The sequence below is a fragment of the Eublepharis macularius genome, chromosome 19 (genome assembly GCF_028583425.1).
Source record: "Eublepharis macularius isolate TG4126 chromosome 19, MPM_Emac_v1.0, whole genome shotgun sequence".
NCBI classification, from domain to species: Eukaryota; Metazoa; Chordata; class Lepidosauria; order Squamata; family Eublepharidae; genus Eublepharis; species Eublepharis macularius.
In genome coordinates, this window is record NC_072808.1 from 17,991,207 (window position 1) to 18,115,860 (window position 124,654).

General features: G+C 47.0%; 3 protein-coding genes across 3 annotated transcripts; 1 reads left to right on the forward strand and 2 right to left on the reverse strand.

Annotated features, from left to right (window-relative positions):
• The first annotated feature begins 12,373 nt into the window (after positions 1 to 12,373).
• Positions 12,374 to 48,274, forward strand: CNN1 (calponin 1). The gene is made up of 7 exons (XM_055003334.1): positions 12,374 to 12,518; positions 35,843 to 35,964; positions 39,804 to 39,870; positions 40,452 to 40,589; positions 41,625 to 41,735; positions 43,409 to 43,555; positions 44,889 to 48,274. The coding sequence occupies exons 1-7, from the start codon at positions 12,456 to 12,458 to the stop codon at positions 45,138 to 45,140; spliced, it is 900 nt and encodes a 299-aa protein (XP_054859309.1). The 5' UTR covers positions 12,374 to 12,455; the 3' UTR covers positions 45,141 to 48,274.
• A 3,854-nt stretch (positions 48,275 to 52,128) lies between these two features.
• ELOF1 (elongation factor 1) lies at positions 52,129 to 59,354 on the reverse strand. Its single transcript, XM_055003936.1, has 4 exons — positions 59,177 to 59,354; positions 58,050 to 58,171; positions 54,087 to 54,157; positions 52,129 to 52,617 (listed from the first exon to the last, which is right to left on the reverse strand). The coding sequence occupies exons 2-4, from the start codon at positions 58,163 to 58,165 to the stop codon at positions 52,553 to 52,555; spliced, it is 252 nt and encodes an 83-aa protein (XP_054859911.1). The 5' UTR covers positions 58,166 to 58,171; positions 59,177 to 59,354; the 3' UTR covers positions 52,129 to 52,552.
• Positions 59,355 to 69,723: 10,369 nt separating this feature from the next.
• Positions 69,724 to 81,899, reverse strand: ACP5 (acid phosphatase 5, tartrate resistant). The gene is made up of 5 exons (XM_055003895.1): positions 81,689 to 81,899; positions 78,925 to 79,179; positions 75,427 to 75,554; positions 71,541 to 71,886; positions 69,724 to 70,994 (listed from the first exon to the last, which is right to left on the reverse strand). Exons 2-5 carry the CDS (start codon positions 79,177 to 79,179, stop codon positions 70,752 to 70,754), a joined length of 972 nt encoding a protein of 323 aa, XP_054859870.1. The 5' UTR covers positions 81,689 to 81,899; the 3' UTR covers positions 69,724 to 70,751.
• Positions 81,900 to 124,654: the final 42,755 nt, after the last annotated feature.

Here is a 124,654-nt window from a genome sequence, read left to right on the forward strand (position 1 = left end):
CCCCTCACCGTCTTCATTGCCCTCCTTTGGACACGTTCCAGCTTGTCAACATCCTTCTTAAGCTGTGGTGCCCCAAACTGAACACAGTACTCCAAGTGAGGTCTAACCAGAGCAGAGTAAAGTAAAACCATCACTTCGGATGATCCGGACCCTACATTTTTGCTGATGCAGCCCAAACACATTTGTCTTTTTAGCTACCTGCATCACGCTGCTAACTCCTGTTCAGTGTATGATCTACTAAGACCCCTAGATCCTTTTCACATCTACTACTGCCAAGTCAAGTCCCCCCCATTGTATAATTATGCCTTTGATTTTTCTAACCTAAATGCACAACTTTATATTAATCCCTGTTTAAATTCATTTTGCTAGTTTTAGCTTAGTTTTTCAGCCTGTCGAGATCATCCTGAATCTTGATTCTGTCTTATGCCTCTTTTGCGACCCCACCCAATTTAGTATTGTCTGCACGTTTAATGAGCTTCCCCTCTATTCCTTCATCCAAGTCATTTATAAAGATATCAAACAACACAGGGCCCAGGGCCAATCCCGGAGGCACTCCGCTTGTTGTCGCTCCTCTCCAAGAGTATGAGGAGCCATTTACAAGCTCTCTTACTTGTGTAATCTGTCATCCAGTTACAAATCCGTCTAACAGAAGTAACATCCAAAACATATTTTACCAACTTGTCAACCAGAATATCACGTGGAACCTTATCCAAAGCCTTACTGAAATCAAGATAAACTATGTCCACAGCATTCCTTTGGTCCAACAAAGAAGTAACTCTTTCAAAAAAACAGATAAGGTTACTCCACATGAGGAACCCCCGCTGGCTCTTAGTAATCTTAGGACTCAGGCCACTTGCCTTGATTTAGGGATCTATGGGCCAAACTACAAGTGATGCCTGACACAGGTTGGACACTTGTCAGCTTCCCTCAAGTTCTGATGGGAAATGTAGGCAGCTTGGCGGAATGTTGGACAAGTGACAGTTGAAAAGTCCGTTGGACAGCAGTCGGAGAGCCAAGCTGCAAGACCAGGATGCCTACATTTCCCATCAAAACTTGAGGGAAGCTGACAAATGTCCAACCTGTGTCATTCATCGCTTGTAGCTTGGCCCTATGACTAAGTGAATGTCTCGTTCTCTATGTGACCCATGGACGACGATGGCACAGGGTCTCTGGAAGGCAGCCAAGATCAAGCTGTGCTCTTCAGTGTAGGAGCTGGAGAGAAGGAGCCTGAGCGAATGATGAGAGGTTGGCACCTTCCTCCCTGTCATGATCCTGGGCCTGAGGCCTGTAGGTGTCAAGGCAGCCTTTCCTTCAAGCTAGGGTTGCCAAGTCCCTCTATCCTGCCGCCGGGAGGGTTGGGGACCTGGCACTTGCCTTGTGCTGGCAACGTGTTGATCTTCATGCACGCACGCTCTGGACCCAGCATGATGACATCACTTCCGGAAGTGATGTCACCATACCAGCAGTGAGAGCGCTCCCATGCTTCACACAGGGCCAAGTTGGCCCATTTGGGACCCAAATCGGCCCCAAATGAAGCACGGGAACACTGGCATGAAGACATCACTTCCGGAAGTGACATCACCGTGCCGGTTGAAGTATGCATGTGGCACGCATTCCTGAAGTGCCTTCTGGTGGTGGGCAACCTCTGGGAGCTTGCCCCTCCCCATCAATTGCTGGGTGATTGGTGAACAAATCCCCAAGCGGCGCAGAGGGCAATCTAAACTCCCCTCTGTCTGGAGATCAGGGGGCGGGGACACCAGCCATGTGACCTTTTTCAAGAGGTGCCGGAACTCCGTTCCACCACGTTCCAGCTGAAAAAAAGCCCTGGATCTAAACAGTCTTCACCCTACAGAGGATGTCATTAATGGCAGCCCCCTGCCCAGACCAATATACATCAATAATTTTAAAATGCCTGGGGGGAATAAAAAGCTTTAGCTTGTTACCAAAAGGTTAACAAAGCACTGCCAGATGGAGCATTATGAGAAGAAAGAGAGCCAAGCTACAAGTGACACCTGACACAGGTTGGACACTTGTCAGCTTCCCTCAAGTTTTGATGGGAAATGTAGGCGTCCTGGTCTTGCAGCTGTAATGGAGAGCCAAGCTGTAAAACCAGGACGCCTACATTTCCCATCAAAACTTGAGGGAAGCTGACAAGTGTCCAATCTGTGTAAGGCGTCACTTGTAGCTTGGCTCAGAGAAGAATAAGCCTTGCTTGCACCGATAGATAACGCTACTCTTAGCGGGGCTGAAGAGTAGACTACAACCAGTACAATGATAAAATGCAACAAGATTTTAAAAAATCCATTTTAAAGGAGGGAAGGGAAGGGAAATTGCTTCGCTGGGAATCGGCAGTGGATGCTGTCCGTCAGCTGCAACAATAGACAGCCTGGCAGCTGTGACTCAAGGTGACCGTGCTTGGTGACAATGTCCAGGGAAAGAAAGAGCCAAATCTCCATGCTGTGTCACAAGCATATGAATACCTAATAAAAGACTTTGTTCTCAGTCTCTGATTCAGTGTCAGCAGGAAAGGAGGGTCTCTGAGTCAGGGCCGCGAGGGTTCTGATGCATCCAAATATTTGCAGGGGTGGCCGTGTGAGAATATTGCAGTAAAAATGAACAGGAATCTAGTGGAACCTTAAAGACTACTTATTCGGGTTGACACCATGTTACTGGCAGAAAATAGTGAAGACTTGAAACGACTACTTTTAAAAAAAAAATGTATTGGGTAGAGTGAAATAGGCATTACAAATTTCATAAAAAACATTCATTTAGTTTCCCCTTCTTGCAAATTAATTATCTTACATTTCTCCAATCATCATTTCCCACCCTCTTCCCCCCTTACCCTTGACCCCCCACAGCACTAAAACCTATTTAAATCTTAATATATTGCTCTATTCCTGTACTTCTAATTTTTCTAATTCTTCAAGGTAAAGTACTTTTTCCACACACTCTAATCTCTATCCTAGAGACATCAATAATTATCCATTGACCATAATTGTCCTTTTACATCCCATTCATTTTCCAAATGTTCTTTAAATTTTTCCCAATCCTTTAAAAATTCATTCGCATTTTGTTCTTTCAAGACTTGAAACGACTACTGATGAAGGTGAAAGGAAAAAGCGCCAAAGCAGGATTACAGCCGAACAGCAAGATAAAAGTAACGACTACTGAGAAACTGAACAATTTTAAAGTTGACAATGAGGAAATAGAAATTGTTTAAGATTTTCTATGCCTTGGCTCAATCATCAAAAAGAAGACTGCAATCAAGAAATCAGAAGAAGATTGAGACTTGGAAGAGCGGCTGTGAGGGAGCTAGAAAAGATCCTTAAAGATAAAGATATCTCTCTGGGGACCAAGAACAAGATAATCCAAACTATGGTATTCCCCATTACTATGTATGGATGTGAAAGTTGGACGGTGAAGAAAGCCAGCAGCAAGAAAATTTATTCATTTGAAATGTGGTGCTGGAGGAGATACCACGGATGGCCAAAAAGACAAATAAATGGGTTCTAGATCAAATCAAGCCTGAATTCTCCCTAGAAGCTAAAATGACAAAACTAAGGCTATTGTACTTTGGTCACAAGACTTTCTGGAAAAGTCAATAATGCTAGGAAAAGTGGAAGGCAGTAGGAAAATAGAAAGACCTAAAATGAGATGGCTTGACCCTGAGCTTAATAGGGATTCTGGATTCTTCTCTCACTACAGATGCTGATTTTCTGTTTTTCGCATCCAACTCTATCAAGTTTATTACAATATTATTATACCTTACACCTTTACTTTAAATACTCCTCCTACCCTCTGGATATACCCTACATAACAACAACAACATTCAATTTATATACCACCTTTCAGAACAATTTAAACCCACTTACAGCAGTTTTCAAGATGTGTTATTATTATCCTCACGACATTCACCCTATGAGGTGGGTGGGGCTGAGAGAGCTCTGGAAGAGCTGTGACTGACCCAAGGTCACCCAGCTGGTTTCAAGTGGAAGAGTGGTGAATCAAACCCAGTTCTCCAGATTAGAGTCACATTGCTCTTAACTACTACACCAAACTGGCTCTTCCACTTCTAAATGTATCTAAAGAAGGGAGTTTTGGCTCTCTAAAGCTCATACCCTAGATATCTAGTTGGTCTTTAAGTTGTTACTGGACCTGAGTCTTGCTCTTCTACTGCAGACCAACTCGGCTACTAACCTGATGCTACATTCACAATAGTAATTGGCAATATCCATAGTTTTGCTGAGCCAAATAACATCTCTAATGGCTAAGGAATATGTTTACCAGTGCCCTGGAGATGCACTCAACTCCTAGAGTCAACAATTTCACGCAGGTGTCTCCCTTTAAAGTTCTTTTGCGGGAAAATAGCGACTTTTAGATATGCAACAGAATCTTGAGAGACTGAGATGTTCACGCACTTGTTTCTGAATATCGCCATATTTAATGTTGATTTGTGTCCATTGATTCTTTTACATAGAAGCTTACCCATTTGTCTTATGCAGAGAGAAGAAGAATATTGTTGAAAGATGATGGAATATATAACATTAGAAGATGAGAAAGTGGATAAGCCCTGAATGTTATCAGGTCCTATAAGAGTGTTGCTCAAGTGGACGTGGGCATAGGGTTGGTATCTGGGTTTGATGCAGGATTTGATCCACAGGTTGTGTTGCTAGCTGTCATGCCCCTCCTCATTGCTATGAGGGCAGGGCAGTTTATAGATGGAATATCATAACCACTCTTCCCCATATATCTTTAGCTCAAGGCACTGCCTAGCCCAGGGCAGATGACAGCCGGAGGGAGCCTGGAAAATTACCAGAGTATGAGTCAGAGTGGCTGACCAACTGATGCCCCTCCACGCCCTGGAGAGAGATGCATAACTTAGGACAATGAGGTCTCCCAAGCAACGAGTCCTGACTTGTCTCATCAACACCCAATTTCACTTCCCTGCACCCACTTACCCTAATCAAACTATTCAGCAAACCTGGTAGCTTTTCCCATCCAGTACTTACATGGTTGTCTAGCACTTTTTCACCTATAGTCTACCTCAGATAGAACCCATCAAACTTCTCCCAAATTATTGTCCAACCTCTGGACAACCCGTTAAGCCATTGTTTTGGGAGCGAAGATGTCAGCTTGCCTCAGAGCATTTTGCCCTATAACTAGACTCCCTGGGCACCAGTGAGTGTGTGTTCTGGACCCGTCCACACACCCCCAAATCCATTTGGGCTCTCTTCTCTTATCATAAAACACTGCCATCTCTGTGAACCTTTATCTTCAAGACTGGTAACTGTTGCCCTCCCGAAACTGCTTTCTCCTGCTTTCCTCCCTGATTTTCTTAGTTCGCCTTGTATGTGTGCTGTGTGCGATTTCTGTACGTTTGCCTTTTTTTATTTCTCATTAATAAAAGAAAATATTTCCAGTTGAACATCTGCCTGGCTTAATTGAGAGTTCTTTTAGGGAATAATCCCCGTAAACATAGGTGGAGAATCCCGGTTACACCTTCTCACTTTGTCTCCTTTAAGCTAATTTCCCCAACTAATTAGGAGACCTATTTGGATAACAGAGTGTCTGTTCAGTTGCCTGGTGTTGCTAGTAAAGGGACTCAGAGTAGAGTGGTTACTCCCCCACCCAATCTGAACCAGACCCCAGTGCACAGCTATGTCTGTTTTTCAGACACTGAAAAGATAATGGTCCTAGATCTCCCAGCATCAACTCTAGACCCGTAACTGTCATGGCTGACATTTGTGGATATGACTCCAAGGATTTGCCAAGTTTTTTTTATAAGCGATCAGAGCTGATGGCTAGAAAAACTGCTTGTGGCAGGGATTTCTCACCGAGCTCTTATAGGCCCCCTTTTGCCCTTCTACTTGGGGCCTGTCTATACTATGATTTTCAGATCATAGTGTGGGGCCTGTCTATACTTTCGAAACCACCACGGGGACCTGTAGGACAAAGGAAGTGCCTTGGATTTAGTTTGCAAATTGTGAGCATGGCCTTTGAATCTCAAAAAAAGTTTTTTTTTCAAACGGGACAGCAAATGTTCTGACAATGAGCATTCTTACACCGCCTTCCCAATCTCTGTTCTTCATCTGTCACCTTTCTGGAAAAAAAAACAGGACTTTCAATCCTGCTTGGGGGCACAGCATGGTCTCTCTCTCTCTCTCTCTCTCTCTCTCTTCAGCCTTCTCTGTTTTGCTAATCCAGCTCAGTATTCGTAGGTCTGGACTGCAAATACTTTGCCATGCCTCTTCCCCAGCCCCCACCCTGTCCCCCAGATATTCTTCAAAGGCCCCAATGGGAAGAAAATATCAGTTTGCAAAAGAGGCTGTTTTTCTTTATCTCCATTCTGCTAGAGCTTCCCTGTAGAATTCTAGCCTCATCCATAGCGCTTCCCACCTGGGTCCCAAAGCGGAATGTTCACCTGTTGGAATAATTTGGTCAACATGTACGCACTCCGCTGCCCAAGAGCTGTAGTTCAATCCAATTTGTCCTGAGCACACACCAGCAACATTCATTCCAGTAACAGACTAATGCCACCATCTGCACAGTGAGATGAGAACTGAGATGTGGGGGGTGCATTGTGCACTGCTCTAAAATGTTTTTATAATATTTATATGATAATATTATTGTTTTTATTGTGTGCTTTATTATATGTATATTTATTAGAGCCAGTTTGGTGTAGTGGTTAAGAGCGCGGGACTCTAACCTGGAGAACCGGGTATGATTCCTCCACTTGAAGCCAGCTGGGTGACCTTGGGTCAGTCACAGCTCTCTCAGAGCTCTCTCAACCCCACCCACCTCACAGGATGTTTTGTTGTGGGGATAATAATGACATACTTTGTAAACCACTCTGAGTGGGCATTAAGTTGTTCTGAAGGGCGGTATATAAATCAAATGTTGTTGTTGTTTTTATTATGTTGTCATCTGCTCTGAGCCTGCTTGCAGGGAGAGTAGATTATAAATAAGGTACAAAAACTGCATTCTTCCAGGGCTTTAAAATAATGCATGGCCTAATCATTTTTTTAAAAAATATATTAATGTATTAATAATAATTGTACAGCATCGAGTCAACATTACTGAATGCTCGATACAAAAACTGACAATAACAAACCTGGGATGTTACATGCTCCCTGTGAGCCAGTGATGCACACATATGCAGCAGCTACCTGACCACCCACCATGTTGAATGCCCTCACTGCGTAGATGCAGACCTATTCAATATTGCCATACATTGTGAGCAGATCACTGAAGGGCTTGCAATCACATAAAACAGGCTGTGAAAAAAAACAGGAGGTGCAGTTTTTACCACAGGGCAGGGCTTTTTTTCTGGGAAAAGAGGTGGTGGAACTCAGGACCTCACAATGACATCACTTTGGGTCAGCTGGAACAAGGGGAGAGTTTTTTAAAGTTTAAATCACCCTCGGTGAAAATGGTCACATGGCCAGTGGCCCCGCCCCCTGATCTCCAGACAGAGGGGAGTTTAGATTGCCCTCTACGCCGCTCGGCACACAGGGCAATCTAAACTCCCCTCTGTCTGAAGATCAGGGGGCGGGGCCAACGGCCATGTGATCATTTTTAAGAGGTGCCAGAACTCTGTTCCTCTGTGGTCCACCTGAAAAAAAGCCCTGCCACAGGGAATGTGGAATTGACTCAGAAGCTGCTAGAACACAATGAGGAGTTCTCTTCACTTTTATTCTACCACTATCAACCATGCCCATTGTATAAACAAAGGGGTCTAGAAAACCTGGTGCCCTGACCACATGCTCGGCCTTGCTGCCCTCGGGGTGGCCTGCATCATCCCTGGCGCTGCGTAGGCCAGTAGCCAAAGCCTGTCATGGGCCACGTCAGCACAGACAGGACAGTCAGAGTCCAGTCCAAGGTCGGTGCACGAGTTCAAAGCCAGGTGAGAGTTTTAAGTCCAAAGTCCAGAATCCAGAAGCCAAGTCAAGAGGTCTGTAGGTCAGTTACCAGTCAGAGCAAGGGCTAGCCAGAAGCAGGGTCAAGGAACAATCTGGTGGTCACACAGCAAGGCAAGGGCAGAGCACGGTTCAGCAGCTTAGTCGCAATCAGAGCAGGATTCTGACGTGTTGCTTCCACGCCTCCTGGTTGTCTGTGGCAGGGTTTTATAGGTAGGCTGAGCTGGCAGCCAGCTGCTTGGGAGCTATCCTGTGCTAACTTCCCCATCACTCTCCACAAGCAGCTGGCCAGGAGGTGTGCACTCTGCCACCTCTCCTGCAGCTCCACCCTCTGCTTTTGCCTACGGCGCTCCCTGGGTGAAGCTGGGGGTTTGGGCTTCATTGGCAGTGCTTCACTAGTGGTGGTGGGACTGAAGGGCATTGGTGATGCTGGCTCAGGTGCTAACTGAGGGCTTTGGGTAACTACTGGCTGGGCTTCACCAGTGGTGTCGGGGATGCAGGGTGTTGGGGCTGCTGGCTCAGCTGCTGGCGGCATCAGGGCTGGCTTGGCTGGCTACACAAGGCTTGGCCTCACGGGGCTGCAAGACAAAGCCCAGGGGGGACTGGCACTGGCTGCTCTGGCAGCCACGTAAACCTGTTGCCGACAACTGACTCCCCCCTCCCCCGCAAGTATGCCTGCACGGGGATAAAAAGTGAGTCGTCACAATATGGTTTTATATCTTAAGGATTTGCCAGCACACCTAGATTACTCTCTACTGCCACCATCAGGTCATTAGCTAGAAGTGAATGTGTCTGGCAGCCAGGACCCCAGGCTCACTCTTGCTGTCTCTTAAGGGGCTTTTCTCCAAAGTACAAATCAGTGAGCTCTCCTACTCCCCATCCAGCCTTGGAAATTGCAGTCATGAGAGATCATCAAAGCTAAACAGGTGGCTCCCTGCCTTCCCGCCATCTCTTGGTAGCATGAGCCAAGGTTAGGCTTTATACGGGTGCAGAGGCAAAGCGTGCCATGACCTGGAATGCCCAGGCTAGCCCGATCTCATCAGATCTTGGAAACCAAGCAGAAACAATCCCAGTGAGTACATGGATGGGAGACCCACCAAGGAAGTCCAGTGTCACAGCGGAGAATTCATTAAAACCAGAACAACAGAATCACAGAGATCCAAAAGAACCCACAGTTATCGAACACCTGCATATTAACCAGGGGTAGCACAAATCTGGAATGCTACCTAAGCATTCCTAAGCAATACTGTGCTGTGCTAGAGGGGAAATCTTCCTAACCTCTTGACAGCACCATGTGGAACAAATGAAACTGTTTTCAAACAGGTGTGTTTTGTTCACACCTGCATGAGCAGGCGGCCTCATTCATAATTCTAGGAGATGAAAAGTGTCACTAGTTTGCACCAGACAGCAATGGTAGAGGTCTGCAGGATACAAAACAGCCCTCTTCTGATGCAGAGGCCCCCAGCCTAGCCTTCCTCTTCATCCACACAGGAAAGGCTCTTCTGCCCGTGATGGCTGCTGTCCTGCCACTGGAGCTGTCAGAGACTTTGTGTTCTGCCCAACTTGGTTAATGAAGATACCTGTGCAAAGGTGACCCAGCCCAAAGGGCAAGAGATGCAGAGATGTAGCCGCTGGGAGATGCTTGAGATGCAGCCGCTGGGAAGCCTTGCCAGAGTAGCTTTGAGAGCCAGTGGGGTGTAGTGGCTAGAGTAGCTGATTAGGATTGGGGAGATCCAGGTTCGAATCCCCACTCTGCCATGGGAGCTTGCGGGGTGACCTTGGGCCACTCACACTCTCAGCCTAACCTACCTCACAGGGTTGTTGTAAGGATAAAGGGGTGCAAAGGAGAATGACATAAGCCACTTGGCGTCTCCATTGGGGTAAGCCATTTGGGGTCCCCAATAAAGGACCTTAACTGTGGCTGTTTTCACACTCCCTCCAGAAAATCGCACGAAACTCATGGCATGAATCGTCTTCCTAGTGCCATTTCCAGGCAAGTTCCCCTTAATGGCGTGATGGCATCAGAAAACGTGCCATTAAATGGGATTGTGCCGGGAAATTGTGCTAGGAAGACACTTCATGCCGTGAGTTTTGTGCGATTTTCCAGAGGATTAGGGCATGGAAAACAGCCTATCTCCCCGTCCCAGGCAAATCCATAGAACAGAAAATCAGGATGAGGGAAGAAATGCCCTTTACATGTCACTCCACAATTATTTTTCCTGACATTTTTTAACAGAATGCAATCGCAGGGGTTGGATGGGGGGGGGGGGGGTCCACAGGTATTCATATTTCCTCCAACCAGCCAGCACCAACAAAAGCAGTTTGAAGGTGGCATTTTTGGCGGGAAAAATATGAGGAAAGGGCTACATAATGTGTAGTTCCTCCTTGAAGACCAGGGATTTTCAGGAAATTAAAGAATGGAATAAAAGTGTTCAGGGAAGAGCCTGAAGTTGTGAATAGGACAACAGAAGGGCTACAATATGGCTAGGATGAGGAACATAAATGGAATTCCTGAGGAAAGATAAAAATTGTTATGGTTCCTCTTTCCTTTAAGGTGCTGTTGGACTTTTATTTTACTACAATGGACACAGTGCCTTTTGCAATCTTTCCAAAAATGACAATCCTGGCCCAGTCCTGTCTGCCCTGATTGTTGTTCGGTGTAGATGCCAAGGGGGCTTCTGTGGTGCTTGTTGGGCTTTTTCCCAAACTCTGACCAGCATGTTTAAAAAGGCAAAACCCAGCTGGAAGCAGCTGCCACAGCATGGGATCATTTAGAATATAAAGAGGCATTTAGAATATAAACCTGGAAAAACTGGGAAAAGCTGCTGAAAAACTGAGGAGAATCCCCACACCAGATGTATAAATGGTATCAAACCCTCAATAATCTCATATACTTCTGCGAGATTCCTATCCCAGTGTACTTACAAACGAAAATGAGAGATTACTTAATACCATCCAACTATTGGCAATACAAACATTGACTTGCAGCCAAGAACTGTTATTTTGATAGTATTTATTGAATATTGAGTGATTAATGTATTTCATTTTTATTGTATTTATTGATATTGTATTTATAGAAATGATATGAGCACTTTAGTATTGGAATATAGGGCAGGTTATTCATTATAAGCACTTGACACTTCAGACTCAATTTTGATCCATAAAATACGAGTATATTTTGTATGTGAAAATATTGAGGGTTTGAAACCATTTATACCTCCAATGTGGGGATTTTCTTCACTTTTTCAGGTGCTACATGGGATCACACAAGCCTGTCCCACAACAGAAACACAATATCCAGGCTCACTGCGCTGCCACAAATGAGATCTGGGCCGTTTCCAGATTGCTTACCTTCACGCAGGACGTCGTGTCTCGTTGCGGGGAAAATGTGAAATATCGCGTTTCCTCGCGCGAGTTTTGCACGAGGAAATGTGATATTTCGCATTTTCCCCGCAACGAGGTGCGATGTCCCGCGTGAAGGTAAGCAATCTGGAAACGGCCCTGGAGAGCTGTGTCCACTCAGGGAAGAGGAACTGGACATTACACATCCAGTTCTAGGAGCCAGAATATTAATTCACCCTGGCTCTTTGCTCACTCTCATTGATTTCCCCAAATCTGCAAGTTAGATACCGCTCTTCTCTCTGTAGGCTGGCAGCCACCACTTGGTACCACTTGACCAGCCCAGTGCAGCATGTCTGTCTCCCTCCCCCCATGCGAATGGAAGGGGTTGAACTCTGCAAACCTCAGCAGCTGCTGCTAGGAAAAAGCGCCGAGATACAGACTTTTCTGTTTCACGCAAAAGTTTGTTGCAAGGCATGAAAAGGAGCCGTCCCATCTGCCAAGGCCACACATAAGACCAAATCCCTAGGAAGATGATGAAACTCAGAAGCTTCTAGTGCAGAAAGGGAGGGGGTTGGCTGGCTAGCACAGCAAACTCCTGCCCTTTGGATGACTGTTTTCCCAGCTTGTTCTTTTTGGGATTTGATGCATGAAAAGGGAAGTGATTGGCATGGAGGCTTTCCTTGGGAAAGATGCTAGAAAGGAGAGAGGGGTGGGGAGATGTGGAAGAGGAGAGAGAGAGAAGCATAACCTGGAAAGAGGGAAGGGCAAAGAGTGGGGGAAAGAAGCACCAGTGTTGGGGGGCTGTGGGCAGAGGATGTTTTGCCCCTTGGACCTGTCAGCGGCTTCCCCACTTCTCACATGCTCAGGAGTGACGCCTTCTTTGGCTTTTGTAAACATTTGGAAGATCCATCAGGGAGTCAGCAGCGAATCTGGATGCCCCTCAAGCCCCCCAAGGTGGAAAAAATGACACCATCCTAGCTTAATACCAACAGGCTGACATCAGCATCCCTAGCAGGGGGCGATTGGCCATGCTGCCTAGCCAATGGAAGGCCTCCCCCTCGGCTAGGAGAAGGGGGAGAGCTGGAGAGGCAAGAGTTTTTAAAAGTTGCAGGGAAAGCTGTGGAGAGGCAGACAGACCTGCCGTGCACCGAGGAGGGCTCCACACCACAAGACACAGCAACACCACAAGTGCTCAGCATGTCTGCCACGCACTTCAACAGGGGCCCTGCCTATGGCATGTCAGCAGAAGTCAAAAACAAGGTAAGGACGGCCAAGAGTGGGGGAGCAGGGGGTCAGCTACAGCCTTCTGGGGGGGGGAATGGCTCCATCACACCCCCAGACCCGGTAGCTTCTGTATCCCCAAGCTGTTGACCAGGCAAACGGCTCTGGAAGGCCCAACAAGAAAACACCATCCTGGGTTTCTGGGATGGAAGCCAGTGTGGTGTAGTGGTTAGAGCAGGACTGGGATCTGGGATACCAGAGTTCGAATCCCTGCTCTGTGACGGATGCTCGCTGGATGATTTGGGACCAATCACACTCTCTCAGCCTAACCTACCTCACAGGGTTGTTGTGATGATAAAATGGAGGACAGGAGAATTATATAAGCCGTTTTGGGTTCCTATTGGGTAAACAGGTGGGGTATGAATGAAGTAAATAAATAAAAGCAGAAACAGGCCCCTTGTCACTTTAAATGGGGCAAAACAATTTTGCACTCTTGTTCTATGTTGGATGTCGTTTGAATCTTTGGCAAATTGACGCTTTTCAGAGTTCCAGTACAATGCCAGGTTATATACGTGTATCATTTCAGGCACTTAGAACTTCACATGATCTGCTCTGCGACAGTCTTATATGCTTGAAAGCTTGGGTCTTGAGAAAGTAGAATAAATTTGAGAGAAGAGGGCAGTGTGAACTGGCAGGTGGGAAGGGACATATTAAGTCCAATAACCAGCCTGTGCCTGTACGAAGAATCCAGTGATATGCAGCAGGTGCTTAGGTCAAAGTGTTTCCACCTTGGTAATCTTTACAACAGCCCTGAAAGATGAGCTCTTCCTCTTCTTCCCATTTTGCACATGGGAGAGCTGAGGCAGGAAAAACAGTTGCTTGCTGAAGGACATGGGGTGCGATTTGACTTCTACCTTTGGGGCCAAAACAGATGCTCTGGAGAGCTCTCTCTCTCTTAATCTGCAAAAGAAAAGCCATGATACGAATTGGGGCCACACAGGAATGGGAGACGGGTATTTAACACTTTTAACCGGGCTCTGAATGGGAAAGGGTCATTTAAACCTTTTAACTGGGTTCTGAATGAGAGAGAAGTATTTAAACCTTTTAACTGAGTTCCGAATGGGAGAGGAATATTTAAACCTTTTAACTGGGTTCCAAATGGGAGAGGGGTATTTAAACCTTTTAACTAGTGTTCCTATCGTTGTTATTAGCATTTTATGGGAGAAAAAACAAAGGACGTTTCCCCCCCTTTAAATCTCTAAGAACACACGGGCAGTCCATTTCTGGTGAGTGAAACTGGAAGGGCATCGAAAGATGAAATTGCTTCTCCCCTTCCCTGTGCAGTTGCAATCCGAATCAGGGATAGGCACACAAGCAATTTACCTTTGGCAGGTGCATGGAGACCTGTGATCTTGGTGAGGCTTGTTTTGGCCCTCAGCTACATCACTCTACCATCTCTCAAAGTAAGACTAGGCTAGAATTGAGACAGGGGCCGATTCCGCACAGCTTACCTGAAGCCAGAACGTTGCGGAACATGCAGGAAAAAATGCGGAAGATCGTGTTTTCTCGCACGAGTTTTGCGCGACATCATACACTCTCAGCCTAACACACTTTTGGTCAGGCCCAGTAGCCGTCCCGGACTGCAGTAGAACAGCAGGATTTTCATCCGGTGGCACCTTAGAAACCAACAAGATTTTCAGGGTGTAAGCTTTTGAGAACCAAAGCTCCCTTCTTCAGACGCCCTCTCTGTCACACACTCTCAGCCTCACCTTAGTAACCCTGGGAGGATAAAATGGAGAAGAGAATGATATTCTCTGCTACTTTGGGGAGAAAAGTGGCGTATAAATGAAGTAACTGAATGAATGTATGCAAAAGTCTGGCTACTGTTCATTCTGCTCCACCTTCCAGCCACCATTACGTGTGAAAGTCCCCACAGTCAGAAGATGTGTGATTCGGACCCCCCCCCCACACACACACCTCCTATAACCCCACCCGACATGCTGGGCCTTTACAAGAATCTGCCTCAACTGTCCCACCAGACTAGTGACTTCCCTGATTTTCCTGATACAAATTCCTCTTAACACTTTCCGTATTTCCCCCCATTTTTACCTTTTGGACCAAGCCAGGTGAGATGGTGGGAAATCTGCAGAAATATTTTTAACTGGTTAAATAGCAGCCTTCCCCCTCCTGGGGGGTGGGGGCGGGCGGGCAGGTGGAATGATCAAATTGGGACTGTGGTGGGAATGGTGGGGGGTTAAACTCTGTCCTCCTGTGCTACTTTCCTACCCTCAAGTAGCCTCCACTCCACCTGGAGTTGTGACTTGTTCTGTTTAGGAAAGTGAACCTGCATCATACAGGCAACCTGCAGATTTCTCTCAACTGGGCAAAGACCGGCTCCAGGAACTGGAGGCTGAGGGAATGGTGCGGGGTTCAATTAAGCCGTAACCATCACCATCGCTGAACTGGATCAGGCCCCTACTATTTTAGTAATTTTTTAAAAACCTGCTGGAGACCGGTTTATCTCCTTTAGTTCCAACCCTCTGAATTCCATGGAATTCAATCCAAAAGAAGTGTCTGGGAATGAGAGAGTGGCTTTTGGGGTCCTACTTCAATGCTCGGTACTAGCTTCCCACCCTTTTGGCCAAAATTCTGACCATGGGCTTGGGTCAGTCCATTCACACAGTTCATGATGAAGGAAGGGATTCTCTTCCAGGGGAGGTATCCATGTAAGTTAGGCCACTCTTGCTTCAACACAGACCAGTTTGCTCTGAAAAGATGGGGCAGCCATCTTAGGTTACAGGCCTGGAGGCAAAATCCCTCCATGCCATTCTCAGCCCTGCTGCAGAAACAAGGCAGCTTCCTCAAGGGGCCGCTTTTGGGTGCCATTAAGGATGGCAGAATAGGAGACGGGTCATATGGACACCGGGGGGGGGGCACAATTTTTCCTCAACAAGACTCCTCAAAGCAAAAATCGAACCTCCTGCTCTTCGATTCGGTTGAGGCTTGTTACTGGAGACTTGCCAGGTAGGGAACTGGTGTGATAGTGGAGAAACAAGCTGCCTCAGGTGCCAAAACATCTTGAGTTGGCCCTGTGTTTCATGCCCTCATTGCGTCAGGTACTGAGGGAACTTTCTAGGTCATATGAGATTTTGTCACTGCTACTTCTGAAGGGTACAACCGTCCCCCCAATCCCTGACTTGAGTCTCAGGGCCAAGCTACAAGTGATGAAAGACACTTGAGTGGCAAGTGTATTTCTCCCTGTTCACTTGCCCTCCACTTGCGCTCTACTCGATCCACTTGCTGTCACGTGTAGCTTGGCCCTCAGTGAAAAAGGCGAACTATAAATAATTTTTAAAAAATATAGAGATCTAAAAGCAAACAAAAAAGAGAGTCTTATGCCTTCTGAAGCATTTAAACAATGTGAAGCATCCCTCCACTGAGGCAGTCAAGCTGGAATACTAAACATTTGCTATGTTGCCGCTTTAGTTCCATAGAAATTGTGGGAAAGATGGACGTACTGCATAAATCATGAAGAATAAGATCATGGAATGCAAGGTGGCCTTTTAACCCATGCTACTGGGTCTACGTCTGGTTTTCCTTCCCTCTGGTGTATATATATTTCTGCTGCTGACTGAGTTTCCACTGCATGAATCTAATGAAGTGGGCTTCAGCCCACACAAGCTTCTGTTTCAATGAAATTGTTAGCCTTTAAGGGGGCACATTACTCCTTTTTGTTCTTGCTAACCCCTCCCCCCCAAGCTTTAAGGGCAAAAGGAGATGCGTTGCTACTGAACTCTCGTTGCTCCCACCACCCTAGTTGGCTTTGTTCCCTGCTGGATGAAGGAGCAGGAGCTTTTTTCAGGGCCGGGGTCTGTGGAATTGGAGAGGAGAGGACCCCACCGGATCCTGTGCCAGGCTGAGAGCATGCTGGCACTTAACCCTCCAGTTGAAGTTGCACGCTGTCATCTTCAGCAACACTGCTCATGCCATCTCAGGATGGCCAAATGTGTAGGGCTGATCTTGATTAGGGAACGCCGTCTTCTGCCCCATCCTCAGGCAGCTTTGCACCCGGCTTCTCCTGGAGCTGACGAGCCCGCCGAGTCACACAAAGTCCAGCCTGTCTCTTCCCTCCCTTCCAGAGCTGCATTCTTCAGCTCCTGTCCTGGCCAGCAATCTCCTCTCGGCTGCAGGAGTCGGAGGGCAGCAACATGCTTGCCATATATGGTCAGTTTTGGGGTTTCTTCATAGGCTGGTTCTATATAAGGCATGGTTTGGCAGGATGTGCCTCTGGCGGGCAGTAGCATGTCTCCAGTGAGAGACCCCGCTCCGAGAGACCCCTGCCACCCCCATACGCATACATATGCACACGCACACAGCTTTAGGAGTACAGCCACAGAGATAAAAGATCACGAGGATAATGAGTGGGGAAAGAGAGCACTTCCCTCCAAAAGACAGGACAGCCTGCCTTCTCCTATATGTACCATATAATTAGGGGAAATTATTTTCCTTTGTTGGCCATTCAGAGATCTAAAATGCACTGTGAGAAAGCAAGGCTATTCCATGCCCGGCTCTCCTGGGGTAAGCCTTTAAGCAACCTGGAGCATCCCTCCGAAGGGGCAATCAAGCTGGAATTCTGAACTTTTGCTATGTTGCCACTTTAGTTCCATAGCATTGTGGGAAAGATAGTTTTCTACTGGTGTAGAGGGTTTTTTTTTTTTGGTTGCTTCAGGCAAAATAAAAGACCTGCTGAGAAAAATTAACTTAGTGTTCAAATTAGGGTTGCCAGCCTCCAGGTGGTGGCTGGAGAGCTCCCAGAATTACAACTGGTCCCCAGGCCACAGAGATCAGTTCACCTGGAGAACATGGCTATTTTGGGGGGTGGACGCTATGGAATTATGCCATGCCAAGGTCCTTTCCCTCCCCAAACCCCACTTTCTCCATGTTTCTCTCCCAGATCTCCAGGAAGTTCCCAACTTGGAGTTGGCAACCCTAGTTCAAATAAGTTTTGTTCCTACCGTCTTAACTCTTGTCTACCTGCCTGCTAGTAACCTCCTACTGGCCAATGCATTATGAAGTAACTGGATGTACAAAGAATAAACTAATTTTGTGACTAGGCCACTAAAGTAAGGAAACTAAAGCAATGAAAAATAATTACACTCAAGTAATGTGAAAACAGCTGCATATCTTGCCAGCTTGTTCCCTCGTCTTGTGTCACTGAGAATGAACCAATTTGCAGGATAAAGATTTCTGTGTAACTTGAAAACTGGGCCGATTCCAGATGACTAACCTTAAGGCGCTTCATGCCGCCCTCTTCCAGATCGCGACGGGGAAAATGCGAAATATCGCATTTCCCCGCGCAAGTTTTGCACGATATTTCGCATTTTCCCCGTCGGGATCCGGAAGAGGGCGGCATGAAGCACCTTAAGGTTAGTCATCTGGAATCGGCCCTGGTGTGCTGTTACAATTAGGGTTGCCAGCTCCAAGTTGGGAAATTCCTGGAGATCTGGGGAGTGAAACGTGGAGAAAGTGGGGTTTGGGGAGAGAAAGGACCTCGGCATGGCATAATTCCATGGCATAATTCCTCCCAAAGTAGCCATTTTCTCCTGGTGAACTGATCTCTGTAGCCTGGAGACCAGTTGTAATTCCGGGAGATCTCCCGCCACTACCTGGAGGCTGGCAACCCTACTTACAATAAACTTTGGTTCATTACAAATTACAGAAAGCCTATCTATATGAGCTCCCAGTTATGCCAAGGCATGCATAATTGCCACAGGGAAGTGGTCAAAACAGTATTCCTGTGGCATTTACTATAATTTTAGAGTGGCTTAATCTTTCCAGTGGCTCCACCTTCCTGAGGGCCAAATTACACACACAGAGCAGCAAAATCAGGGGAAATAACTCCCTCTCCGCAGTGCTGTTTTTACATAGCAAAATGACTTGTGCCTGAGGCGGGAGCCCTTCCTTCCCCTGTGGAAGTGTTCTTAGCCCTTTTGGGCTCTCCCTTGTTTTTAAAAAGCCATTCCACTGCAGCTGCTGTGCGGCTGCAGGGAAAAGGAGTTGGGTCCTGAGAATCCAGACGCAACTCATCAAAAACCCGAATGTGTAGTTTGGCCCTGAGGCCCAGCAGACATCTATTTGCACAGGCAGTCAAAAACAAAAAACAAAGGCCTTGCTTCTCTTCTTAGAACTGAAGCTTCATCAGATCTTTCTCAAGTGTTATTTTTCTCTTTTTAAAAGAAGGTCTTCTTCTTTCCAGTCGTGTTTTGTTTCTTTCTTTCCAAGTTAGACAAGGGCTGCCACAAAGAAAACTATCCGGTTGTGGAAGCTTGGACAAATCCACTTGTTTATTGCTGCAAGATTGTGTGGTGCATTGTAGAGGGATCCTTGAGATGTTTATTTGGGATCCACCTGGTTTCTGATCGTTATATATTTTATTCATTCCTGCAATTGGATTCCGGTAGGCCTGCTGCTGAAGGCACATGGTTTGGGTGCTGCAGAGCGGCTCCAGCGCCGAGCTGTGAGTCAAGAGCAGTCTTTCGGAATATCAGAACTCCTGTCTGTAAGGAGATTGGGAAAGGATGTAGTGTTTTGTTTACAGGGAGACACCACTGGAGGTAGGGTTGCCAACTCTGACTTGAGAAATTCCTGGAAATTTCGGGCATTGCCTGGAGAGTGTGGAATTTGGGAGGAGAGGGACATCAGAGGAGATGTGATGTCACTCCTATTCTCCCAGACTTTATGGCATACCATACAGTCCCCCCTCCAAAGCTGCCATTTACTCCAGGGGAACTGATCCCCTGGAGATCAAGGGTAATTCCAGGAGAACTCCAGGCCATGTCTCAATGGGAGCAGTCTGTTATTTCTTCTTGAGCCAAGAATAAATAAATAGCCCTAACCTGGATAGCCCAGGTGAGCCTGATCTCGTCACATCTCAGAAACTAAGCAGGGTTAGTAATTGGATGGGAGACCTACAATGAAGACCAGCAGATGTTGCCATAAGTCAATTATGATTTGAGGGCAGGATTTCATTTTCAATTAACGTGGTATCTTCAGCAATGTCAAACTACCCAGTAGGAGCCTATCTACACCAGCAGACAGTATCCAATATCTCTTTGAGCCATTTCTTATGATACAGCCTTATCATCGGAGTAGAAAGCCCTCCTGAATAATTTAGTCTTGTATAGTTTGCAGAAAGCTAGGAGGATGGGGGGGGGGTTTCCTGACCTCCTCAGGCAGGCCATTCCATAAGGTGGGGGCTACCACAGAGAAAGCACATGTACAGGCAGGTGTTGATGTTGCCCAGCTGCAGGGTGGTATCTGCAGAAGGCCCTGTTCAGATGAGCGAGGCTGCCGTGGTGGAACATGGGGAAAGAGGCAATTTTGCAGATATAAGGAGCCTATTATAATTACAATATTAGGACCATAAAACACCATTCAATATGACTACAATAGGAAGGAAGGAAGGAAGGAAGGAAGGAAGGAAGGAAGGAAGGAAGGAAGGAGAGAGAGAGAGAGAGAGAGAGAGAGAGAGAGAGAGAAAGAAAGAAAGAAAGAAAGAAAGAAAGAAAGAAAGAAAGAAAGAAAGAAAGAAAGAAAGAAAGAAAGAAAGAAAGAAAGAAAGAAAGAAAGAAAGAAAGAAAGAAAAAGAAAAATCTAATTCCAACAATACAAAGTCAGGTTAAAAAGGTCAGCTTTCACCTAGGCTGAATCCACACTACCTCTGCGCGTCCCGGTTTTGCACTAAATGTTCGCTAAACACCCGTTAGAATAGTGTCTTTCAAGTGCGATTTCTGAATCGTTTAAACATTTAGTGCAACACCAGGACGCGCCGAGGTAGTGTGGATACTGTCAATCAGAGAAAATGATCGCCCAAGTTGACATCCAGGCCACAGAATTCTGGATCAATTGAAGGGCATGGCAGTTTCAAAGTCTGGATGTCACCAAAATGTGGACAATTGTGGTCCACTCTTCCATATGCAAAGCTGGTTCCAAAAAATATCCCCTAAACGGTGACCCCGGTATTTGAGGGAAAGGACAACCTTGTTCGGAATTGGTTGAATACCAGCCACAGGGCTGAACAAGCCCCGCACCCCCCTCCCCCAAACACTTCCATTCCATCTCGATTGAGCTTTGTAGTATGATCTTAAAGACACAACTGGGACTAACTTGATTGTAGACCAGCTCCCTTTCATTTATTCAGTTCTTATCTAGCCCATGACAGACTCCAGGTTGTGGTTTCCAAGCTCTATCATCTCACCTGTATTAGATGAAAAGGAGAAATTGAGGTATGAATCGATTGTGCATTGATCACCCCAAGGCCAGTTTGCATCTAGTGCTACTCTTTGAGGTGCTAAACCTGGGCCGTTTTCACACTACTGCTTCTGTAATGTTGTGAAACGTTGCGCAAAAAATGCGGAAGATAGCGTCTTCTCGCAAGAGTTTTGCGTGATGTTGTGCAAAACTCTCGCAAGAAGATGCTATCTTCCGTGTTTTTTGCACAACATTTCGCAACGTTACAGAAGCAGGTTAGTAGTGTGAAAACGGCCCTGGGGTATTGCTCCGCAAAGTGATTTCCCTGAATATGAGAGATATGTCGGGTTGAAGAATCCTGGCAAAGCTTCTTCCCTGACATACTCATTTTCTATGTGCAAGACTTTTGGTTTGGAGGAGCATTTAGTTACATGAGGCTTCACACCACCCATCTAACCAGTAGAGGCTTCCCTCTCCAGTAGAAAACAAGACCTTTGGTTGTGCTGATGGGAGCAGCTGTTGATCTCCACTTAGTTGTGTCTTTATATTTATTTACTCCACTGTGTCTCCCCAATGAGGACCCAAAGCAGTTACATTATTCTACCTTCCTCCAAGTTTATCCTCACAACAATCCTGTGAGGTAGGCTAAGCTGAAAATGTGTGGCTGACCTAAGGTCACCCACCAAGCTTCCACAGTAGAGCAGATCCCAGATCCTAGTAATCACTTTAGCTCCTACACCACACTGGTGTTGGTTGGATCAATGTTGTTTATGCCTTTGATTAGATAAGTATGAAGCCAACTTCTTCTTATTCAGATGAGCTCTACAGATAACAAAGGGGAAGGACCAAACATGGGAAGTATGAGTTCAGATTTAATCTTTTTTTTCTTTGTATAGACATCCCATTTTGAAGTGCTCCCAGCGCCAAGTCCGAAGTGTCACCTATAATATAAGCATCTGCCTTAATGATTTATCTGCTTCAGAAGTTGCAGTGAAACAAATTACCTCTCTCTATCCAACTATCTGCCTACTAACTAAACCCCCTCCAAGATTTCTTGATGACTTCCCAGCTAGAATCACAGGCTTGGATCCAGGCTAGACTTTTCCATGGACATGAGGATTTCTAATCACAAAATAGATGGGTAGCCATGTTAGTCTGTCTGTAGCAGTAGAAAATAGCAAGAGTTTGGTAGCACTTATATGACTAAGTAAGCTTTCGTGAGTCACAGCTCACTTCTTCAGTCCAGTCTTATAGGTGCTACTGGACTCTAGTTCTTTTCTACTCACAAAATGTGATTGTTGCTGCCTCTCCCCTTTCTGTGGCAGCCAGAACACACACACACACACACACACACACCCCACACACACATCTGTTCTTGGGAGTCCTTGCCCTTAATCCTGTACCCACATTTGTTTTCGTTATTAAATTATTAAAAGTATGTTTGTTCATTTTGTATAGGATTTCAAAATATGTCCTGCACCTTTCAAGTTGTATGTTTTACCTACATCTTTCAAATTGTATGTGCAGTGGCACTTTAGTGACTCTCGAAAGCTTACACGCTGGAAATCTTGTTGGTCTCCAAGGTGCCACTGAATGAAAATCCTGCTCTTCTGCTGCAGACCAACACGGCTACCCATCTAACTATCCAAACTGTATGCATCTTTCAAATATGTCCAGATCTTGGAAATAAAGCAAGCTCAGCCGTGGTTAGTACTTGGATGAGAGACTGCCGAGGAAGTCCAGAGTTGGCTACACAGAGACTACGACAAACTACCTCTGCTCTTTTCTTGTCTTGAAAATCCCCTAAGGGGTTGTCATAAGGCACATTTTTTTTACTCTTTTCCAGGGCTTTTTTTCAGCTGGAATGCTGTGGAATGGAGTTCCAGCACCTCTTGAAAATGGTCACATGGCCGGTGGCCCCTCCCCCTGATCTCCAGACACAGGGGAGTTTAGATTGCCCTCCGTGCCACTCAGTGCGGAGGGCAATCTAAACTCCCCTCTGTCTGGAGATCAGGGGGCGGGGCCACTGGCCATGTGACCGTTTTCGCCGAGGGCAATTTAAACTTTAAAAAACTCCTCCTTTGTTCCAGCTGACCCAAAGCGACGTCATTGTGCAGTCCTGAGTTCCACCACTTCTTTTCCCAGAAAAAAAGCCCTGCTCTTCTATCACCATGAGAGAGCTGGAGGGACTAAGAGGTGATGTAATCCAGAAGGAGAAAAATCCACAACCCCCTATCAGTCTTCCCGCAGATCAACCAACTCACTACTGTATAGCCCTCTTGCACCCGTGGAAAAAAGCCGCATGTCACAGTCCGTATAGTTAGCATGGTTGTCAGTAACACATACAGCTAGCTGAACATTCCAGATGGGTAGCATCTGGAAGTCTGCTTAAAGACTAACAAAGTTTATTTCTGCATAACCTTTCATGAGTCAGAGCTCATTTCATCAGATGCATATGGAGTGGGAAATCATTTTACGGAGACTTTTATAGCCAGTCACAGAAGGGGGTGTGTGAAAAAGGAGGGTTGTAGCAGAGAATGTGCTGTTGAAAATACTATTGTAAATCTAGGTGTGAGACAGAAGATTGGGATAAATAAATGGAATAAATAAAATCTAATCAAGTAGGATAAATTGCATCTATTTATTTATGTCATTTATAGTCCGCCTTTCTCACTGAGACTCAAGATGGATTGCACAGTGTGAGATTAGCACAGTCAGTATCAAGGATATTTCCATAAGCAATGCCATAGAGTTAATAAATACAAGTTTACAAAGACATAGCATTAGCAAAAATCCAATACAGGGTTGAAGAAATGCTGAAACAGAACATAAGCAATTCCAGGGCTGACATTAGACAGCATGAAGCACAAGTAGCTCATAGGAGCATATGTTTAAGACAACAGGTAGTACGTAAGGCAACATAGTGGTAAGTCTATGGTCCCTAACTCATTAGCAAAGCATCTGAGACCCCCTTCCTACAATACAAAAGCCTTTTTGAATAATTTGGTTTTGCATCGTTTGCAGAAAGCTAGGAGGTTGAGGACTCTCCTGACCTCCTCAGGCAGGCTGTTCCACATGGTAGGGGCCACCACAGAGAAAGCCCATGTATGGGCTGCTGTTGATTTTGCCCATGTGCAGGGTGGCACCTGCAGGAAACCCTGTTCAGATGAGTCTAGTCAAGGAAGGAGCAGTATGAAGCATAAGAAAATTAACTAGCATCTGTAAAGGAATACAATATGGTACAATATAATAATATAGTACATCATGATAGGAAGAACCATTAGCATCTCGAAAGAGTAGATCTTGTTGAGCTATTAGCATCTATAGTGCATAAGGAAAGTCTCTTATTAAAGCTGACTTTTATCTCTTGATGAGTTCTAATTCAGTTCTTTCCTGTTGGATTCTCCCTTTGTGATTTTTTTTTTGTAGGAGAACAGAAACTTTTAGATCTGAACCAATATATTAAAATGTTCTCCCATAGGTTTTTGAAGGTTGCAATTTTTGATATCGTATTGGGTCCATTTAGTCTGTTGTGTAGTGACTAGAGATGAGCATGAACCAGAAAAAAACGAACCATGTGGTTTGTGGTTCGTCAAATTTCACGAACCGTGAACTTTCACGAATCTGCTCCCGGTTCGCGAACCAGTTCATTTAGTTCGTGAAAACATCACATCCAGGTCAGAAAATTGTCACGGGCCAGCAGAAGGTCACTTCCGGACCAGAAGAAGGTCTGCAGGAAGTCCACCCCTATTGCCTAGGAAACTGATTGATCGGCACCAGGCTGTCTGCAGTGACAAATGAAAAAATGAACCAAACGAACCAGCCTAAAGTTCATGGTGGTTCATCAGAAATGGGATCTGATGAACCCGAACCGGCCTGGTTCGTCATGAATTTTGGTTCGTATTTTGATTTGTGCCCATCTCTAGTAGACTGACCTATTTGTCCAATGGAGATAGTAGAAGAGGATTATTGGCACATGATGCCATACATCATTTTGGAGGCTGAGCAAGCAGATGAACCCGAGATTATGTTGTTTTGTCCTGTAATGGTATTGTCTGACAGTGGAATCCTAAGCAAAGTAACTCCAGTCTAAGCTCATTAAAATTAGTGAGCTTAGACTGGAGTAACTTTCCTTAGGATTTCACTGTGAGTGTATCAGGGAACAAAGTTGGCATCTGAATTTGTTGCAGGGTTTGTGTTTCTCTTGGATCATTTGTTATTCTACGCAAGAAGCTGTTTTAAGTTTGGGGGGGTGCGTTTGTGAGCAAGGAAAGGCCTAACACCCCAAGGTCTGTGTGTGAGAGATTATCATCTAGGACGGGCTGCAGATAATTGATGATACATTGGACTGGTTTTGAACTGGGGCTGCAAATGACAACCAGTGATGGTCTGTTATCTCTCGGAGGCCTGTCTTGTGACATGCTGCCTCTGGGTGCCAGCCTGGCTTTGTCATTCTCTTTCTTTACCTCATTATGGGGCATTGCAATCCCAAGAATGCCTGTGGTAAATTCTTCAGGCAAGAATCCCTGACTGAGGGACAGGAGCAAATGTGATGGCAACATTGTGCTTGAACGCAGGCTATGCATTGTTTTATGTGCTAAGGTTTGTTGCTGGAACCATATGGCAGTCAGAGGCCTGTATGCCCAGGGCTTTTTTTCAGCGGGAATGCGGTGGAACAGAGTTCCGGAACCTCTTGAAAATGGTCACATGGCTGGTGGCCCCGCCCCCCGATCTCCAGACAGAGGGGAGTTGAGATTGCCCTCCGCGCCGAGTGGCGCGGAGGGCAATCTCAACTCCCCTCTGTCTGGAGATCAGGGGGCAGGGCCACCAGCCATGTGACCATTTTTTCCGAGGACAACCCACTGAGTTCCACCACCTCTTTCTCCAGAAAAAAAGCCCTGTGTATGCCCATTGCAGAGTGGCATAGTGGTGTGTCCAGGAAATGGATGTGTTCCGTGTATGGGCCCAAGTTCAGGTTTGTGGTGGTAAAGCTGTTGAAGTCCTCGTGGGATCTCTTGAGAGCTTCCTTCTCACACGTCCAGATGATGAAAATGTCATAAATTTTAAGCAGAGGGCAGGAGCTGAAGAAGTGTTGCTCTGAGTCAGCCCTAAAAATGTTTGAATACCGCAGTGCCATGCAGGTACCACAGCTGAATTCCAGCTACCATCCAAAAAATACAAATAAATCCACAGTCTACTTAGCCTGGGCGTGGCCCAAAAGTATGAGTTGAAGGGCAATGGCTAAAGGATTCTTAGCCTGTGCACGTGTCCTGTGTTGGCTCACCCAAAGGATCAGAACCGGCCCAGAATGTGTTTATTTTCTTGGTTTAAACTGTATCATTTGTTTAAAGAGGTTGTCAAAGTGTTAAATTGTATTTCAGATATTTTGGCTGCTTTGGGACCCATGAGGCAGCATAAAGACTGAATAAATAAATGCATTTCAGTAAGACCCAGTCCTCTCTTCCAAAAACCTGAAAAAGGACAAGATTGATAAGTGTTAAATTGTATTTCAAGCATTTTGCTGCAACCTGCTTTGGGTCCCTTCAGGTAGCATGAGAGCAAGATTGGAGTCCAGTAGCGCCTTAGAGACCAACTGGGTTTCCAGGATATGAGCTTTTGGACAGTCAAAGTTTTGTAAGACTTGGTCCTCTCTTCCAAGAATCTGAAAAAGGACAAAATTAACCAGGAGACCTAGTGCTCCTCCCCCTTCCACTAGGGTTGTCAACCTCCAGGTGGTGGCTGGAGATCTCCCAAGATTACAACTGATCTTCAGGCGACAGAGATCAGTTCCCCAGAAGAAAATGGCTACCTTGGAAGGTGGACTTTATGGTATTATACCCTGCTGAGTCCCCTCCCTTCTCAAATCCCACCCTCTACAGGCTCTACCCCCAAAATCTCCAGGAATTTTCCTGCCTGGAGCTGGCAACCATATGTAACCAGTCCACACAAGTCCTGCCTCAGCCTTGCCGGTCACAAGCACAGAAACATCAGAGCAGAGGGATAATAAACCTTTGTGGATCTGGACCAAGAACATCCCCCGTTCTTCTCCCAAGTTTGGTGAATTCCTTCTAGAGGGGACAGGGCCTGTTTGGGTTGGCAGAACTCCCTGGCACGGGCTGACGGTATGAGGCTGCCTCATAACCAGAGAGAGGAAGGGCCCAGGAATGTGTTCTCTCTCTCCCCGCTCTCTGAGTTACAGCCAGGGTGGCGAAACACCAAGAATGGAGAAGAGCTGCACAAGACAGGAACACCGCTGGAGCACATTTGGCACATGGGATGGATCAGAGAAACCTGTCAGCCTCCTTTAAGGGGGCCCAGGCCCCATATCTCAGGGCCTCATGGCAATGATGGCCTGGTCTGGGATGGGGACAAGGGATAGGGTATGGTTAGAAGCCAGCGACGCTTCTGCTTTCTACGTTCTTTCCTAGCAGGGATGCCAAGGGATCGATGCTAACATTCCTTGCCTGATCTCTTTTCCCAGCTCTTCCTCTGATTCACTGAATCACCTCAAATCACCCTTCCCGTCCCTCAGAGAACATGCATGCCAACCTTTACACTAATCACATCAGACTCTGTTACCAGAGTAACTTTACTTCAGTTCTGGCAGTGCCTTTCTGTCCCCCTGCCCTGATTCCTTGTGAATACAAAAACTCCCCGCTTAATGTCGCCAACCTCCAGGTGAGGCCTGGAGATCTCCCAGAATTATAAAGTAGGGTTCCGAGGTCTGGGATGAGAAATTCCTGGAGATTTGGAAGGTGGAGCCTAGAGAGGGCAGGGGACTCAGCAAGGTTTAGCACCATAGAATTCATCTTCCAAAGCAGTCTATTAGTGATTCCGCACACGTTGGATAATGCACTTCCAATCCTCTTTAGAGATCATTTGGAACGGATGTTTTTGTGTGCGGAACAAAAAAATCCACCTCAAACGATTGATGAAGTGCATTGAAAGTGCATTATCCAACGTGTGCGGAATCAGTCATTTTCTCCAGTGGAACTGATCTCTGTGGCCTGGAGATCAGTTGTAATTCCAGATCTCCACTAATTAGGCTGGTAACCCTAACTAGTGATCTTCATGCAAAAGAGATCAGGCCTCCTGGAAGAAATGGCTGCTTTGGAGGGTGGGTTCTATGGCATTATACCCTGCTGAGGTCCCTCTGCTCTCCCCAACCCCAAATCTCCAGGAATTTCCTCAACTTTAGCACCCTTTCCCTGTAGCTGTATAATTTAAAGTTAAAAAACAAAAGGGGTTCCTGATCATATATTTTATTTGACCCCCAGCCTTTAAACTTACTGGGCCTTTCTGCCCTCAGCCTCACATCAGTTTTGTGAGTTAAGGGAGAGCGGGGACATAGAAGAGAGAAAGAGAGAGGGGGGAGAGTACATGGGGCAAGCAGGGGGAGATATCCTAAAGAGCTATGAATGTGAGCCCAGCCAGCAGCTTGAACTTCATCCTGCAGGATCATCTGCACTCTTCTTTTTCAGCATCCTTGAGGGGGTGGGGCAGGCTTGCCACCTCCAGGTTCAGAAATTCCTGGAAATTTGGAAGGGAGGGCAGAGTTTGGGAAAGACTGGACTTTACGATAGGGGTGAAGGCTGTCACGCCACGATGTGGTTTTCTTGCAAGTATCTGCAGTTACAAGTTATTCTTGGTGACACTGGCTCCTTGATCCCAGTGGGGAGGGGCAGCACCCTTGCTTGTGAGCGCCTGGCCAAATGAGAGCCAAGCTACAAGTGACACCTGACACAGGTTGGACACTTGTCAGCTTCCCTCAAGTTCTGATGGGAAATGTAGGCATCCTGGTCTTGCAGCTGCAATGGAGAGCCAAGCTGTAAAACCAGGACGCCTACATTTCCCATCAAAACTTGAGGGAAGCTGACAAGTGTCCAACCTGTGTAAGGCATCACTTGTAGCTTGGCTCTGAGACTCCTTCCAGTGTAGCACTCCTTCCGGTGTAGCACATCACAGGCTCTCATTATTTTTTGAATCAGTAGATTACAGTAGCATATCACAGGCTCCTGTTATTTTTTTAATCAGTAGATTATTGCAGCATATCACAGGCTCCCATTATTTTTTGAATCATTAGATTACAGTAGCATATCACAGGCTCCCATTATTTTTTGAAGGGAAGAGTCCTCTTGGATATATGCTAAGATATATGTTAACCTTGTTAATGCAGTCACCCACCACTCTTAAGCAGTTATACACAGTCTGGCTACTCCACAGCATTATTTTTTTTCAGCTGTTGATTGCACTGAATTGCACTATATAATCTGCCTCGAGTCAGTAAAAAAGGCGGGATAGTAGATATTGGAAACTACTACAGTTGAACATAGCTTCAGGTTAGGGAAAGCTGGTACCCACAAACTATAGGAAAAAGGAACGTCTGCCAGATGCGAAAAGGGAATTATGGAGAATACGTAAGACCTTCCAACCCTAGAAGTATTTTTTGCGTTGCTGGAGAAGAACTTCAACAGATTAAGAAGGGGGAATTGCTGACGTATTGGCCGTTTTCACACTACTAACCTGCTTCCGTAACGTTGCGAAATGTCGCACAAAAACCGCGGAAGATAGCGTCTTCTCGCGAGAGTTTTGCATGATGTCGCACAAAATTCTCGTAAGAAGGCACTATCTTCCGCATTTTTTGTGCGACGTTTCGCAATGTTACAGAAGCAGGTTAGTGGTGTGAAAACGGCTATTGTCAAGGAAACAACTCCATCCCTTCACCTAGGTGGGGTGAGAAAAAGGATTCTGTATTTGAGTGGCAGGAGACAACTTCTTTTGTCATGGCACAGGAGAACCGTACAGAACTATTGAGGCTTTCAGTCCTACAAGAAGCGGCCTTCCCTCCCGCAGACCTAAGAAACCTTTGTGATGTCACCCTTGGATAGTCCAAGTTAGGAAGAAGCAGAGACAAGCTGGATGGATTCCCCACAGGATGGTTTTGCTGACTTTGCCTGGCAGGTGGGGGGGGGGGGAGAAGGACAGGCCACTGCCCCCACCAGGATATTTAGTGGAAGTTGGAGCCCTGCCCTCCCATTTTATGCCCATGCATCTCTTACTAGCACCAAAGCTCTTCCAAGAGCTTCCAGTCCTAAGCAGAAGTTTAGGCATAACAGCAATGGACGCACAAGGACCCCCGGCAGCCCTGAAATTCCTGCTTTCCCTTCATTTTCTCCTTCCCTGCTGAGCCATGCTGTAATGCTACAGTGTGCTGTGGCAGTGAATGGAAGAAGAGCCTTTAAAGGGCTAAAGAGGAGGGGCGCTGACTATAACAAGCTACCCTGCACTGTCTAGAAAGTGCAGATTAGCTCTATTCCAACTTTAAACCAGAGACATAAAGGTTGCTTCCACGTGACGGTTTGTCTTCACCCAGGCCTCCAGACTGAACCACTTTTGAGGGATGGTGGACTGTCCACATGACATTGTACTGTAATAGCCCTCCTTTTCAGGTTTTCCACATTCTCAACTCTTTCTCTGGTCTTTTTGGAAGTCGAAGCACATTGCCTTGCTGCAAAGATCTCACCTGCACCACCATTTTCATGCTGTCAGACCCTCATAGGTGCAATTTTCCAATTCTTTCCCCCTGTCCTGCTACCACAGGATTTTTTAAAAACAATGGTCATTGCTATTGTGCTATAATAATTCATCTGTATATTTCCACTCCTCCTTTTTGTTGCCGAGATATAAGGGTAAAGGTGCAAGCAGTTTTCGACCCAATTGTCTGGAAAGAAACTGGGAGGGGAAGCTACATGATGGCTAGAGGGATACTCTATGCTGGTTGATATGGCACTAGAATGATTTATTGCTGCTTTTGTATTTCAAATTTTAATAGAACCCATTATAGGAAATTAAAAAGTCAATAAGTTACCATAGCAGCTGTGATGACTGTGCCCCAAGAACCAATGTGCAGTCATTACAATGCATGTGCTGAACGAAAAGTCAAGGGGGAAATGTGAGGAAGGATCTCATGTGTGGAAGGTCCATAACCAATGTATGCTTCTGCCTTAGCATCAGCAGTGAAAGAAACCCAGAATCTTAGCTCCACGTGGAAGCAGCCAAACAGGTTTTGTTCTCCTTTAGGTCTAAATGGGAAAGCCCCAGGAACACCATGAGTTGTGCTTGGAATTATGCAGCCGTCTTCTTTAATCTGTGGGTTTCCTGCTTTCCATAATGGGAAAAAATCCCCCACTGAAAGCAGCTTTAGTGTCGAATGTGAACATTGTCTGAAGATGCAAATTCTCCAGTACTTTAGAACTCCCTCAACTGTAAGAACTGTACAAAAAAGCTGGAAGTTTAGAGCTAGGAGGTCTCCAGGAGTCTAGCCTTCTGCCAAATGGCAGGATGTAAAATGGTGTGTCCACAGATGCGCAAAACACAAACTCCCAGTTAGCCTACACTTATGACAAACAGAGGTAGTTTCACCACCGCATACCTCCTCTTAAAAAACATCTCCAGAGGTGCCATGAAGTCCAGAGCCACAATTAAGCCAAGGAGAGGATTAAAGCACATTTGTAGAACCGAGGATTACAAGCATCTAGGAGGCAAGATGGGTGTACAAAACAGTTCCACCATTTAGCATTCTCCTAATCTCTGCCTAACTTAGCAGGCACTGAAGAACAGACCTGCTTCTAGGCTTCTTCTAAGCAACTATCGATGATCAATAGATCGAGAGATGCAAGATGCTTGCAACCTTGAATTCTCCCATCTTGACCAACGCTTGGGAGTTCTGGAACCAAAAAAAGGGACATTCACACAGTGACGCAGACAGAGAGAGGAGGCACAGGATTTTCTGGGTCTCCTTGGCTTTGTTACAGTTGTGTGTCCAAACTGGAGCGGCTGTTCTTTTTGACCCCTTCCCCTCTCTGAACGTGGCCATTTTCTTTAGACACCATGGCCAGTTGCCACTGATAACATTTGCCCATGAATCTGTATATATGCTGGTTGGTACGTTATGGCCTATGGCTACACCAATAAACTATTACGTTACCATGAATCTGTTAAATAGAAAAGAATCCAGTAGCACCTTTAAGACTAACCAAGTTTACTGTAGCATAAGCTTTCGAGAATCACAGTTCTCTTCATCAGATGCATCTGACAAAGAGAGCTGTGGTTCTCAAAAGCTTATGCTACAGTAAAGTTGGTTAGTCTTAAAGGTGCTACTGGACTCTTTTCTATTTTGCTACTACAGACTAACATGGCTAACTCCTCTGGATGAATGAATCTGTTTAATCCCATTTTAAAGCCATCTATGCCTGTGAACGTCACTACATTCTCTGGCAGTTAATTCCACATTTTAATCACTCACTGCTAAAAGAAGTACTTTCTTTATCCTTAGGCACGAAGCCCCAGGCCCGTCACTTTCCCCCAGCCTCACCCACCTCACAGGATCGTTTGGGGGATAAAAGGAGAGAAACTGCTCTGAGCAATTTGGGGAAGGGCAGGATAAAAACGATTATTGTCTTTAGTGTCCAGCAGCCTGGCCCAAATGTTTTAATTACTTGTCCCCTTTGGCGGGCTTGCTGGCAGTGTGGGCCAGGCAGAAATAACAGCATGGATTTTTAGCGTGTCAGCAATCCCTAAACAACTCAAAGCAATCTCCTGCCACTCAGACGGAGCAATCCCAGGAGGATCTGCGATGCTAGCTACTTCAGGGGCTGAAAAAGCCCTTACAAGGAGTGCCGAGACCCGGTTTGTAAGCACATTTCCAAATAAAGAGGCAACTTGGTGCCCAGATGGCTTTCCCAGTGGCACACGAAAACCCCAAAGCACCACGTACACTGACCTAGCGCTCCCTAGGATTGGTTTCCAGCACTGATCCATCTTTCAGCATTTCACGGATTAAAATACAGGCACTTGCGCTTTCCTACTCCCGCACTAAGGAGGACTGCCTGAGCCTATCACCTATTTATTTAGGTAGGGGGGGGGATTTTCTATGCCACTTTTCTCCCCCAAACCTCTGTTTTCTCTACTCCAAGTTATTTTACCATGCAGTGGCTTCAGAAGCAGTAAATGGACTATAACCATCTTTTTTTTAAAAAAAGATGTGACCATATTTATGCAGAAGTATGCAAAGGATTGCAGCCTTTGATCTAAATGCTGTTTTAGCTCTCTTTCATCCCAGTATAAGCACAGCAGTTACAATCTGAGGCTGACTGATGGTGCAATCCTAAAAAGAGTTACTCCAGTCTAAGCCCATTGGTTTCAATGGGCTTAGACTGGAGTAACTCTTCTTAGGATTGCACTGTTAGGAGCAAACGCTGTTGAACTCAGGGAACTGCCCTCTCCCTTGAAACCAAGACCTGGTTTTATCCCAGGGTCAAGCATGCAACAATACTTTTTATTATACTTCATTTATAGTCCACCTTTCTCTCCAATGGGGACTCAAAGCAGTTTACAACATTTTCCTCTCCTCCATTTTATCCTTACAACAACCCTGTGAGGTAGGTAAGGCTGAGAGGGTGTGACTGGCCCAAGGTCACCCAGCGAGTTTCCATAGCAGAGCAGAGGTTTGAACCTGCCTTTCTTGGATCTGCCGCGACGTTGCGGCAGAAGGTGAGCCATCTGGAAATGGCCCTTATCTGACACTCTAACCATTACACCACGCTTATGGTGGGCTTTATGTTGCCTACTTTCTCAGACTGGAATTCTTTTCTATTATTATTATTAATTTTATTTCAGTTTACCAACATACAAACATAAAATTCATAATCTATAATCTTTTACAAACATACATTATAGAACTTCCTTAAATTTACTTTATAATATTTCACTTCTATTTATATAACTTTTTATTCTTTCTCATCTTTCTTCATATCTGATGATATGCATTACCCAAGTCTTTCTGTCATTCTCTGTTTTAATTTTAATCTTGACTTTCAGCTATTTAATCATTAAAAACTTTCCATTTTTCTTGAAATTCTGAAATTGGTCAATTGTGTATAGGTAAAGACAATCCCTTGTACAAGCGCCGAGTCATTACTGACCCATGGGGGGACGTCACATCATGACGTTTTCTTGGCAGACTTTTTGTTACGGGGTGGTTTGCCATTGCCTTCCCCAGTCGTCTACACTTTACCCCCAGGAAACTGGGTACTCGTTTTATCAACCTGGGAAGGATGGAAGGCTGAGTCAACCTTGAGTTGGCTACCTGAACCCGGCTTCCGCCGGGATCGAACTCAGGTCGTGAGCAGAGCTTGGGCTGCAGTACTGCAGCTTTTCACTCTGCGCCACGGGGTTCATGTATAAAAGATGTATAAAATATGTTAATTTAGCCAGTGTTGCATATTCATTCAATTTATTCTTCCATTCCTTCAAATCTGGACATTAAACTGTCTTCCATTTTGCTACAAATATTACTGTTGCCGCCGTCACCATATACTTAAATAATTCACTGTGTATTTTTATCAGATTGTGGTTCTGAGTGATTGTAATTACTGTTTGTGGAACTGGATAGTTGTTGTTTTTATCACGCTGTTTGCCAGCTTGACTGCCTCTTGCAAACTGCTTTGAGCCACTGAGGATGGTGGGAAAGGCAGGAGGCGTTTTAAATGAATCCCAAATATAGCTGAACATTGGATCCCAAGGCCTGCCTTGAGCGTAAATAAGCCCTTCTTACCAGGCTTAGGGCAGGGACCTTGGCAACTTTTGTTCCAAAACTGTACTGGGTAGGAATCAAGCCTAGTGCTGATTTTTTTTCTTTACAAAACGCTGAGAAAGTTGGTTCGTCTGTTATATTTATATCCCGCCCGCCCTGCACGCAGGCTCAGGGTGGCTCACAACAATGTTTAAATACAAATTTAAAATATACACTTAAAACCATAAACATAATAACAATCAGGACATACAGGGCTTTTTTTCAGCGGGAACGCAGCAGAACGAAGTTCTGGCACCTCTTAAAAATGGTCGCATGGCCAGTGGCCCCGCCCCCTGATCTCCAGACAGAGGGGAGCTTAGATTGCCCTCGACGCCACTCGGGGCCACCGGCCATGTGACCATTTTTGCCGAGGGCAATTTAAACTTTAAAAAACTCCCCCTTGTTCCAGCTGACCCAAAGTGACATCATTGGCCATTTCCACACACGTTGAATAAGGCACTTTCAATGCACTTTAGTAATCCTTTGGAAGTGGATTTTTTGTTCCACACACGGAAAATCAGTTTCAAATCTTCACTAAAGAGTATTGAAAGTGGATTATCCAACGTGTGTGGAAGCAGCCCTGGAAAAGCAGTTCCAAGTGTTCACTAAAGAGTGTTGAAAGTGGATTATCCAATGTGTGTGGAAGCAGCCATTGTGTGGTCTTGAGTTCCACCACTGAGTTCCACCACCTCTTTTCCCAGAAAAAAAGCCCTGAGTACACAGGTATCGCTACTCACAAAAAAGGCTGTCCTAACTCTAAAACACAAATAGGATGAGTGGAACAAATGTTATATATTAGAAGGAAAAAGGTAATAAATGCTCCCCTGTCCCTGCCACCACTGGTTCCTTATACTGTTCAGATGATTAGAGCAGGTCCATTGCAGTAAGAGTAGGGCTTCTTCAGAATTCTCTCTGCTTAGATACTTAGTTTGCAATCGCTGCTTTCCGAGCCTGTTTTTAGACATTCTACATCTAAGACTGGTATATGGAGAGGGACAGAGGCTGACCCTATACGACTGCTAGATCACCTTATTATAAAGCTGCAGATGAATTAGACTTATAAATTTTGGAAGCGACCACCCGTTAATTTTATAACTACTACAATACAGCTTTTTATGTTAATTGATTTGAGCAAGTTTTTGCAGGTTGGCATTTTAAGAAAGCAAATATTAGCTTTAGAAGCAAGTATGCAAAGGACAAAATTGAATGCACAGTACGTGAATTTGTATACGTGGCTTGGATCTGGCCAAAGGGTTTTGTGAGATCTGCACAAGGACCCCTGATCTTTCTGGCTCCCTTCCCCAAGCTGCCATGTCTGGCTTGAAAAAGTTTGTGGACCCGACGTGGAGAAATGGCCATCAGTGTGGAGGGGGGGGGGGGGAAGCTGGAATTACTCTTTTTCCTGTCTCTTCGATGAGTGGATCAATTTATCTGAAACCAATGCAAGCCCATGCCAACATATTTTTGTCTCATTCTGCAGTTAGCTCAGAAATACGACCCACAAAGGGAGCAGGAACTGCGGCAGTGGATTGAAGAGATGACAGGGAAGCGCATTGGAGACAACTTCATGGAAAGTTTGAAAGATGGAGTCATCCTATGCGAGTAAGAAGCTCAGGACGATCTCTTCCCTGGTAGACAGCGGGCAAAGGAAGCGCCACTCTAGCACTGGCACTAGCGACCAGCAAGGCACCTGGTATAGGGTTGCCATCCTCCAGGAGGGTCCAGGAGATCTCCCAGCTGATCTCCAGGCCATAGAGAGCAGTTCCCCTGGAGAAAATGGCTGCTTTCAAGGCTGGGGTCTCTGGCATTATACCCTACTGAGGTCTCTCCTAGGGTTGCCAGGTCCATGTTGGGAAATTCCTGGAGATTTGGAGGGGGGGGGGAGTTCCATAGCAGAGTCTCCACTTGGCATGCAGAAGGTCCCAGGTTTGACCCCCCGCATCTCAAGTTGACAGCTGGGTGACCTTGGGTCAGTCACACCTCTCTTAGAGCTCTCTCAGCCCCATAGGGTTGCCAGCATCAAGTTGGGAAATTCCTGGAGATCTGTGGGGGGTAGGGGTGAAACCTGGAGAAAATGGGGTGGCCTGGAGACCAGTTGTAATTCTGGGAGATCTCCAGCCACTACCCAGAGGCTGGTAACCCTACAGCCCTACCCACCTCACAAGGTGATTGTTGTGGGGATAATAATGACACACTTTGTAAACCATTCTGAGTGTGACATTAAGTTGTCCTGAAGGGTGATATATAAATTGAATGTTGTTATTATTATTATATTCTGCTCTTAAGTCAGGGTATAAATTAAGTAAATAAATAAATAAATAATTAGGGGGGGGGGACTCTTTCCAACCTGAGGGATAGTTGTCAAATCTTTGGAAATCCAGGCCTTACGTTACTGGTACGCCATTGTTTTTAGCATTTTCCTTCCACACCAGCTCATTTTTTAATATCAAAACCTGGGGTGGGGCGGGGTTGGAATGTAAGATAAGGGAACAGGGCTGAGCTTCTCTCAGACGAGGTTGTTGTTGAGAAAGAGAGAAATCCTCTTTTACATGTGAATGGGCGTACAGTTATTGACACTGTGCCTTGAGTTTCAGTGAGAAAGGCAAACTATAAATAACATATAAACAAATATATATTTCTGGCACCCCACAAACATTTAGCAATGCTCCAGCTTCTACACAATTGAGATAAACATTTTTAAAAAGCTGTGAGGGTGTTTTGTTTGTATTGAGTGGTGATAACCCTACTTGCTGTTCCAGCTAACTGAGTCATGGCTGCCTTCCTTTCTGCAGCTTCAGATTTAGAACAATAAGTTTCAACACATCAAACCCAGGCACGATAACATTTGTATATGCGAGCCCGTGCTCCCACTGGCAGGTTAATGCCAGCTCTTTACACAAGACACTCATCCACAAAAATTCACGACACTTCTCCAAGTCCTTTCCTAACACTTTCTTCTGTTGATACTGAACCCACACACTACTCAAACTGGAGTCGGAGCAGCATTTGCTCGGTTCTCCCCCTAACACACACAAACATCAAACTTCTCCAAACATACCTTTATCCTGCAACTTGAGGCTTTCAAGAACTTCCTATAATCTGTGCTTTTTTTTAAAAAAGAGAGAGATACAAGCAGGGCTTTTTTTCAGCAGGAACGAGGTGGAACGGAGTTCCGGAACCTCTTGAAAATGGTCACATGGCTGGTGGCCCCGCCCCCTGATCTCCAGACAGAGGGGAGTTTAGATTGCCCTCCGTGCCGCTGAGCGGCGCGGAGGGCAATCTCAACTCCCCTCTGTCTGGAGATCAGGGGGCGGGGCCACCAGCCATGTGAACATTTTCTCGGAGGGCAACCCACTGAGTTCCACCACCTCTTTTCCCAGAAAAAAAGCCCTGGATACAAGTGCTGATATATAAGGTTGCACCAATTTCCATCCATTGCCCCCTAAGAGCTCCTCGAAATGTGCTGGTACTCAGAATCGGGGAGTACTTCCACAAAAAAGCTCTGCTTATAATCATTTTTATTTTTAATAAAGATATTAGCAAGAATAAACTACTTCTTCATGCATGCACTTATTTTTTTTCTCATTATATAAATCTTAACAAAAGATAAAACCGTAACTTGAGTGCAAGAGCGCCACATACTCTTTGACCTTTGATTAGAATACGGCTTTTTAAAAAAATATTGTAATACAGCTTGGCCAGTACACGCACAACGGCATGTGAATAAGCTTATTGAACTGTAATTTTAGCATTCTGTTTCCATTTAGCCTCCAAAGAGGGAGGTCAACCGTGGATCTATTAAAAAGGGCAGTTTTTATCTTTAGTTCTTTGAGGTAATCATCACAAATATATTGTTCTTCCTGCTCTTGTTATTTAACCTCTCTAGCCTTTAAAATTATTAACGGCCAGTTCTTGATCTCCCCTTTCTAATCAACCTCTGTTGACCCCACGTTTTTGGGGGGTCATAATTAGTGGACAATTTCATTCCTGGTTGTTGTGGGTTTTCCGGGCTGTATTGCCGTGGTCTTGGGATTGTAGTTCCTGACGTTTCGCCAGCAGCTGTGGCTGGCATCTTCAGAGGTGTAGCACCAAAAGACAGAGATCTCTCAGTGTCAAAGTGTGGAAAAGACGTTGGCAGGTAATTTATATCTACTCAGGAAGGTGGGTTTGGGCTGAGTCATCCTGTAAGAGTTTCCCAGGGTGTGGAATGCTAATGCTTCACTGTATCCTGAGGAGGTTCTCTTGCATATGTGACACTGAGAGATCTCTGTCTTTTGGTGCTACACCTCTGAAGATGCCAGCCACAGCTGCAGGCGAAACGTCAGGAACTACAATCCCAAGACCACGGCAATACAGCCCGGAAAACCCACAACAACCATCGTTCTCCGGCCGTGAAAGCCTTCGACAATACAATTTCATTCCTAACTTTATTCATCCTTTACACTATATCTGAGTTATTTCGGTGGTCACCCAATCTTCCAGTTTTGCCAGCAGATATTTGCTATACAGTTTTGCTGCTGTGTCAAGTAGACTTCTTGGTCTATAATTTTGCGGGTCAGATTTGTCCCCTTTTTTGTGTATAGGTACCACTATGCTCCGCTTCCATCCGGAGGGGATTAGGCCTGAACCATTAATTTAAGTAAACACCCTGGCCAGTACTGGGGCCCACCAGTCTGGGAAGGCTTTACACAGTTCAGGTGGTAACATATCCTCACCTGGAGATTTTCCAGTGGGTAATGAGGCAGTTAGTCCTCTAATTTCAGCTTCGGAAACTGGTGCCCATTCTGGCAGGTCCAGAGAATCCTGATGTACAACCTGTTGGCAAGTCCAAGTTCCCTCTGGTTGGGGATATTGAGGCCCGAAGACTTTATTATAGTAAGAAGACCAGACGTGGCCTGGAATAAATGAATCAGTATGGCAGTAGAGGGAACTTCTTTTGAATGCAACCAAGTCCCAAAATCGCGAGTCATTTCTTTCAGATACTGCGCGGTCTAACTCATTCCAAAGACATTTAGCATGTTCTAATTTCTTCTGTTTAATTAGAGCTTTATACTGGGACCTAAGCATTGTTAGACTGCTGATCCGAGCCCTCTCCCTATTATGCCTAGCCTGTCTCGTAGCGCAAAGGAGTTTTTTAACCTATACATCAATGATATCAATGAGTTGTCAAGAGTGCAACGCAGACTTTCAATAATGGCCATATCCCCACTTTGTTATATTTTGGAGCTGCTCCACATCCTACACTGAATTCCTCCCCATGCAGAAGAAAGCATGCACACCACCACGTCTCTAGTCTAGTACAGCTTCTGGATTCAAGAATGCAAGCTGGAAAACCAACACCTTATGTAGGAAAAAATGACACGTGAAACCACCTGTCTGTAACAAGCAGGCACCCGAGACGCTTGGAGATAAACTTCCTCCTTCTATTTCTATCATTTTAGCCTGATCAACAAACTCCAACCTGGATCTGTGCGGAAGGTGAATGAGTCCACACAAAACTGGCACCAGGTAAGAAGTCTTGAACACATCGTTTTTCTAAACCCTGACGGTGACCAGGGGGGAAGAAAATGGTGCCTGAATAGCACAGTTTGTTGTAAGTGAAGATATGCATCAGATACTAGAATCTGTACTAATTATGGGTCTGATTAAACCCAACTCATGTTTGACCTGATGGTGGTGAGAGTGCCCTCCATTTATAGCTGACTTATGGCAACCCTTGGTGGGGTTTTCAAGGCAAGAGACTATCAGAGGTGGTTTGCCATTGCCTACCTCTGCAACCCTGGTCTTTGTTGGAGGTCTCCCCTCCAATTACTAACCAAGGCCGACCCTGCTTAGCTTCTGAGACCTGATGAGGTCAAGCTCACCTGGGCTATCTGATGCTCACCTTTAGGTGACTTGAGGTGCAAAGCAGGTACCTAGGAGACACAAGGAACTGGCGGTAAGGCAAATAGCCTGTACTTCATGGTCCTTTTCAGATAGTGAAAGGGATGGAATGATAAAGTTCCTCCTGCCTCCACAAATGAGTCCAACCTTTATTGGACACATTTGTGCAAGGAACTCACCGGCTTGTCGCTTCTCGTGTTTTACAGCTGGAGAACATCGGCAACTTCATCAAGGCCATTACGAAATATGGCGTGAAGCCCCATGACATCTTTGAAGCCAACGACCTCTTTGAGAATACAAACCACACCCAAGTTCAGAGCACTCTGGTTGCGCTTGCCAGCATGGTAAGGGACTCCTGGGTATCTCCTAGGTGGGGTTGGACTAGATGACCCTAGAGGTCCCTTCCAACCCGATGATTCTATCTGCTGCTCTCAGGAAAGCCTCAAACTGCAGTGACTTATTTGCTTCATTTATACCCCCACGTTCTCCCCCAGGGGAGACCCAAAGCAACTTACATCGTTCTCCTTTCCTCCATTTAATCCTTCCAACAACCCTGTGAGGTAGGTTAGGCTGGGGATATCAACTTCCAGATGGTGGCTGGGGATCTCCTGGAATTACAACTGAGTACCAGACATCAGTTCCCCTGGAGAAAATGGCTGTTTTGGAAGGTGAATTCTATGGCATTATAGCCAGCGGAGGTCCCTCCCTTCCCTAAACCTTTCCCTTCCCAGGATCCACACCGCAAATCTCCAGGAATTTCCCAACCCCTGTCTGGCAACCCTAGATCAAGACGGGTAGCAGTGTTAGTCTGTCTGTAGCTGTAGAAAAAAAGCAAGAGTCCAGTAGCACCTATAAGACTAACAAAATTAGTGGTATGGTGTGAGCTTTCAGAAATCTGAAGAAGAGAGCTGTGACTCACAAAAGCTCACACCCTACCACCCATTTTGTTAGTCTTACAGGTGCTACTGGACTCTTGCTTGGTATCTGAAGAAGTGAGCTGCGACTCATGAAAGCTCATACCCTACCACCAATTTTGTTAGTCTTATAGGTGCTACAGGACTTTTTCTCTTTTCTACAGCAACCCTAGGTTAGGCTTAATGTCTGTGACTGAGCCAAGGTTCCACAGCAGAGAGGGAATTCGAACCTGGGTCTCCCAGATCCTAGTCTGACACACTACAATGTTGAGTCTCTTTAGACAACACAGCGATTTCTGCCCTCACAGGAAGAATTGCCACATTCCCTTGCATTTGTGGCACATGGAGCAAAAGTCCCAGAGTATACATTTCCCACATTGGGCTTAGCACAAAGCAAAGGGCTGGGGGAGAGGGAGTGGAAATTTGAACTCATCTCAGATAATTTCTGCTTCTTACCTGGGACAGGCCAAGACAAAAGGCAACAAGGTGAACATGGGTGTGAAATATGCAGAGAAGCAGCAGCGCAAATTCCTACCTGAGAAGTTGAAAGAAGGACGGAACATCATTGGACTTCAGGTTTGTGGCTTCAGGATTCAAGAGGCTTGGTTAAAGGCATGCTGTAGCGACGAACATGTACCCCAGACTAGCAACAAAGCCCGTCGTGGCAATAAATACAGCAGGTTCTAGAAAGGGCCGGGCAGGTGGGCCACGCATTGCCTCCTCCCCTGCGCCTTGATCTGGGTGGAGGGTGGGCCGGACAATGTGGCCAGGCATTGCCCTCTCCCTAATGCCCCGATCTGAGTCAGGGGGGGGGAGGGCAAGGCAGCAGGGCCAGGCATTCCCGCCTCCACCGCCGGCTCAGCCTGATTGGGGCTGGGAAGGGCAGCATAGGCATGCTGGTCCTTCCCACCGTCTAAGCCTGCACAAGAATAAAAGGTGAGTCGTCACCAATACGGCTCATCTTTTATATAGTAAGATGACCTGTTAAGGGCACTCAAGCAGCATCCCTGGTGATACTGAACATGACAGCAGGGCAGAACATTTGAGGAACTGCTTTAAGGAGCCTGCAGAGTCATTTTGACCATGTGCAAATGCCCTGACCTGAACAGTGCATCAGATCTCAGAAGCTAAGCCCTGGTTAGTACTTGGACGGAAGACCACCAAGGAAGATGAGGGTCGATATGTAGAGGCAGGCAAGGGCAAACCACTTCTGGTCTCTCTCTCGCCTTGAAAACCCTACAGGGTCACTGTAAGTCAGCAGTGGATTGACAGCACTTTACACACGTGAGCAAGTGGAAGCAGCAGAGGTGCGGGCAGGGGCAGGGGCAGGGGCAGCATTCCAACGTGCAACTCAGATGCATTTTAAAAGACATGAGGTTCTTTCTTTCTTCCCTGAGCAAAGCTTTAGGTATTACGCCGCCTTGGGGGATGTGCGTGCAGGTTTAGACGAACAGCAAAAAAGCCGTGTAATTTTCAGCAGCCCTGTATAAAGCGCATTGCTGGCCATGACCCATGCGCACATGCCCCAGTTTGGTTAATGGTATGCATTAGGCACCGTCTGCCTAATTGTGACGGACTCCGGAAGCCTTTCCTGTCTATTTCTGCGATGGGCATATTATTCCATTTTGACACGGTAAAGGCTTCATTGCAGGGAAAATGAGAAATCCCTGAAAAGCACTCGGAAAAGTACATGCACCTCTCTGTAAATATGCTTTCAAGTGCAAGCTATTACGGTACGAGCGTGCAAACTGTCATCAAGTTGCAGCTGATTTATGACAACCCCGTAACAGTTTTCAAGGCAAGAGACTAGAAGTGGTTTGCCATTGCTTGGTTCTGGGTAGCTGCCTTGGACTTCCTTGGCGGTCTCCCATTCCAGTACTAACCAGGGCCTTGTTAGCCGTGATCTGACAAGATCAGGCTAGGAGTTCCTTCATGGTATATCCAGGAACCTCTCTGGACCAAAAGCGGTCACAGTAAATGCAGTTAGCCACAGTACAAATCAGTGCAGAACTATAGAAGCCCAAGGAGACATGATGTGGCCCTTTCTGAGAGTCCTACTGCCTATGGATGGGAAATCAGCACTCTCTCATCCTGAAAAGCTGACCTCTAGCAGATTGTTCTGCTGACAGTAGGATGGTTGAAATTACAAACAGAAATGGAGACAACCTTCCATTACAAATATTTTGTCTCCAATGAAAAATCTGGCAAAAGCAGTACCGCCAGTCTAAAGAACCCTTTGTCCTTCTCAGATGGGTACCAACAAGTTTGCCAGCCAGCAAGGTATGACTGCATATGGCACACGCCGGCACCTGTATGATCCCAAGTTGGGCACAGATCAGCCTCTGGATCAAGCTACAATTAGTCTACAAATGGGAACCAACAAAGGGGCTAGCCAGGTAAGAAATTTGGAGAGGGAGGGGGAAAAGAGAAATGTTTATTCATTTCGAAAAAATTGTATCCCACTATGCCACCTGCTAATTTTCAAAATGTTTAATATTATCTTAATTAAAAGGCCATGTGAAGTCCCTTAGGGAGAGAGGCCAAATATCCCACTCTGATGCTGTACATGTGGCTGTGCTTCATCTTTGGTCTTGTCAACAACCTCATGGGATGACTCTGAGAAATACAAGTGCAAGGCAGTGTCTGTAGAAAATTTTTTAAAAGATGGCAGAGTGTCTCTGGGGGATAAAGCTGTGTATATATTACTGCAGCAGGGACCTATGTATATAGCAGGCTCTGTATCCATGAACAATGCATGTCGGGGGATTTCAGTCATACAGCCTTTTATACTAAGTGCTTTTGTATGGTGTTTAGTTTTTATACGCTACAAGAGTATTACTCCAGAGTATCATTTAGTGCATCATTACATATGCCAGGTAGGATGAACAGTTAAGAATTGCCTGTACCTTTTGAAACTACACTTTGGGATAGTCTCTGTAATTTGTGGCATTAAGTTGTCCTGAAGGGCGGTATATAAATCAAATGTTGATGTTGTTAAATACACAACCCCATGTGAGGCTGAAAGAGTGGTAAGCTGCGGTATTGCAGCCCAAGCTCTGCTCACGAGTCACGACCTGAGTTAGATCCTGGCGGAAGCCGGGTTCAGGTAGCTGGCTCAAGGTTGACTCAGCCTTCCATCCTTCTGAGGTCGGTAAAAATGAGTACCCAGTTTCCTGGGGGTAAAGTGTAGATGACTGGGGAAGGCAATGGCAAACCACCCCGTAAAAAGTCTGCCAAGAAAATGTCGGGATGCGACATACCCCCATGGGTCAGTAATGACTCGGTGCTTGCACAGGGGACTACCTTTACCTTTTATGTGAGGCTGAAGTGAGTTCAAGCCAGTCAGGAACTGTTATCTCACAGGACGATCAATCGCCACTCCGCAAGCCCTGGCACAGTCTTTCCTCAGTCGCTTTCCCAGAATTGGCACCTAATCTCAAACCTTCAAATATTTCCAATTCCCCAAAGATCAAACCACATTCCAAAGATATTTGGGTTATTTTTAAATACTTGCTTTCTTGGCCTTTAGATGCACAGAGACAGACTTGAAAACATATTTTATTTTTTATTTTTTTTACAATGTTAATAAGAGGGCCTCCAAGCTGGTTGGGGAGGGAGTGCCTGAAAACTGTTACTGATTTCCCCCGTCTGTAGGACACGGTTTTGCAATGCTTTTATGCTCTCCAGTTAATCAGTTCCTGTTTGCCTGCCCCCCACCCCTCCTTCCAGGCTGGCATGACAGCTCCCGGAACGAAGCGGCAGATTTTTGAGCCTGCATTGGGTATGGAACACTGCGATACCCAGAATATCTCTCTGCAGATGGGAAGCAACAGAGGGGCCTCGCAGCAAGGCATGACTGTGTACGGGTTGCCCCGGCAGGTATACGACTCCAAGTACTGCCTCACGCCCAACTACCCCATCATCGGAGATGAAGAGGGCCAGTACAACCACAGTCAACATAACTTCTACAATTCCGAATAGCCAGGCAGAAACAAGGGACTAACTCAGAACAGAGATCCTGGCATTCCAACAGTGCTTGTCGAAACAGAAGATCCAAAATTAAGCGGTAATTTTAAGCCGGGAAATTACAAGAAAACCCAGAGGGCTCCCTAAAACACAAAGCAGCTCGCTAGAGATACCGCCTCCAGACTATGCCAAAGCCAGGCCTCGCCTCCAGCCACTGAACTCCAATGCTTCACTTTGATACCTCGCACGCTTTTAACTTAAATGATCAACCACTGCAACAGTTGTTAAGATTACACTGATGTGACTCAAAGCCCTTGGGATAGGTCACCATAAAATAACCCAAGATGGGTTGGGCGAAGTGAGAACATGGGAATGAGACAAATGCTTGATGGTTCCTCTCCAGAAGCCGCCAGTCAGAGCCGTGCCTTACTGATGGCTCGTTTGGGGGTGCTGCTGCAGTTTTGGGTCTGAGAGGCAGAAGCAGATAACAGGTAACTTGGTCTCTGTTGGAGAACACGCTGGCTTCTGTGCTACATTTTGCATACTCAGAAAGACACAAGCGGCTCCATTAAAAGATACAACATCTGGCTTGCTCCATCTTCATCTAGTGGGTAAAAGGCAAGCACCCCATCTGAGACTTGCCTACTTTGGGATTTCTGCTTTCTAAAGGCAAGGATGTTTTTAAATGGCAAAAAAAACCACTGGTAAAGCAAGCCACCCACTGGCTTCCTAGAGATATTGAGGGAAATTGTGGAAGGAGAGTGGGCACGTCTGGAGGTACACCTACCAAGCAGCACGTGTTCCTAGTGCATACTCAAAGCACAGAGGTATCTCAAGAGTGAAGTGATAGGTTATTAAAAGAACATGGCAAGTGCAAATGAAAGCCAAGGTTATTTTAGCCTCTAAAATTTCGGGCACAGTATTTAGCAATAAATTTCAGGGTTCCAGAGAATCTCTTCCTTCGCCTTAAATAAAGCAACATGCCTCCCCCACCAAAACCCATTAGCAGACGATGCTGATCGTTGCAGGTTTTTCCTGTTTCCTTCCACACAGCAGTTCCACCTGCCTCTGGGGGAGGTGATAAGCTGTGGTCATGGGACCTGCATGGACTAACATCTGCATGGGACAGGGAGTTGTAATGTGCAGGGAGAAGGGCGGGGAAATCATCCGACCTGCCTCTTCCATCAGAGGGGACGATCCATGATTCCTGTGCCACAGATCCAACCCCAAGTTACTAGCCCTCATGGTTCAGTGTGGCTCCACAACATACGCGCAATTTCTAAAGTAGTGCCATTTTTCAAGGATAGGAGCTTCTTAGCACGCATAGCTACTTTCACCTTGCAATAGCTCTATCTGCACACGCTTCTCCTGTCCCTTCTTCCAACACAATAACCCGATCTGTAGAAAGCTTCTTGGCACCAACTCAGTTCTCTCCCCACCTGTTTTACTGATTTCAGAACAAATAACAGCATTAAGTAGTTTAATCTAAACTTAAGCTCCTCAGCATGCTGATTGAGCAAGAATTTAGAAGTTCAAGTTTCATAATGTGAAGCTATACCACTGGCTGTCATGGGACAAATTCATGTTTAAAACAAAGACATTTCTCCCACTGTCTAGTCATGTTTATGTGCCCTGAAAGGAAACTGGATTAGCTACTGCTATAAAGCCAACACTGTGAGCAATTTAAAGTTAAGACCATGATCCTAAGTATATATAGACACCAAGAGTACTAAAGTGATTGACCAAAACCTACTTCCACACCCAGGATGGGTTTACGTAGTCAATTTCTTGTAATAGTTTGAATTGGCCGATTCAATTGGCATATATAGCTCTGAAGAAACAAATGTTTTTAGGTGATCTATGCATGAATTGCCACAGAGATCACCTGAAATGAAGCATTCTCCCATGTGAGGTAGGAGAAATGCCCCTAAGATGAATGCTTATTACTCATAGACTGCAAATAAAGTAATTTTGTAGTAAATTTACTGCTCGGTTAATCTGGGGCACCTTTTAAATTGTTTAAAGTGTTTTTGCTTAGTTATCTAATCAAGCAATTGACTATGCGGCACACACCAACTTAAGTCCTGGGCTTGTCATCGGAGGGGCGCATGAAGAACAGGGCTGGCTTGCTTCACTAACTTTTTGTATCATCGTGTTGTGTTGTCATAGATCTAGCGTTAAAGTCATGCCACTGGCTGAGCTCGAGAGAGGATTGCTTACCCACCATACGTTCTCACAATTCACAGTGCCAAATACTGTCACAAGCTAGCAATTTCGGCATTTTCCAAAACTAGACTAAGTGCTGCCCAAGAAAGGAATCGCCCTTAACCCTCCTTAGTTCCCCTTGAAATTAAAAGCATCTTACATGCTGACATTTGCCCCTTTAAAACAAGAAAACATTTCTATAGATGTATTTGTAATTTTCTGATGAGCATTTTTAAAATTTCTTCATGGCACAATAAAAGGAAAAGGGTTCCTTTTTCTAACGTTACTGAAAATAATGTTTGCCTTCAACAAAGCTTCTTGAAAAGAAAGGATATTAACATACACGGATGCCTTATATTGAGTCAGTCCATCTAAGCCAACAGAGACCTCTCTTACCCGGCAGAAACCCTCCAAGGTCTTCAGAGGTTTTCCCCAGCCCCGTTGCTCCAAACCCTTTAACTGGAGACGCTGAGGATTGAATCTGGGACCGTACGCGTGTGCTGTACTAGAGTTATGTCTCTTTCCCAAATACATATGAGATGCAGAAGTTTCACAAACCAGATTTGTAATTTCCACCTGCTCCCATGACTCACTTCTGCCTTTTGTGTTTATGTGTGTTTTGTCAAATAGAAAACAAGTCAACTAACTATGCAGAATGGACTAAGAGTATCACCAGTTATATATTTTATTCTCAGCCTTCACATTGTGTTTGTGTGAGAGAATAAACCTGCATGGCCATGTTTGTGCTTTAAAAAAAAAAATCACAGAATACATACAATAAGCAGAAAAACTCTTGTGGAAATAATCATTTTAAACCAGATGAGTTTCTAGTTCTCAGGACTGTTGCTAGAACTTACTAGATGGGGAATTCCTGATAAATAAGGGAATTAAATTTCCATTAAAAGGACATGCTATGTTGCAAGAATAAAGACAAACTCAAGTCACTTTATGGAAATGTGGCATATTTCCATCAGAAGATATTATACAGACTAAGGAATTAACATGTACAACTGGTCTCAGAAAAAAAGAAGTCATTTCACTGGCTTTAGCACCGAGTCATTGCTGACTCATGGGGGGACATCGCATCATGACGTTTTCTTGGCTTTCGTTATGGGATGGTTTGCCATTGCCTTCCCCAGTCACCTACACTTTACCCCCAGGAAACTGGGTACTCATTTTACCAGCCTCGGAAGGTTGGAAGCCTGAGTCAACCTTGAGCCAGCTACCTGAACCCGGCTTCCGCCAGGATCGAACTCAGGTCATGAGCAGAGCTTGGGCTGCAGTACTGCAGCTTACCACTCTGTGAAATTTGGCCATGTTTTAAGAAGTGCCATTGTGGGCCATTTCATACTATCAAGAAGTTGTTTGTTTCTCTACATAACCCAATCCATATAAAAATCATGCAGTGATGCTGCAAACATACACTGTGGACGCACATGCTCAAGGGGATCTCCAAGAGTGATGCTGTGTGAACACATGGCACTGCCAGAGCACACATTTCTTCCTATGTAGGGAGAGAGTATATAGAGAAAAAAAGCGGACAGCTCCAGGGACAGAGATGCTTGGGCTGACTGCTCAATCAGCTGGTTGGACAGGGCACCACAGGAGCAACCTAACAACATGGAGACTAACAGGGGTTGGACCCTGTGGACAAGATGGAGGGAGCTGGGCTCCAAGCTGGAGTCCTTACACTATTCTGGCGTTGTTTATGCAGAAGGGTGGCTCTTGTGTCAGAGGAAGGCTCTTTGCACCAGAAAAAGCACCAGAATTGAAAAGCTCTGTAGTCGAAAAGCTCCAACCCTGCATACTTAGCAAATTGCAGACACATCAGCAGCGATGTCTGTGTGGATAAACCAGACTCTTGCATGGAGCCATTGCTTTACTCCATCTTGTCCAACCAGAAACTGGGTATGATGCATCTCCCATCATCATGTGTACAGAAGCTGAGAAATTTGCAAGCTTACCACTGACATTTACAGCAGTTACTGTCCTATGAGCAAATCTAGCCGCTAGCTATTGTGGGGTAAACTTGCAGAGTAGCCCTCTGTAGAGCTGGATACCGTATGAAAATGCCAAATCAGCAATCCCCAATATTTTTTCTGCCGCGTGTTTGCTTCCTGGGTTGCCCAAAGGGCCGTGGGGACTCCAAGTTCCTCCCTGCTGGACGACTATCAAAGTGCTGAGCTCATTACAGGCAGGCATAGCAGATAAACAAAAACAGCCAACAGTGCAGTAGGAAAGTAGTTTATTCATATGGAAACACCTACATTAAGGGTCCCCAAATTTTCTGAACCTGTGGATTACGGCACAGATATGTGCCGTAGCTTGGCCATAGGCAGCAAACCGTTCTGCTGTCTTTAGCAACTGAACCCAGGCAGCATTTTTTCACCCAAACCAAACAACCGATCCTGGCTTTCCACCATTGCTGACAGGAGGTATCACCTTTGTGTCTGCAGAGACCACCTGGAAGGAAGCAGCTGCTTAAACTTTAGGAGAGCATTTGGCTTGAAACATCCCAAACATTTATGACTGGCTCATTCCCTTCCATGGCAGATATTCTGTGGTGGTGCACACACTACTATGAAAATTCCAGAGGGCTTGCACATCTAACAAGGTTGAGGACTTTGATATTAGACAGGCACCTGCAGCCATACTACTTGATGCCACGTCTCCTGTGTCTTTTATTCAATATTACCTGAAGCAAAATATTCCAAGACAAGCACTATGGAGAACAGATGGTTGGCTGCCAAGAGTCCCTGACTGACCCAAAATGCTTTGTCCAAACTTCCATCACACCACCTTAGTGATCCGGTCACTGCTGCTTCCACGACCTGTTTACCTAGCATAATCTGTCAGAACAAGTAAGCCCAATAAGCCAACGCTGCTGCACTGCGCCCCGAGTCTTATCCTGTCATGGAATGCAGGTGTTTACTCAGCTTTTCTGATGCCGGGGTGGGGTGGGGGTGTTAACTAAAGAAGCTGCCCTGGTATTTTTTTTTTATAGAGAACAGGATGTGAATATTTTAAATAAAGACACATTTATTGGAGAAGCGGGAATGTATTGCTCAGCTTGGATTGGTTGAGAAAGATGGTGCAAAAACTTCTAGCCAGGACCCACCATCCTGGTTTGGTGAGAACACTACACACACACACAGCCAGAGTAGATCCGTTTGAAAGCGTAAAGCCGGATTAAGCTGAAAGGGGGTGCCTTGCTCAAGGCAGACTTGGGAGCTTTCCAAAACACGGAAGCCAAACCAAGCACAGCAACACTGAAGCCACACAGGGCTCTTTTTCTAGTGACTCTTGGAGCAATCCGGCATAGTTTCAAGCATTCTTGGAGAAACAAATGGGGAACCAGTACAATCCAACATACCCCAGAACAGAAACAGATCTCAAGAGCAATTCAGCTGGGATTGAAGTGGGGGGATGCTGGCGGACCAAAACTCATGGCAGAGAGACAGACAAGCAGGCTTTTAGTCTACCCAGGGCTCAAATAATTAGTCAGAATATGAAAAATTCCAGACTTTTTACATTCCCAGCAATTACGATGGCAATTAAACTGCAGGACACAAATGCAGTAGCAAAGTTGTAAACACAGAACTCTGCAGACACAAAGGATCCATGAACTTTATTAGACCAAAAAGAGTAGCTTGGATCCCAACACAGAACCAACAGTTAAACAGGGCACTGTGTACCTGCTTTTTCCTATATGACATTTATTTAAAAGGGGTGCTGAAGCTCCTCAAAAACATGAAAAACACCCTAAAATGGGCTTCTGTTCCCCATGTCATGTATTTACATCAACAATGAGCACAGAATCCATGATCCTCAAGATAAGGGACTTCAAAAGGCAGCATTTGCCATTTGGGAATGTATACAAGGGGTTGGGGATTTCTATCCAAGGAGACCCACAAAAGACACCTAAAAGCCAATAAACATGCCAGCAATGCATGACCCTAAGGACAGCAAGTGGGAGATGAGCCACAATACTCCAACTATTATTGCCAGGTTCACAACCAGAAATGCACACAGAACTTTGGTAAAGTCAGAGACAGCTCCAGCTTAACAGCTCTTAAAATCAATCTCACACATGGCAAAGCAGGTAAATTATTCTCATGCTCATCTCGTAGTCAGTTTGTTGAGAGGGGTAGTAACAAATCCAACAGAAACAAATCCAAATCCAAAAGGGTAGAAACAAATATCCAACACGCTGTTAAAACCATGCATCTACATTATACTAGCATCTCCTAATCGTTTGAAGGTGACAACATTTCTTACTGATACGATGTTTGTGTTCTAGCACAAAATACTTTATTGTAACGTAATGAACCCTTTAGACTCCCATAACCAGTGACAGAGGACCTAGCTTCAGAGTTATAAATGACAACCAAATCTAACTTTTAAATCAGTAATCTGAAATACAGCAATTCCTTAATATACTGTTTCCCATCCCCACTTCCCCAATTTAAAACAATGACATCTAAAGCAGAGCTGTGGGAAATGGTTCTGGGAAAAACCTGTGGACCCATAACTAAATGCAAAGACCAGCCTCCACAGTCTGAACTGCTGAAAAGAAGTTATGCTTAGGATGTTTGTCCAGCTAAAATTATCAAAGAGTTCTGGGCACAAATTTACACAGGGAAACAGCAGTGATAGCGTAAGAAGAACACACAGAGGGCATGCTGCCACTCTGCCAGACTTTGAAGCGACCTCCCCTTCACTGTATTGTATAACCATAGACCTTCAGCTGAAGAAAAACAAATTACAGGAGAAAAGGGTAAAGAAATGATACTTGTGATCAGGAAGGGATTACCTCTTGCATTTATTGAGTTTATTCATGGACACAAAGGGCAGGACATTTCATGTACTAGTGCTGTGAAGGAGTGAAAGCCCCAAATGGACACATCCCACTGAAATGAATGGTGCTGTGCGGTGGCACTCAGCAGTCTGCACCCATGTTAATCTTGTAGCAGATTCTCAGGACTGGGGCTGTTCACAAAATTGCTTGCCTCTCTCCTCCTGGTGGATCATACAGATGGTCTTTCGTCCCTAAATTTCAGGGGGATTCATGAAAAATGACAAGATTCCTTGACGGAGATAAAATCGCAAGAACCACCGCCTCCCGGCCGCTCCAGTTGGATCCTCGTTGGATTGTGGAGCAAAACACCCACTTCTAAATTAAAAATGCGGCTAACTCCGGGCACGTTCTTCTCCAGTCCCTGCTACTGATTGGCTGCCTCACAAGCATCTATCCAATCACTGTAAACATCCACAGGTTCTGAAAGATCTGTAAAGTCAAAGGTCAAGGACGGCAATAACAATTAGGGTGCCTTCATCACTGGGATGACTGTACGACACCCACACTGTTCCTCTGCTGCTACTTTCATGCTTGCACATGTCCAACCAACGGTCCTTTTGACCCACTTTGCTGTAAACGCTTTACAGAGACAAGACTAAGCATACAGAAATAGGAAGAGTCACCACAGCCTGGCCCAGGACCGGCTTTTACCTAGCAGCATCTGGACTCTTTCTAGCCCCAGATGACTTTTTTTCTTCATTTATCTCCTTCTCGGATCCACTGTCATCTTTTCACTTTTCTCATTCTATGAGACTATTACCCCTTACTGTATTTTTCTCTTCTACCCCATATACCTTTCTCAGCTTGTTCCTGGGTCATTTGCAGAGCTCTCTTCAGTTTTCCTCTCCACATACTAGAAATTCTCAAGTATTTATCCTGTGGGTGGTTTTCTCCTTAGACCAGCATGCATTTTTCTCACAGAGGTGCTTTCAGACGCTGGCTGAGGGCTGGGGCGGGAGGAGAGAAATGCCTCTTTCTCTTGTGTATCCAATGTTGTTACCCGTACTGAGATCATGAAATAGGCAGGGCTGCAGGAACATTCCCAAGCACGCTCATTTTAAATTAAAGTATATGTTTTAAATGCATGTTTTAAATAAAAGACTGCATTCTCCTCCCATAAACAAAAACAGGGCTTCTACATCAAAAAGCAAGTCATCTGAGAAACATCCCCGTTATCACAAAGCCAATCACCGGGCCTCCCTTGTCTAGGAAAGCACCACTTTTAATGACCGTGCTTAAGCTGGTAAAAATGGGACTTTAGGTTTAGAGAAGCCAACCAGAAAAGACAGCACCTGGAAGTCGCACAAGCTAGAAAAATGTGTAAGTGAATAATACTTTGGAGGAGAATGTTTGATCGATTTGACACTGCCTCTATTTCCCGTTTTTATCACTGGCCAGAACAACAAATGCAAATATTTTATTTATGTCATTTATAGTCTGCCTTTCTCACTGACTCAAGGCAGATTACACAGTGTGAGATTAGTATGGTCAATATTAAGGACAAAACAACAACAACAAAAACAGTGTGCTTATATACCACTCTTCTAGACAGCTTAGCGCCCAACTCAGAGCTGTGAACAAAGTCAGTGTTCTTATTATGCTCACAATCCAGCAGGGGCTGAGAGGAGTGGCTCGCCCAAGGCCATCTACTAAGCTCATGGCAGTCATGAGAGTCAAACTAGCAGAGTACTGACTTGCAGCCCAACTACTTAACCACTATGCTACAGCAGCTCCAGAGAATCTCTCCCCCTATGTTATAAATTGCTAGTATGCAAATACTCCAAGATCCAGACACTTATTTTCTCCTTCCCTACAACAAACATAATTTCGTCTTTCGCTCAGCTGGGGTAGGGCAGGTCTGGCACGGACTGCAGATCTGCGATTCGATGAAAGGATACATGTTATAGGGGTCTGAAATTCTTCCAGGCACACAGTACAGGATATCACACCTGTATTCCGAGCTCTGTCCCTGAAAGAGAAGAAACCATATTCATGTTGAAAAATACTTTCATTTCCAAAGACCCGTTTGTGGCATGCGCAGAGAACTCGTCGTTTTGTCTGGACATCTATTTTCACACCTGCAGCATTGGATGCCACTCCCACCCCCCAAGTTATGGCAGCCATGGATGAACATGAACAAATACAAATGCCCAATCGCAGCCAAGCCAAGCCTAAGTCTGTGTAGCTGGCCTCGGTAAACTTTGCAGGAAGCCTGCTCGTCTGGCTGTTTAACTTTTATTCTGCAAAGCAGGACTCAAAGGACCAAAAAACAAACAACCTAAAACTGCAATACAATAGTCATAGCAGCAGCAAGGGAATAGAGCCAAGAAGGTGGAGCCTTTGATGGAACACTCTCTCCTGACAAGCTGCAAACTATGACAGTTTCATCTACGAACGAGAAAAAAATCCTAGCAACAGCTTGACCCTAAATGGCTCACAGCTTCTGGGCAACATATCAAGAGTGATGTACCAAGTTCAGGAAAAAGAGATGCACCACGCAACTGGGCCAGTTTTTCTAGGGAGAGGTTGCAGGGGAAGGAGGGAAAGTTGAAGACAGGGGCACAGATAAAGGTAGGTTGGATGGTGGGTTGTTTCATGTTTGAATGCGCCCATTCGTCCATGCCAGTATTAAGTGTATGGTCCAGAGTTGCCTTGGTGTTGCACCTGGGCTTATGTTGTAACTGATAAGTACATTCCTTAACTTGCAGTAATCACTTTCGTTTTCTCAGTCTCACAGCACAGCCGGCAGCTGCGGACAATCTTTTCTTTTGATATTGTTTATAGACTGACCTTGAGTGTCTGAAGTGCTGCCTCTTGTCTGTCTAGTGTGTGAACTTCAGAAATGTTTCCCAGACTAATTCTGTACTTAGAATCATAGAGTTGGAAGGGGCCATACAGACCACCTAGTCCAGCCCCCTGCCCAGTGCAGGATCAGCCTAAAGCATCTCTGACAAGTATTCATCCAGCCTCTTCTTGGAAACTGCCCGTGAGGGGGAGCTCACCACCTCACTAGGCAGCTGATTCCACTTTTGAACTACTCTGACCGTGAAAAAGTTTTTCCTAATATCCAGTCGGTACCTTTGTGCATGTAGTTTTAGCCCATTGCTTCGCGTCCTACCCTCTGCTGCCCTCCTCTAAATGACAGCCTTTCAGATACTTAAAGAGAGCAATCATGTCCCCCCTCAACCTCCTCTTCTCCAAACTAAACATTCCCAAGGCCCTCAGCCTTTCCTCGTAGGGCTCAGTCTCCAGACCCCGGATCATCCTCGTCGCTCTCCTCTGCACCCTCTCGATTTTGTCCACATCCTTTTTGAAGTGAGGCCTCCAGAACTGCACACAGTACTCCAGGTGTGGCCTGACCAAGGCAGTGTAGAGAGGGGCTATGACTTCCTGCGATTTCGATGCTATGGCCCCTTTGATACAACCCAGGATTGAATTAGCCTTTTTTGCCACCGCATCACACTGACTGCTCATATTCAGTTTACAGTCCACTCTTACCCCAAGATCCCTTTCACATATACTACTGCCCAGAAGTGTATCCCCCATCCAGCATTTGTGCTTCTCATTTTTGTGGCCCAGATGTAATACTGTGCACTTGTCTTTGTTGAATTGCATCCTATTCACAGCTGTCCACTTCTCCAGAGTATTCAGGTCTTGTTGAATTTTAATTCTATCTTCTTGGGTGTTTGCTACCCCTCCCAATTTGGTATCATCAGCAAATTTAATGAGCAGCCCTTCCACTCCTTCATCCAGATCATTGATAAAAATATTGAAAAGTACCGGGCCCAAAACCGAGCCCTGCGGCACCCCACTGGACACCTCCCTCCAATCTGATGAAACGCCGTTGACCACCACTCTTTGAGTGCGATCCTCCAACCAGTTCCCTATCCACCGAACTGTCCTATAGTCTACTCCACAGTCTTCCAGTTTGCCCATCAGAATGTCATGGGGGACCTTATCAAAAGCTTTACTGAAATCCAGATCTTGTGATCTAGGGGGGAGGAGGTTGGTTAATCATATTGTCCTATAATAGTCTGAAGCTTTATTCCTTTCAACGAGAAGTTACCAGGCTCATCTGCCTTTTACTTCATACACTCCTATGGACCTGTGTATGTGTACAAGATTGGGTTCCTGAATAAATATCATTTAGCCAAGGACATGTGTCATGCTGAATTGATCCAGGGATCTATCTGCCATAACCTGACATCCATAGTTTGACAGGTTGGAAGGAAAGAACCTGTCATAACCTGACATCCATAGTCTGACAGGTTGGAAGGAAAGAAGAAAGCAGGAAAAGGGAGAGGCTATTGGGGCTACCAGGGAAGGGAAAAAGGAAACAGTGGGCAAAGGGGAAATGAGATGCCCTCTGCAAGTCCTTGTGGGTCCGCTGCGTGTGTTTTGAATTGTCCATTGATTAGTCCATTGATTATGCTGGGCCTCAATAAACCATTTACCCCATTTCAGTTAAACCATTAAATCTGTGATCCTTTCTGGCTGAGCATGCCTCACAGGGATGATGATGATGATGGGACCCAGCCCTACAGCTGACAATAGAGCCCAGGCAATCCCAGTTCCCTGGCCCGTCACACTACACAGCCAATGCAGATTTGGATAAGAGTAAGAAAAGCAAGCAGGCGTCGGAAAACCTATCCGCTATGACCTAAAGAACATTTGAACAGGGATGGGATTTTAGACCTTGGAACACCCTGTGTGTAAGTGGGAGGAGAAGCCCATTCCAGGCTCCTGTTTCAGCCAGCATTCAATAGATTTGTTTTGTTTTAAATTATCGTTCGCTGTTTTATAACTTTTATTTAAAGGTAAATATTGTAACCTGCTCTGAACAGAGCAAAAAGCTCTATTTCAAATAATTAAGAGTGGAAGAGAAGGAAGAACATTCAGGGAAGTCCTACTTTTCTTGCATGATACTATCACATGTATATGTTGGTTACAGAAATATGCCATTAATTCTAATTTTGTCACTATCATACGAATTAGGTCAAAATCTTCACAGACAATACAACAAAGCAACCAGGCTAGCAAACCAGTTTTATTATCAGATCCACTAGGAGTGAAGATCCTTAAAGGATGAGTTTTCAAAATTATGTAGAACTATTATTTATATGAAGGTGTGTATCTACGCTTTTTATTTTTTATAAAAAATGGCATTATGCCCAAAGTAGCTTTCCTATGAAGAAGGCTGCATAGGACTAATTCTACATAGGCTGGCACTGCTAGCATCAAGAACAGCATTTTTTACACCAAGACCTAGTATTAACTTACTCACCTAAATCCATTAAACTCCTTGGCTTTCCTCCCTAACAGCCTGCTAAGCAAGTCCGGTCTCTCACCGTGATTCATGTCAATAGAGAAGTCTTCTGCTATCTACCAGTCTTGCAATATTTGTTCATCTTTTTTAGGATGATTCTATATAGATTTTTCTTCTGCTCTGAATCACATTACAATCGGAGCCAGAGAGCAGTGTTTCAACACAGCAAGTAGGTTAGACATGCCACCTTGAAGAGTGAGGTAAAGAAAGACTTTCCCTTGCGTGATTTGTCTCATTTCCTTATGACATTGGATGAATTTTCTCTGTAACCATACCTCTTTACCGCATGTGGATTCGGCCTGTAGTACTTGATACACTGGATTGTGTAGATTGAACTAGTGCAGAACCTGCATGTTTGGCTTTTTCAGTCCCTCTAACAAATCTCACACTGCCTGGACAGAAAAACGCGCCCCCCCCCCCAGCATTTCTATCTGCCCAAACCTTTCCTTCCGAGTGCCAGCAGCTCATTCCCGCCCCCCATCACATCCTATTTAAGAAAGACTAAAAACAGCACATCAAAAATAACCACACTTACATTTTAACATCACAGGATTTCTCATGGTTACAGAAAGGGCAAGTAAACTGGGTCTCAAGCGTGCCAGTCATCTTTTTCTTGGGTGGAGGCTTTCGCTTTGACTTCCGGCGGCCCATCTTTGCCTGCCACGCACAGAAGCACAAGAAAGAATAAATGGGAAGGACCAGAATATTTTAGGAACTTCATTGAAAATCCTTCTACACTATGCGGCAGAGATGCTCAACCTAGGATTGCCAGACAGGCTTTCAGAAATAAGGGGTGTCGTGGCTGGCACCGGGCTGCGATTGGTGGTTGGGAGGGCTAAACTGGGGGCTCCACAGACATTTGGTAAGGGAGAGTTCTTCCAGGTCTCCAGGAAGAACCTCCAACTCAACAGCTTCACGTTAGTGTTCTAACACCCCTCCCCCACACAAAAGAACTTCAAAGGGAATATACAATATTAAAGTGTTGAATAACAACACCTTAAAAAAATTAAACTCACTCAGATTTATAGTTGGAAGAGCCGTGACAAATTCCACTCTCTGCCTCAAATCCCCCCAATGAAAAGTATTCCTTATTAGATTTCCACACATTTGAGGGTGTGAGTGATGAGTTAGGAAAGCTCACAGTTAAATAAATGCCTGTCTTTAAGGTATTACATTACAGGGCTCTTAACTCCAGGGGAAGAAATTCCCGAAGATTTGGAGGTAGAGCCTGAGGAGGAGGGGGGTCAGCTTGCCAACTCTGGTTCGGGGCATTCCGGGAGATTTGGGGGTGGAGCCTAGGGAGGGTGAGGTTTGGGAGAGAAGGGACTTCAACAGGGTATAATGCCATAGAGTCCACCCCGCAAAGCAGCCATTTTCTCCTAATGGAACCAATCTATGCGTCCTGCAGAGCAAGCACAATTCCTGGAGATCTCCAGCCGCCACCTGGAGATTGATAAGCCTCGCCCACCCACCAATCTCCAGGCCCCACCGGGGGGTCGGCAACCGCAGCCACACTGGTCTTATTCAGCTGGGACGCGGTTAGGTTAAGGGGGCAGGAGGGAGCCGCTGGCCGGTGAAAGAAGCCGCGGCGGGGAGGGCTACCCGGCCGGGAACGCAGGACAAGGGAGCCCCAGCAAAGGCGGCGTTACAACCATCACCTACCCAGGCCTCGCTACCACGGAGACCAGCACTTCTGGCACAGCTCTTTCTAGAAGCCCCGCCCCTTCCGCTGGAGGTTACTAGAGCGAGGCGCTCTGGAAGAATTCGCAAGAGTCAGCCCAGCAGATTCCGCTTGATCGTTTTCTTCTCACCCAGCCACGCAGGACCCGGATGTAGCCGTTGCCAATACCCGACCGCAGAAGAAAGAGGGATGCTTTGTATGGACTGAGGAGAGAGGCGGAAGCTTAACCGGAAGTTAGCTAGTGTTGCGGTTAGAGTGCGAGGGATAGAGTTTAAAAGACCAGGGTTCGAATCCCCACTCTGCCTGGCAGCTTGCTGGATGACCTTTGGCTAGTCATACTTTCAGTCTAACCTACCTCACAGGGTTGTTGTTGAGATAAAATGGATTAAGGGATAATAATAATAATAATAATAATAATAATAATAATAATAATAATAATAATAATAATAATAACCACTGCATCTTCAGATAAGTGCCCCACCCAGAGAAGTGAACGAAGACACTATTAGTATTATCCCTGCTGGGGCTGAGAAAAGTGGCTCACCCACTGCCCCTTGCTGAACTCCTGGCAGTAGGGATTTAAACCATCAGAGTGCTGTCTCGCAGCCCAACCACAGCGGCTGCTTTAAGCCATTGGACAAGACAGGTGGGGTAAGAATAAAGTAAAATAAAATGATGTTCCAGGGCAAGGGTGACTGCATCATCTTTTCACGCTTGTCTCCTTGTAAGACTTGTCAAAAGAGATGACTGTGATGTGTTTTCTCTGGGCCAACCTGTTGTGCATTCTCTCCTACTGGACATCACAAGATGCTGACTGGGGAAAAGCCGTACATCCCTGGAAAAAATTTAGTTGGGATTTATGTAGGTCAGCGAAGGTTGGATCCTAGGAAGCCGGGGTCTGCAACCTTTTGGAATTAAAGAGCCAAATGCTGCCAACATTCAGAAATCAAGAAAAAGCCAGAATCAGAAATGTCATCTGGAACTGTACTTGGGTTGCCAACCTCCAGATGGTGGCTGGAGATCTGGAATTACAAATAGTGTCCAGGCCACAGAGATCAGAAAAAATGGCTGTTTCGGAGGGTGGACTCTTATGACACTATGCTCTGATGAGATCCCTCCTGTCATGGCCCAGTCTGAGAGTGAGGTCTCCTCTGGAGGAGAGGAGCCTCGTGTAGCCAGCCAGGACTCCTCAGGAGAAGAGGAGCCCTGTGTAGCCAGCCCTAGCCCTGATTCAGCAGAAGCCAGCAATCAGGAGCAACAGCTGCTGGCTGATCAGAGCTTGCAGCCAGCAGCTGAGACACCAGCACCCTCTAGCCCCTACACCACAGGGGAAGCTCAGCCAGGGACTTCTACAGGTGCAGTGCAGCCAAGAGCCTCCACCCCCCTAGGTTCACCCACGCCCAAGGAACGCCGCAGGCAGCACCAGAGACTGGAACTGCAGGAGAGACGGCACAGTGCTCGCCTCTTGAGCCAACGCCAGCTGCTGGAGAGTGACGATGAGTAGTGTCAGGATGGAGCCCCAGCAGCTGGCTGAAAACCACGCCTGGCTATAAGAGCCAGTCTGGAGGAACTGCTGGGCGTGGAAGCAACATGTCTACTGCCTGCAACCACTCCGTGTTCTGTGAACCGTGCCCGTGCCCGTGCCCGTGCCCGTGCCCGTGCCCGTGCCCGTGCCCGTGCCCGTGCCCGTGCCCGTGCCCGTGCCCGTGCCCGTGCCCGTGCCCGTGCCCGTGCCCGTGCCCGTGCCCGTGCCCGTGCCCGTGCCCGTGCCCGTGCCCGTGCCCGTGCCCGTGCCCGTGCCCGCTTTTGGACCTGACACTACCGGTAAATGACCTTGGATTGTACCTGATCCTGCTCTTGGACTCTGGACTCACTCCTGGCGTTATCTCGTGCTCTGACCACCAGTTTGACCTGGCTTTTGCTCTTGGAACTCCCCTCAGACTCTGCCATTAAGGTTTGGACTTGAACCACCCTGCTTGGGCTGGCCCAGCCCGTGACAGATTGCTTCCACCCAAACTTCCCGGCATGGATGCGGCAACGCCCACCCCGGGGAGCCTGGCACTGCTGCAGGACCAGGTACTGCAACTAACTCAAGCACTGGTGACTCTGCAGCAGCAGATTGCTGCACCTGCTGCACCTCTGCCTGTAAAGTGCCCAGTGAAGCCTCCTGACAGCTTTGAGGGTGATGTGGAGGAATTCCCAGCATTTCTCGCCCAATGCCAGCTATATATTGAACTCCGGGCCAGAGACTTCCCCACGGATAAAGTCAAAGTCTGCTTCATCCTCAGTCTGTTAAAGGGGCAGGCAGCAAGATGGGCCACACCCTTGTTACTGGCCAAATCCCCTCTGCTAGGGGATTTTCCAAGCTTTGTGGCTCACATCACTGCTGCCTTTGCTAACCCCCTGAAAGCCATCAAAGCTAACCAGAGGATCCGTGCCCTCACCCAGGGGGATGGGACTGTAGCCCAATATACCACCGAATTTCAGTTACTGGCACAGGACTTGGACTGGAATGAAGCGGCCCTGGTTGACCAGTACCTGGAAGGGCTGTCTGATGAAGTGTTGGATGAAGTGGCCCGATCCGAACGACCAGGAGGACTGCAAGCGCTCATTCTTCTATGTCTCCGCATAGATGGACGGCTGGAGAGCTGGAGACAAGCACGTGCGCTAAGGCATCCACCTCCACCCCGGTCCTTGCCTGAAAAGCCGGCTGAGCCCACGCCAGTGGGGGTATCTTGTAACTGCTTGCCCCCAGAGGAAAAGGAGAGGTGCCGAAACCACAACCTCTGCTGGTATTGTGGTGGGGTGGGCCATTATGCTGATGGCTGCCCTGCCAAAAGAAGGACCCTAGCCATAAGCCTGGAGTCGGCACACCCTAAACCACTTGTGGGAACAGCCAGTGCCTCCGGTGACCCCCCAGAACCATTCCTTGTGCCAGTCAAGTTGTGCCTGCCTGATGGACGTTGGCTATTCGTGTATGCCATGATAGATTCGGGGGCCTCCCGCTGCTTCATGGACGCCAAGTTCGCTGCACAACACCAGATTCCCTTGCGGGCAAAGAAGAATCCCACTGTTGTTGAGGCCATCGATGGGCGGCCCCTGCATTCTGGGCCAGTAGTTGAGGAAACCCAGGACCTCCTGTTGCAGATCCAGCGGCACCAGGAGCGGCTGTGTTTTGATGTGGTGGGCATTCCCCAGTTTCCGCTGGTCTTGGGACTTTCCTGGCTCTGCCGCCATGATCCGATTGTTCGGTGGGGCCAGTTAGACCTTCGTTTCCGGGAACCATGCCCACATGAAAATCCATGCCCAAGGCCTATGGTGGCCGCTGCACCGGAGGTTTCGGCACTGCCAGAGGAATACGTGGATCTTAGAGATGTGTTCGAGGAAAAAGGAGCAGACCAACTCCCCCCTCATTGGCCGTATGACTGCACCATTGACTTGATTCCCGGCGCCCCTGTGCCGGTGGGACGCCTGTACTCATTGTCTGAGCCAGAGTTGGCAGCACTCCGGGACTTTCTCACCACCAACCTGCGGCGAGGGTTCATCCGCCCCTCTACCTCACCTATCTCTGCCCCAGTCCTCTTTGTTAAAAAGAAAAACGGGGAACTCCGGCTGTGTAATGATTACCGGGCCCTGAACAAAATCTCCATCCGAGACCGGTATCCACTGCCTCTGATCCCTGACCTCTTGGAGAAAGTCAAAGGAGCCCAGATCTACACCAAGCTGGATCTCAGGGGAGCCTACAACCTAGTGCGCATCCGGGAAGGTGATGAATGGAAAACCGCCTTCAGTACCAGATATGGGCAATACCAGTATCTGGTAATGCCCTTTGGCCTGACTAATGCACCAGCTGTGTTCCAGAGACTGATGAACGACATCTTTCGAGATATCCTGGATCAGTTCGTCATCGTTTGTCTGGATGACATATTAATTTATTCACGTGACACGTCGCAACATACTCGGCATGTGCGCACGGTGCTGCAAAGACTCCGGCAGCATGGCCTGTTCACCAAATTGGAAAAGTGTGCCTACTGTGGAATTCCTTGGCCATGTATTATCACCCCACGGAATCCGAATGGACCCAGCTAAAGTCGAGGCTGTACAGACTTGGCAAGCCCCCCGTTCTCGGAAGGATGTACAGCGGTTTCTGGGGTTTGCCAATTACTACCGGCAATTCATCCCCCAGTTTGCATCCATAGCCGTCCCTCTCACTCGACTTCTCCGGCCTCGAGAACCTTTCCGTTGGACACCGGAAGCCAGCGAGGCATTCCTGACCCTAAAGACTCGCTTCACCACGCAACCAGTCCTGCGATACCCGGATCCCCAGCTACCCTTTCTAGTCGAAGCAGATGCCTCCAGCACCGCCATTGGAGCAGTGCTCTCCCAACGGGCAACCCCCTCCAGCACTCCACAGCCTTGCGCTTACTACTCTCGCCAGCTGACCCCTGCCGAAAGGAACTACACCATCTGGGAGCGGGAGCTGCTGGCAATAAAGGCAGCCTTTGAGGTTTGGCGGCATCATCTGGAGGGGGCTCGGTACCCAGTCCAAGTGCTCACTGACCACCGGAACCTTGAACACCTCCAAACTGCCCGCCGTCTCAACCAGAGACAGATTCGCTGGTCGTTGTTCTTCTCCCGTTTTGATTTCAGGATCACCTACGTTCCCAGCTCCCAGAATAAGAAGGCCAATGCTCTGTCCCGGAAGCCGGAGTACAACACATCCCCTGACCTGGAACCACCTCCAATGACCATCCTGGCTCCAGAAACTTTCGCCGCCACGCAACCCCCTCCGGGGCTGGTGGAGGAGATACAGACTCAACAGTTACTGGACCCAGTTGCCCAGAAATACCTCCAGAATGTCCGGGGGTCTCCCCAGCCCCAGGCAGATGAATTTGCAGAGGAAGAGGGGCTACTGACTCACCGAGGCCGGATTTATGTACCCCCAGGCTTATTACGAACAAAGGTACTGCAGCTGGTCCATGATTCTAGACCTGCCGGGCACTTCGGCCGCCACAAGACAACCCACCTCTTGACCCGTGACTTCTGGTGGCCCCGGGTGCAATCAGATGTGGCCCGGTATGTGGCAGCCTGTGAAACATGTAGACGGGCCAAAGACGTCCCCGGCAAACCTTCTGGTCTCTTGCATCCACTCCCCACACCCACTGGCCCATGGAGGACTATTTCCATGGATTTCATTACAGACCTGCCCTGCTCCAAAGGCCACACCTGCATCCTAGTGGTGGTGGACTTGTTCACAAAGATGGCTCATTTCATTCCCTGTTCTGGACCCCCCACTGCTCAGGAAACAGCACACCTGTACCTTCAGCACGTCTTTCGATTCCACGGACGTCCAGATCATATAATTTCTGATCGGGGAGTTCAATTCACCTCTCGGTTCTGGCGGGCCCTGCACTCCCTCCTTGGCACCCAAGTTCACCTATCCTCAGCACACCACCCCCAATCTGACGGGCAGACAGAGCGCACCAATGCGACCCTGGAGCAGTATCTGAGATGCTACACAAACCATCAACAGGATGACTGGCTAGCTCTACTGCCTTTGGCCGAGTTTGCATATAATAATGCAGTGCATTCCTCCACCCAGCAGACCCCCTTCATGGCAAACTATGGTCACCACCCTCGTTTCTTCCCTACCGCAGCAACCTTGTCGGGAATCCCAGCCACTGATGATCACCTCCAAGAACTCCAATCCATGCATGAGCTGTTACGGGAGCAACTCCAGCTTGCCAAGGAAAGCTACAAGGAGGCTGCGGATCGGAAACGGCAACCTGGTGTTCCCCTGTCCGTGGGCGATCAGGTCTGGTTATCCACCCGCCATATCCGCAGCCAACGGCCCTCCAAAAAGCTGGATGCCCGGTTCCTCGGACCCTTCGTAATCACAGACCAGGTGAACCCTGTGGCCTATCGCCTGCAACTACCACCAACCCTCCAAATCCATCCTGTGTTTCACCAGTCCCTTCTAGTCCCAGCTTCACCACCAGACCCGCACCATCCCGGGCCACCGCCCCCTCCGCCTCCAATTACCATCGAGGGGCACGAAGAATATGAGGTTGCCCAGATTCTAGACTCCCGTCGCCGGCGGGGGCAAGTACAGTACGTGGTGGACTGGAAGGGGTATGGGCCGGAGGACCGCTCTTGGGAGCCTGCTGTGAACATCCATGCCCCCCGCCTAGTCCGACAATTCCATCAGGCCTATCCGCAGAAACCGGGGCTGCCTGGACCACAGAGGAGGGGGGGCCTTGGGAGGGGGGATGGTGTCATGGCCCAGTCTGAGAGTGAGGTCTCCTCTGGAGGAGAGGAGCCTCGTGTAGCCAGCCAGGACTCCTCAGGAGAAGAGGAGCCCTGTGTAGCCAGCCCTAGCCCTGATTCAGCAGAAGCCAGCAATCAGGAGCAACAGCTGCTGGCTGATCAGAGCTTGCAGCCAGCAGCTGAGACACCAGCACCCTCTAGCCCCTACACCACAGGGGAAGCTCAGCCAGGGACTTCTACAGGTGCAGCGCAGCCAAGAGCCTCCACCCCCCCAGGTTCACCCACGCCCAAGGAACGCTGCAGGCAGCGCCAGAGACTGGAACTGCAGGAGAGACGGCGCAGTGCTTGCCTCTTGAGCCAATGCCAGCTGCTGGAGAGTGACGATGAGTAGTGTCAGGATGGAGCCCCAGCAGCTGGCTGAAAACCACGCCTGGCTATAAGAGCCAGTCTGGAGGAACTGCCGGGCGTGGAAGCAACGTGTCTACTACCTGCAACCACTCCGTGTTCTGTGAACCTTGCCCGTGCCTGTGCCTGCTTTTGGACCTGACACTACCGGTAAAAGACCTTGGATTGTACCTGACCCTGCTCTTGGACTCTGGACTCACTCCTGGCGTTATCTCGTGCTCTGACCACCGGTTTGACCTGGCTTTTGCTCTTGGAACTCCCCTCAGACTCTGCCATTAAGGTTTGGACTTGAACCACCCTGCTTGGGCTGGCCCAGCCTGTGACACCTCCTCTCCTCCAACCCTGCTGTCTCCAGGTTTTACCTCCAAAATATCTGGGAATTTCCCACCTTGGAGCTGGCAACCCTAATTTCCTGTACAACTTCACATTACTAATAATTGACATGTTGATAAACCCATACAGTTTCCGCAGCCAGAACACAGGTTGTTGCAAGTCCCATATTAAGGAGTGGCACTTTCGAGGTCTCCTAGGAACATCTTGCACAGTTCATTTAGTGCACTGACATAGATTTGAACACGGATCACGTTTGGATTACTGGCAACTGTTCACCTCTGTTCTCTTTCTGTGAAGCATCTCCAAGAAGCCTGTTACTTCCTTCACATGCTAGTTCTACCATTTCATCTATCCACCCCATATGGTGGTGGTGGTGGAGAGTGCTGTCAAGTCATAGCTGACTTATGGTGACCCCTGGTGGGGGGTTTGTGGCAAGAGACAAACAGAGGTGGCTTGCCATTGCCTGCCTTTACATAGCAACCCCTGGTCTTCCTTGGAGGTCTCCCATCCAATTACTAACCAAGGCTGACCCTGCTTAGCTTCTCAGATCTGATGAGATTGGGCTTGCTTGTGATATCCAGGTCAGAGTATACTTTAAAGTTTTCTTTTTCTAAAAAGCCAGATTTGGTTCTGTACTGACCCACAGGCTATAGACCCTTGTTATGGACTGGTCATGAAACTGGGTGTCTGTTTCACAGACTGGACTTCCCTTTCCTAGGCTCAAAGCTGGTTAGTGGAGCAGCCTGCAGGGCTTGGAGTGGCCTGGCTCTTACGCAAAGGCCTGGGGGTCTGCTGTAGACTGTCCCTCTGAGACTATGTTTCGCAGATACTCTCCTGCTGGGATTGCAAGGAAAAGGTAACCCAATTCCTGTTGAGGCCAAGCTTTCAGAGAAAGCATTTAAGACCCTGCCCAGGGAGTAAAGCTGTTCTCTAATCTCTTCTAGGAGCTGTGAGAAATAGGGTTGCCAGGGCCAGGTTGGGAAATTCCTGGAGATTTCGGGGGGTGGAGCCTAGAAAGGGTGGCGTCTGGGGAGGGGAGGTACCTCAGTGGGGTATAATGCCGTAGAGCCCACCCTCCAAAGCAGCCATTTTCTCTAGGGGAACTGCTCTTTGTCACCTGGAGATCACTCTGGGAGATCTCCAGCCACCACCTGGAGGCTGGCAACCTTAGTGTGAAAGGAGCAGTGGATCCCTCACCCCAAAGGAGAAGTGAGCTTGACCTAAAAGAGGATTGAAATAGAGGACTCCAGTAAGATAGTCACGCTATTTAGAGTTGCCAGCCCCTAGGTGGTGGCTGGAGATCTCTCAGAATTACAACGGATCTCCAGGCAACAGAGATCAGTTCCCCTGGAGAAAATGGGTGCTTTGGCGGGAGGGGTGATCTCTATGGCATTATACCCTGCTAAGGCCTCTCCCGTGTCCCCTCCCCAAACCCTGCCCTCTCCAGGATCCATCTCCCAAATCTCCAACAATTTCATAACCTGGAGCTGGCAACCCTATGTTAGAAAGATCCAGACAGCAGCCAGTTTAGGTGTGAGTGTGTGTGTGGGGGGGAGCGTCCACAGCAAACCCCCGCACACCCTCGCCCTTTTGTGTGAAAGGAGCAATGAAAATCTTATAACCATTTTTTCAAAGCACCTTCTTAGTTCTCTTCCAATGCAGTAACAATAGCCTGGATTCTTCTATGAAGAACATTCGTTTTAATTTGGATCCTGGGATTTGAGCTTCTAAGGGTGCTGTCAGATACCCCTAAGTATATCTGCCACGGTTGTCTTGCTGTGTGGCATTACAGACCTCTTAGAATGTGCAAAGGGGACATGGTTATTGCTTGGCTGTTAGCTGCTTCTCTTGCAGGTGTTTTGCTTTCCCAGCTGGCTTGAGACTGTGGCCTTGGAGTGCCGGCTGGAGTCTGAGAGCCAAACTACAAGTGACGCCTTACCCAGGTTGGACACTTGTCAGCTTCCCTCAAGTTTTGATGGGAAATGTAGGCATCCTGGTTTTACAGCTTGGCTCTCCATTACAGCTGCAAGACCAGGATGCCTACATTTCCCATCAAAACTTGAGGGAAGCCGACTAGTGTCCAACCTGTGTAAGACATCACTTGTAGTTTGGCTCTGAGAACAAGAATGTGCTCATTCTCCTCCCCCTCTTCTATCTCCTCTCTTCAGCTACGGACACTTCGCACCAAAACCTTAACGGTCTCCCTTCCCAGGGGCGGGAACGTTCCCCTAGAACTAACCTTGCTCGCCCACCCTGCGTCACTTCTGCCAATGCTACTGTCTGAGCATCTTGATACTGATGAATCTCTAATAAAGTAACTTTAACTCATACAGCTGAGTGTGTTTGCAGTGAAGTGCTTGGGGATCTACCTGTCAAGACCTGACAGGTGCAAGTAGACATGATGGGGAGCCTGGTGTATGTCCATCCATTCACATATAAACGAACGGTGATGGGAGTCCACAAAAACAGCATGCAGGTGGTGGGCGCTTAACATTAACTGCTTCCCTCTCTTGTTGCTTTACCACTTTTTCTCCCTTTGGTATCAGAGCAGGGCTAGGAGAAAAGGTCTGGAAAACAATAGAGGGAAGGGAAAGGGGTGGTATTTAATTCTCCCTCTTCTACTTGTTTTTATTAAAAGTAGACAGGCGCCCTCTTTAAATATGAATAGAGAGCATGTGGCTTACATGGGGACAGAAACGCACACAAACACACCCTGAGCAGTTCCTTTTCAACAGAGATCCCTTGTAAAGAATGGCCGTTTGCCTGATACTGAAATGAATGTAATGACGAAAGGAGAAATTTTTCTGAAGTTTATTGAAATGACAGCCACGAGGAAACATTAGAATATGCTGTTCGCTGATCTAAGCATCGTACAAAATCAAACGGGAGGCATTTGCGCAGAATCATTGACCTTACCTTATGGTAAACCAAGCTCTACTTTTTTAAAAGGCAAAAAACCCATGCAAGAAAGAAACCTTAAAATGCATCACAGTCGTTGGTGTCTGGAGCAGAATCAAACACAAAAGGAAAATCTAGAAAGGAAAAGATGTATCATCCTTTAAAAGAAAAGTAGATTCTTCCCCTGTCCTGGCACACACAGGCGGCAACACTTTGCTTGAGAAACAGAGGGCTGAGCAGTAACATGCTCCAGATGGGCAGAGCGGCAGGAAGTCCAGATCTTGCATATTGCAAAGATTCCTCCAGAATGGTTTGTACACCTCATCGGCAAAGAATACCTTCCCCAGTTCCACGGGAAAACTCGGCCACAGCAAGAAGACCAATGCAGAGCCCTGCATGGCGTGGAAGTACAGGTATTCGCTCACAATAGCTGCATTATCCCATTGGAATGGTGTAGCATGTGATATGTGATGGCAGAACCTCTCGATAGTTCCCTCTATCCACCCTATAGAAGTGGCTTGGAAAAGAGGAACCTGAAATCTTCTCTGCTTCCAAGTGTGAGAGGTGGGAAGGGAGTTGTTGAGCCTTTGGTACTCTTGGACTAGAGTTCAGCTCTGCCCACAAATTGCTGTTCAGAGAGAGCGAAATTAATTTTCAGCCCCAATCCCAACCAACCGGCAGGGCAGCATCCCCTGAAATTTATGACTGCGGAGAGTTTTAGGACGGAAAATTTCACTAGGCAAAAGTTCATTCTCCTTCAAGACAGCTCTGGAAGACAGGTGGAGTGCCACAAATGGATAACTGCTTTTCGGGCGCTTGCTACTAGGCCAAGTTATTGCTGTGTTGTAGAACAAGGCAAGGTATGGTTTCTCCCCCCGGTCCCCGTCCCCTGGCACCACACACACACACACACTTCTCTATCAGAGCAAGGAATTATGGCTATCCCATATGGCCCTGTGAGTCTGTCCTTCTCCTATGAGTGTAAATAGCTGCCTGATGCACAGTTCCTTCTGTACTGACCAGCAAGGTCAAAATCAGAGGGCACACGGCGTGCAATTGGCACTTCCCCTTTGGCCAGTGGCAAGACACAGACGCCAAAGACAAAGTATGAGCCACACCCATTGTCTTTACAATGCCCACCCACCCCAAGTGGCTGGTTCACCCTGGACAAAAGTGAAAATTTCATTTGCACTGCACGTGTCTGCCCACTGCTTTGATCCTCCTCGCTGCCGGTTGTGAGCTTACCCTAAAATGCTGAAAACCTTATACTGTCGTCGCTTGTGTCTGCCGTATGCCCCAGGGCTGTCTGAAAGGCACCAGCCACGGGGGGCAAGTGGAAAAGGATCTAGGACCTCTCCGTCCCAGGAGGGGTCAGGAGGTTACAGGGCTTCAGAAGAAGTTTGCATTTGAGGTGAAGGAGACGGTATGCTGTTCTGCCAGGAGGCAAATGGAAGCACACGCCTACAGCTGGTTTGTATACATGACATTCGAAAGCGTGGGATGGCGTGCCTCCCCAAAGACAGCCTGCTAGAGCGCTCTCAGGCTAGTTCTATTGCCGGCATGTTCTCAGGCCGGGAGGAAGGAGCAACATGTGTGTGCCATAGAGGCCAGTAACCCTCTTGCGTTCGAGTTAACGGTGGAGGCTTTCGCGTTTCAGAGAAATTTCCTTCGGGGCAACGAGGTCTTGTAGAGCGACCTGCGTTTGCTGTCCAGGTAGGTGACGCTCATCTCCTTCGCATCGATCTTAATGTAGGTAAATCCCCCCAGAGAAGAAGTCTGGCCGTAGAAGAAGCGCAGGTAACCACGAGGAACAGCATGGAGATTTTTCGTGGAGTTATCCATGAAGTTGCCTGCTCCGCTCAGCACATAGCCTACACCGTTTTTGTCTTCCAGGTACTGTTGCGGGGGAGAGAGGAACAGACTTACAGCAGGCTCAGCACCAACCCAACCCATCCCATGCCATCCTTCCAGGGCCTAGCACCACTTTGCAGAAAAACATGTGCAGACAGCCATGGTCAGGGCTATCATTTAAAGCCAGAGCCTGAGTGTATCTCTACACAAGACCTCTTACATGAGGATGCTCAAGTGTAGGGAGAGGCAATGTTCGCCGGGAAGCGTAGTTTAAAAGGAGATTGCAGAGATTGCTCCTCAGAGGGTTTGTTAATTTCAGCTTTGCCTCCCCCAAGGATCTGACAATTTCACCTCCCCTTCTGGAGGCGAAGATGAAATTAACAAACCCTCTGAGGAGTGATCTCTGCTGGCTCTTTCCTTTTAAATTACGCTTCCTGGCTAACATTCCGTCTCAATACACTCGAGCGTCCTTGTGTAAGAGGTCTCGTGTAGAGAGACTCTGAGACTGACTCACTCTACCACATGTTGCATTCTCCCTACAGAAAGCATGCCATAGCAAAAGTTCTCAAGGGTCCCTCTTCCTCTGCTCACCTGCAAGTTGTGATCATGGCCGCACAGGTAGGCCGTGGCCTTGTGTTGCTGTAGCAATGGCTGGAGGTACTTGACCAAGCATGAGGTGGGGCCATGTTTCCCCACAGACCATACTGGATAGTGCCCAGCGACCAGCAGATAATCATCCTTGGATTTGGCCATCTGTTTGCGAAGCCAGGACAGCTGGTTACGGGCCTCTCTCAAGTCCCGCGGAGTCGTAAGCGCCTCCGCATGGAAATCGTGGGAAGTGCCGCACAAAGTCACCGTGTCTATCATGAGGATGACGACTGTCGCATTGCTGCCAGGCACCTTGAATCTCAGCTTGTAGAAGTATTTGGGGAAATGCCTGGAAAGACAGGAGAAGGAGGAACAGACTCAGCGGATGTAAGAGAGAGGCTTCCATCTCACAAAACAATGGGGACATGACCTCAGTGGGATATAATGCTGGAGAATCCACCTTCCAGAGCTGCCATTTTCTCCAGGGGAGCTGAATTCTGTCATCTGGAGCTTGGTGGTAATTCCGGGAGATCTCCAGCCATCCCCAGGAAGATAAAAAAAAACAAAAGGAGGGGCTCCCCCAGATAGAACTGCAAGAGACAGGAGGCAACTGCCTACCAGAGGGTAACAATTTGTGAAAAAGTCAACTGCAATGCAAAGTATGAAAACTTTATAAAGTGCTCAAAGTCCTAACAAAAATTATGACAATTTCAATTCATGTTATCAACAGAATGTACCAAAGAACTTTTTGGGAAGAGTTCCAACAATTTTTCAACACTATATAACAATTTTCTAATGAACAATATAATAATCCTACAAAGCGCAGTGCAATAAATATTTCGTTTCTAAAAATGAACATTCCGTTCTTGAAAATCTTGGCGGTAAGTGTTAAATACGGGATTCTCCGTCTGTGGCGCACACCATTTGGGTCATTGAAACTGTTTGGCAATATGCTGCTCTGACAATCGTGATAATGCTGAGCCTTTGAGAAAGTTGGTGTTACGAAACGGGATTAACAATGCTGGCAAATGCCCGTTAGGCTCCGTCCTGACAGTCTCTTCTTTAAGATTCTGTACAGGATTTCTTTGAAGAATACAGATATTATGCCTTTTTCCCAGTGGATCTGCAAAGAAAGAAATTGTTACCCTCTGGTAGGCAGTTGCCTCCTGTCTCTTTTACCACCAGGAAGATGGCAACTGTAACTGGGGAGACAGCACCTGTGGATTTATATGGTCCCTCTCACAGGTATTTATTTAAGATCTTTGCCACTTTTCCACACGACTCAACGCTGTTGCACCTTCCTAAACATTGTAGGCTAAACTAGACAATGTGTAGAAGAACTGTGAGGCATTTCCTGACTTTTTAATGTATAACTTTGATACAGCTTATAGGGATCTCTGACTTTGACTGGGGCAGAAGGAGGAGAGGGCTGCTTTACCCTTTTGTCCAATAATAACCAACCATTAGGGTTGCCAACTCCAGGTTGGGAAATTCCTGGAGATTTGGGGACGTTGTCTAGGAGGGCAGAGTGGGACCTCAGCAGGGCACAATTCCAAAGAGTGCACCCTCCAAAGCAGGCAATTTATCTTGCGGAACTGAGCAAGATAAATAGCAAAATAGTAAAGCAAACCAAAGCAAAATAGTAAAGAGTCCAGTAGCACCTTTAAGACTAGCCAACTTTATAGTAACATAAGCTTTTGAGAACCACAGCTCTCTTCGTCAGAGGCATGCAGAGAACTGTGGTTCTTCAAATGCTTATGCTACTATGAAGTTGGTTAGTCTTAAAGGTGCTACTGGACTCTTTACTATTTTGCGACTACAGACTAACACGGCTTACTCCTCTGCATCTATCCCCTCCAAAGCAGGCAATTTATCTTGCGGAACTGATCTCTGTGGCTTGGAGATCAGTTGTGTTTCCAAGAGATTGCCAGGCGCCATCTGGAGGTTGGCAACCCTATGTTAAGCAGCTTCCCCAGCTATATGGGAAAAGATACTAAAACTCTACGGTTTTTCATCTGTACACCTTGGGGTGGAGATGACAATTTTTTGCCAAGTCAAAAGTATGCAGAGAAAAGGCTATGAACCTCAGCTGTGGCTTTGATCAAATGCAGAGGTTCTTGCAGCTGCATTCCAGATATGTTTCTCATTTGGATCTGAGACTTTTGGTCTATGGGAGATGCAAGAACGATCTGTATTTATTCCTATGTGGTGGAACTCAATGTTATGAGATGAGATGAGATGAGATGGAACTCAATGATATCTGAGCCTGGATTGATCTTCTGTCGACAGCTTTAGGCTCTTGAACATGGGGCAGTTCTTTGCACCTTTGCAGGTGTGGTGTGGTGAGTGCCTCTTCCTGGCCCTGCTGTTGACATACTCAGCCTGCCCCACAAATCCAGGCCAAGGCTGAAAAGGCAGCAAGGCTGTCACACTGCCTATAGTGAGACAACATGACAGGCCCTTTCCAAAGCCATTCCTCAACAATGGCAGCAAAGCTTCCTTGAAACGTAGTTAATCCACCAGTATCTCTATACCCCCCCTGCAATGCATAGCTACAGGGGAGGGTTAACTTGAAGGATGCACTCACAGTTCATGCAGGGCAACATCAAACCCCAGAAGGCGCACGAGGAGCACTCCATGAGAGCTGAGGGTGTGCCCCAAAACATGCACTGGGCCCTCTGCAATGCCCAAAGGGTCCAGTGCATGTTATCCTACAGAGGAATTTCAAAAGGAGATTAGAAAGAGAGACTGCGGAATTGCAACTGATAACGAAGCTCAAGACAATGTGTCCACCTGGACTGAATCGTGACATAGGCTTCCTCTATGTTGATTTCTCCACACCCACCACCCCACCTCTGCATACCCCACCCTATTCAATCACGGCTGCTATTGTCATTCACAGGCTATTATCATTCGGCTTCTGTAATCACTCCACTGTCCAAGGTATAAGGGCCGATGGACTCACATTCTAGCTGTATCTGAAGAAGTGAGCTGCGGCTCAGGAAAACTCGTACCCTACCACCAATTTTGTTAGTCTTACAGATGCTACTGGACTCTTGCTCTTTTCTACTGCTACCGACAAACTAACGCGGCCACCCATCCAGATATTCCTGGGCAGATAAGTTGATCTCAAAAAGGGTTTCTTCCTGAAACAAGGAAGGAAGTTCAACAGCTATTAAGCGAAAGCACGGATTGCTTAATGGACGTGGCAGATTTTTATCAGTGGAAGTGTGAGATAAAGGCATGCTTGCTTATTTATCACGGGCATTGTAACCCTTTGGTATTACTCTGAGAAGCAATGAAAAAGGGGACTATGGGATATTTAATGTTAAATCACCACGTTTGAAATGATTCAATTTTTGGTACCAGATCAAATCAAGCCTGAATTCTCACTAGAAGCTAAAATGACAAAACTAAGGCTTTTGTACTTTGGTCACATCATAAGAAGAAAAGACTCTCTGGAAAAGTGGAAGGCAGTAGGAAAAGAGGAAGACCCAAAACGAGATGGCTGGACTCAATCAAAGAAGCCAGGTTGGAGGATCTGAGCAAGTCTGTTAATGATAGGACATTTTGTGGAGGTCTTTCATTCATAGGGTCGCCATAGGTCGGAGGCAACTTGATGGCACATAACACACACATTGTTAAATAGAGCTGCTGGTGGCTGGAAGAGTGACCTGTAGAGTCTCCGGTTCAAATCCTCCCATCAAACATAAACAGAGAAGGATAATGTAGGATACTCCTCCCAGATCCAACACTCCCACCAGCGACGTCAGCCACGTTTCTCCCTGCACCTTGGTCAAAACAAAGCCCAAATACAAGTAGAAAAACACCCGCCACAGGTTCTGCCTCCAGATCAGAGAGCGAGACCCCTCACACAGGGAAATCTTACCAACGCTTTGAGATCTTGGTGTAGGCAATTTGGGCCGAAACATTCCCCAAATGGTCGTGATTTCCAGCGATGACATACCAAGGCACATTACGTAATGAGGGTGCCTGGAAAACCGTCTCAAAGGTCTCCTGAAAGGGAAAAGGAAGCGCCTTTATGTGTACATGCAGAGAAGAGGAATTTCGGCAGGGAATCCCTGCTCAACCGTTCCCACCCACCAGAAAGGCAGGCCACAGCTTGCTGAAGCCAGTGGCACATCACAGTCCTACATTGGACCATGATTATGTGATATTTACAGGAACAGACTATGATTGTCTGGAGCGTGGAAATGAGCACAGCCAGCCTGTATCCATTCCCCTAAGAGGGACAGTATTTTTTCGTTCATGCACCTTCTGGGCTGGAATTTGTGTCTTAATTAGGGAGCTTAAAATACCAGATTCCCAACTACCCTTTCCAAATCCTGGATAGGGTGTTCCCAATACAGCCAGTTCTTTTTACAAGAGGTTATACACTCTCTCATGCTTTGTGAGATGTTTGTAACATCACAGGAATATCAGAGCTGTGTGCCGGGAGAATTGCTCAGCTGCTTGATTCCAGCCCTTTCTTGCTGACCTATCTGTGAGTTTCTCTACACGAGACATCTGACACGTGAAGAACACATTAGGTAGGAAGGGTAGTTTAAAAAGACAGACCTGGCAGCAGGGCAAAGGCTTTGCTATACTCCGGAGCTGTGTGAAGGGTCTGTGAAATGCTAGAAGGGAAACTTCAGCCCATTAGAACCTCTCCAGGTCCAAGCCTGGCTCTGGAAGGCAGCTCCATTTCCATTCCTCGCTGCCCTCTGGTTACAATCCCCCACAGTTTTAGACTGGAGAGGTGAAACTGACAGAGCCTTTGGGGAGGCAAAGATGAAATTAACAAACCCTCTGAGGAGCGATCTCCGCTGGCTCTGTCTTTTTAAACTACATTTCCTGGCTAACACTGAGTCTCCCTAAATTTGACAAACACATGCCAAGGCGTCTTGTGTGGAGACACTCTGTATCACTCCCCTTTTATAGATTCTTACTCGTTTGTAGATCCCATGCTAAGGTCTGTTCCACGTAGGTGCTTCAGTCAGATCCCTACCTACTTAAAAATGTCTGAAACTTCAAGCTTCTAGTTATTGGAAGCAAGTGGTGGAAATTATATCAATTGGACTGGAAAAACAAATTCCCCATAAACCAGAGATACTGTTGTTGAATTATCTACCTGATACACCTTTTAAAAAAGGTAAAGGTGCAAGCATTGAGTCATTACTGACCCATGGGGGATGTCACATCATGACATTTTCTTGGCAGACTTTTTAGGGGGTGGTTTGCCATTGCCTTCCCCAGTCATCTACACTTTATCCCCAGGAAACTGGGTACTCATTTTACCGACCTCATAAGGATGGAAGGCTGAGTCAACCTTGAGTCAGCTATTTGAACCCAGCTTCTGCCAGGATTGAACTCAGGTCGTGATGTGAGCAGAGCTTGGGCTGCAGTACTGCCGTTTACCACTCTGCGCCACGGTGCTCTTCCGATACACCTAGAGATCAGCAAATGGTTGCCTCACATATGATTACTGCTGACAGGCTGGTTTTTGCCAGGCAGATGGTGTAGTGCCAGTTTGGTATAGTGATTAAAAGAGGCAGGACTCTAATCTGGAGAGCCAGGTTTCATTCCTCGCTTCTCTGCTTGAAGCCAGCTGGGTGACCTTGGGTCAGTCACAGCTCTTCCAGAGCTCTCTCAGCTCCACCCACCTCACAGAGTGATTGTTGTGGGGATAATAACATGCTTTGTAAACTGCTCTGAGTGTGACTTTGTCCTGAAGGGCGGTATATAAATTGAATGTTGTTGTTGTTGTTGTTGTTGTTATATTCCTAAACTACAAGACTGGTTGTTGAAAATAAAGGAGATTTATTCTTTAATGAAATTAACCGTTTATCAGAAAAATAGAGATACTTATAGTATAGATCTTTTATGGTCAAGAGCAATACAAAGAATGGAACTAGCAATTATATAATTCGAAATAGTATTGATACTGTTAGTTGATAGTAAAGGGTTTTGTACATCTGTGTGGGCATGACAGGAATCTAGATTGATAATGTATCTTATAAATGTATTTTTTGTATGTATCTGTAATCTGTTTATTTTTAAAAAAATTTAAAAATGTCTGCAACTGATGAACAGATTGAGCCCTTTCCAAAAGAAGGTATACTTGTGAGCAAGATGATGGGCCTCAGTTCCACTGCTCTTTACCCGCCATTTCTGGAGCGGAGCAGTTGCAGAATATTTAAAGAACAGAAAGAAGGAGGAGGCGATGTCTGTCCTCCCTCCCAGAAAATGTCCGCTTGGTGCTCACAGTAGAAACGGGAGCCAGTAAACTGGCACCTCTGCCTTGGCCACTGGCTGTCAAGGTTTTGTCAATTTTAAAAGCCTGATCACAATGTGAATGAAAGATGCCCACCATTAAAGGCAATGTCTAAATGTGAAGTTGTGCTTTCAGGCATGCATCCAGATTCGTCATTTGGCACGCCTTCCAGGCCAACAGACACCGTGGAGCTGCCTGGCTGCCGTGAGCTGCTTCATTATCCTTGCACATTGTACATGGTTTATGCGCCTACACATTGCCTCCGGCCTCATGATTGGGTGTTGGCTCAGATTAGTATGTTTTGAAATCCTATCAAATTTGAGAAGAAGCGGGCATCGATTTGGAAAGCCTCGTCCTTCCCACCTCTCTCATTCCCTGTCGAACCCTCTGTTTTTTCTGCTGGTCTGAATGGCTCAGTACTCAGTAAGTTCTTTTATGGTTGCCGACCAGATTCAAGCTTATAAAACAAAACATTATCTGGTATACAGTATACCAGTTAAAAAAAAACTTCCGTTAAAAATATACAAGTATCAGGCTATCTAGCTGACCTGCCTTCTGTTCTCTCCAACCCCCCACTTCTTTTTTATTTGCCCCTTCATCCTGAATAGTTCAATGCTACCCTAACCCTCCCCACATTTGAGCCTTGCCTGTAGAGTGGCTAGCGTGCTGAAAAGAGTGTAGCATTGGACAGGAGAAGGACGGCCTTGTGCGCTGTGATATGGGTGCATTGCTCATGGCTTATGTTACAGAGCCACAGGAAATAATGTACTCAGAAGCAAAGAGTTGAGAGAATCAGATGTAGATGCCTTTTTAAAACAGCGACAACATTCAATTTATACAACGCCCACTCAGAGCAGTTTACAAAGTGTTATTATTATCCTCACGACAATCATCCTGTGAGGTAGGTGGGCCTGAGAGAGCTCTGGAAGAGCTGTGACTGACGCAAGGTCACCCAGCTGGCTTCAAGCGGAGGAGCGAGGAATCAAGCTCTTAACTACTATGCCAAACTGTCTCTCAGGGCTGTTTAGGGGACAGTCCAAGGGGTATTTACAATTTCTTCCATGCTCCATTCCGAGTCATAAAGGAGGAGAGCTCTCCTCACAAGTTCCTTACCTGAAACCGTTTGTCATAAAGGTCATTCACACCAGTGTAGTAAAAGTTGTCTCCAAGGGACAAGATGAAGTCCGCCCCTGACGCAGACACCGTTGCCGCCATCTCCTCTGCAACGGCCACCTCACGGTCCGTGTAGAAGGGGGTGGTGGGTTTCCCACCCCAATCTCCCACAGCAATAAAGCGCAGGGAAGATCGGGCGTGGAGGCCTGTTGGGGCAGCCAGGAAGAGCCCCAAGAGATACAGGAAGCCCATCATCTGAAAGAAAGGCAAGAGCAGAAACCACGGCTGTGACCGTGTCTTTATTTATTTACTGTGAAATGGTCCCTCCTATGGGCTTGGCCTGAAGTGGCATACGGGTGGGGGAGCCCCCACAACCATTGACAAAAGAACTACTCTTTGCATCAGCACATTGTCTTTAAAATCGCCTCAGCCTAACGGAAAAGTTCTCTCTAAGGTTGCCAGCATCCAGGTAGTGGCTGGAGATCTCCCAGAACTGCAACTGGTCTCCAGGCCACAGAGATCAGTTCACCTGGAGAAAATGGCTACTTTGGGGGGTGGACTCTATGGAATTATGCCATGCCAAGGTCCTTTCCCTCCCCAAACCCCACTTTCTCCAGGTTTCACCCCTCAAATCTCCAGGAATTTCCCAACTTGGAGCTGGCAACCCTAGTTCTCCCCCACGAGACCCACGGGAATAAATAGGAGTTGCCTCAGGCCATGCATTGTACACTAGTTCAACGCCCATTCATACAAATGGGGTGCGCAAGGTTGCATCTGCTCAGAGCTATGGAAATGTGCTCGCACTGGGGTTACCAACCTCCAGGTGGTGGCTGGAGATCTCCCGGAATTACAACTGATCTCCAGGTCACAGAGATCAATTCCTCTGGAGCGAACGGTTGCTTTGGAAGGTGGACACTCTGGTATTATACCTTGCTGAAGTCTCTTCTGTTCCCAAACCCCACCCTCTTCAGGCCCCACCCTTCAAATCTCCAGGAATTTCCCAACCTGGAGCTGGCAACCCTAACCACAGTAGCAGCAGCAACCAGAGGAGGGACAAGCCCAAATTGCACCTGATCACTGTGAGCCTGATCTCGTCAGATCTCAGAAACTACGCAGGGTCAGCCTTAGTCAGTAATTGGATGGGACACCTCCAACAAAGCCCAGGGCTGCAGAGGCAGGCAATGGCAAACCACCTCTGTCAGTCTCTTGCCATGAAAACCCCACCAGGGGTCGCCATAAGTCAGCTATGACTTGAGGGCACTCTCCACCACTCTGAGCATCTCTAGAACAACCCCTAGTCTATCATAATATCAGTTGTAGACACAACTAAAATTATTCTAAAGCAGCATTTAAAAAAAAACAAGTTAAAAGTGTTAGAGCCAAAATTAAAGCACAACCATACAAAAGCAGAGCAATAAAAACATTAAGTCAATAAATAGCAGAGTGAGCTAATATAATTGAAGTAAACTCAGCATACGAAGTACCAAGATAAAACCACCAGTTCTCCAAGCCTGTACCGGGCAAACAGCTGGGAAGAAGGCGTGACACAGCTTGGGTCCACGGACTCAGCTTCTCGTAATGGTCTGCCTCAGCAGTTCCCAAACTCTGAGTTTCAAAGCCTGTGAAAATGGGTCTTTTGCAGTTGTATTGATAAGTGCATGCTCTGTTCCCCCACCCCCCCAGGGGATCTCCATGCCAAGCAAATTCAGACCTGTGGGTCACTGTATCCCAAACGTTGGGAACCACACGCCTCACCTCAACTATGGAAAGCAAACTACGGGGCAGGAAGACGTGGAAGTTCAAATGTCCTGGCCCGAGCGGTTAAGGGCGTTAATGGTAAACGCAGCACTTTGAACTGGGCTCCAAAACAAATTAGATGCCAGTTACAGCTGGTGAACGGAACACCAGTCCGCCACTTGGCTGTTGCCTTTTGCAACAAACTGCCGTTTCCAAACAGTCTCCAAGGGCAGCCCCGGGATGCAATCAATGCATGGATAGCCATGGTCAAGTCTCACTACAAGGCAAACTTATCGGGAAGTAAATTCCACTGAGGGCAGAGGCCCTTGCATCCAGCCAGATAGGATGGAATTGCAACAGTCCACACTGCCCTTTTGGCTGGTTTTAATTCTGTTCTATTTTAAATGGAATCGCTTATAGTGCAAAACAAAAGCAGAGACACGCCCTTCTAAGTCAATTGAAGTCAATAGGCTTAGAAGGGTGTAACTCTACCGGTGAAGGAAGTCTTATAGTCCCCTTACTGCACTGATATCTCTCTGCACTTTTAAAATAACTTTTCTAATCTCGATTAGATGTTTTAGCCTGTATTATACAGTATGATACACCAAAAAGGATTATCCCTGTATAGGACTTGGTCTCAGGAATCACCTCGAGTCTGGAAAATATTGTTCTGATTTTTTCCTCCGGCTAAAATGGGTTAGTGGAAGAAATCAAGAAAGTGAAAATAAAAGAGCAAGATTCGAGTCCAGTAGCACCTTATGGATCCACAAGAATTCCACGGTATATACTTCTGAGAGTCAAAATTCCCTTTGGCAGATAACTTCGAGAGCTTTGACTCTCAAAAACTTATACCCCTAAAAGCTTGTTGGTCTTTAAGGTAATGGATTCGAACTGTCCTCTTCTACTGCAGACCAACTGTACCCACCTGAAACTATCTTCATGAAAGAAGAATCCGACCAGAAAAAGATGTCACAATCAGGAAATACAGCCAGGGAGGCTACTGGTAGGATGAGAAAGAACAGCTTACCAATAGTCTTTCATCAACCTTCTCCACAAAACTTGATGTGCAGCTCAGAACATCTCTGGGTGCTCTCCTGTGAGCAACTGCGGCACCTCTATTGCAACAGGGAACATTTTATCAGGCACTGACTGGGATGTGTGTGTGAGTGTGTGTGTGTGTGTTAGTTCCTTGCTGCACTAGTCAGCGGAGTGTGATGGAGAAACTGCCGGGTGACCAACAGTCCCATCTCTCCCCCACTCCACAGCCATGTGACACTTCCTCCTCCTAGAAGACAGAGGTTAAAGTCACTCTTTAACCTGCCGTCACTCCGAAACTGATAAGGGAAGAAAACAAACACCCAAGCCCTTAACTCTTTCTCAGCCTCCCAGGCTGGAGATAGAGTTCCTTGCAATGAAAACATTCGGAAAATACAATCTTTGAAGGAGATGAGTAGATGGATGCCACCAGCCCAGTGCAAGCTTCACAGAGGGGTCCACCTGTGACCGAAACCTGGAGGTTAACATGGAAACGAAACCTTCTCCCAACACCTGAGAAGGCAAATTAATGGAGGACAGGGTTACTATTGGCTAAGAGCCAAGCTACAAGTGCTGAATGACACTTGCCTGGCAAGGGAACAGACTCACGTGTATTCCTCCCTGTTCATTTGCCCTCCACTTGCGCTCCACTTGGGGCCAAGCTACAAGTGACGAATGACACTTGAACGGCAAGTGGATTGAGTGGAACGCAAGTGAACAGGGAGAAATACACTTGCCGTTCAAGTGTCATTCGTCACTTGTAGCTTCGCCCTTGAGTGGAGCGCAAGTGGAGGGCAAGTGAACAGGGAGGAATACACTTGAGTGTGTTCACTTGCCAGGCAAGTGTCATTCATCACTTGTAGCTTGGCTCTAAGTTGGCAGTATACTTCTAAATAGCAGAGACTGAGGGCCAAGCTACACATGACGAAAGACACTTGCCTGGCAAGTGGATTGAGTGGAGGGCAAGTGAACAGGGAGAAATACACTTGCTATTCAAGTGTCATTTGTCACTTGTAGCTTGGCCCTGAGAAAAGGGTAAACAAGGTCATTACCTACAGGCCCTGACTCTAAGTTTCCAGAGATATCTGGCGGGCTGTTGTTGGAAACACAACACAGGCCCGATACAGCAAGGCCATTTTTATGCTCTTAGGAGTTGGTGAATCATGGAAACAGTAAGAATGTTGAATCCCATGTTCCAAAAATAGAGGAAATGAAATGAAAGAGGGGATTTATCAATGACCACAAACTCCCTCATGTATCGGCATGAAGTGCCGTACATCTTCTAAGATGGCTGTGGGAACAGCAACATCACTGTTATATGAAACACCGAGCGGCCTTCAACCTGACTGAAAATAGGCAATAAAACACAATTCCCACAAAGGACAGCCTAGGGTCAGACAAGAAGAGGACAAGGCCAGGGGTCTCCAGGCAGCTTTCAAGAACAATTTCCGTTAGGGGATGCCTAGATTCAGTCAGAACGGTGCTGTGTGGGCAAACTGACCCACTCCTACACAGCATTGGCCATGACATACCCCCTTCCCATACGCTGTTATTAGCTCCTGAAGGGGGGGAAGAGAGAGTTGGGTACATGCCTAGCAAACAAATATAAAGTTTAAGCATTTCCCAACAGGGTTGCCAACTCCAGGTTGAAAAATACCTGGAGACTTGGTGGGTGGAGCCTGGGGAGGGCAGGGTTTGGGGAGCGGAAGGACATCAGAAGGGTATAATGCCATAGAGTCCGCCATCCAAAGTAGCCATTTCCTCCAGAGGAAGTGATCTTCGTGGTCTGGAGATCAGTTTGTTTATTTATTTATTTACTTACTCTACTTTTTTCCTCAATGGGGACTGAAGGTGGCTTACAACCTTCTCCTCTCCCTCATTTTATCCCAGTTTGGTATAGTGGTTAAGAGCAGCAGGACTCTAATCTGGAGCGCTAGGTTTCATTCCCCACTCCTCCGCTTGAAGCCAGCTGGGTGACCTTGGGCCAGTCACAGCTTCTCAGAGCTCTCTCAGCCCCACTCACCTCACAGGGTGATTGTAGTGGGGATAATAATAACACACTTTATAAACCGCTCGGAGTGGGCATTAAGTTGTTCTGAAGGGCGGCATATAAATCGGATTTTGTTGTTGTTGTTGTTGTTATCCAACAACAACCCTGTGAGGTAGGTTAAACTCAGGGTGCGTGACTGGTCCAAGGTCACCAGCAAGCTTCCATGGCAGAATGGTGAGTCTTCCAACCAGATCCTCGTCCAACACTCTAACCACTACACAACACTGGTTGTAATTCTGGGACATCACCAGGCCCCACTAGGAAGCTGGCAACCCTACTTCCTAAGTGAAGTAACTGTCTTTAAGGAAGAAGCTCATTACAGCTCAGAACCTTCTCTTCCTCCTCCCTGCTTCCAACTGCCATTTTTCAGGCAGGGGAAGGGGAGCTGCCAGGCAACTGGGCATGATGCCAGGGGCTCGCTCCAGAGCAGACCTTTCTCTTTCCAGTTCCCAACAATTCCTGCTGACCTCCCTCCCCTCCCCAAACCCTGCCCTCCCAACACACTGCTCCCAAATCTCCAGGAAAATCTTTAAGCCAGTGTTGGCAACTCTAGCTGCCTCCTCTTCCTCCGAGCCTCCAAGAGCCGTTGATTAGAAAGGGGGAGGGGGAAGGGGAAGCAGCTAGGCCCCCTTGCAATGTGCCTGGTCTGAAATGTGATGGGGACCCCCCCCCCCAGCGCGGTTTATATTATATTTTAATCAACATCGGTGTTGTTTTCAAATGTATATGAAGCAGCGGCTCTCAAAACATTTTTAAACAAGATCCTCTTTTACAGTCACTGTGATTTTCAGGATCCATTTACAAAGCAATTCACAGAATCACAGTGTTGGAAGGGGCCATACCGACCTTCTAGTCCAACCCCCTGCCCAATGCAGGATGAGCCTAAAGCACCCCTGACCAATATTCATCCAGCCTCTTCTTGAAAACTGCCAGCGAAGGGGAGCTCACCACTCAGTTCCAGGATGCTTGCTTCCTGCCCCCCTCCCAACATAAAATGCAGGAGCCAAGCTACAAGTGACACCTGACACAGCTTGGACACTTGTCAGCTTCCCTCAAGTTTTGATGGGAAATGTAGGCGTCCTGGTCTTGCAGCTTGGCTCTCCGACTGCTGTCCAATGGACTTTTCAACTGTCACTTGTCCAACATTCCACCAAGCTGCCTACATTTCCCATCAAAACTTGAGGGAAGCTGACAAGTGTCCAACCTGTGTCAGGCGTCACTTGTAGCTTGGCTCCTGCATTTTAGGGCCAAGCTACAAGTGACAAATGACACTTGAATGGCAAGTGTATTTCTCCCTGTTCACTTGCCCTCCACTCAATCCACTTGCCAGGCAAGTGTCTTTCGTCATGTGTAGCTTGGCCCTATGTTAACTCCAAACAAGTGTATATTCTAGCAATAAATATACTGCATTGCTGAGCAATAGGCTTCATGTCATGGCCAGTTTGTCCACGGTGCAGACGCAACCCCAAATTTGCCATTAAGTTGCCCAGGGCTTCCTTTTCAAGCTCGTCCTATTCAGGGGCAGACTGGCGATGTAACTCACAGGAGAATTTCCGGGAGGGCCCACTGCCGGCCAGGAGCAACAGAGGCAGGCCCCAACAGCCATTGCTTAGAAAGGGGGAGGGGGAAGGGGAAGCAGCTAGGCACCCTTGCAGAGTGCCTGGTCTGAAATGTGATGGGGACCCCCACCCAAGCACTGTTTATATTATATTTTAATCAACATCGGTGTTGTTTTTAAATGTATACCAAGCAGCGGCTCTCAAAACGTTAAGTATCAGCTCACCATCAGCTGGCAAACAGCAGGGGGGTGATGCGGGAATGGAGCTGGGACAGTGGCACGAAATCACTGTCAGCAAATACCGGAGGTGATGTCACATGGCTGGTGTGATGTTGAGGCGACGTGCTAGGATTCGGGCAAAACTCAATGATAAAATGGACAATGTGACATCACTTCTGAGTATTTGCCAAAGGTGGTGTTGTGCTGCTGGTGTGGTGCCATTTGTTTATATTTATTTATTTGTTTATTTAGTAGACTTTTTGTCCACTTTCCCCACAAGTGGGCTCATAGCAGAGCACAACATGACAGTAAACATAAATATATGTTTATATAAATATATTTATATAAATATATTTATATGTTATATAAATATATGTTTACTGGAGACCGCTTTGATCAGTGGATAAATGTTTACTGGTGGTGCCTGGCCCTAAGGAAGCCCGCCTCGCTTCTACCAGGGCCAGGGCCTTTTCAGTCCTGGCCCCAGCCTGGTGGAACGCTCTGTCAATGGAGACCCGGGCCCAGCGGGACATATTATCGTTCCGCCGGGCCTGTAAGACGGAGCTGTTCCGCCAGGCGTTCGGTGGTTGAAGGGGACGGTGCCATGTTGGCCTCCCACCTTTGGGGTGGGGGGGGTCCTCCCCACCATTTCACTTTAATGTATTTGGTTAATTTATTTTATTATTGTTTATTGTATGTTGATTTTAGAATTATTGTTTTCTTGTTTTTATTGATTTTAACGGTTGTTCACCACCCAGAGCCCCTGAGGATGGGCGGTTTATAAATCGAAATAACAACAACAACAACAACAACAACAACAACAACAACAACAACAACAACAACAACAACAACAACGGTAGCAGTTACATTAAAACATCATAAAACAGCACACCCAGTGCATTCCCATTTTTCTAAATATCAAAGCCTATGGGGCCAATTTAAAAAAATTGCCCCTCCTGCCATCCCTGTGGGCTAGTGGGCAACAAAAAGGGGGAGTGGGAGGTCTCTGTGGTCTCCCTTGCCCTGGGTACCCTAATACCCATTGCTGGAACTGCCAAGCAACACCTGCACTGTTGGCTTGCAGTTAAGGTTGCCAACATCCAGGTGGGGGCCAGAGTTCTCCCAAAATTACAACAGATCCCTGGTAGGGTTGCCAGCTCCAAGTTGGGAAATTCCTGGAGATCTGGGGGGTGAAACCTGGAGAAACCTGGAGAAACTGGGGTTTGGGGAGGGAAAGGACTTTGGCATGGCATAATTCCATACAGCCCACCCCCAAAAGTAGTCATGTTCTCCAGGTGAACTGATCTCTGTGGCCTGGAGACTAGTTGTAATTCCAGGAGATCTCCAGCCACTACCTGGAGGCTGGCAACCCTACTCCCTGGACTACAGAGATCAGCTCCCCTGGAGACAATGACAACTTTAGAGGGTAGACTCTGTGGAATCGTATCCCTGCTGAACTCCTTTCCCCCCAAACTCTGCCCCCCAGATTCCACCTCCAAATCTCCAGGAATTTCCCAACCTGGAGTTGGCAACCCTGTACCACAAGGAACACTCAGCTTGGCTTTGCTCCAGAGCAACTTTCACTTCCCTGTTCACTCCCAGTCCTGTTTTTCTGCATCCTTCTTCATGTCAGGAATCCACCCTTGAGTGGCAAGAGATCCACAATTTGATAGGCAATCCATTTGGGGCCCTTGACCAGGATAACCCAGGTGAGCCTGATGTCGTCAGATCTCATGAAGCTAAGCAGGGCTGGCCTTGGTTAGTAATTGGATGGGAGACCTCCAACGAAGACCAAGGTTGCAGAACCAGCCAATGGCAAATCACCTTTTTTAGCCTCTTGCTATGAAAACCTCTCCAGGGGTTGCCAGAAGTCAGCTGTGGCTTGAGGGCACTCTCCTCCACCACCAATCTGTTTGGGGAGCCAATTTTTTTTAATGAGAAGCACAAGCAGTAATGAAGAGGCAGCATCTACACTGGTCTTTCTCCTGTATGTGGAGCTTGATGGATTTGGGTCTGACAGATGGACCCCTCAGCAGTCAAAGATACTGGTTGTCTGAGGTAAGTTTGGCCTACAGCTTCAGGCTCACACTGATAGGTCCCAGTGAAGTCAGTAGGACTTACTTCTGAGTAATAATAACAACAACAATATTTGATTTCTATACCACTCTTCAGGACAACTTAATGCCCACTCAGTGCGGTTTACAAAGTGTTCTATTATTATCCCCACAACAAAACACCTTTTGAAGTGGGTGGGGCTGAGAGAGCTCTGAGAGAGCTGTGACTAGCCCAAGGTCACCCAGCTGGCTTCAAGTGCAGTAACTATGCAGAGGAAGGGGCTAAAATTTAGTGTTGCCAGTCTCCAGGTGGGACTTGGTGTTCTGCTAGAATTAGAACTGATCTCAAGTATGGAAACTAGATCTATGGGAGGAAACAGCACTTTTAGAGGACAAATGCCATGGTATACCATTGATTCTAGCAGAAGTCTCTCCCCAGATTCCCTCTTCCACAGGCACTGCCCCTAAATCTCCAGGAATTTCCCAGGCTGGAGTTGGCAACCTGTTGGGATTTTAGCAAGTGTCCTACGTTCAGTCAGGAAAGAGTTAAATTGTTCTTCTGTCCATTTAGTCAGATAACTAGTTAGCATAGGACCACTTAGGCCTCGAATAAAACTTCCCACCATAGAAAGGAGAGTCTTTTTGCTTAATGAAGGGATCTAGGATTGTCTATCGGATGAACTAGTTTATAGTGGGGGCAATTAACTAGCAACATAGACTAGAGTTTTGTTGTCTTATTTCAACCTCAGTCTTCCTAGTTCAGTCAGTGTCTTAGAAGTGCTGAGATCTAGTAACCATCAAAACGTAGAGAGAGAGAGCTATTCACTTATTTTCTCACCAAATGTACCCTTTCCCTGATATGTAGTAAAAGTATTTTTCTAGAGCTAAACCCCCAGGAGCCTGTTTTTTCATTCTTCTGCGCAATAATCACTCTGCAATTTTATCCTCCAACACAACTCTCATCTCACTGTATTGTCGAAGGCTTTCACGGCCGGAGAACGATGGTTGTTGGGGGTTTTCCGGGCTGTATTGCCGTGGTCTTGGCATTGTAGTTCCTGACGTTTCGCCAGCAGCTGTGGCTGGCATCTTCAGAGGTGTAGCACCAAAAGACAGAGATCTCTCAGTGTCACAGTGTGGAAAAGATGTAGGTCATTTGTATCTACTCAGGAGGGGTGGGGTTGAGCTGAGTCATTCTGTAAGAGTTTCCCAGGGTGTGGAATGCTAATGGCGGGAGGCTTCACTGTGTCCTGAGGCGGTTCTTTTGCATATGGATTGGTGCATATGGATTGGTGCTATGGATTAGAGCAATCAAACCCAGGATGAATCAAACAACCAAAGAAAAACAGTCTCCCACAGGAAAAGTGTTTTTGCCATATATCAAAGGAATTACTGATCAGATGGGAAAGCTTATGAAAAAGCATAACCTTCAAGCAGTATTCAGACCCACCCGAAAAATACAACAGATGCTACGATCAGCAAAAGACAGCAGAGATCCCCTCACCTCTGCAGGAGTATACCGTATACCCTGCAGCTGTGGACAAGTTTACATCGGGACCACAAAGCGTAGCATCCAGACAAGAATAAAAGAACATGAAAGACACTGCAGACTTGGACAGCCTGAAAAATCAGCAGTGGCTGAACATAGCCTAACTCAAACAGGGCACAGTATCTTATTCCAGGACACCAAAATACTGGACAACACTTCCAACTACTTTGTCAGACTGCACAGGGAAGCCATTGAAATTCACAAGCATAAGCAAAACTTCAACAGGAAAGAAGAAACCTTAAGAATGAACAGAGCATGGGCTCCAGTTCTGAAAAACACCAGGCCAACAAAACACTCCACACCCGACAATAGCCCTGCAGAGAAGATTAGCACATCTAGCACCAATCCATATGCAAAAGAACCGCCTCAGGACACAGTGAAGCCTCCCGCCATTAGCATTCCACACCCTGGGAAACTCTTACAGAATGACTCAGCTCAACCCCACCCCTCCTGAGTAGATACAAATGACCTACATCTTTTCCACACTGTGACACTGAGAGATCTCTGTCTTTTGGTGCTACACCTCTGAAGATGCCAGCCACAGCTGCTGGCGAAACGTCAGGAACTACAATGCCAAGACCACGGCAATACAGCCCGGAAAACCCCCAACAACCATCTCATCTCACTCATGGAGAGAATGATGTAAGAACTGTATTTACTAGAAGTATCTCCATTGCTTCAGAAACAGATCAACGAGCTACCTTGAAATATAAAGGACATGCCGGTGGGGCTGGCTAGAAGAGGGGACAGACGGTGGCCTCAGCAAGCAGTCCAGGATGTCGCAAACAGCTCTAAGAAAACCTGTCTGGCCCTATCTGGACATTAAGTAGTTTGGTGTAGTGTGATTAAGAGTGACGGGACTCTAATCTGGAGAACCGGGTTTGATTCCCCACTCCTCCACTTGAAGCCAGCTGGGTGACCTTGGGTCAGTCACAGCTTCTCAGAGCTCTCTCAACCTCACCCGCCTCACAGGGTGAGTGTCATGAGGATAATCAGGGGTCATTTTGTAGAAAAAGAGCTGGAGGAACTCATTAGCATAACCATAACTCATTAGCATATGCGACACCCCTTGACATCACTGGAAGTGTGGCATTAGCATAACTGTTTTACATATGCCACACCCCCCTGACATCACCTATCCTGGCTGTTTTGGACCCAAGCCTGGCCATTCAGGGCCGAAATTGGGCCCAAAATGGCCAAAAAGGGGCCCAAAATGGTCAGAATTGGGCCACTGCTGAGTGGGAGAGTGATCCACCACCTGTCAGAGGTCCGATCCGGGCCGTTTCAGCCCCAATCCAGGCTGAAACGGGCCCAAAATGGCCAAGGGACAGGTGGGCGGGGTCACCTGACGTGACCTCTTTGGGGAACTGCGTTCCTGTGCGTTCCCCCTCGAAATGAGCCCTGAGGATAATAATAACATACTTTGTAAATCACCTTGAGTGGGCGTTGTTAAGTTGTCTTGAAGGGCAGTATATAATTGAATGTTGTTAATGCTTTTTCTGAGGCAGCACAAAAGGGCGCAGGGACGCTCAGAGCTTCTTCTGGTCTTTGGCTTCCTTCACATTTTTTCACCCAAACATTTCTTTGAAATGACTCTTTAGGCCAAATGCAGTCCCACTTGGTCGCTGGGGACAGGCAGAGAAGCAAACCAGCCAGTGCCACGGCCTGGGTTGGTATGGGGTCCAAACTTGGCCTCATTAAAAGTGTCAGCTTTCATTTAAAAACAAAATGAAGAAATATCTGGCCCTTGTGGCTACAAGAGCAGGCACAGAAGCACATGCATTATGTCTGGAAGGGCTGGGGAATACCTGGAGATTTGGGGGGTGAAGCCTAGGAGAGGGGGAGAAGGACCTCAACAGGATTTGATGCATAGACGCCACCCTCCAGAGCAGCCATTTTCTCCAGGGGAACTGCTCTCTTTGTCTGGAGATCAGCTGCAATCCAGGGAGATCTCCAACCTGCCAGGAGGTTGGGAACCCTATCTATGGTACCCACATTAGCTGTGGGCTTCAGTCCTTGCATTCTGCTTATCCCATCGATAGTTAGCAAAAACAGAATTATGCACATTTGTTTCCTGGCACAGTTTATGGATGGATAGAGAGGGCACACCGTCCTGGCAATGCCCCTATATTGCCAAGTGGGCTTCTTGTTCTCCTCGACTACATTTCAAAATCCGTATCAGTGCTCCTGTTCAACATCCTCTCAACGAATGCACAGGAGACAAGCACGCTTGACAAGCTGGTGGCAGTCACTTACCAGGGAACACCCAGCATTCCTTGTGGCTCCACATCCCGGAAGAGCCCCGCAAGCGAGCATGGCTCCAGGGTTCCTGGTTTCACACCGAGAGATCGGTTGGAGGTCAGCAGATGGCTGAAGAAGCAAGTAGCTTCCCCCTGCCCCAGGAAATCCTTCCTCATCTGAACTAAACGTCACAGATCCGACTAATCTAAGTTTCACCAAGCGGATTAATACTTATTTACAGGAGGTGCCCACAGCCAGATCTACAGGGAAATGTCGGGGGGAGAGACCAAGGCAGAAATAGTCAGTTATCTTCTCCAGAAAGGGCAGAAGAGGCGGGGTGAGAGTGCTGGATAGATGAGCATACAAGCAGGGAGGCGTTTTGTGTGTTGTCAAGTCGCCTCCGGCCTATGGCGACCCTATGAATGAAAGACTTCCAAAATGTCACATCATTAAGAGACTTGCTCAGATCCTGCAAACTGGAGGACGTGGCTTCTTTCATCGAGTCCAGTCATCTCGTTTTAGGTCTTTCTCTTTTCCTACTGCCTTCCACATTTCTTAGCATTACTAACTTTTCCAGAGAGTTGTCTTCTCATGATGTGACCAAAGTATGATAGCTTCAGGGCCAAGCTACACATGACGAATGACACTTGAACGGCAAGTGTATTTCTCCCTGTTCACTTGTCCTCCACTCAATCCACTTGCTGTTCGAGTGTCATTCATCATGTGTAGCTTGGCCCTGAGTTTTGTCATTTTAGCCTCCAGAGAGAGTTCAGGCTTGATTTGATCTAGTACCTACTTATTGGACTTTTGGGCCATCCACGGTATCTGCAAAACTCTCCTCCAGCAGCACATTTCAAATGAATCCTTTTTCTTCCTGTCAGTAAGCTGAAAGAAGCTAAGTTTGGCAAAAAGTTCCTGTGTAAAGTTTGTCTCTGGACCCCGTCAGCTCCATGACTTCACTGCTCTCCTAGTCAATCTTCTTTCCTTCGGTCATTCTAACTACCAGCCAACACTCTTTGCTGCCCAGCTCGAGAACTGAGGTGGAATCAGGGTGGAGTATAGAGAGAGAGAGAAGGGACGTCAGGGATAATACCACTTAGTTTACCCTCCAAAACAGCTATTGCCTCCAGGGGAACTGTTCTCTGATGTCTGGAAATCAATTGTAATTCCAGGAGATTTCCAAATCCTCTCTCATCTAGCTGTCTATCTGTCCATCCATCCATCTGTCTCTCTCTCTCTCTCTCTCTGCCTATCAATCTGCCTGCCTGCCTGCCTGTCTGTCCATCCCGTCCGCCTGTCCACCCGTCTCTCTCTCTCTCTATTTATCTATCTATCTAGGGCGGCTACTTGCCCACTGGGGGAGGGAGATGTCCCGCCCCCTGCCACTGCTGCCCTCCAACACTGAGCTGGAGGAAAATGGAGACAAATGGGGTGTGTGTGTGTGTGTGTGTGTGTGTGACTGGTGTCCCAGCATGGTGACACCACTTCCAGCATAACCCAGAAGTGACATTATCAATTTGGGTGGCACTTTAGCAAGTACCTCCGATGCAAGTACCAACCCAGCTTAGCTTCCATGGTCTAACAAGACAGGGCTCGCCTGGACTATTGAGGCTGCTGCTTACTCACAAGAAGCTGTTTACTCCCAAGAAAATCCTGCTGCGTTCAAGCATGCATAGGATTGCAGCATCGGTCTCTTAGTTGTAGAGGGACTTCTTGCTTGCTCTCTGTTTGTAGCCACTCTGATTCTATTCAGAGAAAAGCCCCCACATCCGATACTCGTCGTGAGTCTTTCCTGTTCACATTGTGGTCTACAAAACAGGTTTCTCGTGCTGGGGGGCTGGCCCCTTGCAAACCAGGACAGCGGTGTGCAGTTGAGATCCCTCCCCTTTCTATTCCTCTGTTAAGCTGCAAGCACCAGATAATCATATCAGCCAGTACCAGATAGTCAGTTCTGCAAGTACCAGATAGTACCAGATAGTCAGTTCACTCCACAATCGTAGGGAGGGCGTCGTCTTCTAGGTAGGCTAATTGGCGTGTTGGGCCAGGGATGGTGGGCAGGGAAGGTCCCTCTTAATTCTGTGAGCCAAGCGACAAGTGACATGAACGGCAAGTGAACAGACTCACGTGTATTCCTCTCTGTTCACTTGCACTCGGCTTGCACTCCACTTGATCACGTGGAGCGCAAGTGAACAGGGAGGAATACACGTGAGTCTGTTCACTTGCTGTTCAAGTGCCATTCGTCACTTGTAGCTTGGCCCTTAGAGAAGACAAAAGGGGGTGAGGGCAGGGCCAGCATCAGTACAAGGCGAGGTGGGGCAGCTGCCAGGGCCCACGGCTTCGGGTGGGGTCCACTGCTGCTGACCCCCTACTCACACATCTCCTCTGATGCCTGCACTCATACCTTTCCACTGCGCTCTTGTGAGTGCTTTGTCACCTCTGGTCCCGGCTTCAAATGCTGCCCAGTGCTGCTGCAGAAGGGCACGTGGGCGGTGCACAAAGCCACCAGCATTCCTGGTGGCCAGTGCCCTGGCATTCCTCGCTGCACCCACCACCCAGTAACTTTGAGGGTGGGCAGGCAGCATGGGCAGCTGTGACTACAGGTGGTGGGAGAGTTTGCCGGTGGGCAAAGGAAGGACACACAGGCAGGTACGGGGCACATAGGTGGGAGGGCAAGACCTTCATAGTGGGCATAGGTGGTAGGGTTGCCAGCCTCCAGGTGGTGGCTGGAGATCTCTAGGAATTACAACTGATCTCCAGGCAACAGAGGTCAATTTCCCTGGAGAAAAGGGCTGCTTTGGAGGGTGGGCCCTTTGACATTATACCCCACTGAGGTCCTTCTCTTTTCCCAAACTCTGCCCTCCCCAGGCTCCACTCCTCAAATCTCCAGGAATTTCCCAGCCTGGAGCTGGCAACCCTAGTAAGTGGGCACCTGAGCACTCAGCCCAGAGCCCCCCCCCAAAAAAAGCTGGGTTACAGTGGTGGCATATGCACTCTACATTCAGGTGGGCTTTCTGCCTCCCCCAGGAGAAGGTGCCGCCCCCAGCCTTCCGCATAAGATCTCCTAATACGATTTTCCCTTCACGTATCTACCTGAAGCAGTAATGCAACCTGCAAAAGCGCGTACTGAAATAATCGTGTGGCTCATCTTTCAGGCGCCCCTCTGGATTTCAGCTTTATTTTGCTACAGCAGACCGACACGGCTGCCCCTTTGCAATTCTCTGTCATGTGCCAGGCTGCTGGGCCAGGCACAGGGGACTTAGATGAGGGCTGGGACGTCTGTGAGTGTGAGCAGGAGCGATGCACACTCTGCTTTCCTTCTGCAAATGTTGCTCTTGTCTAGAAGTCTGTGGAGAGGCCTTTAATAGAGGGTTGCCAACCCTGAATGAGGATAGTCCTGGAGATTTGGTGGTGGCGCCCTGGGGAAGATGGGGTTTGGAGAGGAGAGAGACCCAGCAGAGTATAATGCCAGGGAACCCACCCTCCAAAGCAGCCCTTTCCTCCAGGGGAACTGATTTCTCTCATCTGGAGATCAGTTGTAATTCCAGGAGCTCTCCAGCCCCCACCTGGAGGTTGGCAGCCCCCTCCCTGAGTTCTGCCACTCGTCTCCCGCATCAGATTTTGCATCCTTCCATTTTGGGGGCAGACTGTAGACTCCCCTTGAGAAGGGCACCGCTTTTCGCAGCGTCACCATCTGACTTGCCTTCCCCACAGAACCTTATGGAGGTGATTAGATCGTGAGTAAACTGAGTCACAGAGCAGGGCCTGCTCCACCCTGGCGAGCTCTCCTGGAGATCGGGCGCACGTGCAAGAGCCTCTGCTTACTCCGGAGTAGGACCAAATCCTACCTCTGTTGCAATCCTGTAACTAAATAGGCAATAACTCCGCACATATAAATAGGAAGGTTGGAAGCAGCCAGACACATACCCCCTCCATTTTTACAACATGCTTTGAGCAACCTAAGCAAACTTTCCTGGTAACATGCCCCATTGAGTAAGATGGGATGTAGTTTGGAGTAAACCTGTCTAGGATTGCTCTCCTGGAGGATCAGCTTGCTAGAGGAGGGGAGCAGCCAGGGTTAGTCTTGTCTCGCTACCAGAAGAGAGGTATGCAGGGTGTGTGTGTGTGGGGGGGGTATGCTTTACTTTTCCCAGCAAGGGAGATAAGTGCGATCTCTTTGCTTAGAGCCAAGAGGCTGGTGTTAAAGGCCTGAAAAAGCAGGACTCCCAACAGCCAAGGAGAGAACGCTGTGCAAACACATTCATGTCTGGCTGTGCAACAACCAGATGAGGCAGCCTCAGGTGGTGAATGGGGCGGGGGAGCCTCTGTCAATACCTTGCCCTGCATTATCCCAACAGTAGTTGCTGCTATGTTTAACTCTCCCCCCCCCCATCTGAGCAGCAAATGCTCCTTCACTCTTCTCCTTCCCCAGTCTTTCAAAAACAGCAGTAGATTATTTAGCTTTGGGGCAGGATTCCTGGTAGGTTTTCTTCCACAACAGCACCATTTCCCCCACATGCTAACTGACTGGGAAGGGTCTCACTGGGCCAAGCTACACGTGACGAATGACGCTTGAACGGCAAGTGTATTTCTCCCTGTTCACTTGCCCTCCACTCAATCCACTTGCCGTTCAAGTGTCATTCGTCACGTGTAGCTTGGCCCAGAGAGTGGCGGAAGGACTCCCTCTGGCCACACACACAAGCTCCTGTCGGGGCAGACATCCTCCTGCCTAGGTGGCCCTGAATTCTTCATGGGTGGCTCCAGAAGAACCCTTCAGGTTTAGCCCCAATTCTGTGTCTGCAGACAAGCACATACTGTATCTGAAGCATAGAAGAGTTTCCAGTTTCCAGGTAGGGCCTGGAGATCTCCTGAAATTACAACTGATCGCCAGACTATAGATATCAGTCCCCCTGGAGAAAAGGATACAAAATAGTAAAGAGTCCAGTAGCACCTTTAAGACTAACCAACTTTATTGTAGCATAAGCTTTCGAGAACTGCAGCTCTCGGCATCCGATGAAGGGGCAAGCTACAAGTGATGATGAGTTATACTTGAATGGCAAGTGAACAGACTCACACGTATTCCTCCCTGTTCACTTGTGCTCCACTTGCACTCCACTCGATCGTCAGACTTGTGCTCCACTTGCACTCCCTTCGTCAGATGCAAAGAGCTGTGGTTCTCGAAAGCTTATGCTACAATAAAGTTGGTTAGTCTTAAAGGTGCTACTGGACTCTTTACTATTTTGCAACTACAGACTAACATGGTGAACTCCTCTGGATCTATGACTTTGGAGGAAGGTGTCTATTGCATTATACCCTGTTGAGGTCCTTCCCCAGGCTCTACCCTCAAATCTCCAGGAATTTCTCAACTCAGAGTTGGCAGCCCTATTTCTGAATGCGAATGGGAGCTCATGCATTCGAACCCCCTTCCATCCCAAACAAAAGAAGTTGGTGACCTCTGTTCAGGGGACCATTGGTACACAAGGGCCTTCACTCCACCAACAGTGGCCATTTCCAGACGGCTTACCTGCCCCCAGAATGTCACGCCATGTTGCGGGGAAAACGTGAAATATCGCGTTTTCCCCGCAACATGGCGCGATGTTCCGGGGGCAGGTAAGCCATCTGGAAACGGCCAATGCGAAGTCACAAGGCCTAGAGACAGTTTCACCACCTCTGGAAGCCAAAGCTTCGGCACAGGGCGGTGCGGTGGGAGCAACAGATGAAGGACTGCTGTCAGGGGAACTGAGCAGCTGATAGGACTGGGAAATTCATGGGCATTTGGAGGTGGAACCTCAGGAAGGCAGAGGGCCAAGCTAGAAGTGACGAGTTACACTTGAATGGCAAGTGAACAGACGTGTATTCCTCCATTTAATTGTGCTCCACTTGCACTCCATTCAGTGGAGTGCAAGTGGAGTGCAAGTGAACAGGGAGGAATACATGTGAGTCTGTTCACTTGCCGTTCAAGTGTCATTCATCACTTGTAGCTTGGCCCAGAGTCTGCAGAGAGGAGGGAGCTCCGCAGGGTTGCAGTGCCAAAAAGTCTACCTTCCAGAGCAGCCATTTCCTCCAAGGGAGTGGATCTCTGTTCTCTGGAGATCAGTTGTAATTCTGGGAGCTCTCTAGGCCCCACCTGGAGGATGGCAACCATAGCAGCCCCCCTACCCTAGCATTGTAGTGATTTTCCCAATAGGTGTAGGGAGTCTCCGCCTAATTCCCCCGACCATCCCTTCTGTTTCTAGATGGCACATCCACACGTGTCCATGTAGCGGCGCAGGACCAGCGCAGAGGTTGACGCGAAAAAGAATGACAGCATGGCCGGTTGCGAAGACGACTTCGGAGGCTGGCCGTTTCACAGGTTTGCCCTCCCTTTGACATGTTCCCACCAGCCCAGAAGCCCTTAATAGCTCAACCTGCCTGGCCCTTCTCATGCCTGCAAAGCGGGTTTGGAGGGGGACTTACCGGTCAAGAAGGCCAAGCCTGCCGTCCTGTTCCAAAGGCAACAAGCAAGATCTTCGTTTCCTCTTCCGTAGCAGGTGAGGGTCTTCCGAGGGGGCTCTTTGCCAGAATGAATGGTGGAATTCCTGCCGGCGTCCAGACAGACCCAGCGCCAACTGGATCTGGCTCCCAGGGAAGTCTCCTTCCCAGATGCAATCAGTGAATCTCTTGAGAAGGACAGAGAGACAATCCCGGGGCCAAATCTTAACTCGTTGGTAGGGTGGAGGGGGGGAGCCACATTCTTTCTCTTTCCTTAGTAAGGAAACAATTGTGTATGAAAAGGCAAAATTCAGGTAGCGGGGAGAGGTTGAATGATGTAAATGACGAAGGGCTTGTCTGCAGAATTGGTTTATCACAAAGCTTTTCAGGGCATGAGAGTCTATAGGAAAGACAGGTGAGGCGGGGTGGGGGAAGAGAGGCAGGCCTGCCAGATAAGAGTTCCTTTGGACTTTTCACAACTCTATTGTGAGATAGTTTGATAGCAGAATAGCAGTGGAGATGGAAATCATTCCAGCCGTAGCTTGCAAATGGACACTTTTTTGTATCAACAACACAAACAAAGTTTCCTCACACTCTTTAGTGAGTCTATCCAAACAGAATTGCGGAGAAATTCTCCATCCTGTTCTAGCCAAGTCTTCTCAGGGCCAAGCTACAAGTGACGAATGACATCATTTGCACAAATGACACTAGACTCACGTGTATTCCTCCCTGTTCACTTGCACTCCACTTGATCACTATCAAGTGGAGCGCAAGTGGAGCGCAAGTGAACAGGGAGGAATGCACGTGAGTCTGTTCACTAGCCGTTCAAGTGTCATTCGTCACTTGTAGCTTGGCTCTCAGATGCAAGCCCCGTGGGTTTCCATGGGATTTACCTCCCGTGAAATAAGACTAAAGACCCCCATTCTAAACATGCTTATTTGGGAGCAAGTCCTCATGAATTCAGTAGGATTTATTTCCAAGTCAGCATGTACAGGCTCAGGTTGAGCAATGTCAACATGCAGCCTGAGCCAATATATGTTTACTCAGAAATAATTCTTGCTGAATTCAGATCAAGATGGGTAACCGTGTTCGTCTGTCTGTAGCACTAGAAAAGAGCAAGAGTCCAGTAGCAACTATAACTATCTAAACTAACTATCTAAAGAAGTGAGCTGTGGCTCATGAAAGCTCCTAGCCTACCACAAATTTTGTTAGCCTTATACTGGACTCTTTCTTTTTTCGATTGCTGACTAGTTCAGTGGGACCTAAGCCCAAGTCAGAGTGCTTTGATTCCTACTTTTAAGGCCTGTTCTGATAAATTTCCTTCCTGCCTTTTGAGTACCCCTAGATCAGGGTTCCTGAACATGGTGCCCGTGGGCACCACAGTGCTGGAGTTGCCAGACTCCAGGTGCGGCCTGAAGACCTGCCAGAATTAGAACTGATCTCCAGACAACAGAGTTCAGTTCCCCTGGAGATAACTTTATTATAGCAAAAACTCTTGAGAACCACAGCTCTCTTCATCAGATGCGCAGAGAGCGGTGGTTCTCAAAAGCTTATGCTACAATAAAGTTGGTTAGTCTTAAAGGTGCTACTGTACTGCAACTACAGACTAAATGGCTAACTCCTCTGGATCTATGACCCTGGTGAAAATGGCAGTTTTGGAGGGTGGATTGTATGGCATTATACCCTGCGGAGGTCTCTTCCCTCCCCAAATCTTGCCCTTCCCTCTCTAGGCTGCACCCCCAAATCTCCAGGAATTTTCCAACCCAGAGCTGGCAACCCTTCATGGTCCCACCTGTACTTCCCCTGGCACCTGCTGAGCTTTTCAGAAAGTGGGTGGCGTCATTGCAAGGCAGGTCTTGTTATTGGATGCCCTCTTGGTAAGCATTAGGGGAGGGTTTCCTAGGTCAAGTTTATTTATTTAATGTTATTTATATTCTGCCTTTTTCACTGAGACTCAAGGCAGATTACCTAGTGTGAAATTAGTACAATTAGTGGCAAGGACAAGGGCAGGCATTTCCATACAGTGTCAAGAACATTTCCATAAACAATGTCATGGGGTAAAAGAATATAAGTTTACAAAGATATAGTATTAGCAAGGATCCAGTATGGGGTTGAAACAGAACATAATCATTTCTAGGACTTACATTGAACAACATAAAGCACAGGTAGGATATAGGAGTACATATTTAAAGCAACAGATAATATGTAAGGCAACATAATGGTGACATCTATGGTTTCTAACTCATTAGCGAAACATCTGGGATCCCTTTCCTACAATAACCACCCTCTTACAACAGAGTTCCAGATGAGGAACTCCCCTGGAGGAAATGGCTGTTTTGCAGGGTGGGCTCTATGGTGTTATACCCTGTTGAGTTTCCTCCTCTCCCCAAACCCTACCCTCTCCAGGCTCCACCCCCCAAATCTCCAGGAATTTCCCAAGCAGGAGTTAGCAACCCTAGAGGAAGTGGTCCAGAGGAGAAGGTTAACCTTCCCCTCCTGCAGTGCCCTCCACAGCTGTTTTCTAGAGTTGCAATCACTTTGGCCTTCAGTGGAGAGGCGGATACAAATGTTCTTCTCATAAAAAAATAGAGTAGCAAAGCAAACTATGGAGAGGGCAAAGATTTATAGAGCCAAAGCCACTAATGGAGAAGCACCACTGCCCTCTGGTGGATTATGCCGGAAATGACACTCAGGACTGTTGTAAGTGGTGGAAAAGCGCAAGAGTCTGGCAGCACCTATAAGACTAACAAAATTAGTGGTAGGGTGTGAGCTTTCGTGAGCCACAGCTCGCTTCTTCAGGTACACAGCTCACTACCTTGCTCTTTTTCTCTGCTACAGACAGACTAACACAGCTACCCATCTTGTTCTAAGTTGGTAGCCATCCTGGCCTGCAGTAGAACAGCAGGATTTAAGTCAAGGGGCACCTTGGAGACATAGAGAATGGAGATTCTTGAGGAGTTTAAGATGTGAGATTGCTGATCTTAAATTCATTCAATGATTCAATGGACTCCTCTTCACCCCAGAGCTGAATAGAGACATGGGATTCTTAACTCACCGCAGATGTGATTTTTTTTTTGCATTTTCCCCTGCTAAGCACATCTGCCCTGCTCTAACGAAGCTTTTTTGCATTTTGCATCGTACGTTTGCATCCTGACTCCCTTCTTTGCAAAGTTTGCTTCACATTCTGACTTGGAAAGAAGGACTTTGGGATCTCCATTCCTACTTTTATCCGATGAAGGGAGCTTTCTCAAAAGTTTATTACCCTGGAAATCTTGTTGGTCCGGAGGCAAGGTGCTACTGGACTCAATTTATTCAAATCTTGGCTCCAGAGTAAATAACTGGACTCAGTTTATTCAAATCTTGCCCTTTTACTGCAGATCAACCCCAGCTACCCAGCTGAATCCTGACTCTGACAAAGTGGGCTGCGATCCATTAAAGCAACAGTGTAAAATATGATGGTTGTTGTGGATTTTCCGGGCTGTATAGCCGTGGTCTTGGCATTGTAGTTCCTGATGTTTTGCCAGCAGCTGTGGCTGGCATCTTCAGAGGTGTAGCACCAAAAGACAGAGATCTCTCAGTGTCACAGAAGATGCCAGCCACAACTGCTGGCGAAACATCAGGAACTACAATGCCAAGACCACGGCTATACAGCACGGAAAATCCACAACAATCATCGTACTCCGGCCGTGAAAGCCTTCGACAATATAGTGTAAAATACATTTGTGAGTATCTAACAGTGCAATCCTATGGAGAGTTACTCCAGTCTAAGGCCATTGATTTCAATTGGCTTAGACTGGAGTAACTCTCCATAGGATTGCACTGCAAGGGCCAAACTAGACATAACCGTGAGAACAAGTAACCATCCAGCCATCAATGTGACTCCTTAGTTTATGTACAGGAAATTGTTGCAAAGTAGAACAGATCTAAACTCTCTTTTATCCATATGATAATCATGAATTATACATTTAGCAAAAGGTAAAACTCCGTATAAGAATTGTCCTTCTGCCTGTGGGCAAGAACTGTACATTTTGTCACTTCTGCAACATCCCGAGTTTTAGCAAGCCGCTTGGCAAAAAGGATGGTTCTGGAAAACAACAGCCTCTAGCTATTAATATTTTAGCAGCAGTGAATAAATTTCAGACTAACTCAGAATGCTGTTTCATCAATCCAGGCACTGGGCCCAGCAAAACAAAACAAATCCACTTGAATTTCATAACCAACAGTTGATGTAATTTCATTCCCCATTTTTTTTGGGTAGCTGAATATTCCCATGAAATGTGAATTAAAACTGCTCTTTTACGAGTACATTTTCAACTACTACCTTCTATGGTGCCCTGACCTGGATAGCCCAGGTGAGCCTGATCTAGATCTCAGAAGCTGAGCAGGGTCGGCCTTGGTTAGTAATTGGTTGGGAGACCTGCAAGCAAGACCAGGGTTGCAGAGGCAGGCAATGGCAAACCACCTCTGTTAGTCTCTTGCCATGAAGACCCCGCCAGGGGTTGCCTTAACTTGAGGGCACTCTCCACCACCACCTTCTATGGTATGAGAAATTTTACTTCATTGAAAAGGTGTTCTATACTAACCCTATAGTAGTTGATAGTTGCTGTCTTTCATATTTGTGTATGCATGTGCTATCAAGTCACAACTGACTGCCAGCAAGGGGCTCTCAAGGCAAGTGAGAAGCGGAGGTGGTTTGCCATTGTCTTCCTCCGCAGAGTAAATCTTGGGGGTCTCCCATCCATGTAATGACCCTGCTTAGCTTTCAAGGTTGCTAGCCTAAGGCAGGCACGCCCAGGAATAACTAACTGTTAACACAAACCAAAGAATTACCCGGAGGGCAAGAAACTATCTCTAGTAAATCTTATATAAAATTTTTGTTTTTAATTTTATACTAATGTATTAAAGAGCAAAGTGCTCGTAATGTGCAATAAATATATACATAAATATACAATAAATTTATACGCCTAATAACCAAGCCATTCCATTATACACAATAAGAGCACCGAAGCCAAATATTACATCAGAAAGCCAACGGGTTTTGCCAGCATATTTTCAACTTCCCGTTTCGTATCAAGACTTCTTCATAGACTTTGATATTAAATTAAAGGTCATGAACAATATAATGGCTGATCACCAAGTTGGTAAAGGCTGACGAGCAATGCCGTATTTGGCGTCGGTGCTCTTCTACTTTGTAGCAAACTGTGGAGGTCACCTCAACATTGAGCAACAAAAGAATTGCGGGATTTCAGTGAAATAATGGATAACCGGATGGTTTATGAAAAACTGGACTTTTCACCAATTGGGGTTTACTGACTTTTTACCAGTTAGAGTGTGACTTATATTTTAAACGTTATTTATCATTATTTATTGTTGTGTATAATGGAATGGCTTGGTTACAGACCTGAGCCCTTCCGGGAAGTAATATGATTCTCCAGCAAAAAGACGAGCAGCAGAATTTGTCCCAGGCAGAATTACGCTCTTCTAAGCCCCCTGAAGTCAAGGATGTAACTCTTCTTCAGACGGTACATCCACTCTGCTTTTTGAGGTCTTATACACTGACGTTTCCCCAGCATTTACATTAAAGTTAAGAAATTTAATTTAAGGTTTTATTTTGTACCCTTTCAACTAAGTAAAGAAAAACAATTGCAAGGATTGACTAAAATTTCTATATCATATTGGAAAATAATCACATCTTATTATGAATGAGACCAAATCAATGAATCCACACAATTGGGATAGGATAAAGAGGATTTTTCCTGCTAGCCAGCAGTGCACACATGCACTCACGCACACAGACACAGTTTAGAAACCCCCCCCAATTGTAGAAGCAATGCCAGCTTCTTTAAGACACAGAGATTTCATAATTGCGAGAGCTTGGTGGCCATGCTAGGAGGGGTGCTATGTAGAGAATTCCAAGCCTCAATTAGCATCAGTATGGAGAAGGGGTGGGGGAGAGACTAAAGAAGGAAAGCTGGAGAAGGTAAAGCTGGAGAAAGTTGAAGGCAGAGGGGGAAAGAAAAGGATGGAGGGAAAAGCTGCTAAGAGCCAAGCTACAAGTGACGCCTGACACAGGTTGGACACTTGTCAGCTTTCCTCAAGTTTTGATGGGAAATGTAGGCGTCCTGGTCTTGCAGCTGTGATGGAGAGCCAAGCTGTAAAACCAAGACGCCTACGTTTCCCATCAAAACTTGAGGGAAGCTGACAAGTGTCCAACCTGTGTAAGGCGTCACTTGTAGCTTGGCTCTAAGAGGAGAAACAGAAATTGGTAGGTGATGTGGTTACTGGTTACTATTGGCTACAAACGATTCTGTAACTCTTTCTGTGGCAAAATATAGAGGCAATCAGGGCTTTTTTTCTGCAGGAACGCAGTGGAACGGAGTTCTGGAACCTCTTGAAAATGGTCACATGGCTGGTGGCCCCGCCCCCTGATCTCCAGACAGAGGGGAGTTTAGATTGCCCTCCGCGCCGCTCAGCGGCACGGAGGGCAATCTCAACTCCCCTCTGTCTGGAGATCAGGGGGCAGGGCCACCAGCCATGTGACCATTTTCTCCGAGGGCAACGCACTGAGTTCCACCACCTCTTTTCCCAGAAAAAAATCCCTGGGGGCAATAATTAAATATCAGAGAGATGATATCAAGTAAGGTTCTTCCCATTTTAATTTCTGCTCAAAGCAATAGCCATAGGAGCAGTACTACTAGATAGAAGATATATGATAGATGACAGACAGACAGACAGACAGATGGATAAAGAACATGGTACTTAGATAACGTTTGGAAGGTAGATGGATGGAAGAGAAGGAAAGGCTGTCATGTCTGAGCCCCGTCCACGCCAATTTTGATTCTGTTCTGCTGAACACAGTGTATCTAGCTATAGCTCAATGTCACTTTGCTAGTGTCATAACTATTCTTTCTCAGGATTTCACAGGTGGTTATCTGTTGAACTGTAGCAGCTTCCAGTGTTTATGACTTGGTGCTCATTCCCAGACAGTGCTGTGTCTTGCCCCCTAGTAACTCATCGTGATATCACAAACATGTGAAATATTCTCACGCAAAGAAAGCACCAAGGTATTGTTTACCATTGGGAGGGGGGAGAGAGGAGTAAACCAGAAGGGTAAAAGAGAAGTCTCTCTCTCGTGATGTCATTCCTGTCAACTTCTGCTCATGCTGCTTAGATGCCTGCCTTGCTTCTAAGTGGCCCTATGGACCTGCATATGGAAATGATCTGATTTCTGAACAAAATCCATTTGACTAATGGTTGTTGTAGATTTTGACTAAGTACTTGTGTTTTACTGCAAATGGACCAGAGATCTGTCTGCTGTATCCTGTCATCCATAGCTCGACAAAGGCAGAGGCAAGGAGGAAAACCAAGGGTGAGAGAGAGAATAGGGAAATCAGGGCCGTCATCACACGGCCACAAATTTAGCAACAAACTAGCGCCATCTCCCACTGAATGCTCACCTTATTCCAGATCTCTTGTGATTTCGCCGTTCTCCCCAATTCACGCTTTGTGACTCTTTATGTCGTCTTTATCCACTTCCATGTGAATGCCCTGGATCGACTATGAACGCTTTGCAACACCAAAACGCTCACTCTCCCCGATCATCTGTCTCACCTAACACTGATTCTCCAACCCTACACTCCCTCAAGCCCCAGCACGACCCGCAATTAAGCCTCAAAGTAATTTTTTTTTAAAAAAAAGTCAGCCTTATAACGCTACAGCACTATTCTACCATGGGCGGGAAACTTCTGCTATCTATCACGGTTGGCTTTTGGGTTGGCCCAGCACAATATTGGTATAATAGAAGAGTGATATAGCGCAAATATGCAAAAAAAAATTGTTTTTAAAGAGGCGGGATTTTTAGGGCCCCGTTTCCACAGGCACTTTGACAGACTGTCGAATTGCACTTTCCCCTTTTAATGTGACCGACTGGAAGTGCAAGCCGTCGTCAAAAGATGGGAGAATCCGTTCTAATAACGATAACAGAAGAAACGATTTCTAGTGCAAAACTGACGAAATAAGGGCCCGTGTGACGGCAGCCCAGGTTTTCCTCCCCATGAAACCCTCAAGGGGCGTCCAGTTATGTTTTCAAAATATAACAGGACCAAATTACGTTTCTTGATTAAAAAGGACAAAGCCTGCTCTTTTGTTCTCAGGGCCAACCATTTACCATGATACTGAAATTGAGCCCAGTAGCACCTTTAAGACTAACCAATTTTATTGTAGCATAAGCTTTCGAGAATCACGTTCTCTTCGTCAGATGCATGATACAGAGACTGGTCAAATACAGAAGAGGAGGGAAAGAAGGGGAGGAGAGAGAAGAGGCAATTAGGGGGGGGGACAAAAACATTCCTTTGCTAGTATATGTAAACATCTCCTTTTGGTGTGTGGATCAGTTGGCTTCAAAGGCGTTTGCCCTGTTAGTTTGTAGCAGCCAAACAGCTAGACCATCCAATTCCAATGCAGTATGAGCCTTCGATAACCACAGCTCTCCTTGCCAGATGCATCTGAAAGCTTATGCTACAATAAAATTGGTTAGTCTTAAAGGTGCTACTGGACTCTTTTTGATTTTGCTACCACAGACTAACACGGCTAACTCCTCTGCATCTATGAAATTGAGCCGAAATGGTAAATCTCATTTTTGTCATATTTTTTCCCCTTGCATAATCTATCTGCAAGAAAATAAACGTAACTATTCTTTGTTATAGGGGATTAATCTGACCATTTGAATAGTTCAGGCACCAATTTTAAAATCAAGGGTCTCACAGCGTGCACTTAAAAACATTTCTTCAAATTTAGATTTTAAAAAACAAACTATCTAACTTGTGGCTATGACTAAACACAGACTTCAGTCAGCGTCTCCTCTTTTATGATATTATTGGAGACATCACAGACAAAGTACGGAAGGAAATGCAGTATCCAAATAAGAAATCAAATTACTTCCTACTATTTTGCTCCATCTCCTGTAATTCTGAATATCTATTATCTTCAAAATTCGGTTGCTTTTCCAGTTCTGCCACTTCGTTTTGTGGAATCATGTCAAGGAGTTAGGTTCTAGATGTGGAAAATGTTTCCTTAAAGCTGGAGAAAGTGAAGATTGTATTTTTTTATTAGAAGATTGCAAAGTATAAATGAACAGTTAAGAAGAAAAATAGTGTAAGCTATACCATAAACAATGCAACTAGTTTGTACCAGGGTACAACTGTTTGTATCCTGGTACAAACAGGATAGTATATACAGCAAATGGAGCAACAGACCACAACCTTGTTCCTTACATGAAAATGCTGACCTGACCGATTCAGTTTACTATAACTTTATTTCCTCTACAGAAATGCAATCGTAAATTAATAATTTGAAAATAGGGTTGCCAAGCCCTCTCAAACTCTCAACGAGCGCATTTTGGGCCATTGTGGAGGGCAGGAGTGCTTCTGCGTTCCACAGTGGCCCCGATCTGGGCCAAACCAGGCCCGATCCAGGCAGCTGTTGCACATGGGAGCGCGCAGCACTGCAGGGGAGTGTGCACGGAAGGTGCGTGCCCCTGCTGGCCAGGTAAGTGGGGGCGGGGCAGGGTGGGGATCCCCCGCCCCCACCAGGGGTCTGGCATCCCTATTTGAAAACAATACAGTACAAACAAGATAATACCTACAATAAACTATAAGTCATGTGAACTGTTGCTCACACAGGCTATGTTTAGTATATGGATAAGTTTTCGCCACCCTCTTGCAATGTATGTGAACTCAGCTAACAATTTTTTTCTTTTAACTGGGGAAGTGAAGATTGTCTTGAAAGAGACAATGCACCCTGAATATCGGTGAAATCAACAGCAGCCCGAACACGGGCTTTCTCTGTGGTGGCCCCTACCCTGTGGAACGGCCTGCCTGAGGAGGTCAGGAGAGTCCGCACCCTCCTAGCTTTCTGCAAATGTAGCAAAACCAAATTATTCAAAAAGGCTTTTTTACTCAGATAGGAGGGCTGTTTTGTAGGGAAAGGATCTCAGATGATCCACTAATGAGTTAGGAACCGTAGACTTTACCACTATGTCGTATTAGATTCTTGGTAAAGCTACGTCTTTCTGAACTTGTATCTATTTACCCTATGGCATTGTTTATGGAAATGTACTTGATATTTATTGTACTAATCTTACACTGTGTAATCTGCCTTGGGTCTCTGTAAGAAAGAAAGAAAGAAAGAAAGAAAGAAAGAAAGAAAGAAAGAAAGAAAGAAAGAAAGAAACAAACAAACAAACAAACAAACAAACAAACAAACAAACAAACAAACAAACAAACAAACAAACAAACAAACAAACAAACAAACAAACAAACAAACAAACAAACAAACAAACAAACAAACAAACAAACAAACAAACAAACAAACAAACAAACAAACAAACAAACAAACAAACAAACAGGCAGTCATGAATGTCCACTTGCAATTGTCACCCCTAGATCCAAAAGATTAAATGAACACAAATCTTCCATTAAAAATCAGAAGCCAATGAAAGAACATTTTAATCACCCAGGACATGTGGCTGATTTAAAGTTTATTGTTCTCCCTCAATTGAACTTCATAGGATTGAATTAGAATCTATTTATTAATTCACAATGAAAGAGGGACCTAACCCACTATAGATGCGAACAGCTCATATATGCCACCCTCTTCAGGTGTTAATTTGTTCCACTATCTCATTTCTTCCTGCTTACATTTGACAACTGGGAGACTTGCAAAGGACTTGCTGGAGACATTTCATTCCCCCTTCCCCACTATTTTGCTCCCATCATCTATCTTTGGAGGCCCTGCTTCCGGTGCCCCTGCCATCTGAGACTAGATAGGCGGCAACCTGAGAAAGAGCCTTCTCTGTTGTGGCACCAAACCTTTTCACAGAATCACAGAATCACAGAGTTGGAAGGGGCCACACAGACACAGTCCAACCCCCTGCCCAATGCAGGATGAGCCTAAAGCATCCCTGACAAAGATTCATCCAGCCTCTTTTTGAAAACTGCCAGTGAAGGGGAGCTCACCACCTCCCTAGGCACCTTTGAACTACTCTGACCGTGAAAAAGTTTTTTCTAATATCCAGCTGGTACCTTTCTGCATGTAATTTAAGCCCGTTGCTTCAAATTCTATCCTCTGCTGCCAACTGGAACAGCTCCTTGCCCTCCTCCAAATGACAGCCTTTCAAATATTTAAAGAGAGCAATCATGTCCCCCCTCAACCTCCTCTTCTCCAAACTAAACATTCCCAAGGCCCTCAGCCTTTCCTCGTAGGGCTCAGTCTCCAGACCCCTGATCATCCTCGTCGCTCTCCTCTGCACCCTCTCGATTTTGGCCACATCCTTTTTGAAGTGAAGCCTCCAGAACTGCACACAATACTCCACGTGTGGCCTGACCAAGGCAGTATAGAGAGGGACTATGACCTCCTGTGATTTCAATGCAATGGCCCTTTTGATACAATCCAAGACTGAGTTTGCCTTTTTAGCCACCGCATCACACTGACTGCTCATATTTAGTTTACAGTCCACTCTTACCCCAAGATCTCTTTCGCATACACTACTACCCAGAAGTGTATCCCCCATCCTATATTTGTGCTTCACATTTTTGTGGCCCAGGTGTAATACTGTGCACTTATCTATGTTGAATTGCATCCTGTTCACAACCACCCACTTCTCCAGAGTATTCAGGTCTTGTTGAATTTTAATTCTATCTTCTTGGGTGTTTGCTACCGCTCCCAATTTGGTATCATCAGCAGATTTAATGACCATTTACCCCTTCATCCAGATCATTGATAAAAATATTGAAAAGTACCAGGCCCCAAACCGAGCCCTGCGGCACCCCACTGGACACCTCCCTCCAATCTGATGAAATGCCATTGACCACCACTCTTTGGGTGCGGTCCTCTAACCAGTTCCCTATCCACCGAACTGTCCTATAGTCCAGTCCGCTGCTTCAGGTACTAGTTTAGCCAACTCTCGAGTTTAGGGAGGGGAGGGACCTAAGGTTGCCAGCTCTGGGTTGGGAAATTCCTAGAGATTTTGGGGGGTGGAGCCTAGAGAGGGTGGGATTTGGGGAGGGAAGGGGGCTCAGCAGGGTATAGAGCCATAGAATTCATTCTCCAAAGCAGCCATTTTCTCCAGGGGAACTGATCTCTGTGGCCTGGAGACCAGTTGTAATTCCAGGAGCCAATCTGGGTCGAGAGGTGGCATACAAATGTTTTAAATAAACAAATAAATAAAATATTTCATTCTTCCCTTTACTGAAAGCTCCCATATCCTCCTCCCCTTTCCTTTTTCAGCTGATCTCCAGACAACAGAGATCAGTTCCCACGAAGAATATGGCTGCTTTGGAGGTAGACTCTACGGCAGCGGAGAAATATCCAATCCAAACCAGGAAATGTCAAAAGCAGGCTCTCGGGAGCTGCGACTTGGTGTAAAGTACAGAAGGAAGAGGAGAAAGAGATACAAGGAAATTCCCCCTCTCTGTCCTCCTCTAGAGGCTCCCTCCCTCTCCCCCAGCCAACACACAACAAGCCTACACAACATCCATTGCGAGTGGACAGGATATTGTGGTGGACTCGTACTCAAAGTAAAAACCTAAAAACGAAACATATGGGTTCTTTTATGGATGAGCCCCAAATTCTTTTTTTTTTGTTAAGATTGAGCTGATTTTATTTAAGATTGAGTTGATCTCACAGGGGAATGGCAATGCAATTGTAAGTTAAGACTTCTCACAAACCTCCTTCAGCCAGCCGCTGGCAAAGTATAGTTTCAAGAGACAGAGGTTCTTGGGTGAAGTTTGTTACTGCTTTGGTTTGGTTTTAAGCAAAGTAAGGCCAGGGTGGGGAGGCTAGGCGGTCCAGCCACCTGCAGAGCGGTCACTTTTGCATAGATCCGGTTTGAATGCAGTGCTGAAATGGTCTCTTTCTCTGTGCCTCTCTTCCCCCTCCCTCCATGCGCTGGCCGCATCCCCCAGCGCAGGCCGGAAGGGCAGGAAGCAGATGGAGCCGGCTGCTTCCGCCAAACCAGCCAGGTGCTTCCTGCCACTGGGTCTAGCCTGCTGGAACCGGGCAGCTCTTGGCCCACTCCCTGGCCTTCAGATTCTGCCTGCCTCTATGTGTGTGTGTGTATGCATGCACAGAGCGCATCCGTATCCCGGCATGTCTGTGAATTAAGCTCAATATATAGAGGCTGCAGACGGAAAGGATGTTCTTCTGAGAGGCGAGTGTGTGCTGCTTGAGAGAAAGTGCTGTTGCGATGGTGTGCACTGCCACAAAACAGCTTATGTCGTGAATCTGTTCCTGCGCACTGTGGAGTGGCTGTCTTCTGCAGGCAGCAATGTGTTAGTCCATTCCAGGACTTCCCAGATTTTTCAGATGATACTTGGACAGAATAGTCACAAGAATGTCCTGCCCTAAGAAGTTTACAGCCTATATTTTATTATCCAGGAGGAACACCCAGGTGAGGCCTGCTTTACCTTTTGGAGGCATGCTTGCTTCTGCAAAGATAGCGGGGAAGGGCCTCATCGCTCTAAAGGCCAAGCTAGACATGACGAATGACACTTGAATGGCAAGTGAACAGACTCACATGTATTCCTCCCTGTTCATTTGTGCTCCACTTGCGCTCCACTCAATCACATAGGAGGAATACATGTGAGGGCCAAGCTACAAGTGATGAATGACACTTGAATAGCAAGTGAACAGACTCACATGTATTCCTCCCTGTTTACTTGCGCTCCACTTGCGCTCCACTCGATCACTTGCCGTTCAAGTGTCATTCGTCACTTGTAGCTTGGCCCTGAGTCTGTTCACTTGTCATTCAAGTGTAATTCATCACGTCTAGCTTGGCCATTAGCTAGGGTTATCAGTTCCCCCTGTATTCCTGACAGGAAGTGGGGACCCAGCACGTATCTTGGGTTTGGTTTTAAGCAAAGTAAGGCCAGGGTGGGAAGGTTAGGCGGTCCAGCCACCTGCGGGGGGGGGGGGTGGTCTCAGTCGTGCATGTGACCCCGGGCCTGTGCAATGATGTCACTTCTGGGAAGTGACATTATCACACAGGCCGTGGCCGCCCTGGGAGTGCTCCCGCGCTCCATGGGGGGCCAGATTGGGCCCAAATTGGCCTGGAATGAGCTGCTGCCACACGAGGAAGCATTCTCCTGCTCGGCAGCAACCTGATCCAGGCTGCTCCGGGCCCAAATTGGGCCAAATCAGGCCCAAAGCAGCCGGAATCAGGCCCAGATTGTCCTGGAACAGGCCACTGCCAAATGGGGAAGCACTCCCCTGCCCAGAAGTGGTCTGATTTGGGCCATTTTGGGTCCGAATTGGGCCAAATTCGGCCTGAAATGGCCCGAATCAGGCCCAGCTCTGCCTGGAATGGGCTGTTGCCACACAGGGGAGCACTCCTCTGTGCTGCAGTGGCCCAGTTTGGGCTGCTTCGGGCCCAATCAGGGCCGTTTTGGGCCCATGGAAATGTGCAGTGCTGTCTGGGAGTGTGTCGCGCTGCCTGGAAGCACTCCTGTGACGCCTGTGCCTCCCCTGCTGACTGGGTAAGTGAGGGCAGTGAATGGAGGATGGGAACAGGGGACTGGCAACCCTACTCTTAGCATTGACTTCCTGTAGCCTGGCCCTGCTTTCTTTGTAGCCAAAATCTTGGGCCTTTACGGCCTAAAAGCTCTGCACCAAGTTGCCAGCTTCCAGGTGGTGGCTGGAGGTCTCTCGGAATTACAACTGATCTCCAGCCAGCAGAGATTGGTTCCCCTGGAGAAAATGGCTGCTTTGAAGGGTGAGCTCCGTGGCATTATACCATACTGAGGCCCCTACCTTCCCCAAACCCTGCGCTCTCCAGGCTCGACCCCCCAAAATCTCCAGGAATTTCCCAACTCAGAGTTGGCAACCATGGTCTAGGAGCTGTCCCCTCTGTGGTTGTCAAGGGTCATTACAGAAAGATGCCAATGGCAGAGAGGGAGTTTTTTAAAGTTTAAATTGCCCTCAGTGAAAATGGTCACATGGCCAGTGGCCCCGCCCCCTGATCTCCAGACAGAGAGGAGTTTAGATTGCCCTCCATGCCGCCTTGCGGCGCGGAGGGCAATCTCAACTCCCCTCTGTCTGGAGATCAGGGGGTGGGGCCACCAACCATGTGACTATTTTTAAGAAGTGCAGGAACGCCATTCCATGGCATTCCCGCTGAAAAAAAGCCCTGCTTAGGAATAACAAACAATCTGGTCAAGACTACAGAGACCAAAGATATAACTGGGCAAATAAAAATGCGAGCCAGGAAGCTGGACATTACTAGTACGTCTGTTAGGGCACGGAGGGTATGTTCGACTCTTTACTTAGGTATTGCCCTTCTGATGCAACTGCTGAACTATTTTTTATCATTTGACAATACCAAAGTTCCAAAGAGCTTTTACTCTGGCCAGAATGAATGCTCTTCCTTCGGTAGTTTTGGAGGACAGATACCCGAAAGAGCCACATGCAGATGCCCATATGATAAAATTGAAACCATTGAACATGTGATTAAAGTGTCCCATATTTAGCTTAATCATCCCTCTCCTTAAAAATATGGAATTACCTAATATGAGAGCACAGGCAACAGGGTTATTATCGGATACAAATGATTCTGTTACTCTTTCAGTGGCAAAATATATAGGAGCAATAAATAATTAAACACCAGAGAAATGACATTAAGTAAGGTTCTTCCCCTTTTAATTTCTTCTTAAGGCAATTGCCGTATGAGCAGTGATAGATAGGTAGATAGATAGATAGACAGACAGAGAGAGACAGACAGACAGAGAGAGGGCTCATTTTGAGGGGGAACACAGAGGAACGCAGTTCCGGCAGTTCTCCAAAGAGGCCACATGGTTTTCAGCCATTTTGGGCCTGTTTCAGCCTGGATCGGGGCCGAAATGACCCGATTGGGACCCAAAATGGCAAGGATCGGACCCAAAACAGCCAGGATTGGTCCCAAAAGAGCCAGGAATATGCCTCTGATGGGTGGTGGATCACTCTCCCACTCAGCAGCGGCCCAATCCTGACCATTTTGGGCAACTTTCAGCCATTTTGGGCCCAATTTCAGCCCTGAATGGCCAGGATTGGGTCCAAAACAGCCAGGATAGGTGATGTCAGGGGTGTGTGGCACATGCAAATCAGTTATGCTAATGATATACTTCTGGTGATGGCATATGCTAATGAGTTCCTGCAGCTATTTTTCTACAAAATGACCCCCGGATGGATGGATGGATGGATGGATGGATGGATGGATGGATGGATGGATGGATGGATGGATGGATGGATGGATGGATAGATAGATAGATAGATAGATAGATAGATAGATAGATAGATAGATAGATAGATAGATAGATAGATAGATAGATAGATAGATAGATAGATAGATAGATTTTCCAAGGGATCGACTTCCCAAGGGATTGTGTCCCATGTTAATGAGAAGAAGAATGGCACTTGCGTTTTCTGCCTCATACACCAAAGAGCTTTGGGCTAGGTTTGGTAGGAAGGGGTTCATGCCACATGGCGCAACACATTTGGATTTGCAGCTAGCTCCCACTGATTGAGAGAGAGCTTGCGAAGGGTTGCAAGGGTGTGGAAAGCCAGGGGAGAGGCATGCCAGCGCATGTTGGCATGCAGGCATGACTCCCCACTTGTGCCGGCCCCGGCATTCCTGAATATCCTCTGGGTACTTTTCTTTGCTTGAGACCCACAATCCCCCAGGACATCTAGAACATTCTTCAAGCAAGATTGGGGTCCAGTAGCACCTTAAAGACCAACTAGATTTCCAAGGTGTGAGCTTTCAAGAGTCAGAGCTCCCTTCTGAAAGTGTCATTCGGTGGAAGAGGAGGACCCAGCGCTGTCCCTTTCCTCAGGTTTCAGAGGGGGACAAACCAAAAAGAAAGACTGAGGGCCAAGCTACACATGACAAATGACACTTGAACGGCAAGTGGATTGAGTGGAGGGCAAGTGAACAGGGAGAGATACACTTGCTGTTCAAGTGTCATTCGTCATGTGTAGCTTGGCCCAGAAAGGTTGGAGCATCCTGTTTACTGTTTATTGCTCAGACTATACCTTTGATATGTAGATTGCTGTTCTCAGGACTTCCATCTCCACATCCTCCTTCTCACTCTTCCCTTCCTAGCTTTGTTCCAGGCAACACCTCTCCTTCTCCTTCCACCATCTTGGAAGTGTGGATGCAGGACTTGTCCTGGTATCCATGCTCATTGTCAGTTCTGTTGCCCACAGTCCCTCCACACTGTTACACATTTTAGATAGGACGTTGCAATAGCCTCGTGCACCTGTTTCCTTGTTGCTTTCCAGATTCTAGTATGGCGGAGACCTTATCTCGGATGGCTCGCCACAGCGGCCTTGGGACAGCTCCATCCTGACATTCCTGTCCTGCTACTGATTACGTTTCTGCTGGATGGGCTATGAGGGTGGGGGACATGTAGAGGGGTAGTTATATAGTGTATCATGTACTCAAGGCATCATTCTTAACAAGGACTCTGCGTACAGCCAGACGCCTTTAATTGCTTCTGTGTATCCTATGGACATATGTATGGCGAAGCCCAGATATCTCAATAAAGCCCATTTACTCAAGAGCCTGGATTTCTTGCTGCAAGGGTTGAGAGTCAGCTTCACCGTATCCTGTCTTCCATAGACTGACACCCATCCTTAGACTAGATAGGTAGATAGAATCTGGCTCTCCTCCTTTCCTATCAGTGTATGGAGTTCCTACAATAAAGAACTCTTATTTCCTTTCTAAGTATAAGCAAGTATATGCTTCGTTATTTTCTCTCCTGCGCGCACTCACACCAGCCAGCAGAACCAGCTCACACCACCTATAATCTCGCTTCCACTGCTAAACGATAAACTCTGCTAACAGCCCGAACATGGAATCCTTTAATTAGGTTTCTGGGGCCAACACATGATTTATTTATCAGCATTGACATTCACCCCCTCCTCACACACACACGCGGCCCAGGCAGCTGCTTGCCATTCCCCGAATCCCAGCAGCTGCCCTCTCCCCTTTCGAAGGGGCAGACGGCAGGGCTGAACTCCACCATCACCAGCGTCAGGGCTCCGAGGAGAGTCCATTCCAGGACAGCTCAGGAAGCAATGAGCGAGAAACTACTCGATTGCTCTGTGTGAAGTGGCCCGCTGCCTCTGAGTAATATTTTCCTGAGCAGTGGCTCCAGGAGGAGGAGGAAATGAACACACTTCCTGCCATTCAAGGCCCTCTCGCCATCTCTGCAGGATCAGCAGTCAGCATTCTTCACTGGAACGGGGCTCTTTGATATACCCCCAGCACCGACTTCATCGGAATCCAGGTGTTTTCTCACCGCCTGCCACTCTGTCTGTGTTCCTGCCCTACACAATAGTCGTTGGAGGAAATCACGCAAAAACGAACAAATACACGCACGCCTGCTTCTTTTATGACTTTTGCAGAGGGTGAAAGGAGGATGTCCTCCCAGCTTTTTCTGTCCAGATTTCTGGAATTGCCATCATGGAACAGCAGCAAGATCCTCGAGTAGCCCCCAACTTAACGGGAACACTGAATTGTTCTTGAGAGGATGTATGCATATGCCACCAAGTCATAATTGACTTATGGCGACCCCCCAGCAAGGGGTTGTCAAAGACTGGGACCAGCATACCTGAGGGACTGCTTCTCCCCATATATACCTCGGAGAGCTCTTAGATCTGCAAGTAAACACCTACTGGTGGTCCCTGGCCCCAGGGAGGCTCGGCTGGCCGCGACCAGGGCCAGGGCATCTTCTGTCCTGGCCCCAACCTGGTGGAACTCTCTGTCGGAGGATACCCTGGCCCGTCAAGATCTTGTATCTTTTCGACGGGCCTGTAAGACAGAGATCTTCCACCAGGCATATGGCTGAGGCCAGCACTAGATCCATCTAATTAGCCTCCCTGCCGGTCTCCTGTCAGTGGGGGGGAGTATATGGTCCATCTGCCTCCCCATGCTTGAGGAGTTAGAGGTTCACCAACCCACACCTCCACCCTTTTCTTCCCTTGTGTATGGTGGGCAGGGAAAGGGGGAAGGGTGTCCCATCTGGAATGTGGATATCCATGTTTGCACTGAGATTCTATTTTATTGGTTTTACCTGTTGTACCTTATTTATGATTGTAACCTGCCCTGAGCCTGCTTTGTGGGGAGGGTGGGCTAAAAATCCAATAAACAAACGAATGAACGAACGAATGAATGAACGAACGAATGAATGAATGCAAGTGAGAATCAGAGGTGGTTTGCTAGTGCCTTCCTCTGCAGAGTCTTCCTTGGTGGTGCACTTGAGAGTAACATAGGCCATTTCCACACGCCCTTAAAGGGGCTGCCCATTCACCAAACGCTGGCAGCTTTCATGAATCCTGACGTCTCCATTTGCTAAATGGTTGCAAATGGTCCCTTTTTTGAGAACACACTTTCTGCGGTCCCAGAAAAGGCGCTGAAGAAATGGAAGCCAAATGGCCCATATCTGGTTTGCAAATGGAGACGTCACGTGTTGTTCCATTAAGGGCATGTGGAAACAGCTGTAATGTAATAACACTGAACTGGTAAAAACTATCAAGACACATTCACCAAATGTACCTGTTTGGCTTATTCCTATTAGCGTGGAGGGAATTCTTGAAAATGTGCATGAAACAAGGTCCCTACATGTTTCTCAACATACAAGGAAATTTCAAGGCCTTTTTTACATAACCTCTTTTATGCTCAAGAGGCAACTCCCCCAACAAAATACATATACACAGTGCCAATCACAAAACTGCCATTATGGCTTGCACCTGCAAAGTACACACAAATAAAGAGCCCTGGTCCCTTGTAATTGGCACCCTGAGTGCTGAACGTAGTGCATGAAATGATCCCTCCATAGGCTGAGGAGAGACTGCCAGCCACTAGATGGCACTAGTGCACGTCAAAGTATGCAGATCTCACATGCAAATCTATGCTTCCTCATTGGTCCTCTTCCTCGGCTTTTTTGAGAGTTTCCTCCTTAACTTTCTCATGGTTGGCTGGTTTTCTTTCCATGTGTGGTGAAGCATCTCAGTTTGGAAGCATCTCAGCAGCACCTTTATGTTTAAATTTATTTTTTATTTTTATTGTGGAAAAGTTAAAAGATAGAACAAAAGAAAGAAAGTAAAACACAACAATAAGACAACTACAAAGGGCCAAGAATGGCCTGCCAATCAATCAACAAAGTAAAAACAATAAAAGACATAACAGGTATATTATTAATCCCTTACAGTTTGGTGGCAACTTTATGATCAAATTGTTTTTTAGAAAGCAAATGCCAAGCTGGGAATCATTCTCGTATGCAAAGAGAAGCAGGTAGCCGGATAGCAAGTAGTTCCGGCAATTGCTCGGAGCAGCAATAGTTTAAGAAGAACCACATGGTCCTGGAGATATGCTTAAGGATGCCCTTCTCCGACTGCTGAGGTCACCGTGGCAGGTGGCAGAAAGTCTTGGCTAGACATGGGCACGAACAGAAAACAAACAAACATGGTGTTCATTGTTCGTTGCCATCCACGAACAACAAGCAACGAACACTGACGAACATGATCTTGGTCACGAACATGTTCGTTGTTCGTGGGGACCAGCAAGCTTTCCTCCAGCCATCAAGATCCCTACCGCACCACTCCCAGAAACCCTACCTGAGCAGGCAGCAGGAAATGTACCAATAATAAATACTAGCTTGGCCCCAGAGCCTGGCAGTAGCCCTGGAACTTGAAGGGGTAGATCCCTATCCCACCACACACAAAGAAAATTCAAGCTCCAATGCACTCACCCTGACTCTAACAGTAGCTGTCTGTCCCTGAAAGCCAGAGCTGGGAGCCCCCCTCCCCCCTGGTCTTTTCCGCTTGTAACAAATTTGGAGCGCCAGTCCACACTTGGAAGGAAGACCTGCCTATCAAGCTAAATTGGGCTTAGATTGGGGTTTCCAGGGCAACAGCAGGAGTTCAGACAGAGTTCAGACAATCCCTGTCTAAGTTGCCAAGGGGATTGCTTGCAGGTGCCAGACTGTCTGGCTTGATCAACAGCAATGAACGAGGCTTGCAATGACTACCTATACATTTAAAATGGGGCCTCACAAACAGCTTGTTCGCGAACAGCAGATTGGGCTGTTTGTGGGTTTTTTTAGTTCGTATTACTGTTCATGCCCATCTCTAGTCTTGGCCTGGCCCTGAAGAACAGCCTGGAATGATTCATTCACGCAGCCTCATCTGAAAATCCTAGACTTGCACAGCAGGGGAGATATACAGGCCTGGCACACAATATCCATACAAAATGTGGTTGCGATCCTTTTACAATAAAAAGGGACCTATTCCTGAAGCTGAGGCCCAGCCTAAAGAGCTAATGGGGACCCATGTGCTGATGACTCAGGGTCAAAACACACGAGATGCATGGGCACGTGTCGGATCCTGCAAGGATCCCTGGGAATTGTAGTTAAAAAAACCAGTCACTCAATGTGAATCTCTGCTCAGCTGGGTAGAATTGTAAATGGAGGTACTCTCTCTCTCTCTCTCTCTCTCTCTCTCTCTCTCTCTCTCTCTCTCTCTCTCTCTCTCAAAAATCCTCCAGGAGCTCAGAGTAGGGGTGGGGAGAGGTTGGGAACGACGTAACAAAAGGCAGGAAAAAAGCCGAGATGTTTTCCGAGCGAGAGAGAAACCCAGTCCCTTCCATTCTTCTTCTCCCAGCAGGGTCCTGTTACACACACCCCACTCTATCTCTGAGCTCCTGAAGGAAAACCAGCCGATTGGATTTTTGAAAGAGAGACTCTCTCCAGTTGAGCGGCTGTTCTTTGCAAAAAAAATCCACTTTGCTCGGTTTTCCTCCACTTGCTTGGAGAGAGGCAGGGTTAGACTACCACTCCCAGGGACGCTTGTGGGACCAATCAAGTGCTCTTCATGTGAAATTCGTCTCATGTGTTTCCACTCTCAGTGCTGTCTTCAAGGGAAGATGCAAATAGAGCTATGTACCACAGACCCCTGATATCAGGAGGCAAGGAAACCTCAGTATTGGCTCAGCCTTCTGTCTTTGCCAGGTCGACAGCTCCAAACTCTACATTTCTAGCTCCTGTAGCTCACATCTCCTGCATCGATCCTGCAGGAAATCTGCTGATGGAAGGGATTGCCATCAGAATGGGAGTTATTTATTTATTTATTTATTTATTTCTGTTATTTATTGCAGATTGCCCAGTGTGAGTCAGCACAGTCCATTTCCAAGACATTTCAATAAAACAATGTAATTGGGTCCATAAATGCCAATTTGCAAAGCTTCAAAACTAGCAGGAATCTAATACAGAGTTGAAGAAATGATAAACAGAGCATAAACCATTCTAAAATTGACATATTAAATAATATACAAACGATCCAGTAGGATCATACAGCAACAGACAGTACATAGAAGTGAAGTTTATAGTTCCTATCTCTTTACTTATGCATCTCTTTGGGACCACTTCTCTACAGTACTGCCCTTCTATCTGAGAGTCTCTCTACACAAGACATCTTACACGGAGGATGCTCAAGTGACATACTTTCTGTGTGGTCTTATATTCAAGTGTCCTCTGTCTCCCTAGCAGTGCATGTGTATCCACAATGGGAGAACAAGTGTAAGCTCTTTCACTTAAGCGTCCCCATGGAAGATGGCTTGTGTAGAGAGAGACAGAGTAAAAAGCCCTTCCTTGCCTCCGATCCCACTACTGCACACAGGGGACAGGGGATATCATAGGAAGAGAGTCAGAGGTCTTCAGGAGGGGAGGGGAACCCAATTAGTGGAAATTTTCTGCAGGATTTAACCACCACCTTCAGAGATCAGGTCTAGTCTGGCCCTGATAGAACTGGCTGCCTGCTGCATCTCCCCCACCAGCCAAACCACCGAACAGCTGCCATGCAGGGTCAGATCAATTTCGTTAATCCAGCCACCTTTTTCACCCAGTGGCCAACCAAATGTCCTGAGAAATCCCAAATCTGTGCCCAGAGGCCAAACACTCTCCCAGTCAGCACTGGTGCATAGAAAGTTTCTGCCCCAGAACATGGAGTTTCAGAAAGGTGGCCCTTCTCTGCCAGTGCTACAATGTTCATTTTGAGATGCGGCATCCAGTACTGTACGCAATGTTCCACAACAGATCTAGACAAGTGATAGACCATGCCGTGTTCATTTCCTGCCCCACTGCTGATGATTACCCAGCTGAGGTTTTCATGGGCCGGTCTACCAGCCCCCCCCATGCCCCTCCCCATTGCTGGCCAGTCTGATCGCTGTAAATCTGTCTAAGAATCCAACAATTGATGATCTGAATGAGTGGTATGACTGGGATATTTTGCATGGACCAACACGGCTACCTGCAATTTGCAGTCTTGGAGGGGGAATAAATTGTTGGTTTCCGCTGACATTGAGTGTGAAGGGCTCCAGAGCTGATGCTACACGCTAACCAATAATGGTGTCTGGGGAGGGGGAAATACTCGCACTGAGGTAGCACCTCTACCCTGCCCCCCCCAACACCCTTCTCCACAAAGAGGAAAACATGGTGAGGGTATAGCCTCGGCCGCCTCTCCCATTATGTCCCCCGCAGGGCCTTGCGCTCTGTGGATGAGCAGCTTCTGGTGGTCCCCGGCCCGAGGGATGTTCGGCTGGCTTCAGCTTGGGCCAGGGCCTTTTCTGCCCTGGCCCCAGACTGGTGGAATGTTCTCTCAATGGAGATCCAGGCCCTGACCAAGATTTACAGTTCTGCAGAGCCTGCAAGATGGAGATGTTCCACTGGGTCTTTGACTAGGAGCCAGCTAGGGTTGCCAGATCCAGGTTGAGAAATTCCTGGAGATTTGGGGAGTGGAGCCTAGAGAGGATGTGGTTTGGCAAGGGGAGGGGCCTCAGAATGGTATGATGCCATTGAACTCACCCTCCAAAGCAGCCATTTTCTCCAGGGGAACTGATCTCTGTCACCTGGAGATAAGTTGTAATTCTGGGACATCTCCAGCTACCACCTGGAGGTTGGCGACCTTAGAGCCAACATTTTGTCCCCTTTCTGATTGCCATGCTCCCTTAGGGTTAGCAGCCTCCAGGTAGTGGCTGGAAATCTCCTGGAATTACAACTGGTCTCCAGGCCGCAGAGATCAGTTCACCTGGAGAAAATGGCTACTTTGGGGGGTGGACTCTATGGAATTATGCCATGCCGAGGTCCTTCCCCTCCCCAAACCCCACTTTCTCCAGGTTTCTCCAGGTTTCACACACACACACCCCAGATCTCCAGGAATTTCCCAACTTGGAGCTGGCAACCCTATGCTCCCTCTACAGCCACCCTGGGTCTTTATTATGGCGATCCCATGTTTTTATAGTAGTTTTGCAGTAGCCTGATATTGTTTAGAGGCACCTGGATTTTAACTGTTAAATTGGTGGTGCGGCACACTCCAGCACCCACAGTGGCCTGATCCAGGCCGAATTGCACCCCTCACTGGGCTTGTTTTATGAGGGAGATATATAAAAATATCCCAGTCAATCCTCATTATGGGGCAATATCCCTTCACTCACCAGGTGCAGAATATTCCACCTTCTTTATATGTATATGTATATGTATATGTATATGTATATGTATATGTATATGTATATGTATATGTATATGTATATGTATATGTATATGTATATGTATATGTATATGTATATGTATATGTAGCAGAGTCAATAGTTGAATCCAGTGAGAAGTACTATCATTCTGCAGATATATTTGTTCAGATAATATTGAACTTCATTTAATAACGATATACAGCAAAGCTAGTGTTGCTATCCCCCCGCCTGGGGTGGGGGATCCCCCGCACCCACCCTCCCCCCCCGCACCCACTCACTTGGGCAGTGGGGGGGCGCTCCCTGGGGCACCCCTCCCCAGGTGGCACAGTGCGTCCCCGCTGGGGGGTGCACTCCTGTGCCATGAGAGCGGGCAGCAGCAGCGGCAGAGAGAGAGCAGGCAGTGGTGGCAAGAGCAGGCCGCTCTCACTGCTGCTGCTGCTGCAACCCACTCCCTCATGGTGATCGCCCCTGCCACTGCCGCCGCTGCCACCCCTGTGCAGCCCGCACCAGCAGGATAAGGACGCTTTAAGAGAGCGGGCTGCGGCCTCCACTGTCCCTGTGCAGCCCGCACCGGCAGGGACAAGGAGTGCGGCAGCTGTGAGAGAGCGAGCTGCCTGCTCTCTCTGTCCCTTCCCGGCATGCGGGACATTGTCACGCACAGTGCCCTTTGACCCTGCGTGATGACATCACTCCCGGACAGACCCTCCGGAGCAGCTACAGGGTAAGAGCCAGAATCCCAGTCTCCCATTAGGAGACTTGAGGGACCTGGCAACCCTAAGCAAAGCAAATAGCAAACTATGAGACATAACTTGTTCATGACTTGTACATAAGATAGACAGTTACAGTAAATCAAATCAAATCAAAAGGAATGTTCATTCACAGGAGGGAGGTGCCAGTTCAATAGCAACAGATAAACAAACTGACACTATACAAAGTATCAAGCCCCTTTTCTATCTGCAAGTACTCTTCACTCTTTCTATTCAAATTAGGCTACAGTGATTTATTCCAACACGTTTTGGGCCAAATCATGCCCCGTAGCAGGCTGATTCGCCCCCTTGGTGAGCACGGGAGCGCTCCCAGGCCCCCCTTTGACCTGTGTGATGATGTCACTTCCTGGAATTGACATCATCGTGCAAGCTGGAAGCGCACATGCGCTCTGCACATGTGCAAAAACACAGGGACACAGCGAGGAAAATGCTGGGTTCCCAATCTTCTGCTGGGGGAGTCGGGGACCTGGCAACCTTTCATTCATCCCCTGGCTCTTGATAAGTGATTGCCTGTGGATGGTGGTGAAATGAGCAGAGAGGTTCAAGTTCCATCATCAACTGAGGGACAATGCTAACCATCTTCCTAGTCCTTGGCTCTTTGGGCTCTTGCCCTGTGCCAAACCTCTGCAAGAAATATCCACAAGCTATTTAATTGTGTGAGCAAACTAAAAGATGAGACAAACCGAGGATTGAGATTCTGCAGGGCTTTTGTAGGCCCCATGAATTCTGATGATCACTTGAACATGGTGGGACTGGGGCCCTCACTGACAATGAGGCTCAGACAGCAAACCCAATCGCCGTATTGCTTCTAACTTGGCAAGAGATTCCAAGGCACTGTCTCTTGAACCCTTGCCTGGTGAAAACACATTCCTGTCCTTTGTGAAAGAGGGCCAAAATTGAGCATATTCACAGAAGTGAAGAGGCACTAATTGGGCATAATTACTCTCATGATAAGGGAACATCACTTATTTCAGAAACCAAAGCTTTGCGATGCCATTATTTATAATGCTGTGCACAGGACTGGTGTCCTTCCTTCCCCAGTTTGGGCCGTTTTCGCACAGCCCGTCATTCCCGCCTTTTACCCGCTTTAGGTCTGTGTTTTTCTGAGTCCCCCCAACAATTTATCCTCTACATGCAGTACCCACAAGTACCTACTTTTGGTTGTGAGGTTGCAGGAAAACTTCCAAACTGTCAAAAAAAAAGAGAGAAATGGTTTTGGAGGGGAGGTCGGGCACTTTCATAATCATAGACTAAAAGAGCCTGTCCGCCTTTTAATTTTTTTTTTTACTTTGCACATGCATGATTGCTAGGGTTCTCAGGTGCCCGCCAGTGGTGGGCAAACTCCCACAGGTTTACCACCTTGCCCACTGACCTGCCAGTGGTCGGCAGGAAGTGGCAAGCTCTGGGAGGTTGCCAGCCACTGGCAGGTCCCTCAGGAATGCGCGCTGTGTGCGTGCTCACAACAAGTGCAGTGATATCATTAAGTGACGTCGTGCTAGCCG

What these genes read in the sequence shown, in the direction of transcription:
- CNN1 (XM_055003334.1), top strand. Translation starts at nt 12,456, where the DNA reads ATGTCTGCCACGCACTTCAACAGGGGCCCTGCCTATGGCATGTCAGCA. An exon ending in GATGGAGTCATCCTATGCGA is followed by an intron (nt 35,965 to 39,803) that starts GTAAGAAGCTCA and finishes CTATCATTTTAG; the next exon opens with CCTGATCAACAAACTCCAAC. An exon ending in CCACACAAAACTGGCACCAG is followed by an intron (nt 39,871 to 40,451) that starts GTAAGAAGTCTT and finishes CGTGTTTTACAG; the next exon opens with CTGGAGAACATCGGCAACTT.
- ELOF1 (XM_055003936.1), bottom strand. Translation starts at nt 58,165, where the DNA reads ATGGGCCGCCGGAAGTCAAAGCGAAAGCCTCCACCCAAGAAAAAGATG. An exon ending in AAATCCTGTGATGTTAAAAT is followed by an intron (nt 54,158 to 58,049) that starts GTAAGTGTGGTT and finishes CTTCTCTTTCAG; the next exon opens with GGACAGAGCTCGGAATACAG. An exon ending in ATTTCAGACCCCTATAACAT is followed by an intron (nt 52,618 to 54,086) that starts GTATCCTTTCAT and finishes TTGACTTTACAG; the next exon opens with ATCTTTCAGAACCTGTGGAT.
- ACP5 (XM_055003895.1), bottom strand. Translation starts at nt 79,179, where the DNA reads ATGATGGGCTTCCTGTATCTCTTGGGGCTCTTCCTGGCTGCCCCAACA. An exon ending in TTTATGACAAACGGTTTCAG is followed by an intron (nt 75,555 to 78,924) that starts GTAAGGAACTTG and finishes TTTCCCTTTCAG; the next exon opens with GAGACCTTTGAGACGGTTTT. An exon ending in ACCAAGATCTCAAAGCGTTG is followed by an intron (nt 71,887 to 75,426) that starts GTAAGATTTCCC and finishes CTGTCTTTCCAG; the next exon opens with GCATTTCCCCAAATACTTCT.